General features: G+C 46.6%; 2 protein-coding genes across 4 annotated transcripts; one reads left to right on the top strand and one right to left on the bottom strand.

The window, feature by feature from the left end:
• The first annotated feature begins 16,636 nt into the window (after positions 1 to 16,636).
• JPH3 (junctophilin 3) lies at positions 16,637 to 100,423 on the top strand. The gene is made up of 5 exons (XM_035120767.3): positions 16,637 to 18,175; positions 38,154 to 38,931; positions 83,900 to 84,024; positions 88,847 to 89,754; positions 98,884 to 100,423. The coding sequence occupies exons 1-5, from the start codon at positions 17,794 to 17,796 to the stop codon at positions 98,962 to 98,964; spliced, it is 2,274 nt and encodes a 757-aa protein (XP_034976658.2). The 5' UTR covers positions 16,637 to 17,793; the 3' UTR covers positions 98,965 to 100,423.
• Positions 98,877 to 125,941, bottom strand: KLHDC4 (kelch domain containing 4). 3 transcript variants are annotated; one of them, XR_015950529.1, is made up of 14 exons: positions 125,723 to 125,924; positions 124,665 to 124,756; positions 123,935 to 124,013; positions 121,525 to 121,623; positions 119,607 to 119,743; positions 117,273 to 117,365; positions 115,821 to 115,980; positions 112,033 to 112,102; positions 111,465 to 111,673; positions 109,966 to 110,374; positions 107,310 to 107,441; positions 106,687 to 106,903; positions 102,246 to 102,467; positions 98,877 to 100,380 (listed from the first exon to the last, which is right to left on the bottom strand). XR_015950529.1 is itself a non-coding variant. In XM_088671971.1 (13 exons), the coding sequence occupies exons 1-12, from the start codon at positions 125,924 to 125,926 to the stop codon at positions 106,728 to 106,730; spliced, it is 1,860 nt and encodes a 619-aa protein (XP_088528097.1). In that variant the 5' UTR covers positions 125,927 to 125,941; the 3' UTR covers positions 99,640 to 100,380; positions 106,687 to 106,727. The 3 variants fall into 3 exon arrangements, 2 of the variants coding, with proteins under 2 accessions (XP_088528097.1, XP_034975933.3); XM_088671971.1 differs by lacking the exon at positions 102,246 to 102,467 and having other exon boundaries at positions 99,640 to 100,380; positions 125,723 to 125,941; XM_035120042.3 differs by lacking the exons at positions 98,877 to 100,380; positions 102,246 to 102,467 and having other exon boundaries at positions 106,048 to 106,903.
• Between the last annotated feature and the right edge of the window lie 8,600 nt (positions 125,942 to 134,541).

Below are 134,541 nucleotides of genomic sequence, written 5' to 3'. Positions count from 1 at the left end.
AGAGAAAAAAGAGAAGAGGAAAAAAAAAGACAAAAAGGAAAAAAGACAAAAAAAAAATTCATCATAATTGTTAAATTCATAATTGTTAAACCATATTTTGTGGGCTTCCCCACCCTCCCACCCTTCCCCGGTTTTCCTCCCTTATTTATCATCTTCAACAGTTTCATAGTTCATATTTTATAACATACACCTTTATATCTTATACCACTTTTAAACTATTATCATTTTCGCCTATTGTCCAATCACTGAGAAATCAAACTCCCATTTTTTCTTCCCGTGCCTAATTTTTACCCCTCTATAGGCCTCCATATTTTCACCTTTTTCCAGAATCAATTCACTTTTTAAACCTATAACTATTCCCAAACTAACCTTACTCCCCCCGAGTACCTGCTCCACCCCTCCAATCCAGCAAGTTCCATAGTCAGCAGTCCAGTTATAGTCCTATTAACCCATCCTTACAATCACCACTTCACTTTCCCTTCACCCCACCCCCTGTTTGCAGTCTTTTGCCATCCAGGCCTCCATATCAGACCCCTGAGCTTCTTCTCTTCTCTGCTTAATTTTTCCTTCTTCCCTGTGGTCATTCTGGAGTTCCAGTAAATCCAGTCGTGCCCCCCTCGAAGGGGAGGCACTCCATCCAACTTTTTGTAGAGTAAAATCATCATTTTTTTCGTGATGGGCTTCATTTTGTGTTAAATCATCACAGTCGTCATCATTGTCATTCTCACATTCATCTTCTTCAGTTTCAAAAGCTTCATCTTCTAGGAAATCATATTCTGTCATCACAATCTGGAATTGTTGCTGTAACACTAGCCGTTGTGTCTCCTCTTGACATAGTTCTATTCTTGTTTCCCACATTAAGGTCAAAACAGTCCGCTGAAACTCAGGCGGGTACCTTTTTGTTGACATAGTTCAGTCCTGTCAAGGTCAAAACTTGTCACATGGGGTGGAATATGATCGCAGTCTATTTTCTCGACTCCATTTTAACAAGCTGGCTGCATTCTTAAAAATAAAGTTCGAACTCACATTTCAAAAGCATATAAACCAAAAAAAAATTCCCAAAAAGTCCAGAGATAAAGATAGAAATAAAATTTAACTATAAATCCTGGTCAGCTCACTGGGTTTTCTGGGCTGCCGGCTCCCGAGAAAAAGAAAGGTCTTTCTTAGTCTTAACTTCATTCTGCAGGGCAATCACAACAGTCTCTCTCCCCTTTTACCCTGCATTTAGGGGAGATTCTCTTTGATGCCTTTGAGGAATCCTTTTAAGTTAAAATCTTCTGTTTACGGCTTCGGGTTTCTGTTTACTGTCTCTTATGTTACCGTGGGGGGGGGTGGCTTCCTCTTTTCCCCTCTCTCCCAGGTCCAAATTGTTGCCTTAATTTACATTCCAAAGAATCCAAATTACTCACAGTCTATTCATTTGCTGAATGTTCTTTGAAGAATTGGCCACCTCCACTTCCCAGACTCGCAGCTTCGCACTCTCAGAGCAGCAATGTCAGCCTGTCCGCCGCGGTTCACCTCCTCGCTCTCGGGGGCTTAAACAAAGCCGATCCGGGGAGGAGAGAGCCCGCTTTTGGCGCCGCCAGGCAAAATCTGTCCCCAAAAAGCACGATTTGGGGCTTTTAAGGAGGTTTCGTTTCGCTGGAACGATTCCCTCCACCTCTGAAGCGCCGAGGTCCGCTCCGCTGTGCGGACCCCCGTCTGAGCAAGATGGCGTGGTCAACCGGAAGCCAGGAATCAGTTTCCTGTCCTGTACCAAGTTATTTCTAAGCCTCAGCAAGACAAAGGGAGATCCCTTGAGCTCCTTGTTGCAATGAGGGCAAGGAGTGCAGCACAGGTCTGTTCCTGCATATATTCTCTTCAGTGCCCCCATTTCCTTCTTTGTTCCCACGCAGCTAATATCGCAACTCTGGATCAAAAAAATATATTTATAGACCCAAACTCTGCAAAGGACACAATTGGTTGTTGCCATGGAAACTGGCATTCTGAAAGTATTCAAACAATTTGTTCAGGGAGACTTCAAGCCAGCACATGGGCTTCAAAAGCAGAACATGGGCTTCAAAAGCAGCTGCAGGGATCTGGGTTCAAGGGGTTGCCCACCTGAGCATCTCCCCTGTTAAACAGCCGTATGCAGCAAAGACAACAATATTTTCTTAGGGTTTGCACATGTCCTAAGGAGTGGAGCATTCTTGGCGCATATTCATGAGGTATACAACGCAGCTGTTATGGATATTATGAGAGGCCTGCGGTAGCCTGCCTTCATTTGTTCATAGCAACACGTGGTTTGTCTGGTGCAGCTGCCATGTCAAAATGTGGGACTTTCTCTTTTAAAGGAAGCATTGCAGACGGTCTTTAAATGTGCTCTTACCATCTCCAATCCCTGCCCCCAACCCCCACACTTCTCTTCCACCTGCACTTTTTGTCCATCCCTTGGTTCTTTATGCTTGGCACTGTCACTTAGGACCAAAATAGGTATGGCCCAAGAGATCTGTCATGTGATTTTCATTTATGGGTATGCTTGTTCTCAATCTAATCCACCACCCCTCGACACACACCTCCTATTAGCCCCACTTGGGGAAATACAGCAGGGCTAGTAGCTGGGCATGGTGGCAGTTAGAACAGGAAAATGATGGTGGTGGGGAAATCGTTAAACACCCCCATCTCCAGCACCAATTCTCCAATCAAATTCATCAACCCTTTTCATCCATTCACAGAAAATCAGAAAAAAACCATTCTTCCATGTCTGTTTTGGTACTCTTTTACATCGGCCTGCCCCACCCGAGACTTTTTGGCAGAGTTACAGCTTCATTAGAGTATTCACCTTATACTGACAAAATCATTAGGTTGATACGGAAGCACTGGCACATCCTTTGGAATGTGCCAGGTTGCTCGGATTTTCCTTTGATAGGACTTAAACGGACTAATTGTCTTAAGAACTTATTAGTGCATACTGACATCAACAGACCATCTTGCACCCGTATCCCTGGGGGTCCTGTGGGACATTTTAGATGTGGCAGGTGTCCTGCTTGCCCTCTGGCCTTGCAAACCAAGGTGATTTATAACGAAAAGACCAAATTCAAGTTTGTTATCAACCATTTCAGTACATGCCAAACAAAAGAGGGGGTATATTTAATTAGATGCCCATGTAATTTATTTTATATAGAGTCAACAATCCAGTCCGTGGGAACACGTATTAGTGAACGCTGATCCCGCATTAGGAATGCGGTTCGGGAAGCACCCCTGGTTGAGCATTTTTTAGCTAACATTCAGACTCGGACTTTCTTTACACCGTATTGTGGATTAACAGGAGGAAGGTGAACGCTAAACGTGATTATGTAAAATTAAGACAAAAAGAATCACAATTTATTTTTATGTTCAAAATGCTTCATCCAGAAGGATTGAACTCTGAGTTAGATTTGAATTGCTTCATCTAATTATATTACTTTCAGGATCTTGAGGTTGCATGTAACTTTAAAATTTCAATATCCTTGATTAACTAGGGCAGGCATCCCCAAACTGCAGCCCTCCAGGTGTTTTGGCCTACAACTCCCATGATCTAACAGGACCAGTGGTCAGGGATGGTGGGAATTGTAGTCCAAAACATCTGGAGGGCCGAAGTTTGGGGATGCCTGAACTAGGGTGTTACCTGTGGTGGAACTGTATATTAAGCTTTCCATTTCCTGCTTCAGGCAGCAGGGGTTACCTATGTGTATCATAGCTGCCAAGTTATCCCTTTTTTTAAGGGATTTTCCCTTATGCTGAATAGGCTTCCTCGTGAGAAAAGGGAAAACTTGGCAGCTATGATGTGTATGACCCCTGATCCGCAGATTGTATACAAACACTAAGGTATGTTTTATTTTTGTATTTTTCTGTGTTTTTTCAATGTTAAGATATTATGGACTGTATAGACACGTGCTGGCCATTGGCCTTAATATAATGTATGACATTATTAATGATATATATTTATTTGATTTATTTTTTGTAGTTAAAAAACTGAAGAAGACCAAACCAAAACAGTATGATTACCTTGGATCACTGTCTCGCATGTCGTTATAGTTTATAAAGATTAAAACAGTTATATTTCATCCGTTGGAATTGGTCGACATGTTGCCTCTTTTTTTTGGTGTTTTGGTACTAAGACTGCTGCTTATTTCATCTGATAGCACTAGGCATTGGGTTGGCCAACTAAGTCCTGCTCAGAGTAGACCCATTGAAGTATATGGCCCTAGGTTGTCATATCCGTTTACTTCAGTGCATCTACTCTTGAGTAGAACTAGGATTGGCTGCAGCCCATACACTTGTAGGCTTCACCTCGACGTGGCTAACCGTAGTTGCATTTCAAAACGCTGAAATGATTCTCTTCAGCTACATATTTAGGTGAGCTCTGCTACTAACCCTGATGGTTGGAGGCAGTAATGCTTCTGAATACCAGTTGCTGGAAACTACAGGTGGGAAATGTGCTGCTATGCTCAGGTCCTGCTTGCAGGCTTCCCACAGGTATCTGGTTGGCCACTGTGAGAACAGGATGCTGGATTAGATGGGCCACTGGCCTGATCCAACCTCCAGACTCTTCTTAAATTCTTATTATGTTGTTGTTGTTTAGTCGTTTAGTCATGTCCGACTCTTCGTGACCCCATGGACCATAGCACCATCACTTCGTGACCATGGACCAATTATTATTACAGTATACTTATTATTCTTATTATACTTGTATGCAAATCTTGGTCCGGTGACTGCTTTGTATAGATTACAGCTGGAAATTGCCCCCCTTCTACGAATGGATACCACTGTTGAAGTAGTTAGCATCCTCCTAACCCCACATAACTGGGAGTAAGCCCAACTGAATTCAGTAGGACTTCTGTGGAGGCACGGTTAGGATTGCACCAATAGGAAATAGGAACAAATATGGGGTTCTTGTGAGTTAAATGGTGCTCAGCTAGTGACTGCTGGCTGAGCAAGGCCTTTTGGCATTGCTAAATATTCAGGAAGAGGTGGCATCTGGATGGGAGCCTGACAAGGGTTTGCTCCTTTGCTGCATGGCAAATCCCCAGAGTAAAAATGGGTTGGGAGACACTGCATTGTAGCATTGTAACCGGGCATTGCTGTAAAGTCTCTTTGCATAATAGGAGAAGAGAATGCAACTGGTTGTCTGGGAAAAGCTCATTTAGTTACTGTGTTGAATCAGCACCGAAGAGACGCCTGTTTGCAGGCTTGAGCCTCCCCCAGCATTGCTGCCAGATTGCCAAGTAAAGTTCTGTTCCCTGGTGTGCTCTTGGTATTTGATCAGCACATTCTTTGGGGCTTGTCTAACCACAGAGCATCAAGTCAATGCTTGAGAGTTACTGGTATGAGACTGGGGTGGTGGTTGAATAGAAGAAGCACAAAAGGGAAACCTCAAAGCAGTTGCAGTTGTTCTCTTATTCCATTGGAGGGAGCCTGGGGCCTTCCAGTTGCAAGTTGGTTCTTGCAGAATCCGCGCCACCCTCGATCTGAAGCAATTGCCAAATTCCAACAGAGTTCAGCACAACCATCTTGTTGGATCGCAGCCAAAATCATTTTACCATATTCCATGCAAAGGGATTTGAAACTCATGAGAGATCACAACCACAGACATCTTTAAAGAAGAGTTCCTTCTTGAGCTCACTTGGATGCTATGAGAGGCACACTTCACCTTGGAGAGAATTTCACCACAGAGAGAATTTATTCCCCCACTGAAAGTGAGGTTAAAGGAGGGATATGATCCCATAGGGCTGTATCCAGCTACACTATACTCAGAGGGGTCCCATTGACACCAGCTGACTTACATTAGGGATGCACACTGATTTCAACAGGTCCACTTCGTCACGTGCAACCCATAGTTTCATGGAACCTTCAAGTTTGGTTCACATGCAAACAGGGCACCGCCTGTATCTAAAAAGAAGGAACAGAAAAGCACCTGACCCCGCAGAAAGACCTTATGCCGTGAACAGAGCCTGAGACACTGTGAAACAGGCTGTAAGGTCATCTGCACCATTATATAACACACATGGCCTGTGCGTTTGGCAACTACATGTCCTGCAGAAAATCAACAGGTGAATGACATCCTGTTGTTGCATGATCTATGCTTAAAGTTTCTTCTGCTTGTCACGAAGCATCATATATGTAGCACAGGAGCCCCAACAGGAAAAAAAAGGTGGTGGTTGGTTCTAGCAATGAAATGGCTCAGCCCCAGCCATTCTGTAGCAGCCACAGCAGGAGCACTTGGTCTCCTGACTTCAGAGCTTGTGCTTTAAGCCCAGTGCCTGCCATCCTCCTTGGCACCCGTGCTGGCACTTCCGTTCTTGCTCCATGCCGCGACAACACTCTGGAAGAAAAAGCAACTTCTGCCTCATAGGCACCCAATCCAGATGGAACCGCTGCAATGTTTTAGCTTGAGACTATGAAGCCTATTTTCAAACTGGGATGCTATTAAGTGGCTGCTCTGAATTTAGGGCACAAAGGATGCTTGCGCAGAATCAGACAGCTGGGGAAGAGACCAAAATACCGTATTCTCTCTCCAACCCCTCTAAAAGTGGAGACTTATTTCTGCCAGAGTCCATCACTAGAACATAGAAGGGGAAGGGCTGTGGCTCAGTGGTAGAACAACTGGGCATCTCCAGGTAGCACTGGGAGAGACTCCTGTCTGAAACCCAGTCAGTGCAGAGGCAATGGGTTGTAGCCAGTGCCAGCCTACTCAAAGCAAACACTTTGAAATGAATGAACAGGACTAACTTAGGTTCATTCATTCATCATCATCATCATCATCAATTCCAATGGGTCTATTTTGAGTAAAACTTAAGCTGAATACAGGCCCATACTGGGCTTGATGGACCATAGTCTGGCTCAGTTCAAGACAGCTTCTTTTATTCTTAATGCTGTTGAAAGCTTAGTCAAGTCTTTCTAATTATTAGTAATGGGAGCAGTTTAGAATGTCATTGATCTTTACCCAACTCCCTTGCTATTAATTGCTATCTGATCTTCCACCTCTCAATTTTGTTTTATGTTGAAGAAGTCCATCTCTTTCTTTCTTTCTTTCTTTCTTTCTTTCTTTCTTTCTTTCTTTCTTTCTTTCTTTCTTTCTTTCTTTCTTTCTTTCCACATCATATGCAGTTAAGATGAGCTTTGCAAGAGACTGGCTGCAAGCAAGCTGATTGCTGCGGAGACCTCACTTCCTCACAGAATTACAGCCCCCATGTTTCCTTGGCAAAAAGTTTTATCTCCAAAAGCATCCTGTGCTCCTCCACCAAGTCTCACAAATCCTCAGAGGCCTCTGGCTGTTCACCCCAACCACCTGTAGGCAATGCTTCCTGTGGAGGAATTCACAAGTGCATTTCCTCGCTTGATGTCACTTATTGAGTCACAGTGGAACATGTGAATTATCTTTTGAAATGTATTGCATTTGAGGCAATGTACAAAAGTCTTCCAAGTCTTCCCTTGATCATACTACATGGCTGAGTGATGAACTCACATGTATTAATGTCAGAGTGTTCCTGTCTAATGAAATAGATGCCCCAGTTTCATAGTGATCTATGGGAAAGAACATTTAAAGCCCTATGAGCTCTATGAATCACAGTGAAGATTTTTGTTTAAAAAATGGGATATTAAATCAACAAAATATAAACTCCTATAAAATCTCCCATTTATCACAAAGACTCACAGTTCCCTTTTCTGAAACCCCTCTCATTGATTTGTTGCTTATTGTCCTAGATCATGTTTGTGCTCCTATCTTAAGGACTCAGGATGGATTGAAATCAAGCTGTCTCATTTCAACTGCAAAAATTAAAGTTCTATGCAGCAATTTGGATCTGAATCTCCCACCATTGCACACCATACACTTAGTATACACCTGTCGCAATTTGGGGTCCAGAGGTTGAGATACAATCACACAAATTGGTTTAGTTTCTGTATGGATGGTGGGAGACCATGGGTGGTAGTCATCCTTGTTTTACTAGGTGTGCGGGGAGAAAAGTTTGCTTGTGGACCCATTACCTAGCTGGAAGCAACATCACCTTATAAGGTAGAAGAACAATAGCGTGCGTTTTGTGAGTGAATTTGGCTGAAAGCTGGAGACACAGAGACTTGACTGCTTCGTGCTGGAACCAAAGCTGTCACTTGGGGCTTCCCTGGAGATCTAATGGGGAAGCCAGATCTCCTGGTTTGTTAATGGTGTGATGTCCTCCGCCCTTTGCTCAGTTTGTATTTATATACATCTAAATAAAGCCACATATCCTAAAGACTCCACAATCTCCACTGACTTGCATTCTAAGGAAATCGAATCATGGGGAAGTGCAGGACCCGCTCACCACTTGGAGATCAGGGTGTGTGCAACACGATTTCCTTTCCAAGAGGAAAATTAAGTGAAATTCTACCTCTGTTCAGATGCTCAGCTGTTCCCCACCCCCTCCTCCTTGCTGCCTTAGTGACCTACCAGCAACGTGGGGATGACTCACTCACTGCTTGTGGCAAGTCCACACCTTTTTAAACACTGCTATTTTAGTTGCTGCTCTGAAAAGCAACAAGGACGGGGGAAGCCTGGGAACAGGGTGGTGGTGTGGAATATGTCACTCTCCAGAGATTCTGTGGCCTATCTGATCACTGGAGCTGCTCATTTGCCTCCCAAACCGTGGAAGAGGTGAGGCATTTGGAATATAGGCCTGGATTTTGTTCAGTACTGTACAAGGAAGAGGGAAAGAGAGAGGATGCAGACCATTAGTCAGATCAGCAACGTAGATTTAGGACTCCACATTTGCAGTTCAATAGGGCTGTGTATGGCATTTATGATAAAGAAGCAATGCAATGCAATAACATCCAGATTCATTGGCTGTATGTGGGGAACTCACGATCTCAAGGCAGCAAGATGGCCTATCCTGAAATCTGTCCAGTTCTTGGGCATATGAAAGGAACATTCTCAATGGTTGCGAAGCAGGCCTACACCTCAGACATTTGCTTAACTGGAAAAAAGTCACATTGGCACATCCACAGCATGCATTTAAAGCATATTCAATGAATGTTTAAAGAGCAGGCATATCTCAGATATATTGCGGTTCCATTTCCAGACCACCACAATAAAGCAAATATCGCAATAAAGCAAGTCACACACTTTTTGTTTTGTTTCCCAGTGATAAAAATTATGTTTACACCACTGTTTACACTATTAAGCCAAGCCAGCTGCAGGGGTGGGAGGCAGGAAACCTGGCTCCAACCCTAGCCAGCTTCACTCCTGTGGCCAGAAGAGGGAAAGCAATAGCAGTTTTTTTTCCTTTTCCTGGAAACAGCTGGGCTCCCTGCAACTGCACCTGTGTCCTCACAAGGAACAATATCTGTGAAGCACAATAAAGAGAAGTGCAACAAAGTGAGGTACGTATGCCTATACATGACTTCGCTGGGAACTGTAGTTTCCCTCTCACTGCTACAATTCTCAGCACCCTCAACAAACTACACTTCCCAGGATTCTTTGGGGAAAGTCAAGTATAAGTGTGGATCTGTCCATTGATATCAGCAGTGTTTGTTTCTCTTCAGGATTTTGTGTGAGGGTGGCAGGCAGCTTCTGTTCTAAATACTGTACATTGATTATCAAGGGAAGCAATAAACTATGTGAAATACTAACCCTGTCCACCAGAAAAGATCCTAGCAGCGGCACCCCCAAACTTTGGCCCTCCAGATGTTTTGGCCTACAACTCCCATGATCCCTGGCTAACAGGACCAGTAGTCGGGGAAGATGGGAATTGTAGGCCAAAACATCTGGAGGGCCAAAGTTTGGGGATGCCTGTCCTAGCAGCTTAGTTAGTTTGGCAGGGATTAATTTCAAGTAAACAGACCCAGGATTGCGACCTAAGGGTGCTTTCAGATTGTTAGCATTTTGTGGGAGGGATTCAAGCAGAAACCTGACATTTAAGGTTGCACAACTGAAGTGGATTAAAAGGCTCTGTCACCTGAGTGCAACAAATCCATTTTAATAATAATAATAATAATAATAATAATAATAATAATAATAATAGGACTTTTTGCAGTGTGGAAAATTACAGGGAAATGCCCTGAAAAGCATGTGATGAGAGCACAATTAACAGGAAGACCTGAAGGCACTCTGCATGCAAATCAGGATGAAGGCTCATTGTCATATAACTGCCCTGTAAACCAGGCACCCCCAAACTTCGGCCCTCCAGATGTTTTGGACTACAATTCCCATCTTCCCCGACCACTGGTCCTGTTAGCTATTGATCATGGGAGTAGTAGGCCAAAACATCTGGAGGGCCACAGTTTGGGGATGCCAGCTGTAAACATATCGGGGGAAAGCCCCATAAAGAGTGGACAGAGTCTATAAAAATACTGAGGTGTTGGCAACCTTGTTAGAGCTGGAACACTTTCATTATCTTGCCCTCTCCAAGATGGATGGCATCCAATACTTCATGCCAGCTTCACAAGGGGGTCAAGGGCCCCTCCCTTTGGGACCATGGCATTGGTCAGCAGCTGATGCTTGCAGGAGACACAGCTCCCCTTCTCCATTCATTTTGCCCAGAAAAAAAAGTAATATTTGTGCAACCAACTGATGGCAAAATGTACTGGTGCCTGGTGCCTATTGGAACTGATAGGGCAGAAGGCAGGTGACTAACAGTAAGTGAAGCCAGAACCAATGATAGACAGGGACACCCTCTGACTGGTTGTAAGTAAGAAGGTGGGCAGGCAGGTGAGGACTGGCTGGGGGAAGACTGAGATTAGTGGCTCAGTTTCCAATTCATCCTAATGGACCAGCCTCCACTAGCACAATGTAGCTTCTGTCTCACCCTTGGGGAGTGCCTGGTTTAGGGTGCAGTTCCACATTTCATAAGGTACAAGATGAAGGGGAGGCATGCACAAGCCCCTCCCTTAGACCTGTACAAGGCAACCTCATCTCACCTGACATTGTGTTGTGACCTGCTGGGTGCTTGCCAACACCCACCTCCCATTTTTGCAGTCCCACGCAGGCAGTAAAACCAGAGGTTTGGTGGGCTGGCATGAATTGCATTTGGTGGATTGCATTCAGTGGCTTATCAAGCTCTCATAGGCAGGGGAGCTGTCCAGCAGGACAAACTACATAGAACGTTTCAGAGAAAGGTTGCTGAGGCAGCTGGGGAACTGTCCAGCTAGGTAGTTATGACTGGAACCGAGAAGCAATAAATTGTGCAACAGCAACATCCAAGCAACAAGTGAAAAGCTAAATAACTGCCTATGGCTGCTAGCCATGATGGCTATGCTGTGCCTCCACCATTGGTCAGAAGGTAGTAATGCCAGTTGCTGGAAACCACAGAAGAGGAGAGCACTCTTGCGCCCAGATGTTTCTTGAGGGTCTCCTACAGACATTTGGGTGGCCACTGTGAAAACAGGATCCTGGACGAGATGGGCTATTGGCCTGCCCAAGAAGGCAGCCTCTCCAGGTGGACAGTCTCTTAGGGCTGGCAACCAGAGCCTACACTGTTGACTTTACACCAGGTGTGGGGAACCTTTGGCCCACCAGATGCTGCTGAATGACAACTCCCACCATCCCTGACCACTGATCATGCTTGCTGGGGCTATTGGGGGTTGACCCACATCTGGATGGCCATAGTTCCCCCACAGAGTAGACTCTGATTCTCCATGGATGAAACTGCAGGTCCCAAGCTGAAGGTGGGAGGCACAGACCCCAGTGACTTGGCCTCCTCTGAAGATGCTCCTTCTGAGTTAAGCTCTGCTGGTGGCACATGATCAAGCTTGTGCTTCAAATGATAACACAACAATGCATATAGAGCAGGCTTCTCCAATGGCTACTTAATACTACTACAAAGACATTTCAACAGGTGTTTATGCAAGATAATTTGTTTAAAATAGCATTCATTCATTCATTCATTCATAAATAAATAAATAAATAAATATACTGATTCTTCTCACACAGGCATTCTCGCAACAACTTTATCAAGGGATAGTTAAAATGTTTCTTTTTAAACATTCTGGCCTTTTCTAATATTGCACAGTGTGGGGTTTTTGGTTTGTTTGTTTGTTTAATTGCTGCCTAATTTCCCCTGTCTGCCTCATTTGGGGAGACTTCTGCTGCCCTAGATCAGCTTGGGAGTCCTGCTATATTGACAAACCAAAGCCCGGCTCTTCCTGGTGCTGGAAGCAAACACACACACACACATGCACCTGCCCAGTTTCCAGCGGAAAGCTTGCTGGCTGCTGTGCTTTTTCAGATCAAGATCAACTCTTTTCTTTTGCTGCTGCAGTTGAGCCTCTTGATGTGGAAACTGGCTCTATTTTTATCTGGCTAAGGAAGATCAGATTTGCAGTAATTGACTGGATAAACAGACACACTATGTACGAACCAAGTTAATGGGATACATTTGGTGGCCAGCAAGGGCACTTTGCTGTTGCTCTGCCCAAATAAGTAATTGGACTGATTTATGACACTCAGGCTGCTAACATGTCCATTAAAGGCCCCTTTTGTGCACTCGCCATCCACAAATAAAAGAAGAAAAAAACATTTCCCCCTGGTTCAAAGCATGCAAACACCATGCCTTCATCAGGAGTAAGTATAAAGCATTTCCTGACTGTCACTAAAGCTCTTAGCAAAATGGAATTAGAGCCAAACACGTGCAAGAATTTCTCTTTCCGGTTAACCCAGGTCCTGACCTTTATTAACCTGACAGAGATTATTGACAATACAGTATGCCCCCAGTAAGCTGGAATCTACAAAGGAACTGTACTAATATCGCTCCTGTCCTGACTGCAATATAGCTCAATAATCTGCTGATTTTTGTGGGGTGGGCAACAGATCAAACTGATAAGAAAAGGTTGGAATGGAAGGAGGGAAATCTATGCTACATAATCTTGCCTAATGAAACACATTTAACAGTAAGTAAGAAAAAATGACCCTCCCCTCCCAATTCCTTCTCCCCTGATGCACCAAAGCTGCTCTCATTTGGGAAATTCTAATGGCTATGGAGAACAGTCAGACACAAATATGAAGCTTGTGGCAAGTATGGAAATTTACAGGGCTTGTTCCTCTGACTTAAGTGTTCTGAACTGCGCATCCAGCCATTTTCTGACTCCTCCACATGTAGGGAAAGACACAACATCAGAAGCAGTTCTTTCCTCTCCCAGGAAATTGTCTTCTTCTTCTTCTTCTTCTTCTTCTTCTTCTTCTTCTTCTTCTTCTTCTTCTTCTTCTTCTTCTTCTTCTTCTTCTTCTTCTTCTTCTTCTTCTCCTCCTCCTCCTCCTCCTCCTCCTCCTCCTCCTCCTTCTCCGTCTCCGTCTCCGTCTCCGTCTCCGTCTCCGTCTCCGTCTTCTCCTTCTCCTTCTCCTTCTTTCTCCTTCTCCTTCTCCTTCTTCTCCTTCTTCGATCACTCGTAGCCAAGTAAGATTGTCTTCCATAAACACGGTTTTAACAATGAGTCTGTAAGTGACTGTGGAGGCCAATTCTGGATCCACACGTCCTTCCACAGTGGGGACATTGGCAAGTGGCTGACCATTAGATTATGATTGTACAGTGTAAACAAGTGTCAAGTGATGCATATTGAGTTTAAATAAATAAATAAATAAACCTTAATCTCACATACGGTATACACGTATAGAGTATTAACTGGTGCTGATTGACCAGGAATGAGACATTGAGGTTGAAGCAAATACTGTAGCTTGATGAAGACAGCAACCCAGCATGTGGCATCTGTGAAAAAGGCAAACTCCTTCACTATATCTCAGAAGTGGAATAGTTTTCCAGAAACATTACACAGCACAGAGGCATCGCTGCCTCACTGCTGTGGCATCATGACTGGCTCACGAGTCCCCCCCCCCCTGTTCTCCTAGCACAAAGTAGCATACCCATGGGAAGGTGCCACAGCTATAGAAAATGTTTCCATGCTGTTTCACAGCATGGGGTGATAGGAATTAGGAGAATGGAACATCTGCATATTTGCACCATATAAAAAGAGAAAGAGTCATCCAAGCAAGAATAAGTTCAGAGTAGAAACTGTAATGCTGGATGAGTGTCCCTTATTTCAGAATTCTTACATAAAGGATGTCTCATTATTTTATTGCTCTGATATGCTCCTTTTGCATGGACATCTGCTCCTGCAAACTTTGTGCAAGTTAGTACCTGTCCCAGAAAACAGTGCTGCCCTTGGTGACTGGTCTTAAAATTACTGTCACCTAATACAGGGTTCAGGAGCATGTGGCCCTCCTGATGTTGGACTCCACTTCCCACCATCCCTTATAATTGGCCATTGTAGCTGGGGCTGATGGGACATGGAGTTCTAACACCTGGAAGGCTACAGGTTCCCCAGCCCTGACTTAATAAAATGCTGTGGCTGGTAGAACATATAAATAAGTAGACGTTTTTGCCTATGGTGTCAGCTGGGGTTACTAGATCAGGAGATTCTTTTGCTACCATTAACCATGGTGTCCTCCTGGAGCAGCTTTACAGGTGGGAAGTTGGAGGCCTGGTGCCAGGATGAATCTGCTCCTTGGGAATGGCTGCTGCTCAGAGGTGGAACAACCATCTTTGTAGAAAGAAGGTCCCAGGTTCAATCCCCAGCATCTCCAGGTAGAGCTGAGAATGTCCCCAGGCTGAGACCTTGGACAGTCACTGACAGCCTAGGTTGGCACTTCTGAACTTCCTGATTCCATATAAAAAAGTTTCCTGTTTGGTAATCAGGGGTGTGTGGGCCCAGTGTCATGATTAGCCTGATGTTACCCAACTATGTTTCTCCTTGTTATCTGAATGAAGTGATTGATAGGTGCTTGGAGGATATCATGGTCTGGATGAGTTCAGGTAGCTTGTTAGCTCCTTCTGTTTCTATTTCCTTTTGCACAGCCAGGTGTCCCAAAGCAATTCACAATGAAGGCCAATGAACTGAACCTGAACACCAACACGATGAAGGTGCTGTTAAGCCAGAGGTTTCCAGGTGCAGCAAATGGGCAGCTGGCCTGCTCTGGATTGGTTGCACTTCTGCTGGAGGACCAGCTGCATAGCCTAGGCTTACTTCTGCATTCTGCTTTGTCACCAGAGGCCTAAGTGATCTCAGTGGCATGGATCACTTATTTTCAGCTCTGGCTGGTTCACCAGCTATGGCTGTTGCTGGACAGAGCCAGCCTTGCCACAATAACCCATGCTCTGGTAACCACCCGGTTAGATTACTGTATTGCACTCTTACATGGGTCCACCCTGGAAGACAGTCTGAAGGTTGGCTGTGATGAAAATGCAGCTGTAGAGTGTTAACTGTCTCAGCCTCCTGGGACCACATAACACTGATTCTTAAAAAGTTTGCATTGGCTGACTATATGCTATTGAACCCAACTTAAGGTTTTAGCGTTGACATATAATGCCTGGACTGACTTAGAACCCAGGTATCTGAAGGAGTGGCACATACTTCCCTGTGTTGTCCTGCTCATTATTTAAGGTAAGCTGGGGCACCCCTTTCTGTCCTACCATGGTTTTAAGATTGTGGAGCCTGTGGAGCTGTGTTTCAATATGGGGTCTTCCTGACTGTGACTAGTCTCCAGCAGCAGCTGGCCTACTGGCGTTAAGGTGTGTGATGTATGAAACCAACTGGAGCCATTTGGGTTGTCTTAGAAAGGATCAGAGGAAATGAACTGTCTTCTGCCATGCTAGTTTGAGGTTTCTGCTTGACTTTATTATTTTTGTTTTCTTTTTACTGCTGGGGCCCTCCCTGGACTCATGCAACAATGAAGGGAATGGCCACCAAGTTGAATGGATTTAAAATGTGATTAGAGAAATTCTTGGAGGAGATGGCTATCAATGGCTACTAGCCGCAATGGCTGTGTTCTGTCCTGTGGTCAGAGGAGACAGTTGCTGGACTCTGCAGGAGGGGTGAGTGCTCTTGCATCTGGCTGGCGGCTGGGAGAACAGGATGCTGGGCTAGAGGGGTCAGGTATGTCCTTATGACAGGCAGGATGTAATTTGCTTTAGTAAATAAATAAGTGCTCTTGCTGTTGATGCAGGGGTATACCTGGACTCCCTTGTGCCCTTGGCAAGGAGCTGTATCAGTGCCCCCCCCGGTCCCTTGTACCCTCCTCCAAGGCACCCAGAGGAGCCTGCGCACCTTGCTTGGCCAGTTCAGAGCAGGAGAGGAGTGGCCCTGGGAATGGGCAGGCGAGTGGACTCCTAGCCACTCCAAGCCAAAGTGGAGATGTGTGATTTTTGTGCCCCCTCCCCTAGGCCTGTGTCTTTGGCAGGGGCCAACCTGGGCATCTCCTAGGTATGCCCCTGGCTGTTGTTTTCAAGTCAGGAAATTAGGCTTATTTAAGAAGTGGGATGGGAGAATAGAGAAGTAAGTATTGCCAGCAGCAAAATTAAGTCAGGAGTGGGATCCTCCTAAGCATAGTCCGTTGCTTCTCCCAGCAAAATCAGTGCCACTTGTGAATGAATAAGCCAGGTTAGTGTTGGGATATCAATATGGAAGGCAAGAGCTCCCACTTGGTTTCCCTGAGAAATCTTTACCCTCTTCCTAGGCTGATAGATTGCAGCCTGCCGTTTGAATGCATTTTTTCTGGAAGCTATCTCTCTCTGGCCTGCTGGAGGTTTTTTAGCCTCCTGTCTCTAAGGAAGTGAAAGAGAACAGAGAGATCTGATGGGGGGGGCGAGGAGGGAGCGAGCGGTGAGTGTTACGCAGTTCCTGTACCTTTAAATCTAAGGAGCTTGAGCTGAGACAGAGAGCGAGAGAGGCAGAAGCTGAGCCTGGGGTCTGTTCCCCTTAATAAGCAAGATCGGTCTCCACTGAGGAAGATGGGAAGAAGAGGGTGAGGAGGATGCAAGAAGACCTCTGCCCCTCCCAGACAGGAGATACAAAAAAGGAAAGAGAGAGAGGCGCCTCTTTCCCTCCATCCTCAATCTCTTCCGCCTCCTCCATCCCTTCTTTTTCTGCCACCCTGCTGAAAGAATCCAGCCCTTCCGAAAAGGGCACCTCTCCCTGTCTCTCTCTTTGAAGGCAAAATGTGGGAGTCGTTCCAAAAAACAAGCCGAGATCTAACGGAGTGAGAGGTTTGCTGTGGGTGGCGGTGGGAGGTGTGGGGAGGGGGGGGGAGGAAGAAAATGAGAACAGTTGTTTTTGTAGGGTGAGGTGTAGGTGTGTTTGTGAGTGTGTATGTGTGTGTTTGTGTGTATGCGTGAGTGTGTGTGTGTGAGAGAGAGAAAGAGAGAGAGAGAGGAAGAGAGTGTGCGTGAGATTGAGACAGACACAGACACTGCATTGCTGCTGATTCAGGAGTCTCTCCAGCAAAAAACATAACCACCAAGATGCTGCTCTGCCTCGGACTGCCTGATCCATTTCTCCATCAAAACAGCAGCAGGTGGAGGTCACAGAGGGGGATTTGAGACCCTTCCTGCCGCCTGCGTGTTGCATCCTCCCGCCTCCCGCAAAACCAGGAATTCTTCTTCTTATATGTTGGCACTTGGCCTCTTCCCCCCGCATCCTTTCTTTCCTTGGGTTTTGCCTCGGATGGTTTTAAAGGAGACTTGCTTGCACCAAAACCTGCCTGATTTGCTGTTCTGGACAATATTATTCTCCCTATTTTGCTCCAATCCAGCCCCCAGAGCAGGAAGCCAAAAGGATCAAGGTTCCATGAGTCTCCCCCTTGAGAAAGTGTGAGCAGCAGAAATTGACTCAAGCAGCTATTTGGATTTGGTGCATTATTTAAGGTGTTGTTGGGTTTTTTTTGTTTTGTTTCTTCCTCCCCTGGCAGCTGCTTCTCCTCCTCCTCCCTCTCTCTTTTTTTCACCTTTTTGAGAATTTTCAAACTGAGTTACATGCATGTCCAGTGGGGGAAGGTTTAATTTTGACGATGGAGGGTCCTATTGTGGAGGCTGGGAGGACGGCAAGGCTCACGGCCACGGAATATGCACCGGCCCCAAGGGTCAAGGAGAGTATGCGGGTTCCTGGAGTCACGGCTTTGAAGTGCTGGGGGTCTATACCTGGCCGAGTGGCAACACCTACCAGGGCACCTGGGCCCAAGGAAAGCGCCACGGCATTGGTGTGGAGAGCAAAGGGAAGTGGGTGTACAAAGGCGAATGGACTCATGGATTTAAGGGACGCTACGGAGTACGTGAATGCACAGGCAATGGGGCCAAATATGAAGGCACCTGGAGCAATGGTCTTCAGGATGGTTATGGGACAGAGACCTACTCGGATGGAGGTAAGTAGCCCATTTGCTCCTTCTTTCCCTTGGTGTTGTCCAGTGGATCATCCTTCCTTTTCTCTGCCAGTTTGTAGTGTATCCTTTTAGGAAGCCCTTCCAGTTGAAAGCTTCGTTCTTACTGTAAGACAGGGGAAAGCAGCCCACCCAAGGCAGTGCCCCTTCCCAATGGAGTCCTCTAAGTTCATTTGTGACCAGGGCTGTTTCTTTTCTCGTTCTCTGTTGCCTGACGAAGGGAAGGCCTTTTTCTGCAAGCTGGTTTGTTGGATAGAGTGGGGGGGGGCAGGAGGCTGGAAGGCATTCAAATTCTTACTCAGCTATGAAACTCCCTGTGGTGGGTTAGTCACTATCTTTCAACTAAGCTCACCTTGTGGGCTGCTGTAAGGATAAATGAGGTGATAATTGGGAAACATTTTTATTTTATTTTTTATTTTATTGCGTATGGAAAGGAGCTTAGAAATTAAGAGCAATGGCTGTGAGGAACCAAACTGTATCCAAAGTTGTATATGAGGAGGAATACAGTAAGGCAGGGTCATGAAACTGGTCAGAATCATAACAGGAAATGCAGGTTTTTGCTATCTGGAGCAAATGGCCCAAGAGAGAGCCCTTTACATGGATTAATCTGAGCCACAGTCTGCCAGGAAGTGACGTTTGGCTTCCATTCATTTTCATGAGGGTTGTTCAGAACGTCCCGGTGAATTATGCCCCCTGGATCAGGTTGTGTCTCTGCCACCGCCAGTCTGCTATCCTTAATTGTTGCCCATAATCTGCCACCTGAGGTGGTCACGTGCCTGTCCTATCATTGGGCTGCTTCATGACTTGAAAGCATGACTGTTGACCCACCACTTGAATCTGTAGGTTCTTTCAACTCCGAAGCAGATTAGGTTTAAAAACAAACAAACACATAACCCAGGCAGCAAGATGCAATGCTGGAGCTTCTCAGTGCAGGCACTTTGAAATTCTCACAATAATGAAAACACATTGCAAGCTGCTATCATTTTTTTTATAATTCCCCCTCCACACATAAAGCTCAACCTGATGCACCCAGAGCTTATCTGGCAAACAACTGCAATTCGTAGAGAGTTCCTATGCTGAGATTTCACAACTTGATTCTGTACAGCAGGGGTAGAGGCTCAGAGGCCAGATGTGGGCCCAAGCCTCTCTCTGGGCCATACTCCCTCTTTAGTCATGTCCTTTCTGCCCAGGCCACCCTGCTCACTGGTCTTCCTTCACACCCTCATTGAGTGTGGCTTTTGTGTGGCTGGGATGTGTCCTTGAACCCTAATAACGACTTGCCTGCCTGGATAGAGCATAGAAAGGTGTAGAAATAAATTTACATTTGCTGCTCTGGCCCCATCCACCACTGACTTGCAGCTCCCAGAACGTTGCTCAGAAGGGAATGTGGCCCAGGGAATGGAAAAGCTTTCCCACTCTTAATGCAGAGAAACCCAGAGGCAGGTGAGGACAGCTGTTTTTGACCTGTGATGGCACTTTCAGGTGTATCGGGGTGAGTGGGAATGGGTACAAATATTTAGCAGAGACACAGAGAGACATTATCTAGTTCTGATGTCTTATCCTGAGAAAACAGCTTTATTTCTCTCAAGTGACTGAATCGCTCGGCCTCTTGTTCATTAACAGTGTCCCAGCTTCCCTAGGTAGTAAGGGCCAAACCAGCTTCCTAGAATCCTGTGGAAACAACAAGGGAGACCTCTGGTTTTCATCTTATGTGTCTGTATTTATCTCCCTCACCCCAGCCCATGTTGCTTAGAGTGTTCTAAAGATTTTAGATAGAGAAAGAAAGAAAAAAACATCCAAGGCCTTTATCCCCAGCCTTGAAAGTGCAACTCTTTATAAACAAGTTTGTTGTTCTGACTGGGGTAATAGCGGAATGGGGCGACGGGGGGGGGGGGGTTGGGGATGAGGAAACAGGACTTTGATATGTTTTAACACTCTGTGCTGTGCTTACGAACTTACTTTGAAATGGTTAGAGCTGAGGGTTTTCTTGATTGAACACAGAATTTTGAAAGAGCATGGATACATTCTACATGTTTCCTGCTCCGCTTCTCTACCTTTATCACTCCCTAAGGAGGAGATAATTATTCTGAATACATGGTTTTCTATAAAGGCAAGACTAAAGACCAGCTTGAAAAGTCTCCTAAAACCCAAGGGATGTTTTTTTTAAAGAAGACATCTGGCCTATCCATGCCTTATTGAGAACTCAGGTGGTCATGATGGAATCTTACTGCAGCAGCAGTACAATTCCTAATGAATTCTGGCTGGGTATGGAGTCCACAGAATAGGACATTAATTTGAATAACCCAAGAATTGGCCAGAAATGTAAATCTTCTGTTGTGGCTAAATTAATGTTGTCTCTAAAGCTAGAAAGGATGGGGGAAACAGACTTCATGATGGTTGTGAAACTAGTTTAGGAAGAAATGCTGCCCAGGTAGCAGAAACCTACCCAGCAAAGCTTTGGTGGAGAATTGTAGGGCAAGTGTGGGGAACTTTTGGGCAACTCCCATCATCCCTAGTCATTGGCCATGCTTGTTGGGGCTGATAGGAGTTATAGTTAAGCAATATCTGGAGGGCCAAAGGTTCCCCACACCTGATGTAGAGCCTTATTTTGCACCTACGGTTATTATTATTATTTTTAAAATATTTTCCAAGATTTTTTAAAAAATAACAACACTTTTACATTCAATTATACACCAAACTCATATTGTTTGCCTTCCCCCCCCTCGCCCTGGCTTCCAAATTCAATCATTCATCATCATGCATATCATTATTTTTCCTCTGTAATTTTCAAATCTTAGTATGTTGTCCATATTTAACACATCATAAATGTTACAACAACCCTGCTAATGTTTTAACATATTTACAGTGTTCTTTAACATATTCTATAAATTTTATCCAATCTTGTAAGAATTTATTCTTGTCTTGTTGCCTGATCCTCACGGTAAGCTTTGCCATTTTGGCATAGTCTATCATCTTGGTTATCCATTCTTCCTTCATCGGTGTGCCTTCTTTCCATTTTTGGGCAAATAACATCCTGGCAGCCGTGGTAGCATACATAAACAGCCTCTTTAAGTTCTTTGGTATCTCTTCACCCACTATTCCAAGCAAGAAGGCTTCTGGGTTTTTTTTAAATAAAAGGTTATCTAAAACATTTTTTAAACTCATTGTAAATCATTTCCCAGAAGTCCTTTGCCCTTCTACAAGTCCACCACATATGCAAAAAGATACCTTCATTATCTTTACATTTCCAACATACCGTATATTGGTGGAATTTTTATACATCTTTGCAATCTTAACTGGGGTTAGGTACCAACGATACATCATTTTTATATAATTTTCCTTTAAAGAACTGCATGCAATAAATTTTAAATCCTCTTTCCACAGCCTTTTCCGTGACTCAAATGGAACATTGTGTCCCAAGTCTTTTGCCCATTTGATCATTATATCTTTAACCTCTTCATCTTTTGTTTCCCATTCCAACAGTAGCTTATCCATTTTTGTTAATAATTTCCCATTATTTCCCAACAAATCTTTTTCAGACCTTGAGAATTCCTTCCCAAAGCCTATCTCCTTATCACTTCTGAATATGTCATTTAATTGGTGGTATTGCAACCAATCTGTTAACAGAAATTTTATTTCATCAAAATCTTTTATCCTCAATTTATTTTCTGTTTCTGTTAACAGATCTTTGTATGTGGACCAATTTTCTTTGCACCTAAGATTAGCTCAGCAGTTGTCGGTGTAGAATCAAAACACACATAAAATATGTCCCTAAAACAGGCTCATGTCTCATGGTATGTCATTTAATCTTGGTTCACCTGAGGATAACAAATGGCCTTAGTGGAATTCAGCTGAATTCTCCAAGGGGACTGGGCTGGTGATCAGTCCTAATCAACTCCTGCATTCAGATATTATTGCATCTGGATGTATGTATGGTCAAGTATATTACACTAGGAAGGAATGGCTCACTGCTTGTCTTGACAAAAAAGAGGTAGCTGTTGAGAGTTAAAGCTCATGTGCTGCTTTAATCCTTCTGATTTCTTAAGCTTCATCATTTCCTGGGATGTCAACATTGCTATCTGCCACAATGCTGTTTTTTAAATTGCAGATAAACTTCAGTATTGTAAGCAGATAAAGTTTTGTTAACAGGTTTAGACGAAGCAAAGCTGGTGTGTATTAAAGATCTGATCTGAAGAGTCTACATTTTCTTGCATAGGAGAAACCAACAGAGGGACATCAAGGTGCCAACAGGAGCTCAGCATTATTTACAAATGACCATTGCTATGAGTACAGTACATTTGAATTTGGATCCAAGGGGTCCGAACACTTCTGTTTTCATCAGCTGTCCACCTAATTGGATGTACTTTCCTCTTTCTACCTTTGATGCTCCCACCCACCCCACATCATATAACATGTGCTCATTCCTGTTGCAGCAATACAGTTTCCTTTTGCTGTTATCAGTCTCCTGGAACTCCCACACACTCTCCTGTTCTTCAGGCACATGCGCATAGTCTCTCTCGCAAACTTCAATGCTGTCATACACATAATATTCACCCTTTGTACACATACCCACACACAGATGCTCACACCTCCACATTTGTTTCATGTTTCAGACATGTTTGTCAAAAACAGGCCCATAGATTGCACAATTATATCTCACAGTTGCACAGATGCTTCAGAGGCACAGGAAAGGTATACTGGGCCTTGCAAGCACACAGATGCATTGCTCATACCCAGAAGCACACAGTGAATACCTTTCACACAGACACACCTCGTTTTCAGTATCACTCGGAGGCCCAGATCACAAACATTCCAAAGCTCACTTTTCTCGATGTCATGCTGAAGTTGCCACCTGCATGTAATCACATTTGTGTATTTGCTGTGCATCCTGGGTAATTGTACTTGCATCCTGGGTCAAATACATCATATGCACAGCCACACTGCTATTGTCAAACTGACTCTCCACATACATAAGCTTCCCTCTATTGGAGCAAGGGGTTCAGACTTGTGAACCCTTCCAGTCCCACGATTTTATACATCTCTAGCAATGCCATTTCTCTCTCAAATCATGCACACATAGAAAGACGAAACATATTCTTGCTTTTCCAAGGTATAAACCTTCGTAGCAATCAAAGCAATGGACATTAGAGTGATAGAAGAGCTAAAGGAGGAAAGTGAGTACTCATTTCATGTTTCTAGGACTGAAAATTGCACTAGAGAGAGAGTGAGTGAGAGAGAGAGAGAGCCTGCAAGCATTTCATACATGCCAGCAATCTCTATTTTAGCTGCTTTATATTTGGAAATTGAAGCAGAGCTAATTGAACAATACCAGAAAGGCATCCCAGTTCTGGAAATAACTAAGCAATACTATGTCAGGCTGATGTTAGCAACTCAAATTAGCCTAGCCAATCATCAAGAACATTCTTTTTTAAAAAACAAAACAAAACCCAGTTTTAATTTCTAGCAATCTAATCTCAAAAGCACACACTCTCAATCTTTCTCCTCCTCATATCAACTCTTCCTTTTTCAGGACCTTGGAGAGTACTAATTGAGCTGCCTGGGCATACAATCAACTGGGCCCTGCTGCCATAAAATTCCCACTTATTTTGATCCTTTTGCCCCAGTACCCTAAAATGAATGTGGTCTGCAAGCCTCAGTCTGTGGTTTATTGCAACCAATGCATTCTCCAAGGACACATCCAGAAGGCCGCTGGGAAGGGGGAGATGCTGTATGTGTATCAGGTGCACACCTGTCTCATGTGGTCCTCCTGTGTGTTAACTCAATCCTTCCCTGGCCCTGGAGGTCCCTGCCTTTCCCTGAACAAAAGCAAACATATCAGACTAGTATTAAGTCATGAATGGAGACTGCAGAGCTACAGGGCTTGGTATACGGCAACCAATGTTTTCTCCAAGGACAGATCCAGATGGCAATTCATATGGTGCGAATCTAACTCTGATAAAGTGGAGGGGGAAATGGCACTGCCATTTGAAAATACTTCATGAGTCAAAGACTCGTTTACTGATTCACATGCACAACTTGTAACCCACCAAGCCGATTTCATCCACCTTGGTTGCCAGATGCTTCAGAGCCACCCTGTTTTTTGGCAGTCCCACACAGGCAACAAAACAGGAGGCTGATCAAGTCCCTGGTGGACTCCCATAATGTCTGGGGGCGGTGCTTGGGTCACAAGGTATATGTAGGCCTGGTGTACGTCATCCTATGAAAGCTCTGTGGTGTTTGATCGGCAGTGGCTCTTTCTCACATGCAAGTAATCCTTAAATGCTGCCCTCAACCTGTGTGGCAGGCAATGCATGTCCAAACCACCCTAACCACTCTCCAGGGTTATCACACAACTGCCCAGCTGAATGTGCTGAAAGCAGTTGCTAAACAATCCCAACCCATTAGGAGCATGGTCCAGCACATTTTTCAGGAATGCGCACATGCACAGCCTCCAATGGCAACAGGGAAGTTTTTTAATGGAACTTCCCCGCCTCCCCACTTTGAGTCATACCTTCCAGTAATGCAAACGGATTAGTTAGGGTAAAAATTGGAGGTAAGAAGCATCTCCTTCCACATGTAATGAATTTTATTCTAGGCTTTAACTATCTGTCATTCTCCTGCCCTCTTGATTTGCACCAAATTTGGTACCCACACTAAAAGGCATATTTACAAGAATTTGGACAATTTGTTCTATAGGCAAGGTTTCGTTCTGAAAATAAGACGGGTTTTTCACCTCACCACAGGGATAGAAATAAATAAATAATAATAATTATAATAATAATTATAATAATAATTATAATAATAATAAATTATTTATACCCCGCCCATCTGGCTGGGTTTCCCCAGCCACTCTGGGCGGCTTCCAGCCAAATATTAAAAACAATACAGCATCAAACATTAAAAACTTCCCTAAACACTGAATATAGACTATATATTCTATATACAGAATAGAATATATAGAATATATAGAATAGAATATATACTGAAAATAGACACGGAACTCAGCTCTGGGAGTGTGTAGAGAGAGAGGGGTGGTGGTGGTGGTGGTAAAGGAATATAATTATTATTCTTTGCTGCCGTTGTTTATTTATCGCCTTCCACATATATATATCTTAGGACGATGTACGAAACATAATAAAAACTGAAAAACACAAGAAATAGATGATTTTTGTGTGTGTGAAATTATACAGAATGGACACCTTGGCAGAGACCTCTTCATCCAGGAGGGAAAATGTGTCAGAACATATAATTATGCCCCCATCCCTCTCTCTTATTTTACTCTCTTTCCTTATAAGGCCTTAGCATTTGTTTACTTTCCTGGACAGTACATCATCTTCCAAGTGGGGTTCTTTTCGGAGGCACAGTTGCTATTTCTCCCACTGTGTAGGCCATTGGAGTGCCCTGGGTTTGTAACTTAGGCTAAGTGCACATCCCATTTGCACCTATTTGATGATGAAATACTTGGCCCCATCCATTCCAGAGCCCCATGTGAACTTTGGTGTGTGAGCTCAGAGCTACCACATGTACGGGACCCTTGTGCTGTTGTTCTGTAGAGAATAAAGAACTGTTGGCACCCTCACCAAGCACAGAAGGGCCACGGGTCAGTGGCAGAGCACCTGCTTTGCATACAGAAGGTTCCCCGTTTGATCCCCAGTGGCATCTCTGGTTAAGTAGTCAGATAGCAGAGATGGGACAAATCTGTTCCTGAGACCCCAGAGAGCTGCTGTCAATCAGCACGGACCAGGGATAGGAAAAGTTGTGGCCTCCTCCAGATATTGTTGGACCACAACAGCCACCATTCCTGACCACTTACCATGTTGGATGGAGATGATGGCAGTTGAAGTCCAAGCAGCATCTGCAGGGCCACAGCTTGCCCATTCCTGGGGTAAGCAATACTGAATTAGTTGGACCAGTGGTTTGACTCTGTAGAAGGCAACTACATGTGTCCAGGCCACAATTTTGCAGGGTTTCCTGAGGGAAACAACGCATTAAAATGGTATAGAACCAACATAGTGTAGTGCAGATTATAGTGTAGGCTAAGCTGGCTGGGGATGATGGGTTTTGTAGTCCAACTGCACTTCATGACCCAAAGCTGAAGAACGCTGGTGTAGAAAATCACTTGAATTCTGGCAATTGGTGGTTAGGGGACCCTCCCAGTACCTTTTTTAAAATTACATATTCCTGATTATTTGTGCTCTAATGCTATGTGAGGGAAGGGCAGTGTCACACATGATCCTGCTTTTTATACTGTTCACACTTGCAAAGTTTCAGGGTGATCACACTGCTTCATTTCCAATCAGTGCCTATCCTGAAGTTACCTGCTGAAATCCTGTAGCTTTTTATACCCGAAAAGTTCTAGTTTATTTTTGCCCTGCTTTTTTGTGCTATAGCCCATCTGGAGAGCAACGACGTGGTAGCTTTGGGGGAAGCATTGCAGAACAACAAGTAAAGCAGAATAAATCTACCACTAAGGCACCATTTTTGTCTTAAGAACATATTGCAGAATACAACCAAAATAAAACACCAGTCTGGAGGGGCCCAGTAAGATTTCCCTCGAGGTGATGGTGAGGGATTGTTTCTTTTCCTGGGATGTAAGGTGTGTGGCAAGCACCCTATTCAGCCCTTCTTGCTCATATTCCTCCCTGTCAGATTCTCTTCCTGATAGTGAAGCATCTGAGCAACCGGCTGGTTTTTGTTAAGTGCCTTGGTTTCGCTGTTTACAATTCACCTCAGCGTCGTGGTAAATGTACCGTGGAACATTGCATAAGGAGAGAAAGGGCCTTAACTCGCCTGAGAAGTGGGATGAGATCGCAGAGTTTGTGATGAGGATTATTGAGTTTGAGGATTAGTGAAGAGAAAGAGAGAGAGAGAGAGAGAATTAGCCAGATTCTGCTGTACTTTGTGCAGGAAGCATATTAGAAAGAATAAGGCAGCTGAATGCATTTGGGAATGTTTAGCGTGATACATGCTGGAGCATCGGACAATTTTGTGGCACCGATCTTACCCTCAGAAGCAAAGCGTGATGGTCTAGTAGGAGGCTTGGATGAGGACAGGGAAATGGGCTGATTTAGGTGCCATTGACGCTGGGTGCTTTTTAGGTGAGTGGCCAAGATCCTTTTCTAGCCATAAAGCCTTGGCAAGTAAACATTTCTCAGTCTAACCTACTATGCTGGGTTGTTGTTGTTAAGGAAGAATGATAGAGGCCTCCATTCTCTGGAAAGGGCTACAGACACAATTTATGAATAAACGGCAGTCTAAGGTTGCACAGTGCAGAGTTCCTTCTCTCTTGCCACCAACTGTACCCAGGTTCTTGTGCAAGGCTGGTCCAAGCAGAAGTGGCGTTCACCTGGGGGGGGGCATGGAACTCCTGGGGACAGATGCTCAGTGGCTCTTTTACAACCTGCCTGAATATTGTCATAGATACAGCTCCCTCTGTCTCTGCTGCTACTGAAGCACTATGGAGATGCCTGCCTGTTGCAGAGAGACATCTCCTGCACTTTACTCCACCCCACCCCACATTAGCCCCTTGTGCCCCATGGAGAAGATCCTTCCAGAGCACCAGAAGCCACCCAAAGTGTCATTTAATCCATGGTAGCTTTTTTATATATAAAGCAGGTGTGGGGAATTTGTGGCCTTCCAGGTGTTGCTGAACTAAAATACCCACCAGCCCCAGCAAACATGGCCAATGAGCAGGGATGATGGGAGTTGTAGTTCTGCAACATCTAGAAAGCCAAAGGTTCATCACACATGCTTTAAAGCCTCCTCCAACAGAGGCTCCCTGTCCAAACCTTTTCTTTGGACAGAGAAAGGAGATGCCACAAGCTCTTTAAGGCAGCCTATTGCTGAGCTATGCTTTACATTTGGAGAGTTTCCTCCTTATATTCCACCCTGGAGTAATGGTCAGCAACTGGAGGCTCCAGCTCTGGTCTGGGTCCATCAGGAGCAGATCTTCCTAGCTTTTCAGCCACCACCCTAGAAGCCAAAGGAGGTGAGGCAACAGAACTTACTGGCTGGCCACTTTGGGGGTAGGTGGGTGATTGAGGTGCAGATTTATTGCTCCTAAGCTTCTTATCAAAGCCCTCAGAAAAAAACAAACTACCATAGTTTCTGACAGGCCACCTAAATCAAGCTTCTTGTAATTTAATTCTATTTCTTCTTGCTCTTTGAAAACATAAAAAGAGCCTGGCTGGTCAATCAGGCCAAAGGCCCATCTAGTCCAGCATTCTGTTTCCACAGTGGCCAATCAGATGCCCCAATGGGAAGCCCAAAAGCTGGCCCTGAGTGCGACTAGTGATTCCCAGCAAGTGGCATTCAGAGCCATACTGTCTCCGACTGTGGCAGTCAAGCATAGCCATCACTGCTAGTGGCCACCTGTAACCTTATCCCCCAGGAATGTGTTGAATCCTGTAAAAAACATCAAGTTGGTGGTCATCATTACATCTCAGGGTAATTCCATATTTTAAATTTTTGATGCATCAAGAAATACTTTTGTCTGTGTGTGTCTTGAATCTTCCAACACACAGCTTCATTGGATGGCCCCAAGCTCCAGTTTTATGAGAGAAAGAGAAAAAACTTTTCTCTTTACACTTTCTCTCCATCCTGCATAATTTTATACACCTATGTCACAGACTCTCCAAGTGTCCCTGTTTTCCAGGCATGTCCCTGATTTAAAAAAGCCATCCCAGTTTCTGATTTGATTCCGGAATGTCCCGCTTTTCCTTAGGATGTCCCTGTTTTCATTGGAGAGATGTTGGAGGGTATGGAGTTATCCGATCCCTAAGCCGTCTGAAGGCAATCCTGTATAGGGAAGGTTTTTTTAATGTTTAATGTTTTATTATGTTTCTGTATATGTTGGAAGCTGCCCAGAGCGGCTGGGGCAACCCAGTAAGATGTGTGGGTTATAAATAGTAAAAATATCATTATCGAATGGGACAGTGATGGGAAACCTTTTGAGCTTGGTGTGTCAAAATTCGCCAAAAAACCGAGCATAACTCGGGTGGTGTGTCACTTCGAGAGAAAAACCATAATTTTGCGATATTTATAGTTTAAATAACAAAAATGTATAATTGTAATATATAACTGTATTTAATAAACCAAAAATTAATTATTTAACCAAACCAAACCAAAACCCCCTTATTTATCACAAAGTGCCCAGAGTTGTTGAGCTTTTCTGGGGGAGCTGCCGACCAAAGTTTTGGAGGTTTTTTGGGGGGGTGCAAAAGTTGCTTTGCTTTGGGGGGGGGGTTCCCCAAAGCTGCTGCACTTTTTTTGGGGGGGGGGGGAAGAGAACAGAAATAAATGACGAATAATACCTTTGCTGGAACTAACATGCAGCACCGACATAGTCTGCCAAAGCGCCAAAAAACCCCAGCACAGAACAGGTTAAAAAACAAACGCTGTTACACCCAATCATCGTCTGCCAAAGCACCAGAAAAAACAGCACAGAAAGGGTCAAAAAACCAATCTCTGACTACCAGCAGCAACAACAACAACAAAAAGGATCCGGGTTTTAACAGCGGAGACAAGCTGTAGCGGAGACAAGCTGTAGGAGGAGCGGGAGAACAAATGGGGGAAAAACAACAACAGCGTGAATGGGCCAATGGGGCACGTGCCAGCAGTGAGGGCTCTGTGTGTTACGTCTGACACGCGTGTCATAAGTTCGCCATCACTGGAATGGGATGTCCCTATTTTCAATGGAGAAATGTTGGAGGGTATGCTATCATGTCCCCTTGTACTCACATTTTCAAGTTTAAACTAAAAACCTCCAAATGTTCTTTCATAGGGAGTATATTCACAGTTAGTTTTATATGCTCATGTTAGCTGTGAGCAACAATTTTGTTACAGATTGAGAACCCGCACAAACTGTCAAGCAGGAGGGACAGAAATTTGCCTTGAGAATATAGAGGAGCATTGTCTCTTAGCGGTAAAGTTTATTCTAGAGCAAACTGGGAGGGCAACATTGCATACACAGAGAGATTTTGTTTCAAATATCTATATGCTATTTTCACCCAAAATAAATTATTGAAGCAGCTTTCAAAAACGTTAAACAATTGGGCAAATAAAGAAGCAACATTTTTTAAAAATGGAGGGAGAGGTGATTCAAAGGTACCATTCCGCTAAGGCCTTTTGCCAGCTGCCCTAGGAATTTCCAATTCGGAATGCAGAGAATGCCCCTCCAATGGGAGAAGGCAATACTGTTCCCAAGATGCCCAAGAAAACTATATGAACAAGAGAGGGTTTTGCATCCTGAAAGGTAATGCATACTGAGGCAGGCAGAGGAAAAATACTCACTCCAAACTCAAAGTCAAATTTAAATTTTGTTTTGTGAACCAGCAGGGCCGTCTCAACCACGCTGGGTGCCCCGCCCCGTGCCACCCAGACTACCCCTAGAGCCGGCCCTGTGAACAAGATTGCCTGCATTGTCCAGTCTGAATGTTGGTTCATATTCTAGAAGAGCCAGAAACTCACCAGCTAGCCATAGGGCAATTTACTGATTTCTCAGCCTCAGCTTCTTATCTAGAAAATAAGTATAATAATGACATAGCCCACAGTGTTGTTTCAAGAAATAATTAAGTACAGATAATGAAATACACAAATATACAATATATTGCAGGAGGTTGTAAAAACTTGTGATGTCACAAGGACCTCCAGTAAGTCTTAAAGCCTTTCTTTTTCATTTATGAAATGTGTGTAAGGATATAAGTAGTAACATCAAAAGCAAGGATGATTGTTTTTGCTTTGTGCTGGCTTGAATTTGCAGGAATTGTCCTTTGGGAAACTGGTGAAAACAAGCCTTTTCTCTCAGGAGAATACCGGGCGGAGGGCCCAAGAGTTCAACAAACAAACAAAATGAAAGAAGGAAATTACTTGCGGGTGTATCACACATAGGAGATCTGCCAGACATTGCCTTTAAACTTTGGTTCTCACTAGGCTTTTCTCTAATCACAGATTAAATATTGCAACTGGAGGCAGGGATATTATATTTCCCCAAAATTCAAGCAGTAGAATTTTTGTTTTTCTCTCTCTCCTCCATCTCCTCTGCTAGCACCGTCCCCTCTATTAGCAATGTTTTGCAAAGTGAGTGCCAATCCTCATTTAGCCAAAACTGCACCATACACACACAGGAGAAAGGTTTCAGCTCAAGGGAGCAAGCATTATAGAGCTACCAAAAAGAAGAAGGAAAAATAGAAACAAAAATGTAAGGAAGCAAACAGACAACCCCCAAAGCAACTCACCGAAGCCTGGATGTACTCGGTAGACACAGAATGCTGGCTGGCTGCTGAAGGGGAAAAGCTGAAAACTGGGGGAAGGAATGGAATGGAGTATCCTGGGGAAGGGTCTGACTGGCCAGAACCTTGAACAGGAGCATTCCATTTTGCACCATTATGTTGCAGCCCCTGCTTACACCCATTGTAATGCTGATGATGGGATGTAGTTCTCTGATTGTCAGGAAATGCTACTGAATGTGGCCAAGTGACTCACATAACCCTGTACCCCTGCTGGGTTTTTTGACTGCTTTTAAAGATGCACCTTTTAACGTTTTTTTTTGAGGCAACACACTCCCTCACTCAACCATCAGAGCTATTGAAATATGTACCTGCAGATCTACTCACTCTCGCTCTCTCTCTTTGGTGGGGAAGGGGGGGAATGAAGGGGAATGGGAAAGAATAGCTGTGCCTGTTAAAGGTGCACACTGTGGGGACCAGAGACTCTTTTGGAACCGAATAGTGCCCTGCTGCACCTTTAAAAGCTTCTGCTGTTTCCATCTTTAAGCACCTCTGCTTTTAAACAGCCAGGTAGCTCACTGCAATATGCCGTGTTGTTACTGTTTTAATGCATTACATGCCTGAGATTCTTCAACGCTGCCACTTTGCATGGCAATGAATCCTGCATTCCAAATCCACTGTTGGAGGCCAATGCAGCATATTTCCAGACTCAAAAAATCGAAATCCAGGTCGAAGCTGTGGTGCAGTGCGCGCTTTCCTTTCCTGCTCGGTAAAGATTCAAGCCAAAGCACCTCCCATTTTCTTCGTAGCCTTGTCTGCCTCAGGCACCCCCCCCTTCCCGCCCCCGACCATGCCCCAGCATCCTTGCATTTTCATGTTCTGAGTGAGTCAGTTCCTTCTCTTCCACTCCATCTTCTGCAAATGCATCCCGAGATTTTTTTGTTACTTGTATTCAGCAGAAGGATTTCCCCTCGGCCAGCCTGCCTCTCTTTCTTTACAGCACTTTCTTCCTTCTCTAATAGCCTTGTTACCTCTCCCCCTGCTCATTTCAGGCAGAGGTGGCCTTTGCAGCTCTGCTGCCTTCTGCTTGATCATTGGTATTTTCTAAAGAAGCCTGTTGCTTAATCACACAGGCTGGAAGAAGGAAATATTACTCAGTCTCTGGGGAGAAAGAGTCCAGAACAATGGGCCTCTTTAAAAAGAAAAACCTACCAACAAAATAAGCCACCCAAATAAGCAGTCAAAGTGATAGTCACCTGGAACAGAAGCTGAGGAGCTAAGCTCTGAAGCAGAGGCAAATTTGCTCTCCCGAATGTGCTTGTATCTGTTCAAATAAATTTTATCCAAATTCATAGGAAATAAAAAAGGACACTGCCATTCCAGGTCAAACTTATTTGTCCATCTAGTTCTGTACAGTCTACTCTGACTGGCAGCCGTTCTCCAAGGTCTCCAACAGAGGCACCTTTCCTATTGCCTTCCTGTATGATCCTCTTAATTCAAGATACAGGCTATCAAATGAAATCTGAATGTCAGATTAACATTGTGTAAGGATACAAGCGAAGAAGCTTAAGTTCCAATTCATGCCAACTTGTTTAAATCAAACTGGAAAATTTGTTTATGCATTTATCTTGTACATTTCAACTTCATTAGATCCAGTTAACTGGATTCCTAACCCAAGTCCATGTTTGGCGCGCATTAATTAATTTTATTAACTCAAAATCAGGGTGATGTGTTGCTTTAATTAAGGCAGCACGCAAACAAGTTTAAATCCTCCTGCAAGTTATTTCCAGTGCCTGGGGGCTGTAACCAACTAAGTTTTACTCAGTGCAGACCCACTGAAATTAATGGATCTATGTTCGCCATGGTCATGAATTTCAAGAGGTCTGTTCTGATTGGATAACAAGCCTAAGGAAAGAAACAGATAACTTCCTTTCCCCCCACTCCACATTTTATACATCCTCAACATGCTCCCCCAAACACATACTTTAATAAGATTTTTGATAAGGTTTTGATAAGATGCTACTCTGGGAGAAGCAGGTGGAGTTGGGAGCTATATATACTCCTGTGGCATTATATGCACATACCCTCCAACATTAGGGACATCCTATTTATTTATACCCCTCCTATCTGACTGGGTTGCCCCAGCCACTCTGGGCGACTTCCAGCATATATAAAAACTCAATTAAAAAAGCTGCCTTCAGATGTCTTCTAAGGCTTGTATAGTTACTTATCTCCTTGGCTGGGGTGGGGTGGGGTGTCATATGACTCCATACCCTCCAACATTTCTCTGATGAAAATAGGGACATCCTAAGGAAAAGTGGGACATTACGGGATCAAATAAGGAACCGGGATGGCTTCTGTATATCCCTGGAAAATAGGGACACTTGGGAGGGTATGAATGCTGTCTTCACAGCTCCTTTGTTTTCCAGCAGCAGAAGCTTCCTTCATATTTCCTTCCTTCCATTTCCGCACTGCCATATCAGTGTGGACTGAAGCAGAGCTATTCCCCTTGTGCACTGCCCTATTCCAGAGCCACAGAACAGAGAACATGCAGCCCACCTCCTACGTTTATTTGCATTTGGGTATAGGATAGAGCGCAAGTGAGAAACACACTAGCCTCATGTTATGCAGCCCCCCCCAACACCACCTGTTCTCTGCTCTATTCTTCCATCCCAACAGAGTTCCTAGCCTCCTCCTCATTTCCCCTTTATTTACCATGAATTTTTAATGTGTAATCCTCTCCACCTCCTTCTATGTTTTTAAGAACAATTAGATGGGGCAGTATTTAAATTAAAGAAACTAAACTTTAAAAAAATCATTTTGCTGGTTGTCTTGGAGAAAAGCTGTCTGAGAAGAAATTAGTAGGTTTCTGCCATGCATAGCACACTAAAGTCAGAAAGGAATTACTTTCACTTACTTTTGAGAACAGTAGCTCTGTTGTACTAAATAAATAAATCCTCCATATACTTTTTTTGAGAACAACTTTTTTTTTAAAAAAAAGCAGTGAGGCCCACTTCTTATCAAGCCTGCATAGGTCTGGGAATTTTAATATGAGGTAGCCAGGATGAGAAGTGATGCAAGGTTAGTCAGTCCCAAACACTCTTTTGTCTGGCTCCTTTCACCACTGGCATCTGCCCCCCCCCACATATAACCATCAAAGGAATACAACCCTGGACAGCAACTAAATTGACCACCCCAGAACAAAGGATGCAGCCTTTGAAAGTGGTCTCTCCCCGTCATTATTTCAGTGGCAATTGAACATAAGAAGAACACAGCATGGTGTTTTTTCAAAACAGCAGCAGCAGCAGCAACAACAACAACAACACCCATCTCCCATCAGCATTCTGGTGTTGTCATTGTTGCAGTAATCCAATTTTCTACATTTCCCTCAAGAGCATCCACATGCATGGGAGTCTAAACTGGAGGTCACTGGAGCAGGAATGATGGTGGCAGTATCAGCTGTGTAGCCTCTGTCACAAAGGTGTTCAATACTTCAGTGCCCAAGTTATGTGGCTGAACTCACTCAATCTCTTCCTAGTTCAGCAAAATGTCCCACAGTTTTTGAAAACCATATGGGTAGCTTTCTCATAGCTGCCAAGTTTTCCCCTTTCTTGCGAGGAAGCCTATTCAGCATAAGGGAAAATCCCTTTTAAAAAGGGATAACTTGGCAGCTATGAGCTTTCTCCGTGTCTGCAGTGCAGTCTGCATTTTTTTAAAAAAGTGTGCATTCCACCCAACATCTCTCTCTCATTCCTGTGTGACATTTTCCCTGTCATGGTGCACCTGTTGAATTTCTACATGCCTTGTAAAGCTCCCCCTCATTGGTTGCCTACTGAAAGACACATCAGTGTGAACTCCTTCTGCTTTTTCCAAGTGAGGAGGCTCCCTTCTGAACTGTGACTCCCCAGGCTCATCGCCGTAGGAATATATTTTCCGAAGGCCCAGCAATACAACCAACTCGCTCATGAGCCTCATCTCTGAGTCCTCACCCTCCTCCTTTTGGTCCTTATCCTAATCCCTAATCTTTCCCTACTTCCCAGCGCTAATCCTATAAATCCTCCATTAATCCTATCTGTCTCGTTCTCTCTCCATCACCCTTCTCTGTCTTTGTGTGTGTGCTGGGGGCGGGTGGGGGAGACAGTGCCGAACCTATGGAGGCTGCGTTTCCATTTTCTCCCACAGTAATATTTAATAGGCCCTGGAGCCATATCTCCCTCCTTCCCACACACATACACACAGAGAATTTATACCTCATCCTGGAGCTCCCTTGCTTCTGCTACCCATCCATTCAAAATGGCTTGCTTGGGAAAGAGACCTGACAACTTTTGCTGGTGTGCAGGGAATTTAAGAAGAGCTCCTATGGATCAGATTAAAGGTTCATCTGGTCTAGACTTTCCTCCAAGGAGTTCAAGGTGGCAGACATTATTCTCCACCTCCTCCTCTGTTCCTCACAGCACCCCTGTGAGGTAGGTGAGACTGAGAGACCCAGTGACTGCCCTAAGGACACCCAGAGAGCTTCATGGCTAAGCGGGGGCTTGAACTTTGGTCTCCCGGGTCCTAGTTCAACACACTCAACCATTACACCACAATGGAAGCTTGGTGTTTTCAGGAAGCTCACGAGAAGGCAATGACAGCAACAGCCCTCCCTTGTTGTTGTTTTCACCCAGTATTGGCATTGTGGTATACTTACCCCTGGGCAGGGAGTTTCCATTTCAGCCTCAGAACTCATAGTCATTGATAGGCTTACTAATGTTCTCCATGTAGTTGCCCGATTTCCTTTTAAAGTTGTCCAATGCAATCCTAACTCCACTGTTAATAAGCCCCATTGAATTCAATGTGACTTTCTTCTGATTATACAGGGTTGGGATTGTCCTGCAAACCATTGTAACATCTAACCTTAGTTCCACAGTGGCTACCGTAGGACTGATGAGCGTTGCAGCCCCGAACGCCTGGAAGGCACCAGGTTGGGGATGGCAGCGGATTTAAAGTATTCTTATCCTGCCCTTTGGCCAAAAGAGGCTCCCAGAGAAGCTTACAGATGTCAACAATATGATAGTCCCTACCTTCAGGCTTACATGTGTAAAATACACGATACAAAAAGAAAAGGGATTGGGAGGGAGGGAGGGAAAAGAAAATCCAGGCACAATTTCTTTGTTACATGTAATGACTGGCAGGAAAAGAAAGGTTTCAAGGAGAGGATCAAAAGTCAAAAGTTGCTGGTCTTTCAGCATATCCAATGGGAAGGGTCTTCAGTCCAATTTCTCTCCCTCTCCTGCAGCCGGATGAGAACCACTGGTGTAGGTTTGTGTGTGCTAAGATTTCTGGGCTTTAAGGGAAGAGAGAATTTAATATGCAATGCATGGAAAAAGTGGATAGAGAAAGGTGTTTCTCCCTCTCTCATAATCCTAGAGGACATCCAAGGAAGCTGAATGTTGGAAGATTCAGGACAGGCTCTTCTTATATCGAATGAAAGACCACCCATGAAACCTATGAAAACCACTCCGAGGTCCTTGTAGGGAGGGTGGTGTATAAATGTATTAAATCAGTGTTCTTCAATCTTGGGTCCCCCGATGTTGTTGGACTACAACTACCATCAACCCCAGCCAGCCTTCCTAATGGTCAGGGATGATGGGAGTTGTAGTCCAGCAACATCTGGGGAGCCAAGATTGAAGAACAATGTAATAACTTTTTTACATAGCAGATGCTATGTAATACATTCCACTGACCTCTTCTGGACTGATGCAGAACTGCTCTGCAGTGCTTCTGCCTTTCAGCCAGGAAGATTGTGCAGGACAGCCTCCCCACCCTCTGCTCCTGCAAAGGCCTTCATGCAGCATTGTGCTGACAAATAATTTGGCCTTTGCCTGTTGAAAATAACACCTCCCCTCAAAAAAAAAAAATCCAAATCTCTTTTCACCAGTGGGAAATGTTTCATTGCAATTGCAATTCCATCCTGTCACTTTTCAAAATGTGACAAGTTCAGATGTTCGTAGAATTTCCCAGGGCCTGGATAGCTCATTTTGTTAGTGTGTGGTGCTGATAATACTAAAGTTGCAGGTTCAATCCCCGTATGGGACAACTGCATATTCCTGCATTGTGGAGAATTGGACTAGATCCATGGTTCCCAATGTAGGGCACACGCCCCACAGGGGCAATATGATTTTTAAGGAGGAAAATTCAAGAATGAGTGATTAACAGTGAATGGCCTTTTAGGCTTCCTCCACATGAATGGGAGTTCACTTTTTGAATACAGTGGTACCTCGTGTTACAGACACTTTAGGTTACAGATGCTTCAGGTTACAGACTCTGCTAACCCAGAAATAGTACCTTGGGTTAAGAACTTTGCTTCAGGATGAGAACAGAAATTGTGTGGCGGCGGCACCGGGAGGCCCCATTAGCTAATGTGGTTAAGACCAGTTTCAGGTTAAGAACGGACCTCCAGAACAAATTAAGTTCTTAACCCAAGGTACCACTGTAATAAATATTATATGTCACTGGGGAGGGGCCACCAGGATTTTAGAGATGCTTAGGTGGGGCATGGCCAAAAGAAGGTTGGGAACCACTGGACTAGATGATCCTCAGGGTCCCTTCCAACTCTACAATGCTATGATTCTATGACTTGCAGTCCTGTGAGTGCAAGGAGCTTCCACTTGCGAGGGACTGTGTTGCTCAGAGGGTGCTGCTACCACCAGCTTGCTAACCCACCCCCTTTTCCTTTCCCGCCTCTTTGCTCACAGGGACATACCAAGGCCAGTGGCTTGGAGGGATGCGCCAGGGATATGGTGTCCGGCAGAGCGTACCGTATGGCATGGCTGCGGTTATCCGATCCCCACTAAGGACGTCCATCAATTCTCTGCGCAGCGAACACACCAATGGCACAGCGCTGCACCCAGATTCTTCGCCTGCCCTGGCCGGAAGCCCTGCCGTCTCCCGGGGCGGCTTCGTCCTGATGGCTCACAGCGATGCCGAGATCCTCAAGAGCAAGAAAAAGGGCATCTTCCGACGCTCCCTCCTGAGCGGGCTCAAGCTGCGCAAGTCCGAATCCAAGAGTTCCCTGGCCAGCCAGAGGAGCAAGCAGAGCTCTTTCCGCAGCGAGGCGGGCATGAGCACGGTCAGCTCCACGGCCAGCGACATCAACTCCACCATCAGCCTGGGTGAAGGGGAGGCCGAGCTCTCCGTCATCGAAGACGACATCGACGCCACCACCACCGAGATCTATGTGGGCGAGTGGAAGAACGACAAGCGGTCAGGCTTCGGGGTCAGCCAGCGCTCCGACGGGCTCAAGTACGAAGGCGAGTGGGCCAACAACAAGCGCCACGGCTACGGCTGCATGACCTTCCCGGACGGCACCAAGGAGGAGGGAAAGTACAAGCAGAACATCCTGGTGAGCGGCAAGCGGAAGAACCTCATCCCGCTAAGGGCCAGCAAAATCCGCGAGAAGGTGGACCGAGCCATCGAGGCAGCCGAACGGGCAGCCACCATCGCCAAACAGAAAGCGGAGATTGCGGCTTCCAGGTAAGGCTGCTGCTGAGTTGTCAGAGGAGCAGGGGGAGGGTGTCCTGCACATATCTATGGTTCCAGTTTCTGAAGGGAAGGTGGGGTGATTGTGCAGGGGACTACCACTGCTTGGCTGTGGTAGGACATAATTCAGCGGCATCTCTTTGTTACGGATGGTACCACGAGGTGAAATAACAAGGCCAGAATAACAAGTGTGGTCTGTAAGATAGAGGGCAGAACTGCTGTGAACTTGGGCCCTGAACTGGGCAGTCCTGGGTGAAGGCCGGGCTCATTCTTCCTTTTTGCACTGAGCTCATAATCAAAACTTATATTGCTATTTTGATACTGCTTCAGCACTGTAATCTGAATGACATGTCAAGGGCTTGGTTGGTCTGTCTGATGCTCAGAGCACACAAGGGTTGTTTCTTGGCCGTGAGTCAGAAGAAGAGAAGCAAAGATTCCAACTGGAGGATGAACAAAACAGGAAATGGGCAGTGTGTGAATCTGATAAATGTTCTGAACAGATCAAGATGAGGTTGATGGGAGCAAGGAAAATGGGGCTGAGGAGGAAGTGGGGAGTAGAAACTCAACTTGTGGATCTGCCTCTGTCTGCCTGAAGTCCAAGGCAAGATGTTTAAGGCTCAGAGAGACGTGTGGAGTCCAGAATATGTATAGTTCCCATGCACTTTCATTTGACCCTAAGACAGGAGGGGGAAGAAGCTGACCCTCCATATGTTGTAGGACTCTACCTAATTTCAGAAGGAGGCCGCTTGATAGGTGATAGTCCTCTGATGGTGGTCTTGGGCTGTAGGCCAGCAATTTAGACCTTCTTAAAAACACCAGGATTGTTTCCAGTTTCCCTGTTCATACCACAACAGTCCAAGCGACACAATACATTCTTCTGTCCCACACAATGTTCTCTGTTTACTGTAAGGTACAGAAGAAAGCATCAATAACAGTAGGTACAAGTAATGAAGGTAACTATGGCACTTGGCCACAATGTCTGTGTTCCACCCTCACTGTTGGGGGGTATTATGCCTCTGAATAATACCAGTTTCTGGGAATCCCAAGTGGGGAGAGTGCTGCTGTTTCACTCAGATCCTGCTTGGGGGGGCTTCCTGTTGGGGCATCTGGTTGGCCACTGTGAGAACAGGATGCTGGCCTAGATGGACCTCCTTTGGCCTGATCCAGCTGCAGGGCTCTTCTTGTGTTCTTTTAGTGTACTGTGTGTTGGTTCAAATCCTAACTTGGCCATAAGGTTCAGGGGGGGGGGGGCTTTGGACAGGTCCCCACCTCACAGCATGGCTTACTTCAGTAGGTTCATTATGAAGATAAATGAAGTTGGTGTTACATTTCCTGTGCTGTTCATACATTCTCATGATACATACTAATTGAAGTGAGGACAATCCAGAGCAAATACCAGTCATCCCCTCTTAAAAAAAAAGTCATAGCTAGCATATTTGCACAGGTATGGGACTTCCTTCCTAGAACAATGACGTTTTGTGTTTCAGAATGCCTAGAATTCAAATTTCCTTGATTCAGAGATTTGAGAGAAGGTAGAATGTCCAAAGCTAGGGAAAAAATCCCAGGTGCCCTTTTGCCCAGGTGCCTAAAATGAGGCCTAAGTAATTTGCCATTTTTGCTTCCTGCCCCTGCCAATGCGATCTTGGAATCTAGGGATCTAACATGTTTTTCCATCCCAAGGAGCAGACCAGCACTTGCCTAGAATGGAGAGCAGCATCACATACCTTGGAAGAAGGCTGAGAATGTCTCTCTCTTTTGGGTGGGGCGGCGGCGGAAATCATAGCTAGCCCTCTCCACTTCCTTCTCAGACAGGGCCTTGAGGATGGCCCCAGTTTTTGGCCTCTCTTCAGCCCACAGCTTCTCTCTGCCAGAGAGCAGGGGACTGTGCGTACCCAGAAAAAAAAGAAAATAAAATCAAGCCAGCACACCCAGGGACAGCACAGACAGTTTCTGCCCAGATGAAGGAGGCTTTCTGAGAAAATAATAATAATTGCTGAGCAACGCTTAGCACCTGCGGGACAGACCCAGTTTTACCCCTATTGTTTAATTACACAGATCTTCCAGTTTTAATTACATTTCCAACACGTACACACACACAAAAGTCTGTGCTGTGGAACACTGTGATAATTCTTTCTTTCTTTCTTTCTTTCTTTCTTTCTTTCTTTCTTTCTTTCTTTCTTTCTTTCTTTCTTCTAAGGATTTCACATCTTGCTCCCCATCATCATATGCTGGGGCCATAAGTCTCTGTCTTTTCCAAACACGAGGTCCACTTTTAACCCTGTCATATAATGTGGAACCCAGTTTAGGTTTTTTTAAAACATGCATGTCCCTCTTTTCACATTAATCAATGGCTGCTAGCCGTGATAGCTATGCTCTGCCTCCTCAGTTGCAGGCAATAATGCTCCTGAATTCCAGTTGCGAGAAATGCCAGGAAGGGTTGTGTGTGCTCTTGTGCTTGAGTCCTGCTAACAGGTTTCCTACAGGCATCTGGTTGGCAACTGTGAGAACAGGATGCCAGACTAGACGGGACATTGGCTTAGTTCTTTTATTTACTAAATTTATATACTGCCCTTCATCCAAGAATCACAGGGTGGTTTACCATATAAAAACACAAAAGGACACGATGACCTGATAACAAAACGATAGCCCTTTCCACACACACACAGTTTAGAAGGCAGGCTATCCTTATGTTCTTAATCCAGTGATGGCTAAACTTGGCCCTCCAGCTATTTTGGGACTACAGCTCCCATCACCCCTAGCTAACAGGACCAGGGGTCAAGGATGATGGGAATTGTAGTCCCAAAACAGCTGGAGGGCCAAGTTTGGCCATCACTGTCTTAATCCTTCTCCCTATTACCTTTTCAGCCCATATTATCTATACCACAGATAGGCACTTTAACAACTGTTCGTTTTCCAAACAGAACCACGCTGGCTGGTTTATGTGTGGTGTAGAAAGAGGGGTAGAGATTTCTAACAGCAAATTCATAGCAACCACACCAAAGTACTTTCCCGGCGTCTTTTGAGGAAACCAAGGCTGTTGAGTCTGTGTAAAAAGGTAAAGGGACCCCTGACCATTAGGTCCAGTTGCAGACGACTCTGGGATTGTGGCGCTCATCTCGCTTTATTGGCCGAGGGAGCCGGCATACAGCTTCCGGGTCATGTGGCCAGCATGACAAAGCCGCTTCTGGCGAACCAGAGCAGCGCACAGAAACACCATTTACCTTCCTGCTGGAGCAGTACCTATTTATCTACTTGCACTTTGACGTGCTTTCGAACTGCTAGGTTGGCAGGAGCTGGGACCGAGCAACGGGAGCTCACCCCGTTGCGGGGATTCAAACCGCCAACCTTCTGATCGGCAAGCCCTAGGCTCTGTGGTTTAACCCACAGCGCTAAATATGACAAGTAGGCTTACCTTGTGTTTCTCCCAGCCTTTCCACTTCTCCTTAAAAATATCAGTTGTTGTGGTACCCTGGTATGGCCCAGCTTCAAGGAGTCTGTGGCCCACTTGTGGCCATAATTCACTACTTGAAGACCAGCATGCTATAACAGCTGGAACAAGTTTTCCAATATGCTCCCTTCTCAATGTATTTTAATGACAGGATTATTTCCATCCACACGGAATGGGCTTCAGGATGATGGTGGGTGAGTGGAGGAGAGTCCTCAGTGTGACCCACTTTCTGTAATCTCTCTCATCTTGTTTCTTCATGTGTGAGTGTGTGACTCATCTGGTTGCCTCAGTGCCTCTTTGTATGATTGAGATTCAGGGGTGATAATCTCATGGTTTAAACTCCAGCAAAGCAGTTGTGTCATCCGTCCTCTGTCTCTGTGTTGTTATACTGGGGCTGTTATTCTGAGAACAGCCTCTAGCTGGCTGGGGTCCAAGGCTCCTACAATATCCTCTTTTGACTGCAGTTCTTTTTGCTGGGTCACAGGTTGCTTTGAGGCTAGCTAGACTAGAGCCCTTTTAGCAGGGCTGAAGCGCTGCTCCTCCATAGCCAACTAGAATCAGTTCTATCAGAGTGGCTCCACATGACCTATAATATAGCCTTAAAGGTCCAGTCATGACCGACTCTGGGGTTGCACGCTCATCTTGCATTATTGGCCAAGGGAGCCAGCGTACAGCTTCCAGGTCATGTGGCCAGCATGACAAAGCCGCTTCTGGCGAACCAAAGCAGCACACGGAAACGTAGTGGTCCCTATTTATCTACATGCACTTTGACATGCTTTCGAACTGCTAGGTTGGCAGGAGCTGGGACCAAGCAACAGGAGCTCACCCCATCGCGGGGATTCAAACCGCCGACCTTCTGATCAGCAAGCCCTAGGCTCTGTGGTTTAACCCACAGTGCCACCTGCATATAGCCTTACATCCTCCTTATAAACTGCAGTACTAACCAAGGGTTCCCAAAAGAGCTTGCAGGTGTAATCTCAGAGTCACTGTAATTGTTGAGAATTCTTGGAGAAGAGGTGAAGTCACTGCAGAATGGAGGTGGGCAAATATTGTCTTCAAATCTTCAAAGGGGGGGGGGAGAAGACCCAGGCAACTACCGACCGGTCAGCTTGACATTGATACCAGGAAAGGTCCTAGAACAGATAATTCAACAGTACATTTGTGAGCGCTTAGAAAACATGAGTATCTCAAAAACAAGCCATGCCTGACAAATCTCATTTCTTTTCTTTTGATAGAGTTATAAGCTTGGTGGATCAGGAGAATGATGTGGATGTAGTGTATCTTGATTTCAGTAAGGCTTTTGACAAAGTTCCCCATAATATTCCTGTGGAGAAGCTGGTAAAATGTGGGCTGGATGAGGTAATGGTTAGGTGGGTTTGTATCTGGTCAACTGACCGATGCCAAAGAGTGCTTGTTATTGGTTCCTCAGCATCCTGCAAAAAAGTGACAGGTGGGGTGCCGCAGGGTTCTGTCCTGGGCATGTTATTGCTCAACATCTTTATAAACAACCTGGACAAAGGAATTGAGGGGATGCTCATCAAATTTGCACATGATGCCAAACTGGAAGGGGTAACTAATGTCGATTAATATTGAACAGATGCCCCCAGAAGGTTGTGGACTCTCCTTCCTTGGATGTTTTAAAGCAGAGTTTGAATGGCCATCTGTTATGGATGCTTTAGTTGAGATTCCTGCATTGCATGGGGTTGGCCTAGATGATCCTTTGGGGTCCCTTTCAACTCTACAGTTCAATGATTCTATGAATCCCCAATGGCACAGTAAAAGAGGAAATGCAGGCTACTTTTGAAGTAACAGGGGCCGTTTTTGTTCCTGCACTTTCACTTCCTTGCAACTAGGTAGATCATAGAAATGCAGGAAGCTGCCATATCCCATTGATTCATCTAGCTCTGTATTGGCTACCCTGACCAGCAGCAGCTCTCCAGGTGCATTGCAATAGTCCAGCCTTGAGGTTAGCAATGCACGAATCACAGTAGTGAGTGTGTCCTGGAATGGGCGTTGCTGGTTTACCAGTGCAAACTGGTCAAAGGTGCTCCTGGATTAGCTATCCTTCTGCTTCTCACAATGCAGCCTGAAGCCCATTTTTCTCCATGTGAAAAATGCTCCTCTCCTTTCCTTCCATTCTTAAGAGAAACACTTGAACATGTGCGAGGAATGTCAACAGTCAGTGTGCAGGGGAGAGCAAGTTAATGATATTTTCAGGACACTTTGACCCCAAAAAGAAATCGAGCAATTCTTTCCACAGACAACTTGTTGGATTTATGCAAAAGTTCCTGGCAGATGAATGTGCAGAAGGGCACTATCCTAGCAGGCCTTGTAAATCTCACAAAACTCTCACTCAGATTGAGGAGAGGAAAACAACTCCTTGACTCCACAGAAGTGCTCTTCTGCATCATGTGGTGCCTTGCAGGGAAGCTGGCTTCTGCTTGCAACACACTCTTCTCTGGATATTTTTTTCTGAATGAGACTGGAATGAATGAGGATGGGAAAGGAGGAGGGGTTGGGTGAGCATTCCAGCTTTGCTGGATTAGATTAATTCTATGTTTCAATCATGTAGAAGATGGATGCTTAAAGCCCTTTATCAGCAAGCTGCTGGCTCCCTTATCTGCAGACGTGAATGAACCCTGTGGGTTATGCTAGCTTTTGTGTTCAATGAGATTAAGTATTTTTGCAAAAATTGTTGTCAAAACTGGAGAGAAAACAGATTGTTGAACATGGCTGAGGCTAGATCTCTCTCCTTGCGGCTTTGGTTGCAGATTTTCCATGGTGATGGGATTGTGGGTGGGTCCAGTTGGGAGAAGGAAAAAAACCCATCTTCCACCAAGAAGATGGCACAATTTCCATAGACTTTATTAACACAGATGCTGTCTTGCTGTTTGCATTTCATGGGGCTGCAAAACAGGTGAATGCCAGAGCAGATAATGTGGTTGATTGAAGGATTGACAAACAAAGTTTCATCTGTGGGGGAGATCATTTCTTCCAGGTATGCAGAAATATATACTTAATGTCCCCTGCTCCCCCCCCCCCCGCCTTGGCAGGAGTTGTGGTGAGGACACACTTTTCAGTTTCCATGTACCCATGTGTCCCTGGAGGTGTAGCACAGAGGATGGGCCATTTGCCTGATGAGGGCTGAGATAAAATGTGCCAGCCTTGATCCTTCCAGAAGCAGGAGCTTAGAGTAAAGGTGACACGGGGAAGGCTTTCCCCACCCCCACTCAAAACAAAATCCCTGAGACCCCCTGAGCCTCTGTGCATCGCTGTGGGCCATTCCTCCATGTCACATCCCATAATGTGAACCTTTCCCATGACTCAGCTCAGAGGGCAACCCACACAGCCCTGAGCCCCACGCTGTCAGTGCCTCTGTTAGTGGCATTCCCCATTCCTGTGCCCAGAAGAACCCTGTGAAAATGGGTTAGCCGTCCAGGCACAACCAGCTTCCTGAATGTGCTCTGGTCTTGGAAACGTTGCCGGAACACTAACATTGACCTTCCCAAGAGGCAAATTAGACAGCAAAAAGAAAGACCAGGTAGATTCCTCCCTATGGGAGCTCTTATGGCAGAGCGTGTCACTAATGTGCTGTGTGGGGACTGGGTCATTTGCACAGGCAGAAGGAACCAGCGGAAGGGGCCAGTTGTGCTGCTGAGGCCAGGTAGGCAGATCATGGGCAAGCAGGGTCTGAGGCCAGAGATTCCTTGGAAGGAATGGTGGGAGAGAGCAGGAGCTGGAGAGCCACTTTTTAGTTTGTGGGGGCCCAGAGAGTAAAAAGTTGGCTGGGCGGGTGGGTGAGGAGGAATGCTGGGTGTTGGAGAGGGTTGAGCCAGTTCTTGTCAGAAAAGGCCATGAGCAATAAATGGGGCCTAAGCATAAATACAGTAGCCAGGATTAGTGACAGCTGGTGGAGCATAGTACTCTTAATTTCAGGGTTGTGAGTTGAAGCCCCATGTTGGGCAAATAGTTTCCTGCATTGCAGGGGGTTGAACTAGGTGCCCCTTGTGCCCCTTCCAACTTTACAGTTCTATGAATCTGTCATGTTCAAGAAGGGAGGGCTGAGTATCAGTACAGTGGTACCCCGGTTTGTGACCGCAATCCATTTCACAGAGGCGGTCGCTCGCAGAAGCGGTCTCTCCCCAAAGGTACGCTTCTGCGTGTGCGCAAATTGCTTCTGCACATGCATGAGGTGCGCAGATTGCGTCTGCACATCCGACGCCACAGAACCCGGATGTAAACACTTCCGGGTCCGCAGCGGTCGCTCGCCGAGGTAGGCATAAACTGAGGTTTGACCATATTCAAAGTGAACCAAACTGTAGGTCTTCCCAAATTTTGCCACAGTCCCGCTTGCTGCTGCTGACAAGTGCAAAATGAGCTCCTTATTTTCTCCTCTCTGTGTAAGCTAAATAAGGAGAAGGGGTAACACTGTTTTGCTATAAAGAGAACTTTACTCCCAGGTGTCTGATAATAAAAAATTCTTGTTCGGATAAAACTGAGGAAAGAGCACAGGAAGCAGAAGAGACACCTTTATTTTTTGTGTATCTTGCAAGCCTTCGTGCACATATGTATATTTCAGTTTGACAGATTAATTGTTTGTACAAGAATATATTGCAATAATGGTCTCTTCGTGCTTGTGGTGATGCTGTGTACTGTATTATTTATGTATTCCCCATTTTTCTCCTCTTTGTAATTTATTTCTTTTCTTTTCTGTATAATTTTAAAACTAAAATTTTAAAAATGGTGGTGGTGGGGGGATTCTATCATGCTGTCCAACAAGGGTGCTGGCCAACATTTTCGCCCAGGCCTTTTCCCACTGCTCCTGAATAGATGTAGTGAAGGAGGAGGGGGAGAGGAAAGGAAGGAGAAAAACAGAAAAAGAAGGAGAGAAGGAGAGAAATAAAGAAAGAAAGCAGCTCTACTGAGAATGGAAGCTTGTGTTCCCTTTTCCTGGGGTTGGGGGGACTGCCATGGTGTGGCCAGGCTCCTTCACTATCTTAAAAGCTCCTTGCTAGTCCTTTATGCCTTTTGCGTTGATGAAGACGAGAGTGGGGTGGGGGAGGGAGGAGTGGAGAGATGCTTCAGGGACGTGCGCTGCTGTTGCGCATGAGCAGTGGCCATGTAAATAACATGTTTTCCTAGGGGCTTTCCGCCTGATTGCTCAGAGCATGGCCCAGCCGCTTTTTAGACTGCCACAGAGCTTTCAGAATCCCCCTATAATGGGTGTTTGCCCAGTAGCTATGTTGTCCCCTTTTGCAGATGGAGCGGGAGGAGCAAGAGCAGGAGGACGAGGCAGTCGCGGCTCTGGCCTTGTGATCTGGTCTGCAGTTGCTCGCAAAAAGAACTCTGTTTAGCACCGAGAGTCCATTCAACAGGATCTGGGTTTTTTTTTTTTAAAAAAAAATTTCTTATTGAGACAAATTTACCAAAACAATTTAACAATCAATATATCCAATTACATTCCCCCTTTTTTCCCCTCTGTCCCTCCCACCCCTCCCCCTCCCACCCTCCAAGGACATCCCTCAGCTCCCCTCTCTGGTTTGTTTGTAAATATTGTTCAACAACAGGATCTGTTTTTAATGCTTTGCTAACTGTTTTGAGGCTCCTTTTGAAAAACCATGCTCAATGCATGCTCTGACAACCAAACCAAAAGTGGGGAGGGGTGGAGGGCTTTTTTATTTTATAAAAAACTAGCTGGCCCTTCCACACGTTGCTGTGGCTCCGTCTGTTAAATGGAACCTCAGAGTCCCCCTTCAGACTCCCCTCACCTTCAGAGTCCCCCTGTTTTACGCGTGTTCTGTTTACACAGGTGCATCCCTGTGACTCCCCCCACCCTGTTCCCACCCATTACCTATCCCGCCTCCTCCTCACCCCACCCCCGGCTCATCCCTGTGATTGGGCCCACCCTGTCCCGACCCATGATCTATCCTGCCCCCTTCCCCCCACCCCCCAAGCAAGCCCCCACCTCCACTCAGCCTATTCTGGAAAGTGGCCTAGTCTGCAAAGCCAAGTCAAGATACTGTGGAGAGTGAAGCTTTCCTAGGTGCAGTACCAGTGTAGCCATCGCTAGAGGGTGCTGTTTTGGAATCTCTTCTGTGCTCCCAGCATGCACTTTGGTTTAATTTGTGAGTTCTGAAACAAGGGGTTTTGGGTTTTTTACCTGGCATAGGTGACACATCTGTCTTTGAAAACAGTATGGGGTCACCCGGGTAGTCACATTTGACTTTGTGTCCAAATTTCAATGCTATCGGTCAAGCGGTTTTGTTGAACATTGGAGACGAAGGAACATACCCAGTTTACATTATATATATATATATATATATATATATATATATATATATATGGGTCACAAAGAGTTGGACATGACTAAACAACAACAACAAGATGTGCAACTAATGGAATTCTGCTGAGCAGGAAGTAAATGTTTTAGAGATGTGTGCACACGCAGATGTTTCATACGCAGTTACAGTGGCAAAGAATCTGTTTGCTGGTGGGAGGCTTGCATTTTTACAGGGGCACCAGAACCTGCCTTATACTGAATCTGACCATTAGTCTGTCTAGTTCAGTATTGTCTTCCCCAGTAGTAGCCAACACAGTGTCCTCTAGATGTAGAAATGGGGGAGTGGGAATAGCTGAGCCCAGGACTGACCTGCTGGGAGCCTGAAGGGCCCTGCCCTGCTTCTCTCCACCTGGCTTGGGGTGGGGCCTGACAGGTTCCATAAAGGACTGCTGCCGCTGTCGCTGTTGCTGAGCAGAGAGGGCTCCGTTTTGGGTTTTTTGGGTTTCAAATTGCTTTTATTTTTTATCCATGTCATTTTAAACTGTGGTTGAGATTAATGCTGTATTCTTAGTTTTAGATTTTTTGATGTATGTGGAAATTGTTTTCCATTTGGTTGTGTACTTTTTGACGTGTTTTATTTATTGTTTATGACTTTTGTTATGTTGGTAATTATGTAAACCTTGTCATGTTGTAAGCCGCCTTGAGCATTGTTTTAACTATGGAACTATGGAATGAAGATGATGATGATCTGCAGAGTGCATTCCTCTCCCTAGTGCATAATCGCAGCCAGCTACCTCACTGCTTGTCAGGAGGGACTGACTGAGTCCCACGTCAATTTGAGGCCCAGCCTTTCTAACTTTAGAGGTACCAGTGCTGATGGGGAGAGACAGAAGGAGAGAGAGGCCAGTTCTCAGCCTGCTGGACAGTGAAAATGCTTGGTTTCCCCTCCCCTCTTTGGCCTGGCTCCATTTGGGGTCGTGGATAAGGAAGGAGCATCAGGCAACATTAAGGTGAACCAGGTCAGGGATAAACCGGATTCTAGAGAGTCCACCCAAGCTTGAAAGTTCATCTTTAAGGAAAAGCGGCAGTGAGCCATGTCCCGCCCTGACCTATTTAAAACAGCATAGCGAGAGTGCCTATTAGCGCAGGCAGCTAAATGGGATGGACGCAGCTGGTGGCTGTGAGCAGAAAGGGCGCCCATTCATAATTCATGGGCCTCCTTAGTTTGTGAATGAGAAGTGGGAGGGGGCAGTGCCATGGGATTGGTGCTTCCGCTGCTTAGGGATATGACCTACATTGAGAGCTAAGGGGCTGTGGGTTCCATGGGTTCTTTTGAGCCACAGCTTAGGGAGAGCACTGCAGCCGCCCTTGTGTCTTGCTTTTGGACTTCCCATTGGGGCATCTGCTTAAAACTAGGATGCTGGACTATGATAGGCATTTGGCCTGATCGAGTTGCAGGATCCTTCCAACACTTACTCTTTCCAGAGGCATTGAATGCCCATTGCTGGGAAACACAAGTGAGGAGAGCACTGTTGCCCTCAGATCCTGCCAGTAGGCTTCCCACAGGCATCTACCGTGTTTCTCCAAAAATAAGACACCGTCTTATATTTATTTTTCCTCCAAAAAAAAAAAAAACACCCCACGGTGGCTTATTTTCAGGGGATGTCTTATTTTTTAAAATTAAGTATGCCTATCACTATGGCTTATTTTCTGGGTATGGCTTATTTTCGGGGCATGGCTTATTTTCGGGGCATGGCTTATTTTTGGGGCATGGCTTATTTTTGGGGTATGGCTTATTTTCGGAGAAACACGGTAGTTGACCACTGTGATCACAGAATGCTGCACTAGATGTGCCTTTGGTCTGAACCATCAGAACTCTTCCGATGTTCTTTAGGCCAGGACGATGCAAAACGATGGCAAGAGTGCTGCTGAGCATGTGCAGAGCGGTTTCTGTCAGCACAGAGTAACTTTCACCCAGTTTCCAAGTTTAAAGGTGTGGTTCCCATGATGCTGTTGAGCTCTGGTGCTGTGTGGCTGGTCCAGGCATTTCCACTTTATTTCTTTTAGTAACTTATACCCTGCTTTTCTTTAGAAACTCAAAGCTGCTTCCACCATGAAGGAATAAAAACCACAGTTTTAAAAAAGTAAAACAAATGCAAACATTCCTTTTTTAAAACAAAACGAAGCAAATGCCAATAATATCACAGAGAGCAGCAGCACTCAACAAGCAAGATATAAAAACTATTGTTTCTCAGCTGAGAGCTTTCTGAAGCTGTATGTCTTAGCCACAGCCTCAAAAGGAAGAGTGCCAGCGCCTGGCACAGCTTCTTAGGAAGGGCTCTCCAAAAAATGGATTACCTGCTCCTTGTAGCTCCCCAGTCAGACAAATTCTGGTTACATGGCTGCAGTCCAGAGGCAGAAACTAGTGCTGAATGCAGCTGCCATCTTGATAAGTGGGACAGGGAGCCCAATGGGACTGTGTGATTGACATTGACCAAAAACAAGGCCTTTGCAGTGGTGATTCCCTGTCTGTGGAATGTTTTCCTGGGTGAGGTGCACTGATCTTTAACTTTATGGGAAGTTAAAAACAATCCTGTTTACTCAGGCATTTGATGGCTGGGAGATATTAGCTATGGCAACCCTGGAATTAATAACTGTGAGAGTATCTGGTTGGTTTTTAAATGCTTTTAGATGTTCTAAAAGTTTTAAGATTGTTTAAGATTGTTTTAAATATACGTTTAGTTTACTTTGAATTGTATTGCTTTCACAATTTGCTGTTTGCTGTCCTGAGCTCCTTTGGGTGGAAGGATGATTTACAAATGTAAGCAAAAATAATAAATAATAATAATAATTCTGCATTGGTACCTGGATCAAGGCCTTGGGCTTCTGGCCTAGCATGGTGCATGAGCATTGTGCTGGTGCGGACTACCTGATTCCTTCCAGCTCACTCCCGCAGGGTTCGTTGCTTATTGCTCCTTGAAAGCCATAATCACTAGTGAAATGGTTGGCTTGGAGTGTGCACCCTTTTGGTAGTAACAACCCACGACCCCAGGCTTAGACATAACAGGAAGCCAAGTCTCTCATGTGAAAATATGGAGAACTGGGGAAAAGAGAAACAGAGAATCTGAAACAGAAAGGGTTGTCCATCCTTAGTATGAGGCAGCCTCCAGATGTTCCAAGCAATCATCACTAAATTTGGCCATAGATTGTAGAGATCCAGTGCTCATTGCCACTGTAAAAGATGCAAAAACTCCACTTTCCTCAACGTAAAGGGAATGCAAAGATTTCCTATCCCCAGAGCATTACTGCAGTCACAAGGACACTGCTTTCATATAGGACTGTATTCTGAATGAGTGCTGACCAGCATTCCATTATCAGGTTCAAGTGACTTTATCTTCAGCATGGAGGGGGGGGGCTAGATTTGGAGTGGAGGGAGTCAAAACAAGCTCTTATCTGCTCAGGTGAGTGCCAGGTCCTTCCAAATTTTGGGGGGAGAGAGAGTCTCAGGAGTGAGAATCAGTTGTTGTCATGGCTTAAGGAAAATGAGAGGGAGAGAGAGCATGTCGGGGGGGCGGCAGCATTCCTGTTCCTTTCGTTAGGAACGAAGCAATTGTGTGCCTGTAAGTGGGGGTGGGAACTAAGCACAGGAGGGTTTGTGGTTTTACGGCATCATCTCCCCTTTCCTTGAATGCCGCCGCCTTCTTCCTCTTCGTCCCTGACAAAAGAGGGTCAGATGAGAACCACGGTCGGATGCGATTAGGATCAGCTGCTGCATCCTTCCGTTTCGTTGGCAGGCTGGGGGACATGGGCTACTCCATTCTGACTCATTAACAGTGTGGGCCCTGCTTCCACCTTGGGGCCATCGAGGCTTCTGTGAATGGCACAGAGCAAAACTGACGTCTCTAGCTGGACTCCGTCAGTGCTAGGAAGGCCCAGTGGTGATGGGAACGTCGGATAACCCTCTCCAACTGCGCCTATCTGCTACTGGTGGTATTTGCTTACTTTCAGTGTTGCTGTTCTGCCTTTATGCTTGAGAGTAGGCTCCCAGGGCAGCTGGCAGTAAGTGAAAATGGACACATAAATAATAACAGCGGCAGCTTATGAACGCCTCTTTTAGCCAAGAGAAAAGACTAGGAAGAAGCTGCATGGCAGAAGTTTATGAAGTTATTCATGGCATGGAAAAAGTAGAAAGAGAAGAGTTTTTCTCCCCCTCAAATAACCCTAGAACTTGTGGACGTCCAAGGAAGCTGAATGTTGGAAAATTCAGGACAGATAAAAGGAAGTACTTTTTTCACGCAGAGCATGGTTAAACTATGGAACTCACTCCCACATGAGCCAGTGATGGCCACCAATTTGAATGGCTTGCAATGAGGAATGGAGGTAAAAGGCTGTCCTCTCCCAAGGAGATGAGTGAATCAGCATTTGTGAGCAAGAGCTCACAATAAAATGTTCATCTTCAGTGTGCAACAAGTCGCTCTGGAGATGTCTTCATTACCTGCTAAAGCCTCTTGTTCCTCCTTCTGCAGGGGGCCCAACAACCTGCTGACACCCCCAGCGAGTTGCTATTCCATCGGTGTCTACAAGCTGATATGGGATCATATGAGAAATTGTTAGAAGGCTTTTAGTTGCCTCCTCCTGCAGTGTGACATCAAGGACTTTCTGGCCCTACGTGGGGTCTCTCGCTGAAGGGGGCAAAGGCAGCCAGTGTAGTGGCTGCAGAAGGTCTGGCTTCAGCAGGGTGTCACAAGGAGCACAACTGTGCTGTTGCCATGCAGAAAGCCACCCTCCTCCTCCTCCTCCTCTTTCCTCACCCTAAACTCCTGTGTTAATAAGCCATGGACACAGAATACAAAATCAGTGCTGCAGAGTTTGCCTGTCAGCAGCACGCCAAAGGCTGGACTGTCTGGAGCAGAAGCCTCGCCAGCTCCTGCCACCCCCATCCCTGTTGATTTGCTGTTCTGTCACCTGGGCATGAGCAACACAACATAGGATTGTTTCTACCAGAAAGGAACTGGAAAGGGGAGAGTTGCAGGCCCCCTCAAAGCAAATGTTTTCGATAGCAGAAGGCATCTTCAGCTGCCGTTTTGCAACCATCCTGGAGAACCCATGGCTCAAAGACTCTTCCGTGTCAGGGAGGAAGACTGAGATGGGGACGGGGGAGGGCATGATTTGATCTTTCATTACACAGTGAGAGGCTGGGCTTGGGGATATTATTCCTTTTCAATAAGGAGCAAGATACATGTGGCACGAGGCAGCAAAGCAGTGGAAGGAAAGGATCCTGCTTGTTTAAATCCTGGGCTTTGGCACAGCCCTCTGAGCAGTTGCTGGGGGCTAACATTAGGGTGCTCTCCTCGTTCTCACTGCCGATTCATCTGTCCTCTATGTGCATGCAAGGAATGAGGAGAAAGAGGGCTTCTCTACACTTACATTTTGCCCTGCTCCTTCCAGGCACAGCCCTGAGTTTTAAAGCTAAAGCTCCATGTCTGAATGCTATTCCCTGCCCCCTCCACTTCCCCCCTGAAAACCCGATTTTTAAAGCAGAATCAGACAAACATCAGTCCAATTTTCCATAGATTGACGTTTGCTCCGATTGAGCTTTAAAGAGCGGATTTTTGCACAGAAAGCTCTGGAGGGTGCTCAGAGACAGACTTTTATATTGCGAGCTGTAACGAACCCAAGGACTTTGCCACCAACTAATATGCGACAAACCCAGTCCCGGTGTTGTCACTAAACTTTCGGGGATCCTTCTTAATATGTGACGAAATGTCCTCCCTCTCTATTACTAAAAATGCGCCACAGGAATCCAGGGGTGAAACCACCCCCCCCCCCACTTCTCCTGCCGCCTTAAAATAAACCCCTGTTACTTGGGTTCCTTAGTAAAGAGAGTCTTCCAGCTTACGTGGCCTGGTATCTTGATAAACTCTAGGCTGTTTGACGGAATAACCTCCTGCCTACAGTAAAGGGTCTCACTCAGTTTGATTCCCCACTGCAAAAGTTTGCCCTTTCCACTCTGGCAACTTTGTGGCACCCCAGGTTACCCTCCTAAGCCTCCTCAGTGTAACTCTAGGACACAAACTGTCGCCTCTATTCCCGAGGTAAGTTTTGTCCTCTACTGAGCCACCACTTCTGTGAGTTTAGATACCCAGCTGGAATACATAGCTGCCAAGTTTTCCCTTTTCTCACGAGGAAGCCTATTCAGCATAAGGGAAAATCCCTTTAAAAAAGGGATAACTTGGCAGCTATGCTGGAATAACTAAGCACATCCACTAACATTTAAGAAAGCTTTATTACTAGAGGTCTTTTAAACGCGTAATGGTTTCATGTGTACAGGCTCTTAGATCATATTCTTAGTTCCAATTAACAATGGCTAGATAATATAATTCAATTAAACTCCTCAGAACACTTTAAGATCTCCTACGCCTACCCACACTCTCTCTCGCTCCCACAACCCTCTCCACCGAATTAACTGCCTCCCATTCCTTTTAAACTCCTGGCAGTCCCGCCCCTCAGGAATGGAATGCGTCATTTATCCAGGAGGTTGGGGTTTAACTCTCTGCACCCTGGAGTTCTTTTGCCCACCAGGCCAATCCGTCACACGAGCCATGCCTGGAAAGAGCAGAGGAAAGGTAGGTGTGGATAAGCCTTAGTTGTTCATGTTCAGGGTATCATTTTCTGTGAATAAATACTGTTTTAACTCCATTTGGAGTTAAATAGTAAAGATAAGGTGGGTCCCCTGAGCATAGCTGTCAAGTCCTCCCTTTTTTTAAGGGAAATTCCCTTATGCTGAATAGGCTTCCTCGCGAGAAAAGGGAAAACTTGACAGCTATGCCCCTGAGGTCAGCTTGCCCAAAGCAGCCACCAAAAACAAAACACAACCTTTGCATATGGTGATAACCAACTGGTGCCGCTTCCTTCCCTTCCATGTCAATGTGTTGTGTATTTGGGGCCTCAGGAGAAAGGATGCTGAGCTCGGCAGAGCACGGTTCTGACCCAGCAGTGCATGGCAAGTCTTGTGTTTTTATGCAACCCAACATCAGGGAGCTCCATAGCTCAGCGGTAGATTGTGCAGATGGTCCCAGGTTCAAGCCTGGCATTTCCAGATGGGGTTGAGAATGTCCAAAACCCTGGAGAGCCATTGCTGCCAGGTAGCATCATAGGCAAAACTGAGCTGGGTGGACTAAGGCAAGGCAGCTTTCTCTGTTCCTAATGATCAGGGGAAGGAAGGAAGCAGGCACCACAGGCCCCTTCCCCAGGCCCGAGGGTCGCACAGAGCTGGGGAAATCTTCCTGGGGAGGGTGTGGCTGAAAAGGGAACAGTTTGGAGCGGAACGTTCTGTCCCTGCGAGTCTTTGGGTGTTTTTAAACAACAGGGCCAGATGGAAGCAGGCAGCAGCGGCGCGGCAGGGTAGCGAGACAGGAAGGAGAAGAAGGAGAAGAGGCTGACGGTGATTCACTCTTGGCACTGAACCACTTTCCAAAGAAGGAAGGCAGCAGCGTGAGAGAGAGAAAGGGATGGGCAGAGAGCAAGAGAGGCATTTCATCCCTCCTCCTTGGATCCAGGCTAAGCCACTAGATCCGGCTGTGCCTTCCTCCTCCTCTCCACCTCTTCATCACTGCCACTTGCTTGCCGACGCCGCATCTCCCCCACCCCCATCCCCACCCCATTTCTCAACTCCCCTCCCTGGCAAAGACAATGCAGTTCAGATGGATGGCACACATGCACTTAGCTAATAATTCTGTCATTCTGGTTATAGTGGGATGGAGACGGGCTGGCATTTTAGGGCAAGGAAAGAAAGGGGTTGGGGGGGGGGGTTGGCAGGGAAGGAGGTAAGAGATCCTGCTAGTATGGAAGATGTAGGATCAGCCACATTCAAGACGAAATTTGCCAGAGAGCAGGTGTTCTTGTACAGCATTTGCTGCAATTATTTCTGGAATAGTGGTTGCTATTGTTAAATTCGCAACAACTACCATGTTGTCATCGGTGTAGGAGAGTCACCTCTCTTTGGGCTGAATGGAAGGGATTTGTGCCTTTGTTCGGCATATTGTTATGTGCTGCTGGCTGGAAAGAACATCCAGGGGTGCACAGATGACCCAGATTTTGTTTCCTTGCTGGAAGGTTATGGGAGGGTGTGGTTTTTTGTTGTGTTTCTTATAGACAGGTCCTTGTAGGCCTGCTTTCACCAAACTGGTGCCCTCCAGATATTTTGGGCTATGATTCCCAGCCAAAAGATCAGCTTTACCGCAATAAAAGCCCCAGCCATATATCAATATATACCCATTTATTGGTTGATATTTGCCACTTATTGTGATGAACAAATGTGCTCCTGAAGAATCACCGTACAGAGGGGTGGCTGCCCTCTCCATCCTTCCTCCTTACATAGTGCATCTGGAAGAGGAATAAGGTGTCCAGGGAGCTTTCCTGCACAGTGACATAGCTTTTAAGCGCTCTGCCTTGCTTAACAGGCTCTGAGAGGCTCTCACAAAATCTCATGGGGCCACCTGAGTTCCTGTAAGATCTCGCTAGAGCCTTTGGTGGGAAATAATGGGGGAGGATCTGAAATCACACTTGTGAAACACTGCCATTCAATGGATATTTACTCAGAAGTAAGTCCCATTGAATTCAGTGGCACCTACTCCCAAATAAGTGTGCGGAGGAGGGTGACCAAGATGCAGGGATGCCAACTCTAGGGGACCAGGGTGCCTTTGGCTCCCTCAATATTTGTTGGAAGGGGGCCAGGCCCTCTCAACATTGAGGGGGTGGAAGAGGTTGAGCACAGAGCCAAGCATGGCGCAGTTTAATTGGCCAGTTCCTCCAGAGTGCTCAGCCTACTCCAAACAACATGACGTGTGTGCGTGTGTGACGTCACATGTGCGTGTCGTGTGCTGGGCCCCTTCAGTCTTGGGGGTAACATGGTGCATCTGCCAAAATGATAAAGGGTCTGGAAACCAAGCCATATGAGGAATGGTTGAAGGAACTGGGTATGTTTAGCCTAGAGAAGAGAAGACTGAGAGGAGATATGATAGCCACCTTCAGATATATGAAGGGCTGTCACGAGCAAGCTTCCCCCCCCCCTGTTGCTCTGGAGGGTAGGACCCGAACCAATGACTGCAAGTTACAAGAAAGGAGATTCTGGATAAACATCAGGAAGAACTTTCTGACAGTAAGAGCTGTTTGACAATTAAATGGACTACCTCGGAAGGTGGCGGGCTCTCCTCCACTGGAAGAAGTTTGGCCTCTGCCAGGGATTCTTTAGCTATGATTTCTGCAATGCAGGGGGTTGGACTAGATCAGGCATCCCCAAACTGTGGCCCTCCAGATGTTTTGGCCTACAACTCCCATGATCTCTAGCTAACAGGACCAGTGGTCAGGGAAGATGGGAATTGTAGTCCAAAACATCTGGGGGGGCCGAAGTTTGGAGATGCCTGGACTAGATGCTCCTTGATGTCCATTCCAGCTCTATAATTCTATCATACTAAGTGTGCAGGCAACCTAAGCAGCTGTAAAACAAGTGGGCATGTACAAAATATTTTTATTTTATTTTTTAAAAAAGAAACATGCAAAATTCTCTAATCCAGGCATCCCCAAACTGTGGCCCTCCAGATGTTTTGGCCTACAACTCCCATGATCCCTAGCTAACAGGACCAGTGGTCGGGGAAGATGGGAATTGTAGTCCAAAACATCTGGAGGGCCGAAGTTTGGGGATGCCTGCTCTAATCCCTAAGATTGGTGAGTAGGAGGATGTGCATTATTATTATTATTATTATTATTATTATTATTATTATTATTATTATTTTAGCGATGGCTGGGATAAGATGAGTGATTAGGGGGAGCTCATTTAAAATGTGGAGCTCATTTTAGCTCTTGAAAAGTCTCATGACAAAGAGCAAATCAGGTCTGAAGATAGCATTTGTTGTGGGCGGCGTAAGCAAAATCAGGTGAATACTGGCTGATGTGGATATACGATGCACCACAGAATGAGACCCAGATTTCGGTTCCAATGCTGCTGCCTTTTAGCAGAGGGCCCCTTGCATGGAATTGTATCCCTCTGCGCACACACACACACACACACACACAGAGAGAGAGAGAGAGAGAGAGAGAGAGAGAGAGAGAGAGAGAGAGAGAGAGAGAGAGAGATGGATGATTTTACTGTACAAGAGCAGAGACAGCAAAGCTGCCTTCTCTGCAATTTCATGAAGAAAGAGGAGCTCACCTCCTACTCCCAGAGCTGCTTCTTTTCAGGCCTCTTGGCAACCGTGCATGTATTTCTGGGTTTCTTTACTCTCTCTCTCTCTCTCTCTTTCTTTCTTTCCTTCCTTCCTTCCCTATGGGGGCTGGGGGTGGCTCTGTGACAAGTTAAATAAGAGTAGGTGGAACATGAGGGCTGTGCTTTGAAAGAGGCAGAGCTTAAAATGTCCCTTCTTGCTCTTACACAACTGCATAGCCAAATGAGGGCAGATGCCTGCCTTCAACAGCCAGGCCTGTTTCCCAATGGGCAGTGGTTGGAAGGAAGCTCACAATTCCCGCCACCAGTTTCTAAACTCTGCCCTCTGACATTTGAGGGCGGAAAATAAGGTGCCACACTTTATACTAAGGTTGAACTAAGGAAGTTAGGGAAGCTGGCGAATTGTGTCTGGGAATGCAAAGAAACAAAAAAGCAATTGTGATTTTGAAATGGATAGTGTTAATTGTGAGTTTCGGACACACACACACACACACACACACACACACACGGCTCATTGCATCCGATGGAATCCAAACGTTGGCAAAGCCTACCTCCTCCATGCTGGGAAACCGCATTTGTAACCATCATGCCAAATTGAGCGCAGTCAGGCAGCAGCGTAGCAAGCCGATCGTGTACCTGGGGCAGCGCATGTGCCCTGCACCCAGGGGTAAGGCCAGCTACCTGCGAGGAGCCTGAGGAGTCTGCCTGCCTCCTCCCGCTCAGCCGCCCTACAGCTCAGGGGGAGGCGGCGGGCGGACTGTTTGGGCGCCCAAGCCACCGTGTCACTCCCAGGAGAGACGCATGGCTCAGGTGCGCTGCAGGCCCTCACGGTGAGTGCCGCCCGGCATTTTTTTCAACCCGCCCAGCGGTGACACCTGGGGCGGACTGCCCCCGCCCCCCTTCGTCTGCCCCTGCAGTCAGGCCAAAGTCACATTTTGATCTGCCATCTTGATTTTAAAAGGTGCTGGGTTTCCATACAGACTAAGAGCACCACCTCCACCTTGGGAGCCCTTGGTCAAAGTTTGGTGGCGATCTCTCAAGAGGCAGCCAAACCTATTCTCCAAAATATATAGCAGAGTGGAAGCCTTCTTAGACTAAGTCAGACCAATGGTCCATCTAGTTCAGAATTGTGTACTGGTTAGAGCAATCCTAGGTTTCAGGTGAGGGGGGGGTGTCTTTCCTATCCCTACCTGGTGATGCTGGGGATTGAACCTGTGACCTTCTGCATGCAAAGCAGATGTTCTCCCTCTGAGCTACAGCACCTTCCCCAGAAACTGCCTTCTCCCAGGTCAGATTTCTTGTCGATGTAGTCCAGTACTGTCTACTTTGACTGCTAGCAGCTCTCCAGGGCCTCGAGTCAGTGTGGTGGTGCTTCATTTCCATCACCTTCTTATCTGACTCCTTTAACTAGGGACTGAGCATGGGACCTTCTGCATGCAAAACAGGGGCTCTACTATAGAGTCTCCTCCCCACAAACATAAAAGAATGCAAGCATCCCTGTAGCCTGCCACCCGAAAGAGGCTTTGCACAGTTGTACTTCCAACAGTTCCAGCCACATTCATTACGCAGGGGGGCCCACCATCCTAGCTCTGGATCCTTTGTAATCCAGGAAATTAAAGGCTTTGGCTTCAGAGCGCAGCTCAGCCAGCTTCAAGTAGATTTAATGCACAAGGATCCCAGAGATTATCCTTCTAATATCATGACTAAACAAAGGAACAGCTCATCAAGATGGTGTGTTGCTGTACTTAGTGACCTCTGGGTCAACAAGGGGACACCTAGACTTCTGCAGCCAGTAGGTCACGTCATTTTAGGGGGTGAAAAGTAAAATTTGCAAATTTCTTCAGTGAAGGGTCTTTAAAAATATGTTTTTGGGCGTGAGGAATTCAAACCTGCTGTTATTTTTATAATTGGACAACATTTAGTGTGGGAAGTCTATGTTTGATGAAGAAGCACATGAACTAATTTTGGAAAACCAAAGATTTTGCCATCTGAAAATGTCAGGTAGTATCAGAAAAGTAATATTAATATAGATTATAAATTCAAGTACTTGGCAATCATTTTTCATTATTTCTATGAAATTTCACACACATGTTGCTTACCAAACAAAACTGAATTGTATTAATTTAACCAAAATATATTCTGAATTCTGAAGTCGTGTTGCAGCTTTTTAGCACCCCTCAGTTTTGAAAGTTGAAAAATTCAACACACCCCACTTCTGCAGCTGAGCTGAGCTGGGGGCTGCACCATGTCAGCCCCCCCCCCCCGGTCCAATACGTGCTCAGCCTCTGCCAGTCCACACACCTAGTCAAGTGCATTTGTCTGGGCCACAGATTGGCACAGGGGAGACATTTGTTTCAGATTGCAGTTAAAAGTGAACCTGCCAAATTCACAATAAAAAAGTCCAGTGCAGAGAGAATAAACACTTAAAAAAAACCACAACCCAACTGTGTGGAGCACTTATTGCAATACAGAGGACACAAAGTAAGCATGTACTTATTCTTACGCATTTAAAGGAAGAGAATATTCTGAAGAGGTCTTGGTATTGAGGAAGAAGTATTGCTTATTGACTCAATAACCAGTGAGGAATACATCGCAGGGAAACTATTTCCATTAATAAAGCTTATGAAGGGAAACCACGTAACATCAAAATGGTCTTGATAACATCATTATCCTCCTGTTTTGAGTCAAATGCTCAAACGGAGCTACAGTGGTGCCTCAACTTATGAATTTAATCCATTTCAAAGGTCGAAAAATTCGTAAGTCGAAAAGCGCCATTGGAAACGCGATTTCCCATAGGAATGCATTGGAAATGGAAAAATTTGTAAGTCAAAGCAACACCATATAAAAATTCGTGAGTTGAAAAAACCCCATCTAAAACCGCTGCGGTTTCTGTTCAGATGTTGAGAAATTCGTAAGCATGCAGCCATTTGCCCCACTCGTAAGTCGAAAAATTCGGTTGTCGAGGCATTCGTAAGTCGAGGTACCACTGTATATCCCGAATTTTTGCAAAACTACCCTCTTGAGTGGGGTCAACTTTCCATTTCTATTCTAGCCACAGCTCACAATAATGCTACCAATTCTTTATGTGTAAATGTGGGATTTAAATTGCTTTCCATAGTCCAAAATACTAAAGCATGGTCCAGAATGGGAGTTTGATTTGCTATCTCAGAAATTTCAGCAAACACAGATTTTCAATAAGTTGCCAATGTGTTACAGCCCCACCACATGTGAAGCAAGATGCGTCTATGGCCACAACCTCATCAGCACAATGACAAAGTATCTTTCTGCACGTGTGACAACCTTGCTGATGTAACAGAAGTTGCCCTTTCCAAAAGAGTATGTGAAGCAAAACATGGGCATCTTTCAAAATTCACTTTTCTGAATTTTGCAATGCAATTCTTCAGCCAAGTAGTGTGTCAAAAAACCACATATACTAGAACAAACCTGCATTAAAATGCAGATTAGTAAAAAATACATTACATTGTGCAGAATTGCATTGTAAAAATGTTGGGCAAAATTGCATGCACAGACATATGTTTTAGAAGAAATTCACACTAAAACGCTGGTGAATTTTCATGAGAACTTAAAAAAAAAAACCCACAACAACCCACAAACTGATGTGGAAATGCGGAGAACTGAAGACTGGAAAAAATCTGAGAAATGTAGAGAAACTGAAATCAACAGATTTGCCATTCACATAAGGATGGGAAAATCAGTCTTTCTGGTCTCTTTCACTTGCATGCGTGCTCACCAGCAAACCTGCCCCCTTCCATTTCTGAATTATTCTGCATTTATGAAATACTGTGTTTTTCATAAATTAGCTTCTGTCTGAACTGTGAAAACAAACCACCTAGCTGCATCTTAAACCAGCAATGTGAACGCAGCCTAAATTTGAAGGGCCGCAGCTCAGTGGTGGAGCATCTGCTCTGTGTGCTGAAAGTCCTGGTCTTAATCCCCTGCAGCTCTAAATAGGGCTAGTGGAGTCCACTGCCTGAAACCCCCAAAGAGCTGCTGCCAGTAGACAGTGCTGAGCTGGATGGCCCAATTTTATGGCCCGGCCTAAGGTGGCTCCCTCTGCCCCTAACTCTCATCAGCCCCAGGGATAACTGGTTTAAAAATTCTAAAATGGGAACTTTCCCTTACTGTTAAATAAGAGAAGAATCTTGCGCCTTCTACACTGATCAGTGCTATAGAAACCCTTTATCATAATGATCTCCTGGGGGAAAGAGAAGCCTTAGAAACACCTACTACCGGCGTGGCGCGCACAGCGGGGAGGTTGGCAATCTCTCAAGGTTCCCTTTCCCTTTTCTTTTTTTGTTGCTGTCATGAGAGAGGCAGGAGAGGTTTTTCAACACAAAAGACAACGTGATGATGGCGGTGGGGGAACTGTGCCCAAAGGAAAACAAATCTGGAGTGAGATTAGAAAATTGACTCTTTTGGCGACGGGGCCTGAAGTTCTAATCAGGAAAGAGCCTGCTGGTTGTCATGGCTACAGCAACGATCTTGGTGCCGGACCGGCACAGAAACCGAGAAGGGCGTACACGGGGGTGGCGTGGGTGTTGTTGTTGCCGGGGGGGGGGGGGGAAGAGATTGGTTGTGGGACAGATTATGAGTGAGAAAGCCAACAGGTAACATCTGTAGTTTTCTGCCTAGTCAAAGGCTGGGAGGAAAAGCTGTCACAGCCATATTACGCCACATTTTGGACTATAGCTCCCATCAGCCCCCAGCCAGCATAGGACTTGTCGAACAAATGGAGGGCAAAAGTCTGGGCAAAGACCGGCCAAACAATTGGCTCGTGAGAAGGCCAACCTCTGGAAATGAGATGCCAGTTTCCTCCCCTGGCACTGCTTGAGACAGGTGTACATAGCTCCTGAATTCTACAAAGACTCCCCCTTACCGTAAGCTTGGACTGGACCTTGAACCTCATGAAAGCTCCCCAGTTGTTTAGGCATACACACACACACACACACACACTTGGGACTATGCCCCTGCTTGCTCCATATTAACCTATTTCTATGCCTGACCACTGGTCTTCTGCAACCTGCCCCATCCCGACTTCATGCAATTCAACAAAATTGTGATGCGGCACTACAAATCCCCCAATGGGGGCTGCATGACCACAGCCTTACATTTTTATGTATATAGGAAGATGCAATAGCTGCTGCCCTCGACTATTGCTTCAAGAGCTTAGGATGGTGCAGAATCCAGTGGCCCAATTCCAAACAGTGGAATGTCCAATAAAAAAACCAACAGCCAATAAATTCACTGACTTACAGGTTGCTTCTAGATAACCTGCTTATTGAGCATTAATGTTGATTTGTTTACACAAGGATTGCAGGAAGCTAATTGACAACTTTGACCACTGGAGTGGCCCGTCCCATTTCACCACATGAGGTGAAATGGGAATTGCTGCCTTCTGTGCACCCCTGTGCCTCCTCATCTCCACCGCGTCTCGGCTCTTACCGAACTATGTGGGAGCTGAGGCGCTGCTCAAAGTGTTCCTCTTCCACCCAAGGGGATGGGTGGGAAGCCAAGGAGCAACATGGCGTGCAAGAATGTCCCGCCTCCTGCTGAACTGAGTGGGTGTGTCTCATAAAGCGTTGCCACTCAACTCAGCTTCTCTGCCTGGGGGCAGGGAAGATGAGCAAAAATGCTGCACACCCGAATGCCCCCCTCTCACTGCTGCCACCACAAGCAGTGGGATGGGCGGACCACCAGCTCTTGCACCTTTGATGGGCAGGCCAGCTCTGGTTGGCTATTTACTGAGCAATCATCCTGATTTGTTTGTGGCTAGGTTAGACAACATTGCATCATGCAAATGTTATCCCACACTTTCCAGGGCATTTCCCCATCCTTTTTCTTATCACAAAAAAAATCTTATTTTGTAGTTTGTTGGTGAAGAGCACCAAAACAACTTTAATTGTGCAACCTGAAATTGTTGATATGTGATTGAATCCCAGCTGAAAATAGTGACGGTCTGGAACCTCCTGTAGATAAAGCTTTAGTTAATTCTTCCTTCCCTTCTCCCCCCCCCCCCCCTGTTAGCTTCTGATGTTTTGTAAAATGAGATTCTGGATGAGGAGGAAGGAACTTAGACGGAAGATGAAATCTCAGTGTCTTATTTTCCTGCACCCAAGACATTTCCTGCCTATTACGGTATTTTCCTGCCCGCCTTGTCTTAATCAGTCACTTGCCTGATGCCCTTGATAGTGTTCCATTAGAGGTGACAGATGGCTGGAGATGCAGCTCCCGCTCCAGATGTTAATTAAGTTGCAATCTGTAAACATCATACATAGACACAAACATAGTCAGTGTACAGGCATCACATGGTAGAATAGTCATCACTAACTAATCAAAAACAGTTGACTCTGGCCCATAATATCCTAAAGCCTGTTTGAATCTCATTGTAGACATGTGCATAAGATATGTGCCAATGTAAGAAATGGTTGGTTTCTTACTTCTTTCACTATCCTTGATTTGTGGGAAATGGATTCTATCAAATACTCACCTTGGCAGTTCAGCCAGACACACACATTGGGCTTAAAACAAGAACCTCTACATAGAATGCACATTTTTCAGACAGAAAAGCAACCAGGAATGTTTGTGTGTGTTGTATACAGAAAGTGTCCACTTCTGGGAGGATGTTGGATGGTGTATCTACTACCAAAGGAGTTGCAAGTGGCAGGAATGTTGAAAACTGAAAGTTGCACATTGTTCTGGATTTGTACACCTGGCTCCCCTGGAAACTGAAATTAGGCAGGGATTTTTGAGCTCACCATCCCACCTGCCCCAAGAATTTGGTCACAATTTGAATCCTCTAGTATAGGGCTCGTCCTATCACGTTCATATTTAATTTCTCTGAAATCTTAGAGCCAACTGAACTGATTAAACCAGATTGTATCCAATTAAGATACACTGCAGCCAACGGATTCGACTTAAACTTCATTCTCTTCTTTTCAGTGGTTCTACTCTGAGTTTACAATGTAATACTTCAGGGTTTTTCTTCCCCCTTACCCCCAAAGGGAGTTTTAAAAAAAGTAGCTCAGATATTTGAAAGTTAAAAATTGAAGATTAAATATTTATCTGGCCCAATCTCATTTTGTGAATGAGAAGAGGATGAAAATAGGCTATAGAGAAAAGAAGATCTGACATGATGATGAGGAGGAGGATTGGGATATGAAGTTGTCTATATCCGAATTTAAATTATTCTGTAAATAGCACAAATGTTCCTTCAAGGACCAGGGAGGAAGAGCAGCAAAGTGTCTCTGAGAACTCACTCAGTGAATGACCTTTCCACAATTTCAGCCCACAACTGCACAAGCACCCTTCCAGTGAGATCATGAGGCTACTTCTTAAGCAGTGAAAGCTTTGTAGGATATCTATTTCATTCATGTGTTTAAGGTATTTATCCCTTTGTTTCACACGGGGTGTTCAAGGCTGTTTACTGTACAAAAGTTTCAGGACAAATATAAGAAGGTACTTCTTCATGCAGTGCATAGTTAAACTATGGAACTCACTCACACACGAGGCAGAGATGACTACCAACTTGGATGGCTTTAAAAGAGGACTAGACAAATTCATACAGGACTATTGATGGCTACTAGCCGTGATGGCTGTGCTTTACCTTCACAGTTGGAGGCAGCAATAGAGGCTGTTGCTGGAAACCACAGGAAGGGAGAGCGCTTGTATCCTGCTTGAAGGTTTCATTCTGGCAGCTGGTTAGCCACTGTGAAAACAGGAAGCTGGGCTAGATGGGCTACTGACCTGATCCAGCAGGCTCTTATTATGCTCTTACGTTATGTTCTTACATGAATAATTACAAAACCAACAACAATGAAAATCACAAATTTCTGAAAGAGCAGCTCCGCACTCTATAATTGCAGTGGAAGGGCAACAGAGAAGGAGCCAGGGAGTCCCCCAGGAATGGAGCCCCCCCCCCCCAGGAATGGAGTTCTGAAACTTTGGCACAGCCTCCTTTAGTGAATAACAGAATAGCCTTCCTCAGCTTCATGCCTTCCAGATGTTTTGTATTACAACAGGGATGAGAAATCTCAGCCTTGGGCAGCACATGTGGTCCCCCTGACCTTTCTGTCTAGCCCAGGCATCCCCAAACTTTGGCCCTCCAGATGTTTTGGACTACAATTCCCATCTTCCCCGACCACTGGTCCTGTTAGCTAGGGATCATGGGAGTTGTAGGCCAAAACATCTGGAGGGCCGCAGTTTGGGGATGCCTGGTCTAGCCCTTGAGACTCTCCCCAGGCTATATCCCTCACTAACAGAGTGAAATCCATTCTCCCCTTAAGGGAAGTGGGGAAGAGGCAAAGACTCCGCTGTCCACCCATTCCTAGAGTCCAAATGTGATGGGAAGAGCTCTCGGGTAAAGTCAGAGCTCCTACTGGCAATTGAAACTGACTAGTCTAAATGCAAATTGTGAAAAAGCAGCACACCAGTTTTGTCTTGGCAACCAGACTAGCTGCATTCTCAAAGCAGAGCCTGAAGACCCTGTTGCCCAAAGGTTGAAATCCCAACTTGCCTGTGCTTCTCTACAATTCAGCTTGAGGTTAGTCCGCTTCAGTTCATTTGCAACACTATTCTTTGCAGGTTTTGCAAATATGGGGAGGAGTGTGTATGTTAAGAACATAAGAACCCTGCTGGATCAGACCAAAAGGCCCATCTAGCCAAGCTTTCTGTTTCTTTCTGAAGCCCAAGGAACATGAGTGCAATAGTTTTCATTTGGTATATACACAGACATGATGCCTCTTAAGCTGCAGGTACTGCAGAACCATCACAAAGAGCTTTATCTTCCATGTCTTTGTGTAATCCCCCGAAGCCGGTGGCCATCTTCTTGCCCTTAAACAGGAAATTCTGCAAGTTGATTGTCATCCATGATGGCGCAGGCACTGCCCAATAGGTACCTGCCATACTTACATAAAAAGATGCTATGAGGATGCAATGGTCTGGATTAAAGAATGGTCCTTTAAAACAGGTCTGGGGAAGAACCTGTGGGGTCCCTCCAGATGCTGTGGGGCTTCAACTCCCATCAGCTCAAGCCAGCATGGGAATTCAGGTTCCTCATCCCTGCTGTAAACTAAGAGGTACCAGGAAGCAGGACTGTTTTGCATGCAGCCCTGCAACTGTCTCTTGCAACAAGCATCAATTAAGCCAGGACCTGCAAGTCAATTGGCACCTGAGTAGCAAGTCCCTGCTGTTTGCTATTCATAGCATTTGCCTTCTGTCTGGTGGTTGCAAAGGACCAGAGCAGGTGCGTTTTCCTCTCAAATTGCATCACGCCAGAGGTTGCAATAGCTGCTTTGCCTTTCTTAATTAGGGATCTAGCTAAAGGGCCTGCTCCAGGGGGTGGGCACAGGTTTAACAGAGGAGTTGGGCTTATCGGTGACAAGCAGGTAATTTGAAAACCCGCCTTAGAGAGTTAATTGCGGTGGCTAACAGTTCATTCCCTGGTTCTGACATTCTATTACTGCTTTCATAAATCACTGGTTGCAGGTCTTCTGTGCAGATAGCAACTTGGGGAGGAGAAGGGGACAAAGCACATCAAGGCAGATAAGAATAGTCTTATTGGGGCTGCAGGCACCTGATGGACAGGTATCTTTTTTAATGAACACAAGAACATCAGAAAAGCCTTCTCGGTCAGGCCAATGCCCCATTTAGTCCAGAATCCTGTTCACGCCTGTAGTAAACCCTCAAGCAGGACCTAAACATAAGAACCCTCTGCCTTCCTGTTATTTCCAACAACTGTTATACAGAAGCATTGCTGCCTCCAACTGTGGAGGAAGAGCAGAGAGAAGCAGAGAGAAACCAAAACTGACATATTCACCTGTCTCCAGTCAGGAACAATTCACACTACCAACTAGCACAGGCATCCCCAAACTTCGGCCCTCCAGATGTTTTGGACTACAATTCCCATCATCCCTGACCACTGGTCCTCTTAGCTAGGGATCATGGGAGTTGTAGGCCAAAACATCTGGAGGGCCGCAGTTTGGGGATGCCTGAACTAGCACCATAAAATAATTTGAGAGTTGTTCTGTCCCCTTTCCTTTGTTTTCCTGCAAGCACTTAATAGTGTCCAAGGCCCATCAGATGGTCTTTCCTTCCCCTTCTCCTTTGCTTCTTCATCTACTGTGTTTCTCTGAAAATAAGACACCGTCTTATATTTATTTTTCCTTTAAAAAACCCACTGTGGCTTCTTTTCAGGGGATGTCTTATTTTTTTCCTCCTCCTCCTGCCGTGGCTGGCATTGCTGCTGTGCCTATCACTATGTCTTATTTTCAGGGTATGACTTATATTCCTTGAATGCTTAAAAATCCTGCTACGGCTTATTTTATGGCTACAGTGGGACCTCGACTTACTAATTTAATCCGTTCCGAATGGACACTCGTAGGTCGAAAACTTCGTAAGTCAAGTTTCCCATAGGAAAAGCGGTTTCCCATAGGAATGCATTGGAAACGAAAAAATTCGTAAGTCGAGGAAACCGCATCTAGCCGCGAACGAGTTTTCCGTTCGGATGTCGAAAAAATTGTAAGCACATGGCCACTTTTTCCGCTCATAACTCGAAAACGTCGGATGTCGAGTAGCTCGTAAGTCGAGGTCCCACTGTACGTCTTATTTTTGGACAAACAGGGTATTACATGACTACAAAGACCACTGGTCTCTGACATAATACAGAACTAGATTCATCTGCAGAACACAGGATTATGGGATATGATTGGCAGGGGGTTGGACTGGATGGCCCTTGTGGTCTCTTCCAACTCTATGACTCTATGATTCTGTATGTATGTGCAGAAGTGGGTAGGTCTTCTGTGCATTCCACAGAAGTGGAGGATGAACCGAGACAGGATAACAGGCAACACAGACAAAACTATGAGGCTCCAGATCATGTAACTGGCAGCAAATCTCCCTGAAATGAAACCTGCCAAGATGGTGTATTAAACCGTTATCACTGCCTCCTCTCTCATAAATTGACTTTCCTGCAAGGTTGCCTGGCCTTGGGAAGAAAAGCAGGTCAGGGGGTGGAGTGAAAAAGAGAGTTTGCCTCTGGGAGTTGATGGAGCTGTCTACCCAGCCCAGGAGAAATGAGATCAGGACGAGGCAATGGAAAGCTGATAAAGCAGGGGCTGGGCTTGATGAGTTGCCAGTTTAAAAGTAGAACTTCTTGCTTTCTCTGCAGAACCTGAACAGCTCTGGTAATGTTCACAGAATGTTCAGAACACAGAACAGTTCAGAAAGAGCCCTGCACATCCCCCCTCTTTTCTTTCCTGCAGATCTGTCTTCTAGCTCCACCCATAACTAATCATTTTACAATGAATAATGAAGTGAAAGTCTTTGAAATGGCCTGTTAAGATATTTATTAACGATTTACCTGTGCCTCCACTGGGGATAACAGAGGCATGCACAGAAGCAGCCTGTTGAATTTGGCTGAATTGCATTGGTGCCACTGGGATAATGGAAGCCTCTCACATCCCCTCCATTTCCCTCAAGTCTACTCTAAAGTGGCTGCACCTTAGATCAGAATTGTGGCATTCAACTAGTGTACAGGCCCTGACTGCAATGGGATCTTTGCTCTGGATGCAAAGGGAGATTGGAGAGCACACTTTGAACAACCTCCTGGGTCTTCCTTTGCAGCTACATTTTGAAGTCTAAATCATATTCATATGAAGCCAGGCTGGCATTGGACTGGTAGGTGACCTTGCCCACCTGTCACGGTGCCCTGTGGAAGCTAAGCCACATCTTGATCTCTAGCCCTTTCTCCAGATCCAGTTTAGCATCCCTGGTGTCAGGTAAGGGTCAACCAGGCCTGGTGCCCGGGACAGAAAATGTGAAACTTGACCCAAAGCCAACCCTGTATTTTATTAAAAATTAACAGCAGTTGTAATGCAATGATAAACAAGTGCAATTCTAGGATTGAGTAAGACTCTCTTAATGAATATTCATGGGTTCTTTTCAGTAGGTCTAAATGAGCTGCTGACTCTGGAACTGGTAGAACTGACAGTAGCTGGTGCTTGAAGCTTTCAAATTCTGATAAAATTTCTGCAGGATTTAACTCACCCCCACATTTTAGCGCCATTCCCACACCTAACACATTATTAAAATAATTAAATTTCATTTCCGTAAATAGTGTGTAGAACAGAAATCATGATTTTGGTGCTCCCTTGAACCAGGCCCCTGCTCGCCCCACCCTAGTTCTGGCCCTGGAGTCAAAACAACCCTTAATAGTTGTGTCAGAAGAGCGAGTTTTGGCAGGTGCCACTTGCCAGAAGCTTCGCCTGCCGAAATTAGTGGTAGGCTTGCATCCACCCTTCAGATCCTGCCAAATGGCCAGTACCCTACTTTGCAGGCAGCATGGAAAGGAACCAAGAGACTCTCCTTCTTCTCCCACTTGCTGAATGGGCTCCTCCTCCTGATGCTTAAAGCCGCAGAGAGAAGCCAAGAAGTCTGCAGTGGCAATGAATAATTCAGTCGCTGCCTGCATCCTCCAGAGAGAGCCTGGAGAAGAGAGAAACTACTTTCCCAATCAATTGTTTCCAGACAGAACCTGAGAGCAGAATGGGTTGCTTGCCACAGAGCGAGGCCAGAGGCAAGGAAAGGCCTTCCCAGTGCTCTCCCAGAGATATTGATCCCGAGCTGGGTGATGGCTGCGCTGAGAACCCATTGCCTTTCCTCCATTAGCACTTTAGTTTGTGGACGCCATCTGATACCCTTTGGGGAGGCTGACTTCATCGCAGAGGTTGTATTTCCCTCCCCTTCCCCTGTGTGTGGAAGGGATTCATTTCATCTGCTTGATCAATATGGGGGCTGGGCTTTCTCCCTCCTTCGGGCAGCCAGTTCTTGCACAACTTGCCATCTGAAGTGCACAAGTCGGGGTAAATTTGGAAGTGTTCCCTGTTGCTGAAACGTCTCGCTGATTGTGGGTTTCTCTTCGCTCCCCGCACCCTCCTTTTCGCCTTTCGCTGCACCGTTTCCAAGCGAGCTCTCCAGGAAAAGCAGATGACTTTGTCGATTTGGCTCTAGTGAGCTCCCCTGCACCTGTTGCCTTTTCCCTCCTGGAGGCAAGGGGACCTGTCTCCATGGCAACTGCCTGACACCACAAATAGATGCTTCAACAGGGAAAGTCTGGCAAAAAATGGTCCACCGAGGCCTCTTGGCTTCGCCTGGTGATAGTGCCAAGACACTGGGATGTCTCAGTTGAGTCTTACTGTATGTAGTTTGGATTGGGGGGGGGAGGTTTCCCTCTCCTCTATTTTTTATACCATGCATGATCATAAGTGTACCTGGGGCTTGTGTGCTCTCCTTTCCCTCTCTGTCTCCGCTGTGACTCTTCCTGTCTTAAAGTAGCAAGGGTTATCACCATGCCTAACCCTGGGAGAACTCCTTGTTAGTTTAAACTCAGGTTTGTTAACAGGCCAGGACGATAAAACATTTATTGATTCCGGTTTGTTGCACCAAATTGTAGTTGAAGCTAACTGGAGTCTGTCCGTCCATCCTCCCCCCCCCCCCAAGGTTCAGATAAGACAATAAACTTTGCTTACTTGACAGTGGCAGAGGGATGAGTGCAAGCCTATAGCTTGCTTCTGCTCATTCATGGTGTGCTAAGCAAGGGGTAGCAAACATGGTGCTCTCCAGATTTGCTGGACTACAACTTCTCTCACCCCCCACCCATGGCCATGCTGACTGAGGCTGATGGGAGCTGAAGTCCAACAACAGTGGCAACCTCACGGTTGGATAACAGCAGTGCGCTGTAGGTGGAACTGCCCTTAAGACTGGTCCAGAGGCTGCAGCTGGTGCAGAATGTGTTAGCTAGGTTGCTTCCGGGGGCAAAATACTGCCACCATGTAATGCCCTGCTTTACATATGCTGGCTGCCAATCTGCTCCTGGGACAAGTTCAAAGCGTTGGTAGTAACATATAAGATCCTATACAGCTCAAGACAAAGTTACTCGAGAACCCTCATAAGGTTGCTGTCGTCTGCAGGAGAATTCCTCCTGCAGGTTCCAAGGACCTCAGAAGTCCTCTCTGCAGTGACTCAGAGCAGGGCTTTCAGTGTGACTGCCCCTGTTCTGTGGAACAGCATTCCTACTGCCTCTCTCCCAAAGCCTTTGAAAAGCATTCTTTGCACACCTCCTCTCTATTATCTGGGAACTGAAACTGAAAGCAGTTGTTTGAGTATCCCATTTCCCAGAGGATTAGAAGGGACAGTGAGCTGATGCTTCATCCTCTAGCCATGATGATCTCCAAGCCTTCATTAAGACAGAAAGTTAGGGAAGATGTCTCTGAGGAATCTGGGTTTTCTGTTGTCTTCATGTACACACACACACACACACCATGCTAGATATTATCCTGAAATAAGCTGCAGCTTCAATGCATTGCTTACGTCAAAAGATGTCCATATGGATCATTTACACCGTCATCCCACCAGAGCAAAATGCATCGTAGAAGTTATGCACTTTTATTAGAAGCCCACATTTAATTTTTTTTACCAAGGAATTAACTGAACCAATTAAGATGTGAATGCTTTCAGCATCATATTTAACACAGCCAGTATATGTGCTTCCTTCCAACATCCCCTGATAACCTATTCCTCATTATTGGTCACACAACAATAATTATCTTGCTGATCTCAAAGAAAAACAAATATGATCTGAATGCCTCTAATGGTGATTTGTCTTTTTATGGATGAACTGTGTGTTGCCAAGGTAGCAAGCTTTTTGATCGCACAAAATTATTATTTAGGCATGACAAGTGCAGGCTGCAGCAAAATGTTGCAGCTTGGAGCACTCCTGCTCAGAATTCCAGCCTACCAGCCATGGATATCCCATTTCATTCTCCCTCCTCACTGGTTTTATGCTTCCCCCCTCCTTCTACAACACTCAGCACCATTCCATGAGCACAAAATGCACTCAGGCAGTGATGACCACCAGCTTAGGTGGCTTTAGAAGAGAATTGCACAAATTCATGGAGAAGGCGGCTATCAGCAGCTACTACGGTAGCTGTTTTGTTGGATGCAGTCATGCTTCTGAATACTAGTTTCTGGAAACTGCAGGAGAGAAGAGTGCTTATGGGTTCAGGTCCTGCTTGCAGGCGTCTGTGAAAACAGGATGCTGGAGTAGATGGGCCATTGACATGATCCAGCAGGCTCTTCTGATGTTCAGTGTAATTTTCCAATAGGATCACTCTGAACCATTTTGGAGTCCTATTGCGCACTGAAAAGGGCAGGAGAAACCTATTTATTTATTTATTTATTTATTTATTTACCGTTGTAAGGATAGAGAAATTGTGCAAAGGGATATGGATAGAATAGGTTGAAATGTTGCCCTATCAAGATCCCAAGAGCAGGGTTATATTATATATGTGAACATCTGCTGAGCTACAGGGTGAAGCGGTAAATTAGAGTCTCTTAAAACAGGAACCTTGTGTGACTAAATGCTCACACACACACAGACACAATTCCTGCAGAAAGCTAAATGCCAGAGAGAACACTTCCACTTACAAGCTAGCTTTCTACTTGTAAGATGCAATCTCTTCCCCTCCCCTTCCAGTGAGAAGCATTTCCAGCCCATGAGCTCCCAAGTGACGTGTACATTAGAGACACTCTGTGAGCACTAGACCACCTGGAAACTGCACCACCAATTACTCTGCAGTGGAAGGAAATATTCCCTTGCTGTAGGAAGACCGGGAGGCATTTCTCAAAATGTACCTGACTGCATATTTACCTGAAAGACAGTGTGGTTTCCATGGAACCAGCCCAAACCTCAGAGGGAAACACTGGCCTTCTATAGGATGGGGTCACTTGTGCTTTAACTCCTTCACAGCCTATGCGCTTTGAAGATATGGACCAGCAAGATGGAGGGGGCCTCTTGGCATAGGTGTGAGCCCCAAGTTTTGTTGGTGCGCAGCCAACTGTGTCTGTGTGCATTTACTGCTATGCGCAGGATGTGGTTCTTCCATGCTCCACGAAGGTTGCTTTTCAAGCATTTGTGGTGGGGTGCTGGGAGCTGGCACTTCAGCTTTGTGGTGGCTGGGAGGAAGCATGGCACTTCTTTTGCATGCAGGTCCCAGGTTTGAGCTCACGTTAAAGGATGGCAGGGCTAGGAAGGACCTCTGTTGTGCACTCACCCTGAGGGAGAGGGCAAGGCAAACAGCTGCATCTCCTTCTTCATTCAATGGCCACGTTCAAATCTGCATGGCATCCTATGGCATCCTATGGGGCTGATGGGAATCATAGTCTGAAGCACCTCAATGGCCCTTGGGGTCCATTCCAACTCTACAGTTATATGATCTGGAGGGCACCAGGTTGGGAAAGGCTGGCATAAACAATGGCCTGGATTCAACAGAAGGCAGCTTCTTATGTTCCTATGTATAAGATTTTTATTTAACTTACAGGCAGTGTGTGTGTATGTGAGGTGGATTGGGACCATAGTTCGGAGAAGGGCCTAACTCCTTGCCTCTGCTACACCACTGTCCAGAACATAAGAAGAGCCAGCAGAATCAGGCCACATCTAGTCCAGCATCCTGTTCTCACAGTGGCCTGTGGGAAACCCGCAAGCAAGATTTGAGCACCAGAGCACTCTGTCCTCTTGTGGTTTCCAGAAAGTGGTATTCAGGAGCATTACTGGTTCTCCCACTGTGGAGGCAGAGCACAGTCATCATGGCTCGCAACCATTGATAGCCTTAAAAAGGTAAGTCCAGTCACTGATGACTCTGGGGTTGCGGCGTTCATCTTACTCTATAGGCCAAGGGAGCCGGCGTTTGTCTGCATACAGCTTTGTCATGTGGCCAGCATGACAAAGCCGCTTCTGGCGAACCAGAGCAGCGCACGGAAATGCTGTTTACCTTCCCGCCGGAGCAGTACCTATTTATCTACTTGCACTTTGACATGCTCTCGAACTGCTAGGTTGGCAGAAGCTGGGACTGAAGAACGGAAGCTCACCCCGTCGCGGGGATTCGAACCGCCGACCTTCTGATGGGCAAGTCCTAGGCTCTGTGGTTTAGACCACAGTGCCACCCGCGTCCCTTCCACTGATAGTCTTACCCCCACATTATTTTGTCCAATCCTCTTTTAAAGTCATCAAAATTGATGGCCATTACTGCCTCCTGTGGGTAGGAGCAGGTTCCAGAGTTGTCCTGAGTCTTCCATGATTCATCTCCATTGGGTGCTCAGTTACTTCAGTTGCTCTTTACTGAACCTTTTCCAACTCTACAATATTCATTTTTAGGTGAGGTACCCAGAACCAGACAAAGCATTCCTAATGTGGTCGCACCAAAGATTTGTATAGTGGCATTGTGATGCCGATAGTTTCATTTTCAGTTCCTTTCTTAATGATCCCAAGCATGGAATTTGCCTTTTTCACAGCTGTCACACACCAGAAGCCCCTCTCTCCCCTCCCCCATGCCTGCTCTTCTCAGTGCCTGCTCTTCTCAGTGCCTGCTCTCCTCCTTGCAATGAGTTCTCCATCTCCTGGTGCGAGGTCAGTGCTTGTGCCTCCACGGATGTAAGGGGAAAGCCTCTTCCGTTGCTCCTCAGAAATAATCGTCTGCCTAAGGCAGCTTTTGCTATTAGTGTGATGTTTATATTAAAGGAAGAGATTAACATCTTATTCTGATAGTTTTTCCTGGAAGACTGGAGGATGCTTATTTTGGCACGGAGACATACATCAGCCCTCACGAAAAGCTCGTTGCCAGGTTAACCATAGCTGCTCCATAGCCTGAGCCCCAGGAGGCTGGCTTAAGCCCTGGTTACGATGACTTCAAATTAGAGTCTCTTGTTCGCTTGGTAATAAAATCCGGCTAATAAAATAGGTTACCTTTAGCTACTTGCTAAAGAGTAAAGAGAGGATACCCCATGGTTACAAGTTCACAACAATTCATTAATGCGCAAGTGGCGCTGTGGGTTAAACTACAGAGCCTAGGGCTTGCCAATCAGAAGGTCCGAGGTTCGAATCCCTGCGACGGGGTGAGCTCCTGTTGCTCGGTCCCAGCTCCTGCCAACCTAGCAGTTCGAAAGCACGTCAAAGTTCAAGTAGATAAAAAGGTACCACTATAGCGGGAAGGTAAATGGCATTTCCGTGTGCTGCTCTGGTTCGCCAGAAGCGGCTTTGTCATGCTGGCCACATGACCTGGAAGCTGTACGCCAGCTCCCTCGGCCAATAACACGAGATGAGCGCCACAACCCCAGAGTCAGTCACGACTAGACCTAATGGTCAGTATGTATAATATACATACTGTATATTATATTAGTTCATTCTCATCACAAATGATCATCACCTGTAGTAAGTGAACAATGAAACATGTAAGAATATTCTACCTTAAGCCATCATATGCTGTTCCTCTGTAAGAGATACAGGCATAAAGGGTTCTTGGATAGCTCAGTTGGTTAGAGTGTGGTGCTGATAATGCCAAGGTTGCAGGTTTGATCCCTGTATGGTACAGCTGCATATTCCTGCATTGCAGGGGCTGGGACTAGATGATCCTCAGGGACCCTTCCAACTCTAGAGTTCTATTCTTCCAAACACAGTGCCTTTCTATACATGCCCAGAAATCTTATGGTGTTGGAGTAAGGTCATTTCTTTGAATATTCTCACTTATAAAAGCTCTCTGCATGTAGACATTGGTGTGTCAGAGAGGAGGGTTCTAGATAGGGATGTCAAAAGGCAGCAATTTCATTCTGACCTGCATCCTTCACAATCAACTCTGCTTCCATTCTGCTGCAGTTCAGTTTCTGCCAACTGCTATGTTATTCATCTTGCTATCCTCTTTTTAATCTAAGTTATGGAAAATAAAATAAAAAGATGTCATTAATTACATAGCATTTGTGGACGTAAGAAAAAGAACGAATACCGATTGTATTTGCTTGATCATATTTCCATTCCTAACCACAGATGAACACACAGACTGCATCAGTTTCCACTTCCTTTCCAGCCTTTATTCAGCATTCATTCTAATTTGTTTGTGGGGTATTTACAGTGGTACCTCTAGTTATGAACTTAATTTGTTCTGGAGGTCCGTACTTAACCTGAAACTGTTCTTAACCTGAGGTGTGCTTTCGCTAATGGGGCCTCTTGCTGCCACTGCGCCACCGGCACACGATTTCCGTTCTCATCCTGGGGCAAAGTTCTCAACTCGAGGTAACTCTCCCAGGTTAGCAGAGTTTGTAAACTGAAGTGTTTGTAACTTGAGGCATTTCTAACTCGAGGTACCACTGTATATGGTTTCCCATTAATCATTCATCCTTCTCAAACTTTTCACTGCTTTTCCTTGACACTTCCCTACCACAAAAGTCCTTTTTTAAAAAAGTGGATTTGTTGCCCTTAGGCGAGAGGCCACTTTAATTGTGTATGGTTAAGTTTCCAGTGTGTGCCTGAACATGTCCTGCAAAATACTGGCAGTCTGGGAGCACCCTGAATTACAGTACAATGGACAGGACTATCCCTTTGAAATCAGCTCAGTCAGAGAATGCCCTTCTTTGAGAGAAAGTGGTCTGGGAAAGACCTGCACCAGTGAGTTCATGCACACTTTTGTGGGGAGGGAGTTCTGTTCTCTGGGACTATTGCAAAGAAGAATTGGCCATCCTTGCCCATTGAACTGACCAAGACAGCAGTGGGTATGCAGACCACTGAGACAGATCTTAATGCCTAGGCTGGCTCATACGAGTATAGGCAGCCCTTCAAATAATGGGCCCCAAACAATAGAAATCTTGCACAAAACCAACACTTTCAACTGGGCCCAGAAATGCACCGGCAGCCGGTGTGACTGATACAGAAGTTGTGTCACTTGCTCTGATCACTTTGCTCCCACCAACTGACATTCTGCACCAACTGAAGTGTCTGAACCATCTCCAAAGGTAGCCCTAAACAGAGCGCATTACAGTAACATATCCTAGATATGATTAGTTTATGGATTAATTGAGGTAAGGTCCAATCTGTCTAGATAGGCAGCTGGGTATCAGCCTATGCTAGCAAACGGCAGCTCTAGGTACAGACATCTCTTTCACTGACAGCACTGGATCCAGGCTGATAAAATTGTATAGGCACAGGAATAGCTTTTCCCCTTGTGCCATCAAATTGTTGAATCTGTAGTTGTGGGCAAAAGGGAGGTCAGTTGGTGGTATGGGGTTTTTCCGCTGGGCTGTTGTATTGTGAGGGGAATAGTGTTTGTATGAGGTACGTTTTTATTTACATTGCAATGCAGTCAAAGCAAAATTCCAAGTATGGTTGATACTTGGTGAATAAATTATTCTATTCTATTCTATTCTATTGGTCCTGCAGGGGAAGTGCAACCCCTCTAATACCAGTTGCACCCTGCTAGCTCCCCCACCCACAGCACCTCCATCTTGCCTGGATTGCGTTTCAGTTTGCTTGCCCTCCTCTATTCCACAACCACCTCCAGATGCCTGTTTCACAGCTTCCCTGGGATACTCAGGTGAGCAAGGGACCTTTCTGTGGTGCGCATTCTTCCTATTTATGGGACACCATGTAAGATCTGGAAGGAGTTATTCAGCAGCATTTTTGTCCTGCCACTGGAGATCACAGCAAGGATGCTGTCTGTTCTTTGATGCTTTGTGGACACCTGCTTTATTTAAAGTTGTCTTCTGCTATTCAGTGTGGCAGGCATGTGAAGCGGGTGAAAAGTGATTAGACAGTGTGTGCGTTCATGTCAGAGAGCCTGCTTTACAAGAAAAATAAAAGCAAGCAATTAACAGGGGAATTAGGAAGATGAGCTAACGCACATTCTGTATGGAGGGCCTATATGAACGCAGGCAGCCGATAAGTGCTTTGTGCAGCAAACACGCTTTGCAAGTGCTAAATGGATTACTTGCATTTATTTAGGGTGCTTATGCTTATTATAATGAAGCTGCAATATATATGGATTGCTATCTTAATTCTGCATTTCACTCCTCCTGCTCCCAAGTGCCTTGCTGCGTATTAACAGTCACACCAGAAAATTCCCATAACGCAGATGAAAAATAGGGGTTTTATACACTGGGCCCGTCTTGAAAGGAGAGGTTCCAAATTAACACCCTTCCCCTCTTGGGCTTGACATTAGTTTGTCTGTGGGCGCTGAGCAAGGAACTTTCCCTCAAACTGGGAGAGGTTCAAGGTGGCTTTTCCCCAGAGACAAGGACTGACAGCAGGGGCTCTATGTGAGGCCAAGGCAACCAGTGGTGAACAGCTGGAATTGTAAAGGGATGCTAATTAGACTATTATATTGCAAATGCAAACAGTTCCATTGCTCAGCTTGGAGAAGAGTAGCACCTGGGGTCTTGTGAGCTCTCTTCCTTCTTCTCTTCTGGTGGCATTTCACATGTCTGGACTGTCAGATGCGTCTTCCTCTACCTTTTCTCTAGCATCAGTAGGTGTTTCTTCCACTCAGCATGGTCCATTGTTTCCAGATTCATCTTCCCAGAGATCCACAACAGGATTCAATGTCCCCTTTCATGTGCTGGCAAACAACTGAATTCTCTCTCTCCTTCTCTCTCTCCCCACCTTTCTTTTCCTCCATCGGCATCACCCTTATCATTTATCATTTATCATTTATGCAGTGCATTTCAAGTTTTCAAAGCATTTCACCATCCTATATAGATTGATATAGACAGAGAGATAGAGATTTATTAACTGCACTTTCATATGTAACATAACAAGGCGGTATACGGAATAAAAACACAGCATCGCAGTCAAGAACACTGCCAAACACATCAGCAAGAGCTAGTTGGCAAAGAATCTCAGGTTTGAAAGGCCTGTCTGATTCATTAAGCTTTTGGAAGACGTCTGGAAATGAGTAGGGATGACTCATGCTGCTGCCCAACCTCTATTGGCAAGGAGTTCCACAGGACAGGCCCTACCACACCAAAGACCCAGACCCTGGGAAAGGTTAGCCAAATGTCAGGGACATGGAGGAGCACCAAAGGTTGCCCTCAGAATACCTCAGTGATGAAAGTGAAGCATTGTTGTTGTTGTTGTTTAGTCGTTAAGTCGTGTCCGACTCTTCGTGACCCCATGGACCAGAACACGCCAGGCACTCCTGTCTTCCACTGCCTCCTGCAGTTTGGTCAAACTCATGTTGGTAGCTTCAAGAACACTGTCCAACCATCTCGTCCTCTGTCGTCCCCTTCTCCTTGTGCCCTCAATCTTTCTCAACATCAAGGTCTATCCAGGGAGTCTTCTCTTCTCATGAGGTGGCCAAAGTATTGGAGCCTCAGCTTCAGGAACTGTCCTTCCAGTGAGCACTCAGGGCTGATTTCCTTAAGAATGGATAGGTTTGACCTTCTTGCAGTCCAAGGGACTCTCAAGAGTCTCCTCCAGCACCATAATTCAAAAGCATCAATTCTTCGGCAATCAGCCTTCTTCATGGTCCAGCTCTCACTTCCATACATCACTACTGGGAAAACCATTGGTAAAGGGACCCCTGACCATTTGGTCCAGTCGTTACCGACTCTGGGGTTGCAGCGCTCATCTCGCGTTATTGGCCGAGGGAGCCGGCGTACAGCTTCCAGGTCATGTGGCTAGCATGACAAAGCCGCTTCTGGCGAACCAGAGCAGCACACAGAAACGCCATTTACCTTCCCGCTGTAGCGGTGCGTATTTATCTACTTGCACTTTGATGTGCTTTCAAACTGCTAGGTGGGCAGGAGCTGGGACCAAGCAACGGGAGCTCACCCCGTCGCTGGGATTTAAGCCCTAGGCTCTGTGGTTTACCCCACAGCTTAGGAGTATATTATTGTGGTGATGCTTATGCCACCGTTGTAAAGTAGACCAGCAGCCTAAAAGTCCAGCATCCTGCTCTTGCAGTGGTCAACTAGATGCCTGCAGAACCTGAGCACAACAGCAGTCTGCCCTCTTGTGACTCCCAGAAACTGTTCTACTTCCCCTTCTGCAAAGGTGGAGCTGAAGTAGAGAAAATGGCAACTTAACTACAGTCTAACTGAACAGATGGAAAATGGCCAAAATATTTTAAATCTGCTCCCCCTCAGCTCCACCCCCAAATTATTTTTATTACTGCTTGATAGCAGGACTGCCTGGAGGCAACTGCATGTGAACAGGGATTTTGTAAGAATGTGGGAACTGGCAGTCCGTAATCACTGCCCGCTCCAAGTCATCATTCCCAAGTAAGCATGACCCACGGCAACCATGTGAGCAACCATGCAGTGCCCCTATGAAGACACCTTCTTGCGACCCCTGAACCCAGCTCCTCCCAGCGCCAGGCCATTGCAAGGACTTGCTGGCGTTCACTCACAGTTCCAGGGCTAAGAAGAACAGAAGGAACATCGCCTTGCTCCATATATCCCCACTCAGCAGCTCTAACCTGCGGAACTGGGACTGTTACAGGGCCCACAAAATGCTCACTCTGCATTCGTAAGAAATTCATCTTTTCGTGCAGCACTGTCCCCACTTTGGAACTCCCTGCCGATTGACATTCACAGCCCATTTTTTGACACATATGCTAAACCCCTGTTTTGTTTAGGGAAGCCTATCCAAACCTGTAGAATGTTGGCATGTGTTTCAATCTGGGATTTTCTTTTAGCTTATCTGCTAATGCACTAAGCATTGAAATGAAAGTGAAATCACTGAAGAAAGGAGATGGGGAGGGAGTGGGGAGGCAATAACTTGCGGACCCAATCAATTATTAAGCTTAAAACAGCAGCTATTTTCTGCCACTCTGGGAGAAGTGCAGAAGAACCACCTTGTGAAAGCTGATTTGTGTCCCACAAAGGGGGGGGGTGTTTGAAACTGTCATTCAGGCTGTCAGTTTCAACAATGCTCTCTCTGCTTATTCCTTTGACTTGGACATGACAAGGGGCCAAAGAGGGACTGAATTTGCTTGCTACTTCCTGCTCTTTCACCCAGAAGGGCTTGCAAAGGATCCTCTCACCTCCAGCTTGCACATACACATCCCTCCAGCCAGCTATATCTCAACTGTTGTAACCTAGGAATAAATGCTCGTATTATTTTTTTATTGTGATCTATTGTTAGCTGCCTTGATGCAGGGCCAAAGCAACATGTTGTATGCATATGTGCTTTTCTTTATTTAACTATAATTGTGTGGCTGTGTGTGTGTGTGTTTACATAAATATTCAGCTGGACATTTCCTGCACCTGATCAAGTAGTCCCTTGTCTACAGGTGGTTATGCTACAATAAGTGTGTTAAGGGGCCACAACCTATTTTTTAATTCTTAGAAATCAAGATAGCACCCCACGGGTGGAGCTGCAGTGTAAATAAACCTTGATTTTATACCACTTACCTTTCTCCAGAGAACCTTGGGGATTTCAGCGAAGGTGCTAAGAATCCTTTGCTACAGGGGTAGCCAATATGGTGCCACGTTCTGGACTCCAACTCCCATCAGCCCCAGCCAGCATGGCCAACAGTTAGGTAGGGTTGCCATGTGTCCTCTTTTTCCAGGACATGTCCTCTTTTTCAGGGGTAAAATTTGAGACAAATCGCATTTGTTTGCTTTGAATGGCAGTCGTAGCATTCTCTTTTTTGCTCTTCAAAATATGGCGTCCCTACAGTTAGGTATGATGGGAGTTGTAGTTCAAAGCACCTGGAAGGTGCCACTTTAGTCACACCCTCCTCGCTCCTCACAAAACTACAATCCCCAGAGTTCTTTGGGAAGCAGTTCTTAAAGTCACAGCAGCACAATCAGCCACTACAGAGAAACACATTAGGACAACATGTGCTAAGAGAATGGTGTCAATACTTCGGTGGAGCGGGGAAATGACCGCTCATCCTGCCTTCACGTTTTGGCATTGCAGTTGGCACATTCTGGCAGAATCGCACCACCACTCTGGTATTTGAGCATCGATTCATACGAGTGGAATAACGGATGCAATGGCCTGGGCTGGTTTCCAGGAGTTCCAGTTCCCAGGGCACTGGTGTTGCAGAGCTAAAGGATCCAGACAAACTGGGTGGGTGGTGCTGGTGCTGGTGGTGTGTAGGTCATGGAATGAGCTGGAGAAAAACCCCTGACCCCCAGTGTTGCCTTTTCTGTCCCCCTTGATCTCTCACAGGACATCCCACTCCAGGGCAAAGGCAGACGCAGCTGTGACAGCGGCGCAGAAGGCGCAGGAGGAGGCTCGGATTGCCAGGATCACTGCCAAAGAGTTTTCGCCTTCCTTCCAGCACAGGGAGAACGGTCAGTGACTTCATCCCCTCATCCCTGAGCGTTGCAAACGCAGCTGTGTGCCTGGGAAGGGAGCAAGGCATCCCTTGCAGGAATTCTCCTGAGCCAGAGAGCAGGCCTTTCTTTGGCACTCTCACTCACTCGCCTGCTGAGCCATCTGCTCCATCTCCTTCAGAGTCCTTGTGCCACCATTTCTTTCCTCTGGGCCACGATTCACAACCACCTTGGTCTTACACAATCAAGATCCTGGTGAAGGGTTGCATCCAGTGCCCGTCCTACTCAAAGTAGACCCATTGAAATTAATCGGCATGGCGGATTTAGGCCCATTCCTTTCAGTGGGTCTACTTGAGTAGGATTAAGTTGAATGCAACACTTAGTGCATAAGCCCCACACAGGGACATCCCTGACTTAGAGAAGCTGTCCTGGTTTCTGGTTTGATCCCAGAAAGACTCACTTTTCCTTAGGATGTCCCTATTTTCAATGGAGAAATGTTGGAGGGTATAGAGTTATCTGACCCTCGAGGCATCTGAAGGCAATCCTGTATAGGGACTTTTTTTAAAAAAAGTTTAATGCTTTATTATGTTCCTATATATGTTGGAAGGGACCCAGGTGGCGCTGTGGTTAAACCACTGAGCCTAGGGCTTGCTGATCAGAAGGTCGGCGGTTCGAATCCCTGTGATGGGGTGAGCTCCCGTTGCTTGGTCCCAGCTCCTGCCAACCTAGCAGTTCGAAAGCACGTCAAAATGCAAGTAGATAAATAGGAACCGCTACAGCGGGAAGGTAAACGGCATTTCCATGTGCTGCTCTGGTTTGCCAGAAGCAGCTTTGTCATGCTGGCCACATGACCTGGAAGCTATACGCCGGCTCCCTTGGCCAATAATGCGAGATGAGCGCGCAACCCCAGAGTCAGTCACGACTGGACCTAATGGTCAGGGGTCCCTTTACCTTTACCTTTTATATATGTTGGAAGCTGCCCAGAGTGGCTAGGGCAACCCAGTAAGATGTGTGGGGTATAAATAGTAAAATTATCATTATGGAATGGGATGTTCCTATTGTCCTATTGTCACTGGAGAAATTTTGGAAGGTATGCACTTATATTTCCTCCGCACTTTAAAGCTCCGTGTCTGAGCTCTCTTTACCTCTGAATCGGAGTAAACAGCAATCCATGGGAAACCTGAATTGCTCTTTGTTGCGCTTCAGCTTTAAAGAGCGGGCTTTTGCTGCAAAAGCTCTGAGGTGAAAAAAAAACCAGAGCTCAGACATTTGTTTGTTTGTTTGTTTATAGCCCTCCCATCTGGCTGGGTTTCCCCAGCCACTCTGGGCGGCTACCAACAGAATATTAAAAACATGATAAAACATCGAACATTAAAAACTTCCTTAAACAGGGCCACCTTCAGTTGTCTTCTAAAAGTCAGATAGTTGTTTGTTTTTTTGACATCTGATAGGAGGGTGTTCCACAGGGCAGGCCCTCTGCCTGGTTCCCTGTAACCTCACTTCTTGCAGTGAGGGAACCGCCAGAAGCCCCTCAGAGCTGGACCTCAGTATCCAGGCTGAACAATGGGGGTGGAGACGCTCCTTCAGGTATACTGGGCCAAGGCCGTCACATGGGCACCCTGGAGATTCTTCCTCTGTGCTCTGGTAATGGAGGTTAATTGGGGGGGGGGGGGGAGTCCGTTCAATAATTTGCAGCTGGCTCCTACAGGGGTTAAACTTGCAAGCAGCATACATAGTATTCATATTCATCATCATCATCATCATCATCATCATCATCATCTAAAGGTGCTCTTTCCCACCTGGAGATTCAAACTCTCCCTTTGCCACCTGGAGGGGTCCAGACAAAGTTGGAGACTTCAGGTCAGCCCTGGAGGTCTGGTCGCCTTTCATGTGATTACTCTTGAGAAGAGCAGGTAAAGGTAAAGGGACCCCTGACAGTTAAGTCCAGCCACGAACAACTCTGGGGTTGCGGCACTCATCTCACTTTACAGGCCGAGGGAGCCAGCGTTTGTCTGCTTCCGCAGACAGTTTTTCTGGGTCGTGTGGCCAGCATGACTAAGCCGCTTCTGGCAAAACCAGAGCAGTGCACAGAAACGCCATTTACCTTCCTGCTGGAGTGGTACCTATTTATCTACTGCATGCTTTCAAACTGCTGGGTTGGCAGGAGCTGGGACTGAACAATTGGATGTGGAGGAGCCACCCCAGATTTTAATGCACAAGGGCTTGGCTGCGTGTGTCTGTGTAGGGCAAAGGACAGGAGGGATGGGAGAAGAGATATGAGTCTAAGATACAGTCATTAAACAGCACATTAATTAATGTGTGTTCATGTCAAGGCACCCAGTTCCAATGCTCTGCACCCTCATTAGAAGTCTTTCACTAACATTTTTTTTAAGAGAATTAAATTGGAGGTTACTCATCGCCCTTACATTAGGGTATTGAGAATTTGACAAGTGATGATTTACTTTGCTATGGTAGCTTCTTGTCCTTTTTCAGAGCTCATTCCCACTTCCCCCACCCCCTCTCAGCAGCAGTGACTTAGGAAGGCTATCCTGCCAGTCCTGTAAATTATCTGACCCATGGGGAGATCTCAGCTGATGGCTTCTGTTTCTCCTGCTTCTGTTTAGGGAATGGCCATTACTCAGTATAGTAGAACATATGCTTTGCATTCAAAAGATCCCTGGTTCAATCTCCAGACATCTCCAGGCAGAAAATACTGCCTGAAACCCTGGAGAGCTATTGTCACTCAGTGTTGACAATATAGACCAGTGATCTGATTCATGTTCCTCCAGTGGGCAGAAAATCAGGGTTCACCTCACTCCCTTTGCAAAAATGGCCTGCAGTCTTCCCCCTCCCAAAAGTGAGTTTGTGGAGGTTCCACCATTTAATCATCTCATTAAAAAGATAATCAAAATCTGATGCTTGGCCTGTTCTGAGCCAGAGGGCTCAGACCTGGGGGGAAACTGTTCTATTTATCCATTTCTCACTTTATCACATGTCTATTCAAAGTGCTTCCTTGCGCTCTGTACAGGCACACTTGCAATGATAAGAGGCTGTGGGTGTTTCCATGGCTGCTCCTGTCCACCAGTGCCTCAAAGGACACCGAGTTTCTCGGTTTTAAAAAGAAGTCTCAGTACCACAAATGCACACTGCAAATATGGTATGAATACTTATGGAATTCAGTTCCACAAGATGTGATAATGGCTGACACTGAGCCCTGGCTTTTTCACCCATGGCCCCGAGAAGATGTTTATGTCGTCTTCCTCCATTTATTCCACAAGTCAGCTAGCAAATCCGGCAAGGGGAACAAGCCTGTCTTTGGAGGATAGGCCGTTCTGACATCAACATCCCCCGGGGTTATCACTTCCACACAGAACTACAATCTGGGTATCAGAGATCTGAGCGCTTTAGCAGGCCTCTCTGAGCCCCAGAGGGCTCCTGCAACCCCGAGCTGTTTGCTATCTACCTCTCCAGTTGCCAGGGGACATCTTCTCTTTAAACATAATCTCTCAAAAAGACTTTATATCTAATACATTTTTTATCAGCTTCCAGACTGGGCTGCAGAATTCTGTTTGCAATGGAGTTTGTTTCTGATGCACTTAGGAGGGATTTTAATACACATCCCACTATTGCATGCATTTACAAAAAATGCAAACACGCCAAGCGGAGAGGATCTTGCTCAGGAAGAAATTGAGTAGATAAAAACTGGAGCCCTTCTTGCATTATCTGCCCCAAGCCCTTAGGCTGCAAACTTCAGCAAATCAATAACAAAATGGAAAGGAGCTACGTACGGTTATACCTGCATATATCCAATTGATATTAGTGGGGCTTATCTGAACACAAGATTAGAGGGAGAGGGGGGGAAATGAGGACTTAGCTGGAAATGCCAGTGTGGGTGTTTCAAAACAGGAGGAATTGTATTGCCTTTGCGTCCGTGAAGCCTTTGATTCTCACCTGGGAGTGATGCTACACTGGAGTGATCTCGCAGAATGTCCACAAACATTCCAAATGGTCAGGGAGTGAAGCTGTGGGAATGTTTGCTGACAGAAGGAAAAGCTGAAGAAGTGGGTTGAATTTTCTATGTGGATCTGCGCTAACAAGTCAGTTCTTTGGCAACGGGGTGCTAATATTGTTTACTGCAGTAACTGCTTGCCTGCAGAACCTGCAGGAAAGGTTAATAACCACCATGGTAGCACTTGCAGAAAATTCAGGTCTTGTTTGGTGTTGCTGTGTAAATCTCCCTGCAATCCTCGGAAGAAGGGCGGCATATAAATTTAATACATAAATAAAATAAAATAAAATGTGCAAGTGGTCATATGGGTGGCCAATAGCAATGTGGTGTTACTTCGATGTAGCTAGTTGCACTAGCAGTGTGCAATTAGTGTGGTCATGCAGCTGGACTGGATGTGTTTGAGCAAGACCCAAGAGAGGTGGCAAAGTCAATGTGAAAGGCAAAATATGAACTCTTGTGCAGTGTGAGGTATTTTCCAGCAATTCATTTCTGGGAATTTTGGGCCATATGTTTCCCCCTTAAATACCAGAGTGTGTGCCTAAGGCCCTTACAGAGTTGAGAGAGCCAGATTGCCGTAGCGGTTAGAGTGTCAGACGAATGCCTCAGAGACCCGAGTTCAAATCCCAACTTCACCATGAAGCTCACTGGGTGATCTGGGCCAATTCCCGTCTCTTAGGGTAACTTACTTTGCAGGGTTGTTGTGAGGATAAAATGGGGAGAGGGAGAGCTATGTATGCCACCTTGAGCTCCTTGGAGGAAATGTGAGGTATAAATGTAATAACAAAACAAATGGCTGACTCTTGTGTGCACCTTTTCTCTGTCTCCTTCCAGGACTTGAGTGTCAGAGGCCAAAGCGGCAGAATTCAAGTGACGACATTGAGGTCCTTTCGACAGGGACGCCGCTCCAGCAAGAAAGCCCAGAGCTCTACAGGAAAGGAACGACGCCTTCGGACCTCACCCCTGACGACAGCCCCCTGCAGAGCTTTCCCGCCAGCCCCTCCTCCACCCCACCTCTGGGTCCCTCCTGTAGAAACAAGAGCGCCCACTTCTCCAGGCAAGTGTGCATGGACGAAGAGAGGGGCGGGGAGATCCAAATGTTGCTGGAGGGACGTGGCAGGGACTATATGAGACCCAACAGCTGGGGCGAAGACAAGGAGGGCAGGGCACACGGCGTGAGGGGCGGGGCCTTGCGCAGTGGCCAGCCGGGCTCCTCGGAAGACTATCGGGGCCGAAGCGGCGGGCACAAGCACGTGGCCTCCAACCACAAACAGCGGGAGAGGTGGACAGACCCCCCGGCCACGGTTTCATGGACTCACCACCGACCCCACCACCACGGCTCGGGGAGCAACAAGCTCCTTGAGCTGGACGAGGAGAAGCTGAGCAACTACGAGATGGAGATGAAGCCTCTCATGAGGATGGATTCTTATATGCAAGAAATACACTCCCAAAAAAGACATTATAGCAAAATGGGCCCCAGCAGGAGCCTCGCGGAGGACCACCACGGGGAAGACCGGGGCTTTGGAGTCCAAAGACTGAGGTCTAAGTCCCAAAACAAGGAGAACTTCAGGCCAGGGCCTTCTACCGAGCCAACAGTGCAGAAACTAGAAAGTCTGAGGTTTGGGGACAAAGGGGAACCCCGGCTATTGAGGTGGGACTTAACCTGCTCCCCGCCACAGAAATCCTTACCTGTTGCACTAGAATCGGAGGAGGAAAATGGGGATGAGCTCAAATCCGGTGCGGTAAGTGGAATATTTAAATATATATGTATATTGTGTAAGTGTGATCTCTTCAGTGGGGGAAATGGGCAACATGGTGGTCGTTGAATGTATTTACACCCTGCTTTCCCCCAAAACTGCAATTCAAGGTAGCTCACATTTTAACAACATAATTGCAAAATGCAAAGTAATAAAAACGAGCTAGTTGAAAACAATAGTTAAAACGGAATGGAACACATTTAGAATCAGCGTTAAAATACCAGATGTCCTGAAAACAGCCCAGAAGTTTAACAATAGTTAAAACGGAATGGAACACATTTAGAATCAGCGTTAAAATACCAGATGTCCTGAAAACAGCCCAGAAGTCAACATCTAGTCCACAGCTAGTTTCCAAAGGCCTGTCTGAATAGGGAGGTCTTTCCTTGTGGAAAGATAGCAAGGAGGGAGCCAATCTAACCTCTCTTGAGAAGGGATTCCACAATACAGAAGCAGCCACAGAAAGGCTCTCTCTCATGTCACCACCAACCATGTCTCCCATGTGGATGAGAGTGACAGAAGGTGTTCATATCTGCAGAACCTGTTTTCAACTCCCCTTGCTTTTTCAACTTCAGGCGTCTGGCTCAAGCTTTTTAATCCCTTTGGCATGGTGCTGAGAACACCAAGGCTGCAGGTTTGATTCCCGTATGGGACAATTGCTATTCCTTTATTGCAGGGAGTTGGACTAGCTCAGGGTCCCTTCCAGCTCTACAATTCTATGATTCTATGATCTTAGCACCGGGGCAGGTTCTGAAAGGGAGATACAGTATTTCAGGTAGCTTCGTCCCATGCGATACAGGGCTTAATTGATGCTAACCACAGAACTTTGAATAGTGCCTGGAAATGAACTGTAGCCAGTGAAGTTGTTATAACAGGGGGGGGGGTTAAAGCGATAGACTATGCATATTACAGGGGAGCAACATGGTGGGTGATGTCTCTAGTTGTTAGGTGTAACAAGCAGAGGCTCACAAAAAAATGAGGAACACGTGTGCAGAGTACTCAGCCATTTACACACCCAGAATGCGCATGTGCACACACACACGCATTTTTGAGGCTAGTGCAATGAATGGATGCTTCTGTCTTGTGCCAGGATAATTGTGACATGCTGAATCAAAATTTCCCACTCAACTTTCTACCCACTGAGGTTGCTTCCAGATGGGTGGCTCCTAGGGCTACTTAGTCACCCCCCCCTTCTGTTAATAAGCTACGAGCAAATTGCAGCTGACTTCCCACGCTATGGGGAGTATTGCACATCCTCTGCGGGAACATCTTGTTGCGTTCTGTCCGCTGTAGTGAGGTGTGATACGGCTGATATGGGTGGTGCTGATTGCAGCTCAGCACACATTCCCTCTATCCCTTGGGGTGGATCCTGCTTTTAGTTTAATCAATCTTTTAAAAGGTAAAAACACTGCTCTGCCTTTAAGAAAAAAACAATAGAGAGGTCTACTCTACACTATAACACCACAGTGCTACGAAGCTGTAGCATTATGGTGTAATATATACATATACATATATATACATACTGTATATTCCTGCGCATAAGACTACTTTTTAACCCAGGAAAATCTTCTCAAAAGTCGCGGCGGGGGTCGTCTTATACGCCGGGTCGTATTTCTTATACGGCAAGTACGGTATATCCCAAACTCTATATTTTAAGGGGAAAGTTGGGGGTCGTCTTTACGCCCAGTCATCTTATACGCCGGAATAAACAGTATATATACATATATACATACATATATATATATATACATGTATACACACACACACACACAAAACCCCCTAAAGTTGCAAATAAGTTTTAGCAGTAATTAAAATATAAGTAAAACCAAAAATAGGCCATCACCACAAATAACAAATGTGTACTGGGCTGATACAGTCACTTTGCTTACACACCACTGCCTATGTCAGAACCCCACCAAAAAAACGGGACAGTAGCCCTAAGGGTATCTACACCTATGGGGGCTTACAATACTCTCTCATTTTTTTCTGAAAAGAAATTAAACTTTCTGCAGCTACGGCCACATTTAAAGCACATTTAAAACACCCCAGAAATCTGGGTGCTGTGGTTTGCTATGGCTGCCGGGAGTGATAGTTCTATGAAGGGTCAACTACAGTATCCAGGGGAGCAGTGGGGAATGTGTTTTTAATGCATGATGTGTGCACAATCTGAGAAACTATGGTGGAATGCCAGCAAAAATACAGAATGTCAATTATTGGACGATGGTGTTATGTGGATTGCCTTGTAAAACGAAGCTTGTCAACGAAGCTCAGCGACCCCACACTGAATATCTGGTATGGAAGACGCCACAGGCAGCTTGTAGCATAGATGTGCTGTTGTTCTGCAGTATCCAACACTACTCTAAAGTAGGCTGTCTTTCAAAACAAACAGAACTCTTGATTAGATTAATCTCTTTCTGAGTGTCCATGTGTTTTAAAAAGGAGGGTTACCACAAAGGAACACAGGTCTATTTTTGACCCATCCAGAATAACCCCAAGCAGATCTGAGGTCAGGTATGTGGGGCAGTGTGTTCTAAAAATAACCCACTGCCAGACAGCCCCGTCATAAGCTGAATTCTGTCTCGTCACCACAGTTTCCTTTGTGTACTGGGTTACTCCTCCCTGACATGCATCCTGGAGTGGCAAATAGGCCTGATCTGTAGTCTCGTTTGCACTTCAATTCTGCAAGTGGTGCGAGAAGTTCTAGGAGTGGCATGGCAGGGTTGAGTTTCCTTGGGATGAGAGAACTCTGGTGACTTCAGGCATACTCACAATGTTCGCTGTATTTGCAAATATGCATGTACAAGCAAATCCTAAGTGCAGTTGAAAAGGCCGGTTCCACTAAGCACAATTTGGGCAGCCCTCCAAACTGAAATCCCAGTTTCATCTAACTCCAGCTGGAAAAACTCAGCTCTCTTTCACATCCCAAACCAGCCAAATTCCCCCATCACACACACACACACCCTTTTGTCTGTTAGCTGGAGGAATAGCACCTTCCCCACGTCCTGGGGTAGGTGCAGGCAACAGGGTTTGTATTATTTCGGGGTCATCGCGCATGATGGTGGAGCATGCATAAGCCCACCCTACCCCATTATGCCCCATTACGTGTCCCACCCATGTTATGCCCCATTCTGCCTCCTTTTCCTGCCACTTCTGAGTCACCGCAATGCACGTGGTTGCAGTTGTGGTCTTGTGTCAGTTGGATGCACGTAAATTGGTTGTTGCCTGTTTACCATTCAGAAATACATAGAGGTTCCCCTGAATGATCAGGAGACAATCGCCTAACCTTTAGCTCCCATGGATGTTGCCTTAACTGAGCCTTCTGGCCTTTTAAAAAGCACTTTGTCCAACAATGGAATGGTCAGCCAGCATCCTTAAGAATGGATGGTGCTTCTTGTAACTACTTCATAAGGAGAGCCTGCTGGATCAGGCCAAGGCATCCTGTTTTTCTATCCAGAGACCTGTTTTCACAATGGGTTTCCCACAGGCATCTTGTTGGCCACTGTTCCCTCCTGTGGTCTCCAGCAACTGGTGTTTAGAAACATTGCTGCCTCCAGCTGTGGAGGCAGAGCATAGCCATCCCAGCTAGTAGCCATTGATACCCTTCTCCAAAAAATGTCCAATCCTCTTTTAAATCCATCTAAATTGGTGGCCACTGCTGCCTCCTACAAGAGGCACCCGGGGGTGCAAAACCTCTCAAAGAAAGAGAGATCTGGCAATTGCCAAGAGTGCAAGGGATGTGTAAGTTATATCTCTGCTCACTTTTGAATATATAACACAGGCTAAAAGATGTAGTTGGTGCTATATATATCCTAGTTTTCGTTTGCTTGTCCTTATTTTCTCTCTTTTTATTATCTCATTTTATTCTAAGGCAAATAATAAAGGTGCGAGATTGGTAAAAGAATTAAATGGATTAAAAAAATTTTTTTAAAGAGTGCAAGGGATGTGAGGGTGACAATACATCTCCTTGCCAAGAGTGCAAGTGAGCCTAAGTATGCCTCTGAGAGAGAGTCCTGTATGTGCTATGAGGCAGCAGTGTATGAAGTAAAGAAACTTTGTGTGTGGTGCAGTGCGTTGTGGCTTGAGAGGCAGATGCTGGCACAGAGAGCCACCTCAGCCGTGTGATGTCTGTATTTAATATGTTCCTAGAATAGCTTGGACAGCAGCCAGAGGGAGGCAAGGGCTTGTGTTACTCAGGGAATGACCTTGTTCAGGACCATGATGGGACCTGAGCTCTTCTTCCTTTTTGGTCCAGAGTTCTTCCTATCACTCATAACAGGTGAGGGATGAGAGTCTGCTTCTGGAATGAGGAGTGGGAAGGGGGAAGATAAATTGATGCTCCCAGACTCTTGTCAGTGAACAAACTGAAGACCAGACACAACACGGATTTCCATCTAATCATTGCCAGGCAGCCTCCTCTTTTATAAAACTACATATATAAAACTGCCTACAGCGGCTGGAATAATGTTACTCCTTAGCAGTGTCCTTGTCAAAACTCTTTTGATCTGAGAAGGCTTTTGATATAGTTGAAGGGTTTGCCCTCATTTACCTTGTGCCTGTCACCACCAACAATTAGCTTTACATTTCCCCAAGTAAATTTTTAATAAACTCAAAACTCTTGAGCATTTCTGAAGGCAACTGAACAGGGTTATTCCGTGCAAATGAAGCTGGCCTTGGGAATCCTGGGAATCATATGAACATTCCTTTCCTCAGATCCCAAGTCTGGGTGGGAGATAATTTGGCTCACTCAAGGAGTGGTAAGCAGTTTCCATTCCCTCCCAGTTTCTAGGGTTCTGTTTTTGCTTGCACTTGCTTTCTTTTACATTAAGATACTATAAATCTGTATCTTGCTGAGGCCGTTCACAGATTGACCTTCTAAGTACCATACTGTTTCAAAAATTTACTATGAATAAAAACACTAAAAGCCCAGTTGCAAAGTCAAGAACATTGATAGTCTTGTTAAGCACATTGGTTGACCACTGCATGTCATATCAGACAGAGGGCCTAACCTATCCGCACTACAAAAATACCAGTTTTACACCATGAATGACTTCCCTCGTAGAAGCCAGAGCACTGTAGGTTCATTGAACTTTAGTTCCCAGGATCCTCTAGGGTGAAAGAATGTTAAACTGGCTTAGTCTGTAGTGCAGATCCACTAAAAAAACAAGTGGTGGGCCTTGTCACGAGGCTCCTTTTCTAGGATAATAACTCACCTTTGGTACTAGTACTGGCTGTGTAAATCTATAATTTTTAGTAATAAGAATTATGTTATGTTCTATAGCATGGTGCTGTTTCTCAGCCTTACACCAAGGAACATCAGCTCTGGATGATTGCCTTTTCAAAACATAAGCTAGAAATGTTGGAAAGGAAGAGTAGGGAGGGATGGAGAGGACGCGTCAACACAGCATCTCCCAATTGGATTCTCCCCCCCCCTTGCAGTTTTCAGTTTATTTTGTCCTGGTTTGACTTTCTCAGCCCTCCCCCGTTATTCTTAAGTATAGACACTGTTGTTGGGAGGTGGGACGTTTCAGAAAGGGGAAGGAACAAAAAATATCAAATATGACAACTTGACCTTTGACATTATTGCCTTTCCATTCTGCCGACAAGTTGTGAGTTTTAAAAAGTTGTCCACAGAGTGAAATATCAAAAGTGACATTTGAAAATGCTCAAAAGCCAAACAAGTCAACTCTGGGTTCTGAATGTGTTTTTCCTGCCATTCAGGTGAGCTGTATGAAATGTCACTTAAGTTATTGTGGGTGGAAGGGGCCTCTTGCCAGCCTGGGGGCAGGAGAGGGCTTTCTCTGAGATGGGGCACTTCCTTCCCCTTGCAGCACAGGGAGGGCAGGTACCGGGGGGGGGTGTGCCAAGAGCCACCCAATGAGAAACCCAGACATAAAAGTTCAACTGCTGGGCTTACTGGCAGAGCTCAAGAAAAAAGCCTCTGGAGCGGAGGGAGCGGAGGCAGTCGCAAAGCTTTTTATCAGATTAGTTATTAATATTAGGCAGCCTTCCAGACCCTGGCCAAAGCCACCGCCTGGTGCTTTTCCAAGGACTGAGCCATTTCCTTTTGGAGCAGTGGTTGCATTTCTCCTGGGGGAGCTAGGAGAGGCAGAGGAGCAGCTAGCAGGAAAGAGAACGACAGGCTGCCATCAGCTGAAACAAGGGGCTCATCCACTTGTGCCTCCTCACTAGGCACTACTGCCTATTCAGAGTAACATCACTGTTTTGGTGCTAGGGTTTGCTATGTAAATCTTTGTTTCATATACAGCAGGGATGGGGGGACCTCTTGCAGCCCAAGGACCACGTCCCCTTTTGAGGACCAGGTCCAGAGAGGGGCAAGAAAGTGGAGCAATTTGTGCAACTCCTACTTTATATTTTTATTCATTTATTAAATTTGTTACTTGCTTTATCTTGTCAAAGGCAACCCAAATGAACTTACAACCTAAAAAGCAAACTGCATTCCAGGCATGCAAAACAAACAAACAAACAAACAAACAAACACCTTAGAGGTTTCCAAACATGCATGCAGGCTTCTCCATCCAGGCAAGCAAGAGGCATTATCCCCATTCAAGGCTATATTCCAGCCTGGTAAAAGCACTGAAGGAGGGTGCAGAGCAGCACTGGAGAGAGGTGTGACCGGAGAAGGGCGTCACCTGGGAAGAGTCCTGAGGGCCAGATAGAGAGTCCTGAGGGCTAGCATTTGACCACTAGGCTTGAAGCTCCCCACCCATCACACCCTCTTCTAACAACCCAGCCATATTGCTGAAGCCTCCAATCTTTCCCTACAACCCTTCCCTTGGTAGTAGCCTTCCTACCCTGCACTGTTTCAGAAAGCAAGACAGTTTTTGCCTTATAATCTGATGGTAGCAATTCAAAATAAGCTTCCCTGAAGCGGAATTGTGCGCATGCAAGTGCGTTTACATACAATACAGATTAGAGACAAGACACCTCCAACCTTCCGTCCCCACCCTCAGGTGGAGATTTTAACTGCTAGAAATCCTGGAGAGGAAGTTCAACCATGAAGCATGACTGGCCCTAGCAAGTTTCATAGGCAGCATTTTAACAAGGCATTGCCCAAAGGCAAAAATCAGCACCATGGAGAGAGACCAGGAAACAAGGTCTGTCCCAGCTAAACAGAGAGAGTTGGAGTACATGATTTGTTTGCTGCGAAGCTGTGATGGTTTGATCCACATCTCGTTCAAGGCTCCCCTTTTAGAATTCACTCACTTTTGGTAACTGTCCTGGATTTCAAGACACTAGGATTAGATTAAATTCAAGTGCTTCTGATTTACTGGCTTGCACCAGAGTGGCCTTGAAAGAGGTTTGTTTATAAACCTTCTAAAAGCAAGTACCTGTCTGCTAGGTATATGGCAGGTGGGAGGGGTGTGAAGAGGAAGAGGTGGGTCATGTGGAACCTCTCCCTTTGATTGGCTAGCTTTCTTTCACCTTGTTGCTATGCAACAGCAAAGGCCTTTTCTATCCATTGTAAAGAGAGCCCTTTCCTTTGCCTGTGACAGGACTGGTTGTCTCTCTCTTCCTTGCCATTAGACGCAATGAATCCTCCTCTTGGTGCTGGAGGAGCAGATCAGCTCCCCCCTCCTGTCACCAAAGAGTTTTTTAAATACCTCTGCATGGCAAGGCAAAGACTTTTTAATGTCTTATGTATCCTTAGATGCAGGGACCCAGGTGGCGCTGTGGTTAAACCACTGAGCCTAGGGCTTGCTGATCAGAAGGTCGGCGGTTCGAATCCCTGTGACGGGGTGAGCTCCCGTTGCTTGGTCCCAGCTCCTGCCAACCTAGCAGTTCGAAAGCATGTCAAAAATGCAAGTAGATAAATAGGAACCGCTACAGCGGGAAGGTAAACGGCGTTTCCATGTGCTGCTCTGGTTTGCCAGAAGCGGCTTTGTCATGCTGGCCACATGACCTGGAAGCTATACAGCGGCTCCCTCGGCCAATAATGCGAGATGAGCGCGCAACCCCAGAGTCCAATAATGCGAGATGAGCGCGCAACCCCAGAGTCGGTCACGACTGGACCTAATGGTCAGGGGTCCCTTTACCTTATCCTTAGATGCACAAGCACCCAACTGCACCCAGAATAGGTGTCTGTTTTTGCTATTGAAAACTAATGAGACATTATAAATAATCCTGCCATTTTAGAAGTTGTCAGATGTTGGTCCGTGGACTGCTCCCATCTGGTCCACAATTGAAGCCAATTAAACCCAGAAATTAAAGTTTGGCTTGGCGAGTCTGTCTCTAGGCCTGGGATAGGGCACCTGTGGCCTCCAGGTATTGCTGGACTCCATCTCCCATCATTCCTGGCCATAAGCCATGTTGGCTGCTGAGAGTGGAGTCCAACTACTTGTGGAAGGCCTCAGATTTCCCATTACTCCAGAGGCCCCAAAGACCCTTGGTCATGAGGATGTTCCATAGGGAAATGGTGGCAGTTAAGTGCCCCGGATGTCACACACACACACAAGGTCCCTAACTATGCAGTGCTTTGTGGCACATGGGCTAATGAGCATTTACAAATGGCTCCCTCCACATGGAGTGGCACCGTGGAAAGGAATTGGAAGACAACGAAACCTGCATTTTAGCCTACACTACCCCACAGGGTTGGTGTGGGGCAAAAATGCTACTCTTGAGAATGAGGAGGATGAAAACCTCCATCTGGAAAATGTGTGTCTCCTCCTCCCCTTGAAGCAAAAGGGGGAAGCAAGAGGTAGGTGACAGTCTGAGAGGTTTACGAGAAGGTGGCAGTGCAGGCTGAACTCAGAGCAGACTGGCTCCAGTCTCCCAACAGTCTGAAAAGCCAAGGGTTTGATGGAATATTAAGATCGGGTCAGTGCCAAGTTCAGTCTGTGTTGTTGACAGCCATGTGACGGGTTCAGCTTCTGGCAGCCCAGCTGAAGGTCAGGAGAAGCAGGTGAAAAGGAAAGGCTGCCACGGTGTGTAGACAGGTTAACCTTTGGAGCCACCCATTGTCACAAAGCAAAGTTTGTGTTGCCAGTTCCTGCACATCAGACCAGTCGGCTTCCCTTCCCCCGGTCCCCAAACTGATCATGCAAGTGTGGCTCTTTGATGCTGTTAAATAATTCCTTTCTTCTTTTTCTTTTCCCACAGGGCTCAGCTCCAATCCTGGTAGTCATGGTGATCTTGTTAAACATTGGAGTCGCCATTTTGTTTATTAACTTTTTCATCTAACTCGAGACTGTCTTGTTTGCAAAAATTAACAGATTAATAATAATAAAAAGGTGTATGAATGGGGGAATGATGAAGCAAATGACAAAACAAAAAAACCATGGGAAAGATGGCATCTTTTTGAACTGTCCTGCGACAACTTCCAAGTCTTTTCACAGATGAACAACAAGATTGAGTATCACTCACAGTTTGCCTTTTTTTCCTGGGTAATGTTTTTTGGATTTTAGCCAAAATTCTTTGCTTGTATAACACGTATGCTGTGTGGCATGGCAGAATGGTACCAGCACTCCACTCCTCCCCAGCGCTAGGCAGGATGGGGGCTCCTCAGTGTAATTACTCAGCAAATCTTCATGGATGGTGGGAAAGGCGTTCATGTCAGCTGCATGATTCTGGGAGGGAGGGTCCTCTCGCTGTTGGATCATAGGGGAAATCCAGAGCTGTGTCCTGGGATAGCCACGTTGTGTGAAATGGCTGGCCCAGGTCAGCATGGTTATCAGATCATGTGCTCGTCACTCAATAAAAGTCCAAACTCCAGGATCTGCATGTATTGGGAAGTTGAGAGGAAACACCTAAGTAATTTTTGCCACTTAGCAAAAAGTTATTAACCAATCTTTTTTCTACTTCATTCAAAAAAAGGGAAATCTGAATTGAATGATGCCTGCTTAAGACGAAAACAAATTCCATCCTAATAAAAGTATTTAATATGTTAAAAAGGCAATAGGTCTTAAGCTCTAGAGGCCCCTAAATTCCAAAACGCTCCTCTGAGGATCCCATCCAAAATCATTATTAAGGACTTAAGAAGTCACAATACCAAATTTATAAAAGTTGCACATAAACACATGGAACTGAAAAGATGTCTTGGCTCAGGTAAAACCCTGTACCTATAATTTAGGAAAATTACCAGTCTTACCCAGTGCTTCAGAAACTTTTCGGTCACAAACATAGTTTCTGGCATGTGTTAAAACTTGACCCAGAAAGATTTTTAAGATGACCAAAGTTCTCCTAGGATTTATTTTTTTTTTGTCCAGCTATCTGCTGGAACCCCAATCTTCATTGGGTCCAGCCTGCTGGAGGCCACTCTTCTGCTGTGCTGGAATGCAGTGGTGTTAAAGGAGAAACTCTCTTGCTTTCCGTCTTCCATTATGAATCACAGCTGCACCTGGCTGTTGGCCTCAACTGTTCCCACAAGGTGTGCTTGTCAGGAGGTTTGCTTGAGGACCCTTCCCTGGCAGGTGTGCAGGTGTGGCCGAGGGAGGGGGGAGAGCAGCTCCTCCCTGCTGCTGGCGAGGAATGGGGTGTGCTGGGGGGTTCCTGTTCCATCTTGCCATGGGCCATTTCCAGATGTCATGCTTGGCCTCTGAGCATGTAATATTTTTGCACTTTGTCCGCAGGATGTATATTCCGGCTTCCGACATATCCCTGTATAAAACAAAAACAAAAACAAAAAAAATCATTGACAACAGCAGCCTCCGAGTACGTAAATGCTCTTTTTATATTTTGTTTGTTTGTTTTTTCCTCCTCTATGTATCACTTAATTTTGGTATGGTTCAAAACATCTTTGTAAGATGCCTGCCTTGTTCTTCTTTCTTCACTTCCTTGTTTGGTTTGGTTTCTTTTTCCGTTGTACTTCCCCTGGTAACTCACTGAAAATATGCATTGTTCATTAAAGATGCAGTACCCCTGATCAGGCCGCCATCATCCCAAAGAGAGCCGGGGGGGGGGAGGCAACCTGGAAAACACCCTTTTCTTCCTGCCAATCAACCTGGACCCACTGATCTGTTTGACCAGGTTTCACATGTGATGACTTGACTGCCCCTCTCGCCCACTTTGTAGCGATTGGGACCTGTTTCTACACTTGGTGTCCTTTAGCTTGAATGCAGGTGCAAAACCTACAAGCTTTGTTGTTTAGTTGTTTAGTCGTGTCCGACTCTTCGTGACCCCATGGACCATAGCACGCCAGGCACTCCTGTCTTGCACTGCCTCCCGCAGTTTGGTCAAACTCATATTCGTAGCTTCGAGAACACTGTCCAACCATCTCGTCAACCTACAAGCTACATGGCGCCATTTCCTTTCCACATGAGGAGATGTATGGAAACCATCACAGGCACCTGCCTACCTGGGAAAGGGTAGGGTGGACATGACAATGCCCCACATGCCAGTGGGGCATCTTTGCTCTTGGGTTCCACCTTCTGCTTCCAGCTGCAGGGCAGAAGACAACCTAGGACCATTCCTTGGGCTCCCACTGTGGATCGAAGGGCAGGGTTGGCAGCTTAGGGGCTGAAGGGGCAGGTGATTGAGGGCGCATTTGGCTGGGGGCAGCACTCGTCATCTGGATCCCTCAGCTTCCCATTTCTTCCATTTTACCAGTCCCTCTGCAACCTTTTGAGCAGACCTCTTTCCTACGCGTCACTGAATTGCTACATTTTTAACTGGGGGAAAAACTAAAAGATTAGAGCTTCCCCCACCCACCCAACACAATTCTCCTCCTCCATGTCCATCAACCATTACTGGCCAACTTTTGAAGTTGGGTGAGACAAGTGGAGGGGACAGCAGCTCCTCTGTTGCTTCTTCAGACTGTTTCGCTTACAACGCTCCCAAAAAAATAAAAAATAAAAGGTTTATGTGCCTATGGTTTCCCTCCCACCCTTTTAATTTGAACCACGTAAGGGTTGAAGGCAGGCAGCCATTTGTGCTTTGGCATTCAAGAAGGAAAAGGAACTAAGCTCTAGAGAACTTTTCCTGTGTTTTCTTTGGCTCCCTTTCTCCAGGAGAGCTAAAGCACAAGCCTGGGTTCCGTAAAGGCTTATCCAAACTTCCTATTGTCCTGCTGGTTTCTCCCAGGGAAAACCGCTCTTAGCACTCATTTAGAGTACACGGGAATTCAGGTTTTCTGCAGATTGACGTTTCCTCCAATTTAGCACTAAGGTTTTTAAAACCACTTGGACCCGAACTTTCTATGCGCAGGACAAGCAGAAGTGTGGGCAAGCCCTAAGCCACACCATGGCTTGATGCCGGGCAGCAAAATTATGGCCCTCCCTTCTTTGGGAGACTACATGTTTCCACCCGGACATGGTTTGGCTTAGCGTTACAAGCAAAGAGTTATCAATGTCAGGCAGTTTTGCAGACTAAAGCCCACTTTGTCACAAGCATGAAATTGGCAGGTGCATAGAAAGTCACAAACACACACGTGTGTTTATACTGGCAAACATTTGGACCACACTCCCCCACCACCACACTTTGATAACTGAAGCCAACACTTCATAGAGCGGATAAAGAAGACTCACAATGCTCAGGTTAGGCTGTTTGGTGTTCCAGGGCAGCCTTTGGCAAACTGGTGCCCTTCAGATGTTGTTGGGCAGCAACTCCCATCAGCCACAGCCAGCATGGCCAATGGAGAGGGTGATGGACATTGTAGTCCAACAGCATCGGGTTGTTCTAGGGTTTGGGTCGCCTCATTGGTGCCTCATTATTCTTCCAAGCTGAGGAATATGTGTGTTGGCCCAGTTCTAGCTTGGGGAAACAAAATAGGACATTGTATCTAGTGGTTAATTACACCTAGGAAGCCACACACCCTGCCTTTAAACCCCTGAACTGTTTCACACATGCAGTGTTAACTCCTGGTGACAGGCTCTGGTGTCTGCTTCCTGTCACCTCTGCTTTCCAAGAGCGCCTGTTCACACATGCACTTTCCGACCATCAAGCAATGTTTGTGGAAGCATGGAGCAGCTGTTCAAACTGCCGTTATTCCACGAGGAGGGGGGGCCATCCTGAATGTCTTCAAGAGGAGATGACAGGGGTGCAATTATTTCCCTTTGCATGTCGACGGGGGACTAATACAGCTTAAGAGGCAAAGGGGCTGGAAGATTTCAAAAGACTCCTTCGAAGGTGGTTCCTGAGCAACGTGATCAAAAATAACGAGTGTTTGATTCTTCACAGTGGGTTGAGCCATTTATCATCGCCTCTGCCCTGCTCTGTCTCAGGTAGCCAAAAATAGTCCTACAACATTCATCCAGAGATGCAAGCACGTAATTGGCTTCTCATGCCCAAACTGTGCAGTCTTTGTTCTCCCATCTTGAATAACACAATCCCCCCCCCCCCACCACCACCGTAGATGCCCTGAATCTGCACAATTCCTTCCAGTTTTCCGTTTCAGATTCACACGTAGATGTATGTGGGGAACAGCTGTAGTGTGCACAGAAAGGCTAGTTATCCAGTTTGTTTCCAAAACACCCATTTCTACTAGCATTTCATATAGAATCAGAGGAACTGTTGAGTTGGGAGGGACCCAAGGGGACATCTAGTCCAACCCCCTGCAATGCAGGAATCTCAACTAAAGCATCCATGACAAATGACCAACCTCTGCTTATAAACTTCCAAGGAGAGTTCATTCCTCCTGAGTCCATTCCACTGTCAGGCAGCTCTTGCTGTCAGAAAGCTCTTCCTGATGTTTAGTCAGAACCTCCTTTCTTGTCATTTGAATCCATTGGTTTGGGTTCTACCCTCCAGAGCAGAAAACAAGCTTGCTCCATCTTCCATGTGACAAGATGGCTATCATATCTCCTCTCAGTCTCCTCTTTTGCAAGCTAAACATACCCGGTTGCCTCAACCATTCCTCATAAGGCTTGGTTTCCAGACCTTGATCATTTTGGTTGCCCTCCTCTGCACACATTCCAGCTTGTCAACATCCTTCTTAAATTGTGGTGTATATAATGGATTGCACCTTAAAACATACACACACCTGTGAGGCTAATGTCACATCCTCACCATACAGCTAAAGCACACGGCTTCCCCCAAAAGAATCCTGGGAACTGTTGTTTGGATGTGACCTACGAGGGTGGAACACCAACCCTGCAAACAGGACCCCAGGTTCAATCCCTGTCCTTATAAGATACCATGAGCCATGTCTGAAGGGTACAGGCCAGTGTTGTGAATGGCCAGAGGTGCCAAAGAGGGCAGAGCAACAGAAAGGTAGGGCCTAGAGGAAGACTGAAAAGCCAGATAGGGAGCCCAGCAGGGCCACATGCAGCTCCAGGCCCAAGGCTTCTTTACCCAAAGTTAAAAGGCTCTCAAGGCAGCAGGACTGGGGGAGGGTGGGAAGAAAAGCTCCCCACAAGACCTCCTGGAGCATCAATATGGAGGAAGCATTGCTTTGCGATGTGGACTTCAGGGGAAAAGCTGTAGCTCAGTGGCAGAACAGGTGGCCCCAGGATCCATCCCAATGGCATCTCCAGGTTGGGCTCCCTGCCTGAACCCCCACCAATGCCCATCCGTGTCCCCCCCCCAAAAAAAAGCAGAAGCAGTGAAATCCTTCCTCATTCTTTTTTGAGCACAGAGCACTTTACTTGAACTTCTTTTAAGGGACTGCAGAAAAACAGCATTGTGCAGAGCATTAAACCATTAGCCGCTGGAGATAATGCTCCACTCCTGCAGGGCAGGTCCCTTGCGACAATAACCATCTCCAAGGCTGATGGATATCCTGCCTGTCAACAGGCGCCGGCTGCGGTTGGCGCCAAGCCCAGGGGGGCTTGTCCTTCGCTTCCTCACTTGCTCTCAGTCGCTCTTCCCGTGATCAGGGATCCTGCTCTGCCATATGGCACCGCGGGGAACAACAGCAACACTTGGTTGCAAAGAAAGCAAAGGGTATTGCTAGGTGGAGACAAAGGGACGGCTATTTAAGCAGGAAGATGGGTGACCTGTGCCCCAGTTCTGGATTCAAATGATATTTATTGAAAATAACAATAATACTGAAATGAAATGAAATAAAAACCAGGTGATTAAAAAAGAACGCGAATTGAATCTACAATTCAATGCCAAGTGAATTCCTGTGATTAAATAGTGGAAACACCCATTGATGCTCCTTAATTAGGTTTATATATCAATTCCAAAACTGAGCAAATGAGTCCAATTTTGTTGCAAGAGTTCAGAGGAGTTAGTCCTTAGCAGCCCATTTGACCCTTGGAAGCAAAACTCACTGATTTCCAGGGAATCTATTTTGAAGCAGCTATATGAACACATGAAGCTTAGTCCTTAGTCCTGAGTTAGATAACACCCAGACTTGAGTCTGCCTCTGACTGACAGCAGAGGCCCTTTCCCAGGTCTATTACAAGATGTTTAACTAGAGACAACCTGCCATCATCTCTCTGCTAAACACACATGTGGCCTGCCACTAAGGGATGGGCCTGCTACATTGACTGTCCAAGATCTCAGGTGCCTGAGGTACTTTTAACAGGAGTAGCTGGGGCCAGAACCTGGGCTTTTCTGTAGGCAAAGCAAGTGCCAGCATGGCCCTTTCCTTGAAGATGTGGTTGTGGGTTGAGATCCATTCATCATGTGAGCAATAAAACATCTGCTGCTGCTGTACTAGGACTGAAGTAGACTCAGCCCCACCTGAAGTTAACAGGACAAAAGTCAGCTTAAACTTGGGCATGCAAATCCTCTAGCCAGTCTCTTAAACGAGTTTAAATAAGCACGGACTTTCAATTAGTTGTTATTTTTCAGCAACTGGATCTGAGTATTAACTCAGATCCAGTTGCTGAAAAATAAGTAATTGAAAGTGCTTGCTTATTTAAACTCGTTTAAGGGTTAAATACCTTTGATAGGGACAGTTTTTCTATTTCCAATGAGAAAAGTTCTTTTTAAAAAATGAGGAATTCTTAAGACATTGTAAATGTTTATAAAATATGGTTCTGACAGCACAGTCAGTCTGAGAAAAAAAAAGAAAACGTTAATGTCTTATGAACCAGATAATGAACCTTGCAATGTGGGGCAGATTCAAGGCCTCTTCCAGTCTCCACCCCACCCATAGAGCTCTTCCTCCTATGAATTTGAAACCAGGGTTACTAAGCTTTATTTCTGCACTCTAAAAGGAAAGAAGTTAGGCAACGATCTGGGAGGAAATTCAGCCCATGCATTTGGTATGGTGACATGACGGTGCACTAAAGCCGGCATGATATAGCTTTCTAAGCATGAAGAATGTCTGGCTTGATGTTGGCACACCTGTCAGATGCAGAACAAGATGGGAGCTTGGTACATCCCGGCTCAAAAGGTTTCCCATCTTCAATACTGCCCATTAAAGAGAAAGCATCCTAACAGACAAAAGAACCTTTATTTATAAAACCTGCTGAAATGGTGAAGTCCCAGTTCCTGGTCTGATGATGGGAGCGGAAAACAGGAGCCTCCTGAAACTCTCAAACATTTAAGTATCGAACTCAAAGCTTCCAACAAGAATAGCCAAGCTTTTAAGCGCCTGATCCCTCTAATCCAGGCATCCCCAAACTTCGGCCCTCCAGATGTTTTGGACTACATTTCCCATGTTCCCCGACCACTGGTCCTGTTAGCTAGGGAAATGGGAGTTGTAGGCCAAAACATCTGGAGGACCGCAGTTTGGGGATGCCTGCTCTAATCCACCAACTCCCTCAGAGTGGCCCACCCAAGCCTATCCCATTTCCTCTCCTCTTCCTGCCTCCCTTCCTTGGAAGGCATCCCTGTGCCAACCAGGGTTACGTTCACAATATCACAAGGGAACATCCTCCAGTCCCGAAGCACCAGCAACCTGTCACAAAATCAGCAGGAGCAGATGAGGGAGAGGGAGAGAAGTCCTTGCAGGGCCAGAGGTGGCCTTTTCATCCTTGTAGCTGCAAACTGCTGCCTTACAGCCAATTCATAAACATGCAGAAAGCCTAGTGGTAGTTTCCCCTGAAGATGGAGAATTGCATGTTTACACACCAGTTGTGCCAATGCTCATTGAGGGGCAGGCAAGACCTCGCCTAGGCAGACCCTTCGTGGAAGGCCTTTGCCATTGCATGCCCCACTTTCACCATCTTCTTCTCTTTGGCATCAGGGCCCATCTTCTGGCGGGCCAGTTTCACCCAGTATTGCTCTGTCCTGGAGAGGTAATCCGTGTACTTTTCATCAGGCTGCACAGCGGGGTGATCTTCCTCTGCTGCAGAAGGCAGGAAGGGAGAAAAAAAAAAGAGAGAGAGAGAGAGAGAGAGAGAGAGAGAGAGAGAGAGAGAGAGAGAGAGAGAGCGTAATGAGGAGCAGAGCAGAGAGGACCACCTGTTCTCTTCCAGGTGTAGCACTCCATAGACAAAAAAGATGCTGCACAAAGAATGTGTAATATCCTATAGCAACTCTACCAAAAAACCCCAACGAATCTCCACTTCCTTACAGATGAAGCTTGAACTGCACAATTTGTTGCCAAATCCACTTTTAAAAAAGTCACGCAGATTACATTAAAGCTAACATTTGGCATGCAAAGTCAAGCGGAGACAGGAAACGCAAGCATCTCCTTTCCAGCACATCTGAGAACATGGGTGCTCTTTTCCAGCTCTTTTCTGAGCAACTACCTTCATCCTCGCCCTCAGCATCATCAGAGTCCTCTTCTTCATCTTCTTCCTCGTCCTCCTCATCTCCTCCCTCCGCACCTTCCACATCTCCCTCGTCATCAGACTCCGAATCTTCAAGCCACTCCTGAGTTTCTGCCGCAGCCATTAAAATAATTCGCAGGTATAAAAGGGAATACAAAGTTAGCAGCAGGAACAGCAGCTTCCCCTCTGGCCACTTTATCTAGAATTTCATCGCCATCAGGTGACCAGCAGCAACTCTTTATACACCTGGGTTTACAGTGGTGGCTGTCGAGGGCAAACAGGAGGTTGCCATGGCAAGCTTGAGACTCATTGTCTCTAACTTTCGAAATTCAAAATACTGAACCTAGATTGGGGCTCAGGTACCCAGAGAGGGAGAAGCACCCCCTCATAGCTTAGAGTGAATGGGGAGTTGGCTAACCATCAAGCAGGAGGGAAATGGGATCAACACTTGAAAAGCAACACAGCCAGATGCACCAAGGAAGTCCACAGCAGAGGGGGAGAGCATCTGCTTTGCATGCAGAAGGCCCCAAGTTCAATTCCTGGGACCTCTATGTTGGGCTGGAAAAGACCCCGTTTGAACCACTGAAAAGCCTCTGCCAGTCAGTGCAGACAGTACTGAGCTACATGGACATATGGCAACTTCCTATGTTCCTAGAACCCAGGGAAACGACCAGCTAGGCAACCGTTGAATGCTGAAGATGCACGACTTTATCCCGGCCTTTGACAACTGAGATGCGTGTGCTTTCAGGGCCCAACCAGTGACTGTAATCTGCTTTTAATTCTGAATTTTTAATTGTTGCAGCCCACTCTGAGACCTGCTGGTAAGGATGGGCAATGCATTTAATTAATGCTACAAATAATAATAATCAGTCAACACAGCTGCCTGTGTCCAGGTATCATGGAAGGCTTGTGAGCAGCAGAGGCTGAGATTTGTTTTATTTTATTTAAAGGAGTCACTTCCTGCCTTCCCACTAGAAGACGCCACTGAAGGCAGGTAGCAACTGTGATTAGCTCTGATTCCTGCATTGCAGGGGGCTAGGCTAGATGACCCTTGGGGATCCCTTCCAACTCTACAGTTGTTTAGGGAAGCTTTTAATATTTAATGCTGTATAGTTTTAATATTCAATTGGGAGCCGCCCAGAGTGGCTGGGGAGACTCAGCCAGATGGGCAGGGTATAAATAATATATTATTATTATTATTATTATTATTATTATTATTATTATTACAGTTCCATGGTTCTATGACAACGGTAATTGGAAAGACCTGTGGGATAACTAAGAGGAGTTTGCAGCTCGTGCCTGGGGCTGTGGGCAACTGGGGGTTGCCAAAGGCACTCAGCCTAAAAAGGAGTCAACACACAGACATGGCGACTTTGGTGGGATTAAGACAAAGGTTTCAAGATCCAGACACAAATGAGCCCAGACAACTTAGAGCCAAAGGGCACGGGAAAAAAGGTTTCCCCGGGGATTAAGCCAGGCCAAAATTAGACTCTGTGTGCGAGCACTTGATGAAATCCAACGCTATTCACAGCCCCAAGAATTAAAAACAGCCTCAGCTGCAGGCTGTATCCCCATCACCTGTCTAATTTGCCAGCCTAAATAGGCTTTTGTCCCCAGTCAGCTGCAGTCGTGTAGCAAAATTAAACACGGCAGCCCTCAGATTTCTAGGAATAGTTTCCAATGCCCAGGAACTTGATGAGATTCTTATACAAAAGGCTTTCCTGAAGTTCTGACTGTCTGCTGACGCCTGTGGATGCTCCACATGCTCCCACTGGTTTTGTGTCAATGCTCAGCGTCTGGCACAGAATCAAGTACTGTATTTTAAGAATAAGGCCTTTCTCTTAAGTTTCTAGTCCTTATGTTTGCAGAGACAGGCTGGTAAAAAAAAGACAATGTGGGTAGTGCCTAGTGAAATTTCAGAAGTCGTGTTGGATGGGCAGCAGCAGCAAAGCTTGCAGCTCATTGGAATTTCTCGTGGAAAGGAGTTGACCAATACTACAGACTCAAAGCCCTAGCAACGGAGCATGTTTGTGCCTCCTTGGTAGCTGTTCTATTTAAATCAGACAAATGAGCAAAGTGCGCATATTTCCTATGCAATAGACATAAGAGCCTGCAGGATCAGGATTGTGGCCCATGTAGTCCGGCATCCTGTTCTCACCTTGGCTGACCAGATGCCTGTGGGAAACCTGCAGGCAGGACCCCGCTAAGTCCAATTGCTGAGTCGAAGTCCTAACACAATTGAGGACCTGATCAGATGGAAAGACTGTCATCTATTGGTAGCGTTGGGAAGAGGATGGCAATTACTGTGTTGTTTTATCCTTCTGGTCAGTGTTGTAGATTTTGCTTCTGCTACCAACTGGGGAAGCGCAAGGAGCCAGAACACCAGTGTCTGATCCCTGGGCTCCAACAGCTTTTGGGATTTCATCAGGCAGTACCAATAGGCTTTTAGAAAGCTTCAGGCATAAGGACTAGCAACTTGTTGTTGTTGGTGTTGTTTTAAAAAAACAAATGCAAGAGAATTTGAATTCTTAACATCAACAAACGTTGCAATTTTCCCAGTGTAATGGCAGAAGCACAGAACGGAGAGCTGGCTGCAAGAGCTTGAAGCAAAATATGGTAAGTGGCTTCAACTTACTTGGGTCCATCTCCACGAGAACCTTCCATTCTTCCATCTTGTGGAGGTCAATAGCATAAAGGTCGTTCAGAGTGAACTGGCGGTCGCCCACCTCAAACATCCCTCCGTAAACATAGAGCACCCCGTGCTTAACTGCCAGCATGGCGTTTGAGCGTGGGCATGGCTCCACCTGCTGGCTGGAGGCCTCATCACCCGTGCCATCCTCTTCATCCTCCGACTCAGGATCCTGCAGCTCCAGCTCGGGGGCCGAAATCACCTGCTTGATAGTCATGATGGTCCCATCCTCTGCCACCACCTCCTTGACGATCTCCACGGGGCCCGGAGGGAGCTGCTGCTCGCTCTCACCACCTTCACAGCTAGTCTTTGCCACAGGCCCTCGACGCCGCTTCTTCTTCTCAGTCTTTGGGCCCTGTTGAGGTTGGAGGGGAGGAAGAGAAACACTTTAATGGAAGCAGGCCGGAGCCCAAAGGCGAAGGTCTGCACAACTTTTGAAAGGCAAAGCAGAACTGACAGCTGCCACCTTCCTGACATACTCATGAAACTTGGCAGGAATTGGTTCGTTATCCAGTGTGCTCTCCCTCCACCTCTCCACTTCTGCTGACAGGGAGCTGACCTGAGTGTTCAGAAATGGTACAGTCCTTCTGGCACTGTACCACTTTAAAATGCAGGTGGGAATTGCATGGTTGAATGTTTTAACATAGAAGATGGTCACACTGGGGTGTAGGCCTGGCTGGAGGCTTTCCCCTGGAGTGCTAGCTTTCCTTTTTAAGGACTTTGTGATGACACATGGGGAGCATTCAAACACATCACTCCCAACCTGTTTTCTGAAGTGGTACAATCCAGGTGGGATGGGAACACATGCATTTTGCTGAATGGGCAGATTAGTCCATTGTGATGACCGCAAGTAATCTATTTTGTTTTATTCATTCATTGCATTTATATCCCACCTTTCCTCCAAGCTTGCGATGGTGTGCATGACTCTCTTCCTCTCTTTTTTATCCTGACAACAACCCTGTGAGGTAGGTTAGGCTGAGAGGGAGAGATTGACCCAAGCTTCATGGCTGAGTGGGGATTTGAACCCTGGTTCTCCAGGTCCTAGACCAGCATTCTAACCACTGCACCACCCAGGCTCAATTCTCTATGTTACAAGAGGTCTGCATGAGTTGAATTCTACAGCAGGTGAAAAGATGTAGGTTCTTTTCTTTCTTTTCAGTTTTCCTTTTTTCCCCATTTGGCAACTTTGTGGTGTTCATGCACACATCCCTGTCTCCTCTGCAAGGCCAGGGGGCTTGTAAACCAAAATGTGAAACCCTCAGAACTTGCACAGGGCTCTGAAGTGCTCAGAGCACTTTCGCTGACATTTTGCACTTGCTGCAATTCCTAACAACAACCCTGCAAGGCAGGGCAACATGATTATCTCCACGTTGCAGATGAAGGCAGAGCTGGTGGCTAAAGGCTGCTGAGTGAGAGTAACCCCGCGGTTAAGAATCTTTCCAGACCTTTAGCTGTCCAGGAAACCACCGGTTCTTCGCCAAGTCGTAGAAATAAATATCATTAAAGAAGTCTCCTTCAAGGTCCTCCTCCTCTTCCTCATCGTGGACCCCACCAAAGAGAAGGGACCGGTTGCTGGGGCCCACAGCCACCGAGAAGCCAGACCTGGGGGTCGGCTTCACCCCTGAAGAACTAATCCGAGCCCATGTCCACTTGTCTAGGAAACATGAAAGAGAAACTGAGTGCTTTTTTTTTTAAGGTGCAAGTCACAGGCAAAGGGAAACATCATGAGGTATAAGGTCAGTAGAATGTGAGCAGAGTGCCTGCTTGGAATGAAAAGCAAGACTTTAAATCCTGCCTCTACTCCTCTGTCCACCCCATACCTCTGAAATGGCAGCTCTGTCACCCATCCACCTGCTTCCCCCGCCATCCCACTTGTGGAAGGCCACCTGAAGAGCAAATAGCTCCAAAAATCTCATGTAAGTAAGCCAAGCCACTACACACTGAGAATCGAACCCAGGCCAGGCCCAGCTTCCTATGTATGGAGTCCAGGCAGCCCTGAGCCCTCCTGCTTACCTGAGCTTTCAGCCTTCAACAGGAACAAATCTGTATGAAGAGTGCCCTTGTCAACGTCTTTTTTAATTCGCTGTAGAAAAAAAGAGAAATGTTTGATATCTTTTAAATCTAGCTATCTATCCACTGCTTAAATAAAGGAAAATCAAAGTGGTTGATATAAAAATGGTACAAAATTTCCATTAAAAACTAGTAACTAAAACAGATTTTTAAAACGGAACATAATAAAATTGTTTTTTTTTAAAAAAAATAAACAGATTTTTAATACAAAGTTTACATAATAGGTCTGAATATGTTTGAATGGGCTTGCCTAAATATACGAGTTTTTACAAAAGGCTTTCCTCTGCAAGCCTGGAACAGTGTTTACTGAGACACAGAAAGACTGAAATGCAAACAAGGCTACAGGCCAAAGTGTAACCACTTTTAAGTAGTTCAGAAAGTGCTTCGCATGCGTTACCCTGTAATCCTTACAACAGCCCTTTAGAAAGAGAAGATAAGGCTTTCCAATACAGTATCTGATCTGCCATCACGCAGAAGGCGGAACAGGCTTGCTGAGAAACTTAAGAGCCGCCTGCTTGATCAGGTCCATCTAGTTCAGCATCCTGTTCTCACAGCGACCAGCCTGTCAGAAAGCCTCAGAAGGACCTGAACACAAAAGCTCTCTCTCCTCCTGCACTTTCCAGCAACTGGTATTCAGCATGACTGACTCTGGAAGCAGAGCAGAGCCATCATGGCTAGCAGCCATCAATAGCCCTCTCCTCCATGAATCTGTCTAATCCTCTTCCAATTTGATAGCCATCCCTGGCTCCTGCGGGAGGCAGTTCCTTGGTTTTAACTATATGCTGCATGAAGAAACACTTTCTTTTCTCTACCCTTAATCTTCCAACACTCAGTGGATGGCCATGAGTTCTACTGTTATGAGAGAGGGAGGAAAACTGTCCTCCATCCACCTTCTCCGTGCCACGGATAAACTTTATAAGATTAGATCATCTCATCTCTTACACACCTTTTCTCTAAACTGAAAAATCTCAAACACTGCAACCTTTCCAACATACGGGAGTTGCTCACCTCCCCCCCCCCAAACATTTTGGTTGCCCTTTTCTGAACCTTTTCCAACTCTGCAATATCCTTTTCGAGGCGAGGTGACTAGAACTGAACACAGCATCCCTAACGTGGTCACACCCAAATGTGGTTGTTCTCTCTAGAATGGGCAGGAATTAAATGGACGCAGATTTTGGCTTAGCATTGTGGCGGCAAGATTTCTGCACTGAGGGTAGCACCTGATGAACACCCCCCCCCCCAATGATCCTTCCAGCTCTATGGTTCTGTATGCTACAACAAGTCTCAAGCAAGTGTCAACACACAACAGACTTGTGATTCCACCTGTGGAACCTGACCCATCAACATGAAGCGGGGAAACAAAGATGATATTCACATATGATAAGGACTAGAATCAAGGCATTTTAAAAGGGAGGCGCTCTTAGACATGTTTCAGATTGCACCATGTCCCGTGCAAAAAACACCCAGAGAGATCTTGGACCTGCTTAGGACAATCCCACTGCACATATCTTGCAAAGGGAGCCAGTGTGGGGCAGTGGTTAGAGTGCTGGACTAGGACCTGGGAGGTAAAGGTAAAGGGGCCCCTGACCATCAGGTCCAGTCGTGTCCGACTCTGGGGTTGCGGCGCGCATCTCGCTCTATAGGCCGAGGGAGCCAGCGTTTGTCCGCAGACAGCTTTCGGGTCATGTGGCCAGCATGACAAAGCTGCTTCTGGCGAACCAGAGCAGCACACGGAAACGCCGTTTACCTTCCTGCTGGAGCGGTCCCTATTTATCTACTTGCACTTTGATGTGCTTTCGAACTGCTGGGTGGGCAGGAGCTGAGACCGAGCAATGGGAGCTCACCCCGTTGCAGGGATTTGAACCACCAACCTTCTGATCAGCAAGCCCTAGACTCTTTTAAATCTAGCTATCTATTTTAGATAGTTTAACTCACAGCACCACCTGGGTCCCTAGGACCTGGGAGACCAGGGTTCAAATCCCCGCTTGGCCATGAAGCTCACTGGGTGACCTTGGGCCAGTCACTCTCCCTCTCAGCCTATCCTAACCTACCTCACAGGGTTGTTGTGAGCTCTTTGAAAGATGTGGGATATACAGTAAATGCAATAAGATCTTGCTAAGGCTATATAGGCTGCCAACTTACCTGGGTGTCCCCTGGTGTCAAATCCCCAAAAGAGGAAAGGGGAGCTCCGTAAGCCCATATATAGCAGGCCAAGAAAGGAGTTCCTATTTTCTGCATTCAAGCAGGAGCTCCGACCTTTTTGGGCCAGGGGACAAATCTGGAATTTTGAGAAAGTGCTGTGGGTGCCAGGCACAAAATGACTGCCGGGGAGGGGGGCTGGTATATAACAAAATGGCTGCTGCAGGGGTGTGGCAGGTCACAAAATGGCTGCCACATCTAAAAGAGCAGGAAAAAAGAGAAAGGATCACAAAATGAGGCAGGCAGCTACAAATGTCAGCCGCTGCTGTGCTTGCTCACCGGGACAAGTTTTCTGCCCCTCTCTGCCCTCTGTGGGAACACGTAGGTAACCCCTGAAGCAGGTGAGCATCTGCACAATTGGAAATCCAAGCAGATGCCACATAATATGGCAGAGCACACTAATGAGAAAGTCAGAAAGTAAATGTAAAATGAAGAGTGAATTCACAGGAGAGCAGCCCCCACTTCACCCACTTGCTTCCAGACAAAACAGGATCAAAAGAGGGGTGGGTGGGTGATCACAACAGTCTAGCTTTCTGCTCATGCTATTAGACATCTTCATTATGTCTCCCTTTAATATCTAACAAGTAGTTCACAAGCCAGCTGAGCAGCCGCACTCACTCAGATCTGCGTTTAGCTACAGTGACTTCCTTGAGGCTTGCCCTCAACCCAACCTACCTCCTGGGGTTGATTTGAGGCTTAAATTAAACAGCATCCTGCCTAGAGCCCACAAGGATTGGGCAGGAAAGGAAGAGGCATTCTGGAGTTAGCGCTACAGCCACAGTCTAGTTATCCACTAGGAAAGGCAACACCAAGACCTCCATTCCATACCCTTGACTGATGAAGCAAACAGGAAGGCAAAAGAGATAAGACTGGAGAGGCTCAAAAGGTGGTGTCCCTCTGGCTGTTCAGATGCAATAGCTGCTAATGAGATCTGCTTCCATGCCCTGCAAAAGGAGGGAAGTCGTACATTTTCTGTACGAACTGCAACAAAGCCCAACTTAGGGGATGTGAAGCTGAACATTTTCACTTTAAGAAGTCTTGACCACCCAAATGTTCAGTCTGATTGTCCAAAGGCATAGGCAACATTGGCTCTCCAGATGTTTTGGAACTACAACTCCCATGATCCCTAGCTAACAGTGCCAGTGGTCAGGGATCATGGGAGTTGTAGTTCCAAAACATCTGGAGAACCAAGGTTGCCTATGCCTGCTTTAGCCAAATGAGGCTCAGTGGTCAAACTTCTTGCAGATCAACAAGTTTGCTGAATGACTTGGGGAACAGAGTGACCGCACCACCCCCGCCATGTGGGAAATCTGAGCCACATGAAGGGAAAGCTGTCCCAGAAACCAAATAGTCCAGAGTGTGTGTCTTCAGTTATATGGACATTGCTACAAATGATCCAGAGCCCCAACAAAACACAGATAAGAGAAGGTAGCCTATTCCTTGCAAACTCACTCTTGGTCGCTCTAAAGAATATGGAACAGGGAACTAAGCAAGTCAATGTTTTGGATAAGGCAGTAAAGGGCACCACTTACCTGCTTGGAGTAGCCTCCATAGACAAGGATGTTGCCTTCGGGAGTGGTAGCTAGATGGCAACCAGACCTTGGAGCGGGGGCAATTCCAGAGGGAGTCAGCTTGGTCCAGGCAAACACATCCAGGTTAAAGGCATAAACATCGTTGTAGTAGATGTAATCTCTGATTGAAACAAAAGCAGCAGGCAGAGTTACTGATAAGATGCATGGTCTGAAGGCACATGAACCTTGCTGAAGCTAAGCAGGGTTGTGTCTATTGATTATCGGACACCCTGCCTCTTGGAGCCCTAAGCTGGGGCACTAAAATGAGGGACGCGCCCACATCACTGGCACTCCCAGAAATTGCAATGTACACCTTGTCATTTGGAAGGCAGAGCAAAAATGCCCATGCACATGAAACTCGTCAGGAAGTCTCTTGCTTCCTAAAGTTGCTCTCCCTGGTGCTGAATGTCCAAAAATCCTTCCTCTCTGATGTGTAGGTGACAAGAAAAAAATGAGTCATTTCTAGAAGCAGATTCCTGAAAGGAGCCTGTCTGAATTCCACTTTTTCTTTCTTTCTTTATTTTTTTAATGATGCTCCAGTCTAGCTTTCAGAATACACTCCAAGCTTGGCTTTAGGTGCAACTTGTAAGAACATGAGAACATGGAGCAACGCAAAGGTACATCAAGTTCAGCATTCCATTTCCCACACAGTAGCAGATCAAATGCCCCAAGCATGCCCACAAATAGGGCGTGAGTATCTTCCACACTGTATGCCTCTACTACCTGACATTTAAAGGTATACGTCAACTGAACATGGAGGCTCCATACAGCCACAATTGCTAAGAGCTATTGATAAATCTGTCTTCCAGCAATCAGCGCAATACACTTCAACATCTGTGTAAGCAAGCAGACACCACAAGTTTATTGCATGAAGGTGGACTTCCCTCTGTCCATCTTGAATTTACAGCTAGTCCGTTTCGTTGGTGTTCTTTCTAATGTTATGGGGAAAAGAGACGACACTTTTCTGTGGCCACATTCTCCACCCCATTCCATCACAGGACAAACCTCCACAATGTCCCTAGTCCCTTAATTGACTTTCCTATCCACCTCCAATGAAAGGGAGTTCTGTAGCAGATCCATCTCTCCACAAGCCCTTGCCATCAACACATGGCACACGGTGGGAGAAATGAAGCCCAACGACTGGAGATCAGCTGACAAATGGAACTCCACTGACTGGCAGCATTCAGAATGGGGCACAATGAACAAGATCGATCTGAGATAGGAATGGGGCAGCTGCTGTAGCCCTCCAGTTATTGTTGGTCGACTCCCTTCTGCACAGCCATTGCTCAAGGATGATGTGTACGGAGACTCTAGCAACATCTGGAAGGCCACAGGTGAGCAGCCCCTGGCCTATGGTCTGCTGGGCCCAAGCCAATCCTTTTCAAGTGAACAAAAACCACAGCGCCAACTGACCTTGCACTTTCGTGGAACCCTCCGAAGAGGATCAGCTGCCTCTTGCACACCACCATGCGGTGTCCGCTCCGACCTGAAGGGCCCCCAGAAGCCCTGAAACAGAAGTGAACAGACTGAGCAGTGACTGGAGAAGGCCCCACTGTTTGCACTGTTTGCCAGTCCCTGCTTCATACCTGTCAGGGGATTGTTGCAGCTGCTCTCGAGTAAAGACGCTCCAGTCCGCTCTGTCTTTCAGAGTTTTATTGTACATATTATTTACAGTGCAGAGATATCAGAAAACATGACTGCCTAGTCCGATTCAGAACCCGGCAATGGCTGCTTCTGGTTCTTTGGCCAGCATAAAAGCCTGGGCACCCCAAAGTGCCTCCCCCTAGCCCTGCGTGTGGGCGTGCGCCTCAATTCGGGCACCGGAAAGGGCTGCGTTCCTTCTCCCATCCTCTGACTGGAGCGTTGCAGAGGCTCCGGCACCTCGCTGGGCTGCCCTTCCCTCTCTGGCCAGCTGGGTCGGTGCCTTGGCTCTGACGCGTGCCTGAGAGCCCCCGCTCCATTCCTCATTCCCTCCTCCGGACCCGCTGCTCGTGCTGTCACTGGGCGAAGTGCTGGTCAGGATGACTGGGGGAGGGTCCCTGTAAGGGGTCCCCCTGACAATACCATTGGGGGGGAACCGAGGTGCCTCTGCTCCTCCACATGTTGCTGGACTCCAACTCCCAGCAACTCCTGCAGCCAGCAGGACCAATGGTGGCAGGGATGGTGGCAGTTAGGACTCCCAACTACATCAGAAGGGCCAGAAGTTGCCCACCCGCAATTTGGGGAACAAGAACGTCTATTTGGCTCAAGCACCAGCTGCCTGTTTTTCTGTAGGTCCTCTTGGCTGACAAACTACTTCTCTCCCACCCCCCACCCCGGCCCTTTTTATTTATTAGAAACAAAAGCTCCATCTCCGCCTCCTCCTTGGGAAAAGCTCCAACATCTGTGCTGATGAGAAAGTCTGCGGGGGAGGCAGCTACCCTGACAGCGTGCCTGTGTGTAAATCAACTTTCTGCTACTCCCTCCTTCTGGCATTTTGATTGCAGTTTGCAGAAAACAAAAAAAAGGAGAGGGTGGGCAAAACAGGGGGCCTTGGAGGTCTTACTGACAACACAGGGTCAGGTGGGGCTTCCGCAGAGGAGCGGCAGAGCCAATGCATCACGGGCAGAAGGTCCCAGGGACTCAAGGTGCTCTGCAGGGTCCTCCTCCTTCTCATTTTATTCCCACAACAACCCTGAAAGGTAGGTTAGGCTGAGAGGCAGTGACTGGCCGAAGATCATGCTTGGTGAGAGTCAGGAATTTAAACCTTGGTCTCCCAGGTCCTAATTTTGCACTCTAACCACTACACCAGACTGCCATTTTCAGCTGATCAGATCTCAGACCTGGGAAAGAACTTTGCCTGAAACCTTGGAAAGCCTTTGCTTGTCCAAGTGGTTGATACTGAGCTAGGTGGTCAGACTTAGAATAGAGCAGCTCCATACAGAAGGGTATTTCTACTGTAGCTCAGGGGTAGAGCATCTGCTTTGCAGGCTGACGTACCCAGGATCAATTCCCAGCAGCATCTCTGGGAAAGATTCCCTGCCTGAAACCCTGGAGAGCCATTCTGCTTGTCAGTGTGGACAATATTGAACTAGAGCAGGCACCCCCAAACTTCGGCCCTCCAGATGTTTTGGACTACAATTCCCATCTTCCCCGACCACTGGTCCTGTTAGCTAGGGATCATGGGAGTTGTAGGCCAAAACATCTGGAGGGCCGCAGTTTGGGGATGCCTGAACCAGAGGGACCAACAGTTTGAATTGGTGTAAGGCAGCCTCCCATGTTCCTGCATGTTCATATAAACACCAATGTGCAGTTTCATGTTTTAAGTATTTCCTCCAGGTAGGAAAAGGTGATCACATATGGAAGATAGCATTGCCTATTTGCCAACCAGGTAAATTCACGCTTTATGTTGTCACAATTTCCTAAACACTCTTCAGTATTTGAAGATGCTCTACCTTTCCAATCAGTTGGGATCAGAAATCAAAGACTCGCTTTGCCTACCCACTTATCCCACCCCACTACTAAGGTTGGGAAACATCTGTGGCCCTCTCAGACACTGTTGGATTCCAACTCTGATCAGCCCCAGCCAGCTGATGGGAGTTGGGAGTCCGGCAACATCTGGAAAAGGAAAAAAATAGAGACGTTTCCCAGGACTAAGCTGGTCTGTGACCGTAAGAATAAATTCAATTCAATTCCCAGGACTGGACTCTGGCAATGCTGCTGCTCAAGGAGACAAGCAGCTTATGCATTATGCCACACCTCACTTACTTTATTTGCTCCCAGGTCTTGTTGGCCAAATGCAAGACCCAGAGATCTTTGTAGTGGTAAAACTGCTCCCCGTCTGGTGAAGCAAACTCCCCGCCAAACACCCAAAGCTGTCCACCACCCTGAGCTACCACCACAGCCTGCCAAAGAAAGAGAAATAGATAGAAAAAGTTAGGGCAACTTTTGTGTAATTTTCAACATGTCCAACACATGAACAGCCTCCTTCATTAAACCTTACCGACAACACTGCGAGCTGGGTTGTACTGTTGGGACAACCAAGGGCAAGGCTCTATGTGTACAGGTCATGCAGAGTTCACAGATCTGAACCAGCTCCAAGCAGAAATGGCAATCCTAGCAATGGGTAGAGCAATTCCTTTCCTGACAAAGCCAAGCCTGTGGCTTTAATAGCTGATAGGGGATGGGGGAGAGATGGCATGATTGTGGAGGTTTCACAGTTCAGTGGTGGAAGATGGGTCTTCTTGCCTCAACTCCTGGGGTGCATTTGGGCTAAAGCCTTCAGAATCCCTTCGTAATTCAGAATGGACACCAAAGGATAACAGTGTCACAAGGAGAGGAATCTAGATGTTCTTTCTCTGCAGCATACAAAGTAATTTAGCAGACAGGACTTTTTTCCAAGAGTGGCCCCTCAAGAGGAATTCCAAGGAATTCCCTGCCTCAAGAGATACATTTGGGTCTCTCTTGTCATCCTTTCACCAGACCTTGTGAATATTTCTATTTCTATGAGCTTTTGGGTGTAGAAAAGTTGGTGGTGGGGGGGGCCTTAGTACTGCTGCAGTTGCCTTGTGCTGGGATTGCTGGGTTGAATGAAACAGTATTTTTATGCTTTGATCTGGCCCAAACGGTGCAATGTATGTATGCAAAAGTGTACTGCAACTACAGGCCAATGGTGGCCTACCGTAGTTGGATGGGGGCCCAGAAATAGATCACATGTAATCCAAAGGTAGGTCACACAAAGAAGTCTACAATGATTTTCTGCTGCTGCTGCTGCTTGGTAGGGAGACAGAAAGGCATATCCAGCAAAACGAATTTAAAAACAGGTCCAGGTTGCAGGATGAGGTTAGGAGTGGGATCCCAGGAGTTGATCTGTACGGGTTAGAGTCCTGCTCCAGAGAATGGCTTGTTGTGGAAAATTACAGCTTGTTAAAGCACCACCTGCTGGACACTGTCATTTATGACAGGTAGAATTTTACAGAGAGCACACACACACAAACACAAACACAGAGCCCATCCTTTTTCTAGCACCAGCATCAAACTCAGTGGGTTTCTCTAGCACTGTTCTTGCATATATGCTTATTTCCACATCTGATGCAAAAATAACCATGCAACTTTCTCTCTCTATGTAAGGCTGTCATTGCTGTCCCTTATTGGACGATATGCAGTGCCATCTTGGATTTGCATGAAGTCAGGGTGGGGTAGGGAAGGGGGGGGAAAGACAGGTTGACCGACACAAGGGGCAGTGGCATCGGAGTCAGAAGGGAGAGACACTGAAGGGAAGGGGAAAGTGGTTTTAAACAACAGCAGAAGTTTGAGTAAAGCAGGGGCAGAAGGAACTGAGAGGAAAATGGCAAAGGGGTGAAGATAAAAACAGGAGCGCAAGGCAGGACTGCAGAACTAAAGACAGAGGCGGCTCTTTGGGAAGGGGGATCCCTTGTGTGGTGCAGTAGCCCCAAGTGTGCATGTGTGTCTCTGTGCCTATATATTTATATGTTTTTAAAGTTAAATATATGTTGAATTTTAAATTGTTATTACCCACCCTGAAACCTTAAAACAAACAACAATTAATATACTGCTACTCTGAGGCAACACATGGTATGATGTTGGCGAAGGAGGATGTCAGGAGCTGTGTAACCCCTCCTGCTACTGCGAACCCTCACCTCCTAGAACCGCTTCCTGGTATTACCTGATGGGCACAGCGTCGCGGAGGGGGGTTGGGGATGTCAAGTTTAGCCCAGCTGTTCTTCCGAATGTTGTAAACAAACAGCTCATTGTACAGGAACGTCTAGAGGGAGAGAAAGAGGAGGCGGAAGCTTGCTAGAATATGTAGCTTACTCAACACACACACACACACGTTCCTTTGATTTATTAAAATACTTGTATAAGGCAATTTAATAATAAAAAACCCCAAAGTGATTTGCCACAATTATATCTATACAAATTAAAAAACACATTAACATTTATTGTTTTATTTTTTATAAAATTTATTTGGTTTTTCGAATTAAAGTTTTGCAATCAGATATCCAACATACATCATAAAAACAAGATGACAAAGAATCTCCTGGACTCCCCCCCCACACACACACACTTTGTGGGTCCTATTATTAATAATTCCCTCCTGCATCTTTTATAATAATCCAAATCTTTTATATCTCCATCATATCCAAAATTCACCATTAAACTACAAGTGCTATTCCAATCCTAATGATTTTAAACTGTAACCATATTAAAATTTAAAGTCATGGATCTTATGTATATACATAACCTAGCACAGAAATTTTTCCAGCAAACGTTTCAAGGTGAATTTAATCTAGAAGGCGCCCAATGAATCTTCACCAGTAACACCATGCTACAGGATCAGGCCAATGATACTGAAAATTCAATTTCACATCAATGCCAAATGAGCCTGGGAAACTCGTAGAATGATCCCTTGCAGATGATCTCAATCATCAAGCCAGGATATAAGGGTTCAGGGGGTCCCTAGGCTACCCTGGACCTAAGTTGCTCAGGCCTTTGTAAATTAATGCAAGGACCTTTAACCTGACTTGGTAATAGATGTGCGCTCAGTTTCTTCTCTTAGTTTAGAGCAGGGGTACCCAGACTACGGCCCGGGGGCCGGATGCGGCCCAATTGGCCTGCCAATCCGGCCCGCGACGACCCCCGCCGACCGCTCTTACGGCGTGCAGCGCTCTTCCGGGTCGGGGAAAAAGCGCCGAAAATCCTTTGTGCGCATGCGTATGGGCCTCTCCCGACCCGGAAGAGGTCATTTCTGGTGCACTTCCGGGTTGGGGGAGGCCCATACGCATGCGCACAACAGATTTTCAGCGCTTTTCCCACCCTGGAAGCGCGCCGCCGCGCCAGTAAGCGCCCGTGCGCATGCGCACAGGCGTGCACTCCCCCGCCCGCCGGCCTGCACAGGCGCACGCTCCCCCGCCCTCCAGCCCGCCGCGCGATCGGCGCGGTGGGAACCGGCCCAAACGCCGGTAAGTCTGGGGACCCCTGGTTTAGAGCCTACCCCATCCCTTAAGTCTTGGGAGAGGTACTGATGCCAAAGCATTATTTTAAAAGATCCCGCAAGGATTTTCATTGTCCAAGCTCTTTGAAGAAGGACAAGGACACTTCTGCACCCTAGGTAGTGTCCAGATCTAAACAGAAATCTATTACATGCATAAAAGACTTCTAGTTACCAAAGCATGACCTTTTGTAGGTACTGAGGGGTGAAGGTGCAACTCCTAGCAACTTTACCTACCCTCAGAAGGGAATCCTGGCATTAAGGGGAAAGGAGCTTGGGAAGACATGGTGGCAAAAGCCAAGCAGGCTCCTTCACAATGAGCGGACCTCCAAGAAACCTGTTGCCCCATGTTGATAAATTGTGGGCTGAAGGATGAAGCAGAAGAGGAACTGTCCGCTTCCCCCACTGCACCAGCCTAAAGAATGCTTTGTACAGAAAGAGGGAGCAGTTGGGGGGGGGGGAAATGACTCAATTCCTATACTGCTAATTTGAGACCACAATCAGTCTGTGACCCAAATGTCTGACTCTGTCTCTGCAAAATTCATAGTCTGGATGTTCTCAATTTGGACAGAAAGGAGACCAGCTCCTTTTGGACACCAGCAGGAGGGCTGTTCATGTGCAGAGAGGCCGAGGAGCTGAAGGAGCTGCTCCAAATCTGTCTCCAGGAATTATGAACTCCTAAAACATTGATGATGGCCAGGCAATCACTCTTGGCCCTTTTAATGGAACCTGCCATGCCTGTGGCAGCTGGAACGTCATTACAGCCGGCAGCATGGACAGGCAGTCCCATTTATTCTGGGACCCTGAATAGCTCCTCATTCCAATAAAATAATTTTGTGCAAAATCACTGAAAGCAAAAAGTCAAGGCAGAGTTTATAAGCAGGGTGAACTGGGGTTAGGGCAGGGCTGCGGAGCCCATGGCCCTCCAGAGGTTGCTGGAGTACAATGCCCATCACCCCTGCCCATAAGGCCATGCTGCTGGGGGCTGATGGGAGTTGGGAGCTTGGCACCACCTGGAGGGCAACCACAGGTACCCTGGGTCAGGGGAGGGGGCAGGAGGATAGACAAAAAGGATATACTTTACTTTTTTGCCATTGAAATATTCACCTCCAAAGAGGATTAGCTCATCTTTCTCAGGATGTGGAGACAGAGATGCGTTGAGCCTGGAGATGGAAAAGTGGGGCAGATTTATATGAAGCGGCACAAACTGGGGAGCTGTTCCATGCATACCGTGCAAAAGTACTTTAGAGCTTTATATAACTCCATCCTGCAACGCTTATAGTGACATGCAAAAGCAGCCACTTTCTGAGATGCATGAAAGTGGTCACTATATTGACGACAGCTTAGGTTCATTACTGTTGTCCATACTAACATAAAAAGAGGGGAAGTATCAACACATTTAATTTCAAAATCAGAGTATCATTTATTTACTTCATTTATATTCCACCGCCACCCCCACCCCACCCCGCCGCAAGGAGCTCAAGGGACTCTTCCCATCCTCATTTATTCCACACAACAACCTTGTAAGGCTGAGAGGCAGTTTGCAAAAACGCCAAACCAATAAAAATACAAGAGCAAACACATAGTTTAAACAAGTCTCAAAAAAGACTATTAGGTAAAAACAAGCAATTTTTTAAAAAAAAGTTAGTAGAAAAATTATTAGAGAATAAAGCCAAACGATGAGACCCCTCTGATCTTTTAATTATTCTGAATGCTGCACAATCAATGCTGGTTCCAGCAAGGCTGGTAAAATTATTAGGGGTTGTTTGTAGCCCACACTTCCAGGAAAATAAGACCTCTGTGCACATTCTTACCTTGGGGAGGGCGGGGGGCAGCTTGTCTCAACCACTTGAGTCTTCTTAGCATCCAGTGTCTGGAATTCCGCTATCAAAGCTTCAAGATCCTCCTTTAAACAGAGAGAGTCTGTTCAAGAGCATTTCACAACCAGGTGCCCTCCATGAGTTGTTGGACTACAACTCCCATCAGCCAGCACAGACTGAACCACAAGATCTAGAAGGAATTTCCCCTCCTCAGGTGATTTGGGGGCTTATTCTATTACACTGCTCTCTCTCTCTCTTGTTCTCTCCCACCTAGTACTGCCACAGCCCCCCAAACCTTTATTTTTAAAAGAGCTATAGCTTAGTGGCAGAGCATCCTTTGCATGCATAAGGTCCCAGGTTCAATCCCCAGCAGCACCTCCAGATAGGGCTGGAGACACCCCCTGCCTGAAACACCAACATCACGGGAGGGGTGTTTCCAGTTACCCCACCCTTTGCCCTTGGAAGCCTTCTAAGCGGCTGGAGAGGCACACTGAGCAACACCTTGGGAGGCGTGCTTCTAGGACTAAGGCGAAATGCGAAGCTCCTTTATTATTTCCGCTATTGAACGCTGTGTGTTGTTTAAATAACCTTGTTATATTTATAGGATCAGAATGTGGGCTTTTGTTTTTACATTTGTTATTCTGCTATGTTATGAAACTGTTGCCATGTTCTGCTATGTTACTATGAAATTGCTTGAAATGCATCCCTGTTTTTGTTGTTGTTGTAAGCCGCTTTTTTGAGCACTTTATTTTGTGGGAAAGAGGCATACAAATAAAATGAATGAAACGAAACCTCTGGAGAGCTTCTGCCAGCCAGAACTGAGCTCAATGGACCATGAATTGCATTCCTCCTCCCCCCCCAAAAAAACCCCATAGTTGATGCACCTTTTCTTTTAGAGGGGTGGGGGCTGAAGTTTGCACATAAATTCAGCCAAGGGGGCTTTTTTCTTTATCCAGGAAATGCAGACCTGTTGAGCTTCTGCCTGCAGCGAAGCTCTTAAAGGCACAGGAGCCCTGGCGGGAGGGGGGCAGTTCAGCTTCCTTTGGGCTCACCTGCTCCTTCTTGGCCCTCTTGGAGACTTTCTTTTCCATCTTGACGGCTGTTTTCTCAGCCCCCTTCACCTTCTTCTCCTTCTTGCTCTTCTTGCCCATCTTTGAAGCGGTTGAGGCCGCCTTGCCAGCCTCTTCCCTCGGCACGCAAAACACACGTGCCCCGACCCAGCCTTGCCTTTTCCCAAGACCCCAAACAAAGGTCATTTCCTGCCGAGGGAAGGAGCAAAGGCGGCAGGAGGGATCCTTCTCATCCGCCACAAAAACGAGACTATTGCCATCTGCTGGAAAGGAAGGCTCCCTGCCAGGCCTTCGGATCTGGCGAAAAGTCTGCGGTTGCAGACAAAGCGGGCTGATTCGATGCAAGTCGGTGGCCGCTTATTCCATTTTGCAAATGAAACTGTGCAAAGCGTCTTGGCAGCAGGCACGGTTATCCTGGAGAATACGGCTTGAACGAGAGTGGTGCGTGGTGGTTATAGTGTCGTCGGAATGAGACCCTGGGAGAAAGCAGGGTTCAAAAATCACCACTCGAACATGTTGCACACTGGGCCACTTCCTCAGGCCAGTGGCTGCCTCTCAGCCTAACCTACCGCACAAGGCTGTTGTGGGGATTAAAGGAGGGGGGAGCTCCTTGGAGAAAAATACAAAATATATTCTTCCCTGGGAAAGATTGTTTGTGATGGATAAAACAACTTTTGTGCTGTCCCCCGGATGTTGTATGGGTGGACATTTGAATAAATTTTAAGGATTAGTAGGCATCAGATTCCTGTATTGCAGGAGGTTATAGACAACCCTTGTTGTCCCTTCCGACTCTGTAATTCTAAGCCTCATCAGCTCTAGCAAGCATAGCCAATGGCCAGGGATGATGGAAATCGTAGTTCAGCAACTTCCAGAAGGCCACGGGTTCCCCACACCTGATTTACAAACCGGTTTCTTCTCAAAATCAGTGGACAAAGGGAAGGGATGGGGCTTTTTTCCAGCCAGAACTCACAGGAACTCATTTCCGGCACCTCTCGGGTGGGCGCCATTGCCATTTATAGCAGAACAAGGGAGGTGTTCATGCTGAGTCCCGGCACCTCTTTTTTTCTAGAAAAATAGCACTGGGAAAGGATATTGTAGAACTGGAAAATGTTCACAAAAGGGCAGCCAAAACGACCAAAGGACTGGAGCTGCTTCCGGATAAGAAAAGGTTATAACATTTGGGGCCTTTTAGTTTAGAAAAAAGTTTGGTAACAGGAGATGTGATATAGGAGAGTACCGCCTCGCCGCATTTCTCCTAGCCTAGCACAGCACCCCCAGCACAACGACTGGCCGAAGCCCAGTGGGCCAGCGCCTCACAACAAGACTGGACCACCTGCACCCCGACGGGGCTCAGGACGAGGCAGTGCGGGGGGGGGGGGAGTAGGGACCTCCGGACCTTCCAGCCCCAGGACCCAGTGTATGCAAAGAACTTTGGGGTGGGCCTGACATGGGTGCCCACCACAGTCACCAGAGCGACCGGCCCCATGTTGTACGAGGTGCTAACGGAGGGGGGACAAAGCTGGCACCGCCACTGCAATCAGCTATGGCGACGATTCCCGGGGGGAAACCAGGAGGAGGGCTGGACTGAGGAATCCCAAGGGGGCAGCTAGGAGGGGAGGCCTGTAGAGCAGAAGGAGCGGGCAAGGGAGGCAGAACTATTAAGTCCAGAGGTTACCCCCGACCATAGCTGCCAAGCGTCCCGTTTTTCGCGGGAAACCCCTGGATTTTAATCCGTTTCCCGCTGTTATCCCGAATAGGAAAAAAAATCCCGGAAATCCCCCGGATTTCCTACCTGCCAAGGAGGCTCCATTTTGGGTGCCGCTCTGCCCATGTCAGGGCACCAGAAATCGGGCAGCGCCGGCACCGGAAGTTGCTTCTACGCATGTCCAGACATGCGTAGAAGCGACTTCCGGTGCCACGCCGCTGCTGATCCTGCATTTTTCAGCAGGAGAAACCTTATAGGCACAACAGAAACTTAGAAGGGAGGGGTGTTAGGCTGGCAGCTCAGGTCCTGCTTGCATGTTTCCTGCAGGCATTTGTGTGGCCACAGGATGGCAGACTAGATGGGCCATTGACCTGATCCAGCAGGCTGGTCTGTTCTTATCTGGAGGGGCTCCTAGAGGTCGTCCCCCCCCCCCAATGAGAGCTGCTTTAGCATTCAACGGGTTGTCCCTAGCATGCATGGAGGGAGATGTCCCTCTGCCTCACTACACATATCAGATTTCCTTTGCTTTTGTGGACACGAATGCACCACTATAGAGAGAATCTGCTGACAGGGAAGAAAACACAGGTGCCCATTTTGCCAAAAAAGAAAAAAACAGAGAAACTGCCGACTGCAATGTCTGCTGTGTGAAGCAGCCCCCTGCTGTCATCCCTGGCGCTGGGGGAGGATCTGAGGCCTTGGCTTGTTATTCCAAGTCACTGTCTGGACTAGGTTTTCATTCATTTGCTTGGGAAATTTGTGCAGCATTAGTAATGCAAAACCAACGCACATGTCTGAGACCCGTCTGGACTGGAGCATCTCCCAAAAGCGGGGGAAAGAAGGAGGGAGGCCTGCCTTTCTCCTTTTTATCTGATCACACACAAAGTATTTCAGATCAAGATTCTTAACCCTGAGGCCTGTGATGTTTTGTTGATTCATGACCAGGTGAGGGTGTTGGGGGGGGGGAATGCCCTACCTGCCCCCTTTCTGGAGAGCACCATCACTTATTTGCCACTATTGCCACCTAGCTTAAGGTTATCAGTTGTTGTTTTTTTCAATGAATCCGGGGACACTTTTCAACTTCCTACTAAATAGATGGATTTTGTCAGGGGACTGATTTGTAAATCCACGGACTGTCCAGGGAAACGTCTGGTAACCTTAACCTTCACTCTGTCTGTGAGATGCTCAGGAGGGCATGGAACAAGCAAGCCATCACCTTAATAAAGGAATTGCTTTGGCAGGTTCCTCAGCCTCTTCTACTAGATCCCAAGGCTTGCTGGATACAGGATCGCAGGCCTGGAAGGGACGCTAGGATATCATGCAGGCTGACCCTGTGGGGATTGAAACCAGCATTTCCAAAGGCTTGAATCCTGCTTTCCCCAGATATTTGTGGTACAACACAGGTAGAACACGAAGGCACCTAAACGCCGGCAACCTGTCTGTTGCGTCGTTGCTGACCCACCCTGTATCACATGTACTTTGCGTTCACCTTATTTCCTGTTAATACATTAAGACTTTGGTTGTTTCTGTGCCTTCGTGTTCTGCCTGTGTTGTATCACATTTGAACTCTGCACGATTTGGCAGCATTGGCCCATTGTTTTGGCTTTGGATTCCCCAGATATTTAGCACCACAACTTCCATTATTATTATTATTATTATTATTATTATTATTATTATTATTTCAATTTATACACCGCCCTATACCCGGAAGTCTCAGGGCGGTTCACAAACAAGACCACAACATATACCAAAAACAATAACCCAATAAAAAAACCCAATAAAAAAGGTGTAAAATGAAGGCACCAGGTGAACTTCCCTGGGGAGAGCACTCCATAGATGGGGAGCCACTGCAGAGAAGGCCCATTCTCATATTGCCACCCTCCAGACCTCTCAAGGAGGTGGCACACAAAGGCCAGGTTAGGAAAGGCTGCATGAGTCCAACACTGGTTCCGGGTTTCAGAGGACCCTTGAGCAAGATGCCTTCAGTGCCACCCTTTCCCTCAGTGGGCCACGATCCTCCTCCTTATTGACATTCCCACTGCCCATTTATTTGCCCTCTTCTTCTAGACCAGGCATCCCCAAACTTTGGCCCTCCAGATGTTTTGGACTACAATTCCCATCATCCCTGACCACTGGTCCTATTAGCTAGGGATCATGGGAGTTGTAGGCCAAAACATCTGGAGCTCTGGAGTTTGGGGATGCCTGTTCTAGACCCTATAGAACTCCCTATAGAGAGAGCGTGCAAGGCAAACGAAGCAGTCTCTTCTCCTCACTCCTTGCATTCTCAGAAAGGGCAAGTGGACACAAGAGTGGGAGGCTCTGGGGGTTGGCAGTGTGAGCCTCTGCAAGGATGGGGACCTTGGCACCCGCCTCCAAATGCCTATGTCTGGCTCTGGCTCCGCTAACCACTATACTGGCTCCCTTCCCAGAGGGGGTAAAGTGGAGTCCCCCTGCTCACATCTTACTTCTTCAAAGGAAAGGGGAGGGTGAAGGTCGCTGTTGCCCAAAGATTCCCAGGGGAAAGCACCCCAAGGTCTTTTCCTTGTAACCAGACGTAGAGGGCCACCTAAATTAATTAAGCTGCCTAAAGCTTCTTAAGAAGTATTAAATCTCCACTGTATGTTAAGCTGTCGAGGATCAGACAGTCAAGGGGAGAGATGCACAGCAAGGTTAATAAAATTGGCCATTTTTCTGTAGCATTTCCAATAGCATATTTAAGAAAGGTTTGTAGCTGGGGTTTCTTGCCTGAGCACATTAAGGGTGGGGAGGGGGAGTGATTAAACCCCTAACGATGCTCAACTTTGTCTTTGAAAATTAGCTTCAAAGGAGTTAAACATTCAACTAAAATAGATTATAGGAGCAAAGGGTACCTGCTGCCCACAACTGATGTATTAAACAATAATTAAAACATTTTTGTTGCAAGTTCTGCAAAAGGTTTCAAAGTCACTTAATCAACCCAGTTAATCAACCATGAGCTGTAGCTCTAATTAGAAAAGCGTCTCATGGAAAACATTCAGCTTGCTATAGTTTTTCTAGATCAAGGGTGGGTGTTATGTACTGAGCTGAATCCTAGAACAATAGGATTCAGAAGCAGCGGGAGCTACCCAATCCAACTCCAGGTGGAAGTGAATCCGCAACCTGATTGGCCTGCTGGAGCAGCCAATCAGGCGGCGGGCAGAAGTGAATCTGCTACCTGATTGGCCTGTAGGAGCAGCCAATCAGGCTGCAGGCAGAAGTCAATCCACAATATAATTGGCCCACAGGTGTAGCCCTGAAGTAGCCAATCACGCAAGGCCCATTGTGTAAATAATGTATATAAGCAGATGGTTTTGGGAAAAGAGCCATTCTTCTTCTCCTCTTCTCCTTGATGACTATGAGCTGAATAAAGAGCATGAAATTCACTCTCGACTCCGAGTACATTTCACTGGCGACGAGGATGGGATCCTGCTGAGCTGACCGCCACCACGCACTGCACCGCAGCACCGCCACCTGCTGCACCGCTGCATCGCACCGTGCATCCAGGCTTCAGCTCCAGGACCCAAGGAACCCAGAATGGCAACCGACAGCAGCTTCTCGCCATTCAAACCAGCATCAGGAGACTGGGAAGGGTACGCTGCCCGTTTCAACTTCCTCCTGCAAGCGAAAGAAGTCACCAACGATGCCATGAAGAGGGCGACATTCTTCAGCGTCTGTGGAGAGGAGACGTTTGAAATCGCCCGGGCTCTCCTTGCACCTAGAGATGTCGCTACCGTCTCGTACAAAACAATAATGGAACGGCTGAAGGAGCACTTCTCACCGCAGCCCTCGGTGGTAGCTTGCCGAAATGCCTTCTACGCAAAGCGGCAAGCCCCGGGGGAAACCATAACTGGGTTTGTGACCTCCCTCCGCCAAGCCGCCCGGCTATGCAACTTCTCAGAGTTGGAGAACATGCTTCGTGACCGCCTCGTCGGTGGCCTGAGGGGCGAGATGTTGCAACGACGCCTCTACGCCAAAAAAGACCTCACGTTCCAGATTGCTCTGGAGGAAGCCCTGGCAACCGAAGCCGCCGAGAGGTCAACGCAAGAGGCACGACCGGCCCCGCCATCCCAACCGAGGGTCTACCACGAAGACCTCACCGACGAATCCGAATCTGACAGGGAGGAAGTACACCGAGTACAGCGGCGCACTCAAGCAGCACACACACCACAGCAGCCTCGACGAGAAGGAGGGAACTGTGCAAGCTGCGGGGAGAACCACGAGAGGAGGACCTGTCGTTTCCGCAACGCAGAGTGCAGGCAGTGCAGAAAATTGGGACACATCGCCCGGGTGTGTCGGGCTCGACTCACCCGTCGACAAGCATCAGATGACCGACCCAGGAGCCCCAGGTCACACGGCACCATGCACCAAGGCAACTCGACGGAGATCACGGACTACCAGGTATTCCAGTTGCCCCATCCCAGCACAGAGAAAATTTATATAGAGGTACAGATAGAGGGAGCCCCATGCCGCATGGAGCTGGACACGGGTTCAACTCTATCCATAATCTCGGCCCGAACATTAAGGGAACTGTGCCCTAATGGGGGTCCCAAGCTAAGGCCGGCCCCATTCACCCTCCGGGACTTCCAGAAACGTAAGGTCCCTACAATGGGGGTGGGGACCTTCAGGGTGCAATATCGAGGGCGAAAGCAACAATTGGACTTGCTGGTAGTTAAGGGCCCCTACGTTAGCTTACTGGGACTGGCATGGTTTGGACCTCTGGGGCTAGCCGTTACCGGGGTGAACCGCACTAGCTTACAAGTGGACGTGGACGCCATATGCAAAGAGTTTCCAGGGGTTTTTGATGGGGCATTGGGACGATATACAGGACCCCCCATTGCCCTACAGCTAGACCCCGCTGTACGACCCATCAGGCACAAGGCCCGCCGGGTCCCGTTCGCCCTGAAACCCCGCATAGACGAGGAATTGGACCGACTCGTGGAGCAAGGAGTGCTGGAGCCGGTGCCCAACGCCCCCTGGGAAACTCCAATTGTCACACCCGTCAAGCCTAACGGTTCGGTCCGCATCTGTGCAGACTACAAATGCACCATAAACAAGGCTCTCACGGCCCATGCATACCCAGTGCCAGTGGTCAGCCATGTCCTCGCCACCCTGGCTGGGTCAAAAATCTTTGGCAAACTGGACTTGGCCCAAGCGTATCAACAGTTGCCTGTGGACGAAGCCACAGCAGAGGCTCAGACGATTGTGACGCACAGAGGGGCATTCAGAGTAAAGCGGCTGCAATTTGGCGTTAGCGTGGCACCAGGCATATTCCAGAATCTAATGGACTCTCTCCTTAAAGGGATTCCTGGCGTCACCCCCTTCTTCGATGATGTACTGATCGCCGGGCCCACACCAGAGGAATTTGAGGACCGCCTCCGCTCCGTCCTGCACCGTTTCCAGACGGCGGGCCTCAAGGTGAAGCGGGAAAAGTGTTTACTGGGAGTGCCGCAGGTGGACTTTCTGGGATTTAAGGTGGACGCAGAAGGGGTCCATCCAACTGGTGACAAGGTACGGGCCATTTGTGAGGCCCCAGCGCCCAAGAGCAAGCCCGAACTTCAGTCATTCTTGGGACTATTGAACTTTTACCATGCCTTTCTTCCGCATAAGGCAGCGGTAGCGGAGCCCCTACACAGACTCCTAGATAAAAGGGCCCCTTGGGTGTGGGGCCAGCGACAAAGGGCCGCATTCCAGGCAGTCAAGGACTTGCTCGTCTCGAACTCGGTCTTGGCACACTTCGACGAGAGGCTGCCAGTGGTGCTGGCATGCGACGCCTCTCCCTATGGCATCGGCGCTGTCCTGGGACACCAACTCCCGGATGGAAGAGAGGTGCCGGTGGCATACTTCTCCCAGACGCTTGCTGCAGCCGAACGAAACTACTCACAGATTGACAAGGAGGGTCTGGCAATCGTGAAGGGCGTAAAAAAATTCCATGATTTCTTGTACGGGCGGCCCTTTACCATAGTGACTGACCACAAGCCGTTGCTTGGCCTGTTTGCCCCCGAGAAGCAGACCCCCCAAGTGTTGTCTCCACGTGTCCTCAGGTGGTCAATTTTCCTTGCCGGCTACCAGTATGCACTAATCCACCGCCCTGGGAAGGCGATGGGCAACGCAGACGCCCTCAGCAGGCTACCACTACCAGAAACAGGCCCCGACCCAGCGCCGGCGCAAGAGGTTATGACCCTGGAGCTGCTTCCCGACCGACCCATTCAGGCACAAGAAGTTGCGCACCATTCCACAAAAGATAGGGTCATCTCCCGGGTCCTGGACTGGGTGTGGCGAGGATGGCCCAGCAGCAGCCCCGGGCCAGAATTCGCTGGCTACACAAACCGCAAACATGAACTGTCGGCCCACAAGGGGTGCCTGTTATGGGGAAGCAGGGTTGTTGTTCCCCAGCCCCTCCGCAAAAGGGTCCTCACAGCCCTACACGAGACACACCCAGGGGTAGTGAGGATGAAGGCCCTTGCCAGGAGTTATGTGTGGTGGCCGGGGATTGACAGAGAGATAGAGGCCTGGGTCCAACACTGCCAGACCTGCCAAGAATCCCGCCCGGATCCCCCAAGGGCCCCAGTCCAGCCCTGGGAGTCCGCCCGACATCCATGGTCACGCTTGCACGTGGACTTCGCTGGACCCTTCCAGGGAAAAACATTCTTCATAGTGGTGGATTCCTACACCAAATGGCTGGAGGTCGCACTGGTACCGTCCACTTCTACGGCGGCAGCCATCCGGGTACTACGTAAGCTTTTTGCAACCCACGGGCTCCCTGACACCCTCGTCTCGGACAATGGAACCGCATTCACGTCAGAGGAGTTCCAGACCTTCACAGCGCAGAACGCCATCCGCCACATCCGCTCAGCACCATTCCACCCTGCCACCAATGGCCAAGCGGAGCGCATGGTGCGGACCACCAAGGACAGCCTCCGCCGCATGACACAAGGGGACTGGGAATACCGCCTTGCCGCATTTCTTCTAGCACAGCACAGCACCCCAAGCACAACGACGGGCCGGAGCCCAGCTGAACTACTAATGGGCCGGCGCCTTGCAACTAGACTGGACCGACTTCACCCCGACAGAGCTCAGGATG

This window comes from Zootoca vivipara, chromosome 6, assembly GCF_965207765.1.
Source record: "Zootoca vivipara chromosome 6, rZooViv2.hap1.1, whole genome shotgun sequence".
NCBI classification, from domain to species: Eukaryota; Metazoa; Chordata; class Lepidosauria; order Squamata; family Lacertidae; genus Zootoca; species Zootoca vivipara.
This window is presented reverse-complemented; position numbering and strand designations above follow the sequence as displayed.

What these genes read in the sequence shown, in the direction of transcription:
- JPH3 (XM_035120767.3), top strand. Translation starts at nt 17,794, where the DNA reads ATGTCCAGTGGGGGAAGGTTTAATTTTGACGATGGAGGGTCCTATTGT. An exon ending in AGAGACCTACTCGGATGGAG is followed by an intron (nt 18,176 to 38,153) that starts GTAAGTAGCCCA and finishes CTTTGCTCACAG; the next exon opens with GGACATACCAAGGCCAGTGG. An exon ending in GCGGAGATTGCGGCTTCCAG is followed by an intron (nt 38,932 to 83,899) that starts GTAAGGCTGCTG and finishes GATCTCTCACAG; the next exon opens with GACATCCCACTCCAGGGCAA.
- KLHDC4 (XM_088671971.1), bottom strand. Translation starts at nt 125,926, where the DNA reads ATGACCTTTGTTTGGGGTCTTGGGAAAAGGCAAGGCTGGGTCGGGGCA. An exon ending in AAGACCTGGGAGCAAATAAA is followed by an intron (nt 117,366 to 119,606) that starts GTAAGTGAGGTG and finishes CTTCTGTTTCAG; the next exon opens with GGCTTCTGGGGGCCCTTCAG. An exon ending in GGGTTCCACGAAAGTGCAAG is followed by an intron (nt 115,981 to 117,272) that starts GTCAGTTGGCGC and finishes TGTTTCAATCAG; the next exon opens with AGATTACATCTACTACAACG.